Source organism: Vigna unguiculata, chromosome 7 (assembly GCF_004118075.2).
Source record: "Vigna unguiculata cultivar IT97K-499-35 chromosome 7, ASM411807v1, whole genome shotgun sequence".
In the NCBI taxonomy this organism is placed as follows: Eukaryota; Viridiplantae; Streptophyta; class Magnoliopsida; order Fabales; family Fabaceae; genus Vigna; species Vigna unguiculata.
This window is the reverse complement of record NC_040285.1, coordinates 17,724,690-17,868,868: the sequence shown is the minus strand read 5'-3', so window position 1 is coordinate 17,868,868 and position 144,179 is coordinate 17,724,690. Positions and strand designations below refer to the sequence as shown.

Below are 144,179 nucleotides of genomic sequence, written 5' to 3'. Positions count from 1 at the left end.
TTTGATGATTAAATTGGTATATTAGATGTGTTAGAAGTGTGAATTTAAGTATTGTTATTGAAATGTGTTATGTGTAGATTTAGTTAACATATGTTAAATTGTGAGTTTGATTTATTAAGTTCAGCAAGTGAGTATATTTGAGGGGTTGTTAAGCTATCATGTTGTCATTTTGATATGCGAAGTGAATAAAATAGCTCAAATAGTTCCCTTGGTTATCAGAGGTGTTTCTAAACTAATAGATTTTTTTTTAATATTTTTTAATCAACTTTGACATGATTACTTTTTAATGTTAATCATTGTTTTATTGATATCAACAAATATCTCTTCTTTTTACCGTAAACCATTTTTATTTTTCTGGTTAACATTATTTGATTTACTTATTTTTCTAGTGTAGGTTAGGATTATTTGTTAAAAAGATTTGTTAACTAATTTTTTGAAACTATTTTTCAATTAATATGAATAATATTTCTTGTTAACTAATATTTTTGAAACTATTTTTCAATTAATATGAATAATATTTTTCGATTGAAGTTTGTATAATTTTGACCGATATGTATAAGATTTTTTTTTTCAATTGATATCACTAGTATTATTTTATGGTAACTGAAAATTGTGTTCAAACAAAGAAATAATAATAAATTATAGTCTAATTAGGATGCAAAACATTTTAAAAAATAAATAATTTAAATAAAAAAATTATTCAATGTTTTTTAAGTTTTTGAAAATTATAAAAATTCTCAATTAAAAAAACGCAATGGTCGAAAGCTTTCTGTGAAGCGAGGTCGTCTTTAAAATGAGTTAACGAAGAGTATTACCACATTTATTCAATTTAGAGTATGATATTTAGACACTAAAATTAAAAGAAAAAAGTATATTTTAACTTACATTAAAAATAATCAATTTCAAATATATTTTTTTATAGAAGTGAACGTGTTTTAAGCATTGTTTAAAAATATAATTTGCTTAAAAACAATGTTTAAGAAATTGAAATGCTTTTTCGTTAAATATAATAGAGAAGTGTATTAAAAATAACAAAAAAAAACATATTTTTATAGCGTAAAGCCCACTTTTTATTCTGCCATTTTATTTTAAAGGTTGTCTCAAACTATTGAGCCTAAGGGCTTACCCAAAAGGGAAATCAGACCCTAAGTCTGCCCTAACACACTCTTCTCTTTTCATTCCAGAAAAGACAGTCGCTTTGCTCTTCCACTCCACACAATGTGCTCTACTAGGGTTTGTCCCTCCGTCCCGTTCAAGTCAGTTCAACTCAGTTTTTCCTACACGTAAGTCAGTACTCTAACCATGAACCCTTTTCTGAGTTATTTTCGTGGGTTGTGTTGGAGCCCGCTGTAGTAAACTCAATCACCTTCTGTGCTACTATCTACAGTCCTTAAATATGCTCTTGGAGCTGCTATGGTGGTGGGCTTAGTAGTTTGCTAGCTCATTCCAAGTAAGGGAAGCTAGAAACCTCTTTATTTGATGTGATTGTTGTTTGCTTTGCCTTGGTTTCATGATTTTTGAGCTTGTATGCTACTGTGGATGCATGGGATGGTTGATATTATTGTTTGAGTATGAAAATATAGCTGCTGCAGGATGAATAGTGGCGAGACCTGACGTTCTAGCCCAAGCGACCCAGTCTCGCTTAGGCAAGACTTGCGGAAACAGGTCCGAGCTCGTGCTCGAGCTCTCGCTCAGGCGGAGGGCTTTCGTTTGAGCGAGAAACCATCTCGCTCAAGCGAGAGAGGCTCGCCTAAGCGAGGACACGTGGGGGCTTGAGGCACATTGCTGCATGTGTAGCTCAGGCGAGGAACCTCGCTTTTGGGCGATGGGTGTTTTCGCCCAAGCGAGTAGCGACTCGCTTAAGCGAGAACTCACGAGTCTCGCAGGGTTCCCTGTTGACAGTCTCGCCTAGGCGAGAACCTATGGCTTAGGCGAGACTGGCATGGGACTTCACTATATAACTGTTCCTTCCATGTTTTTGGGCTGCAATTATATGTTTGGCTTGGTATGCTCTATCCTAAGTATGAACTGTATGGATATGCTTATGAGACTGGTTTGTATGTGCTAAAATGTTGAGTCGACATGAGTTTGGCATGAACTGAGTATGAGGTGGTTGGTAATTAAAGTGGCATGACATTGGCATGGGCGGAAATCCTATATTTGTGGTTTGGGAAGAATGAGTTGGCATGAATTTCACGTGTGATATGAATGAGGATTTGGTTACAGGGATTGGTATGAAATCATATGCATGATGAATATTCCTTTATTGTTTGATTATGGTTGGTCTGTGGTCAATGCGTAATTCCTTGGAATCTCTAGGTGAGATTTCAGGGTCGAACTTCAGTGGTCGGGATGTAATTCCATGACCCCTATTAGTGGATGTTCATGGTGGTGCCCCTTCTATATAATTGGGTAAAGATTCAAGGTAAGGTTGCATCCTGACACTCTAAGGAGTCTGTTAGTCTCACTTAGAGCGGACTGACTCATGTGGTGAGAGTAGCAGGAGGCCTGAAACTCATTAAGGGCTAACCTTGTGTGTGGGGGATTGGAAACATTGTAACACTTGTAACACTTAGCTCGGGGGTGAGCAGAGATATCCACCACAAGTGCAAGCATTCGCTGAATCCGACCTAATTATACATATCCGGATGAGTCGTCGAATCTTAGTGTATTGATTTGAAAGTCATAACATGTTTGGATGATGTGTGTATATTTGACCGTGAAAGTATACCTGATTGTATGATAAAATTTCTTTTGGCTCTAGCTTACCCTTCTGTTTGTTTGTTGTGCGTTTCATCTATGTGGTTCTCTCTTTTGCGATGATCATCAACTTGTTAATGTGAGCAGATACGAGGAACATCCGGGGTCAACAGGGAGGTGACGGTTCCACTGCTTAGCCTTTGGACTGGCTTCGGTTTTTGAACTCTTTATTTTAGGGCTATAGCCCATGTACTAGTTTATCTTTTAAATACCTATTGGCTTATTGAATATAGTACCTGGTTTGTTTCTGGCATCGTGGTGTGCCTTGGATAATTTTAAGGATTTATGTTTACACTCCAAGACTACGCTGCTATATTAGTTTAGTGTGACGCTTCCTTTAATTATGTTTATTAATTAAATGGGGTGTTACATATAGTGCTCACAGGCGGATCTTAGATGTGATATAGGGAAGCTATGGTTTCCCAATTTTTTTTATTTAATTTTTGTTATATATTTTAAAATTATTTTTATATATTGTTGTATTAATTTTTTATATTTTTTAAACTTTATGCATGATTTTTTCTTTTTTTCTTTTGTATGTACTTTTTTTATCCTTTTCTTTTTATTTTAATTTTCTCCTTCAATCTCTCTTTATGTTCAAAATAAAATTGAATTAAAATAAAATTATCAATCAATTTTTTTTTGAATAAATTTATTTTTATATCTACTAAATGTAATTTTTAACTCCAAGAATAAGAAATCAATTTGGCGAGATAACCGAAGATAGTTTAGGTTCCCAAAAAATTCCTTTTATATATACAAATAGAAATGTAACCATTTAGCAACACAGAGGGATTGGTTTTAAAATAATTATTTTAAATTCACATTAGATACTCACTAATCACAAGCTGTTTGATAATCATTTCTCAAAAAATAATAATAATAATTACTGCAGTTCTATCATTTTGTTTATAGCTGTATATCATTCTCATAAAGTTTCCCAAAAAAGTCTCTACCTACTTCCTCACAGAAAACAAAAACCCTCATAAATTCTTTTTTGGTTTAGGTGAGAAGGTTTAAACATTATAGAAGATAATATTTTAATCTTTAGAAAAGCTTAAAATGAATTAATATTTTACAATGTTAGGCAGAATATTCCGAAAAACTGAGAAGCGAAGCATGATTATGGTGACTAAGAGATCTTAACATTAATGTGTGAAAGATTGGGTATTAATTTAGGTATATTGTTTGCCGTATACGTTAGGGTTTGTATTATAGATGAGAAAATGAATTGTAATAGTAATTTTGAATTGTGGGAAAAGTGAGATTGGAAGCAAGAAGAAAGCATGCACGTGGTGTTGTTTCCATGGAAAAGGAAAGGAAAGTTGGACTTGAATTATGGGCTCCAGTCCAAATTATAATTATGGTACTGCGTTTGAGAGTTGGGTAATGATTATGGGCCTATAAGAAAAACTCATCAAAATTGGACTACTTGTTGTCTCCTTTAAAAACAAAAAGATGCTGCCGACATTGTAAACACAAACACAATCAAACCCTACCTAGCTCAAGGTAAAAATATGTTTGCTTTATATTTTTCTCTCACTGGACCAATATTTCTTCTTTTCAAGTAGACCATATATATTGAAATAACTTTGGATTTCATTTTTTCAGAAATATCATCACACTTCCATCCAAATTGGGGAAGGGTATAGGCTCAAATTTTAAATTTCCGTTCAGGGAGGAGAAGCCTATTTCAATCTAATTATAACTAATTAGATTCCAAAATTCTATAACTATCATTTGATTATTAAATTTTCATGTCAGAAAACTTTATTACGAAAACTACCGATCTTAAATTGATTAAGATAATATCGTTAAAGTGAATTATTCTATTTTAGTTATTATTTATTTTGAAATATAGAGTTTTGTCATATATATATATATATATATATATATATATATATATATATATATATATATATATATATATATATATATATATATATATATATATATATATTCTTAAAAATTTTCTTCAATTTTTATTTTAATCGATATGAAACTATTAGACATATGAGAACAAATCATCGAATCAAAGTCTAAGAAAAATAAGAATTTATCTTTGAAAATATTTTTTCATTCCTCCATTTAAGGACTAAAAAAATCAGGTCTCATCTTTGAAATACTTTTTTATTCTCTTGAAAAACAATGATTTGTCTTTAAAACTAGAATAATTACAATAAATAACACAATTATGATCAACATATTTCACTTTATTTAATAATAATAATAATAATAATAATAATAATAATAATAATAATAATAATAATAATAATAATAATAATAATAATAGGATGTAGTGTTAGAAGTAATACTATTCTAAATAAAGATGAAATGAATGAGGTGAATGAGACTTGCAAAATTTTCAAATAAGATTATATTAAACATCACAATGAACTTTGACATCTCAACTATGCTGACATTCTATAACCCATCAATCGCTTGTCATCACATGTAAAATAATACTAAATATGGGAGACCACATCAAACTTGTGATAAAAATTATCCTTCATGAAACAAACTATACTTGTTATGAAAAAAAAACTAAATACATGGAGGTAAAATATTAAACCAATTATATTGTTCTCTATGAATCAAAGTTAAATTAGCTAACTTATCAACACAATGGTTTCGTTAAAAAAATGAGATACTTTGAAACGCATATACTAACCAAAATGCAAGCACAAACGCCATCTACCTCTAAGACTCTAAGGAATCATTCATTGATAAAAAAATCATGACAAACTAAAGAAGAATCACTTTCCAACCAAAGCATTTGAAAGTCGTCTTTCTAAGCATGCTCCAAACGTAAATGGTCCCTATAAATAGAAGCTTGCACCCTTTAAAAAGCTAAAAACTATCCACATATTCATTTCAACTCCCTCTAAAAAAACTAGCACAACCTCTAGCTGCATCATCAGCATTCACCTTAACCTAATTAACAAATGGAACTTGCCATAACCATAAAGAAAACCCCACCTTACCCTCCCTAGTTTGAATATTGAAAATTTTTAGCACCAACAAAATTAGAGATAGTGTTACTCATGCTTCTTAGATTTATTCTTAGTCATACGCACTAACTTTTTAATTTGAAAAATAGCAAAAAGAAAATTAATTGGATCCTAAAATCTAAAACGATTTTTCATCCTCCAACTCATCCAAATTATCACAGTAATGACAACCATTTTAACCACTTTAAGTAAAAACCTACAAGGAGACTTCGTAAACTAAACAATTAAATCCAAAGAAGAAAACTACAAATCCTAAAAAACTTCCTTCAACCATTCCCATAATCGCATAGCAATAGAACAATGAAAGAAAAAACGAGAGAAAGATTCAACATTATTTTCACTCAGAGAACACATAGAGCATAAGACCACTCCTTTTTTTAATCTCAAAATCAATAGGTAAATGACCATACAATAGCTTTCAAAGAACCAAAGTTTTAGCAAGAGACACATCATCCAACCAAATTAAGTTCCTCAAATCCACATATTCCATACCAAAAGAGTAAAGATTTTTAGCAACTTTTTAATAAAGCACACCAGTATCGTCTAGAATCCTATTCGACACATCCTTATCCTCATTAACTATCAAAGAAGAAAGTCACATAAACTGGCAATAAGAGAAGGAAAGTTCTAGTGAATACATGTCCATACTGAACTAACAACAAAGTATAATCTTACTCTATCAAAATAAGGAATTCTGGCCAATTTAAATATGCAAATGTCAGAACACTAACGATCATTCCAAAGATTAAACAATCTCCCTTACCTAGTGTCCAAAAAGTAATTTCAAGAACAATATCACATGCATCTTTAATTCCATGCCAATTTGATGATGATTTAAAGAACATATATTTTTTATACTTAGATTTAAGAAATCAGATACGCATGAGTTCAGTCAAAGTGATATTACCTTAAGCAAACTCTCAAGCTAAATGTAGCATATATGCTTTATTCTCCAACTGAATATTAGTAACTTGCAAACCACCATTCACCTTAAAACCACACAATATAGCCAATTTAATAGTTAATAGTCCCCGTTTTTGTGTATTCCCAGTCCAAACAAAATTTTGAATCCATTGTTCCACCTCAAAAAGAAGCTTAATAGGCTATTTAGAAACTTGGAAGCTATAAGTGGACCCCAACAATTAACGGTACGCAATTCATTAATTCTCTAATTTGTGACTTGACATTAAGAGCTCTTGCTGACTTGATCGTTGGAGTCTTTTTCGCAGGTAAACCCAAAAATGGTCAATCTGCTCACACTACGAGAAGACACATTCAAACAGAAGAATAGAGAAGTATTCGTCCCAAGGAGTCAATGATTGGGTAAGATTTAATTTGTGCTCCCTGATATTTTGTTATTGTTTCCGCAGGAACATCCGCTCTAGAAAACAAATATATCATCAACATATAGGGTATGAAAGGAAATTATATCCCCCAAGGACCAACCATGGGAAAGATAAGCTTCTTAGAAATAAGCTCTGAAATGCCCTTACTCGAAACCTCCTCACTAAAATAAAAAAAGAAAAGGAGAGAAAGCACCCCATGTCTAACCCTTCTACCACAAATAAAGTAACTAACCAAATTACCAATAACCTGAATAGAAAGATTAGCATATTACAAGATATGAAGAATCCACATAAAAAAGTCTTAATGAAAATCAAAATAGTGCAACACTTGAATTAAGAAATACCAATTGATGGTATCAAAAGCCTTGGTTATATCAATCTTGATGACTACATTACTACCCTTGATCCTTCTAGAAAGAAGATTAATAGTTTTAAAATTAATACTAATACAATCTTTAACACTCATCGCTTTCATGAAACCATTTTTTATTAGGGAAAATAATCCTACTACCAATCATTGCAAGCCTATCAACTAATTTTTTTTTAATGATTTTGAAATGAAAATTAGCTATTGTTGTAATCACAATAAGGAGTTTTAGGGTGTGTTCACTTAAGTGGACGAGTTTTTCGGACAAGAGCTGTAAGACCCGTGAAAATTAATTAATTAAATAATTAATTAATTTATAAATGCGGGTGGTGGGGATTTTAATGTCATTAAATGTTAAATGGGGTGACGTGGATAAGTACTAGCTCAAGTGGTTGAGAGTATCTTGATTGTGTGAAAGGACTTGGGTTCAAGTCCTATGTATGCCATTTGTGTGTTATTTGATTTAATATTATTTTGATAATATTTTTGTGTGTGGTGAGTGATAGTATAATCATAGGATTATAATAATTATCACTAAAGATGAATTGGCATAATGGTTGTGCTATGGCATTGTGAGGGGATGGTCACAGGTTCAATCCTTGAATAGAAACCATTAAATAATTATTCTGTTAGAAGTGGGTTCAATTCTTGTAAGGTGAGATTTGCATCTCACTTATATACTATGAAATGACCTTATCTCTAGTCGATGTGGGAATTGGAAGAAGGCTTGAGGAATTTTAATCAAGAATTCCAGGTTAGGGGAGCTGAACTCGTAATTGTAGGTTTTTGAGAAAATTGCATGATTGTGCCTAGTTTTCGAGTGAATGGTGTGAATTGGTATGAGTTTTTGGCATGTCTGCTGGTGTTTGCGTGCGTGAACAAAGACGGGGCTCTATTATTTTCGCCTAAGCGAAAGTTGCAGAAACTCGTTAAAGTTTTTTTAATTTTCTCGCATTTTTGGGAAAATGGACCGATAATAAACGAGGTATTTATTATGTTTTGTTTAGTTTGATTTAATTTAAAGTAATATCCTACCGGGATGTTACAGGAGCTGGATATGTTTAGTGGATTTGAGAGTATATTGTGTTTTTTTTAAGGGATTTAGATGCGATAGTGAGTGAATTTGGAAGTAAAATTTGTGAAAGTTTGTGAGTGATTTGATTGATGTGATAGATTAAAAATATGTTTTAATAGATATAAAATTAAGATGAAAAAAATGCCCTTTATATAAAATTATATTCACAAAACTATATTCACAAAACTATTTTAACAGATTAAATAACTGCTAGACACACACAAGACTTCTATCCTAAGTTAGATTTAAACATTGGTTCCACATCATCAATCTTCAAACTTCATCAAATCTTCAACTTCATGACTCTTTTTGTCAATAATTGATATAGAACGAAAATCAGTTAGACATTTTGCCTTGTTTAGGAATAAGAGAAATAACATATATAAGGAATCCAACTTTGCCAAAATAATTGTTGGACAACTTTACAAACATCAACGCGAACATTAACCCAAAAAGAGTGATAAAAACATCCACCAAAGCCATCTGGACTAACAGCATTATCACCATTAAGAGAAAATATCGCATGCTTCACCTTATCAAGATTAGTGCATTTTATCAAAAAATTATATCCATCACTAGTCTCTAGAGAAGGAATATAAGAAGCAACAAAAGACTGCATAACAATAACAAAAACAACATGATTAGTTATAGCAACATATAAATTAGTATAAGAAGACAAAATGGAATCTTTAATCAATATTGGATCAAAAATAATTTGGTCATCATGACACAACTTAAAAGTATCCCCTACATTATGCCTCTTGCGAACCACAACATGAAAAAAATGTAGTATTCCTATCCCCATCTTTAAACCAATTCATCTTAGCCTTTTCCTTCCAATTAATAGCTTGATAATCCAGAGAAAATTTTAAAACATCTTTTATCATGACTTATGAAATAGCAAAGTGTCTAAGTTAGATGGAGAAACATTTGAAATCTATTGTTGAATATTAGAAAGGAGACCTTCATTATCCACCACCAGCTTATGTATGTTTCCAAAAACATTTGTATTGCACATCTTCAGAAATCGAAAAGAGGATTGCATGGAAACTCCAACCGAATGAGAAAGAAAATGGAGCAAGAGTTAATGACCAGTTTCAGGGTGAAACATTAACACGACAAGAAGACCATCTCTTAAGGCAAGGAAAATTACAAAAAACTCTATCAAGTCTTTTATCAATATGATGGACACCTCTCCAAAATTTTGATCAAGTGGAGTAGGATCCAGAAGATGAAGTTGCAACAAGCTTATTAGAATTAATCCAATCAGAAAATCAACACAAGAAATTGGACCAAGGACAATACCACCCTTGACATCCTCAACACAAAAAACAACATTAAAATCACTAAGGATATACTAAGAATCATGAAGATTAACAAGAATAAATCACAAAGAGCGACAAGTAGTGTAAGTAGTTGCATTATAAACACCAACATCTTGTAATTTAACATCATTACCAAAAAACAAAACAAATGAAATAAATTGACTAGTAATATCAATAATATAAAATGTGAAGTCACTTCTACCCAAGAACCACAATCTAACAACCGTGGTAGAAAAATCAAAGACAACCAACAACTTAAACTTCAAACCATAAAAAAAAAATAGCATGCTAAGAACTAAAAGAAGTCATTAGTTCAACTAAGAAAAGAAAATTGGTTTGGTGCTCAGTAATCAAATTCCATAACATACTAAATGTTTTATCATTAACCAACCCCCTTAAATTCCAAAAAAGGCCTTTAAATCACAAACATAATTATCAGACATCATAATTAAATCAATCTTTTAAGCACAAAAAATCAATTCAAAATTCAAAATTAAAGGTTAAATGAAAGCATAAATATGCACTCATCACCCATCCTCAAAGACTATCAGAATTAACCACCAAGGTAGAAGGTAAACACAACGCCACAAACCAGGTTTGAAAATGAGCAATAGGCGACACCATAATAGGCTGCATCATAATAGGTTGAACCATAACACGTTGTAGCGTAATACGCTTCTATCGCAACCGAACTCGCGACTGGATGACGAACCAAAAATAAAATTTGTAAAAACAGTTTGGAATCACCACCATATTTTATTTTGGAAAACTACAGAAAAACCAAAAAGATAAGATAAGGTTTGCAAAAAACCAAATTTTTGTCGGGAGTCGGTTACGCGTGGGGAAGGTATTAGCACCCCACAACGTCCGTCCTAAGACGATACCTTTAATTAAACATGCAAAAGGATGTGGTTTTCAAAATATTTAATTTTCCCCAAAAATAGTAATAAAAGAATGTACAAAAGAAACAAAAATATTTTTTTAGCTTTTTGGGCCCAACGAGGATTAATCCTCGGTCCTACATATCTCCATTCACAATGGAGAATCAAGGTTACGTAGTTCTTTATATTATTTTTGATATATTTTCTAGAAAATTAAATTTAAAAATTGGTGTCACGCGGCGCGAGCGGCCAGACAGACACTACAAGAAATGAAGAAAAATATTTGTTTATGATTAAAAAACATTTATTGAAAAATGAAAAAAAATAAATCAAAAGAATTATAAATTGACAATGACGTACCTTCAAAATTTTCGATATATGTTCTCTTCTATATCAATCTCACCCTCTCGTTTTCCCAACAAAAGTAAAAAGAAGGTGTGTTTATGTGTGTGGTAATGGAAGAGAAAGAGGAAGTGTAGCGAATATTTTCTTGCGATTTTCTACCTCCTTCAATATGTTTTCTTTTTTTTGAAAAAGAGATAAAAAAGGAGGTGTCTATGTGGGAGTGGTGATGGGAAAGAATTAGAGAAGTGTATAGAGAATATCTTTTTTTTTCGGTCATGACATAGTGTGTATTTATTCTCACACCTTACGATATCAATGCAATCTCAGCCTTAATTGTAATGAACAATATAAGGAAGAAATTGGTCATGATAGCAGCACATTATGGGGATCAAATCATAGCAAATCAGAGCACAAAATCAATCAAGATCAGTAATATTGATTCTAACCGTTAACAAATCAGAGCACAAAAATCAATCCCAATTAGTAATATTGATTCTAATTATATGAAGAGATATTGCTTTTAATTATTAGAATCATATCATTAATTTCTCTATCAAAACAAAGGTAAAAGATATGTTGAATTGTTGGGCTCATGAAGAAGAGTGTGATAACAAATTAGGCTCTTCCTTCTTTTTTCCTTTTTTTTTCTTTTTTTCATCTCTCTTTTTTTCTTATTTTTTCTAAAATTAAAGTTTGAAAATCTTTGAAGAAAATTTTGTTTCACATTTTTTTTTAATTTTCCATTAACTAAAAAACTTTTTTTTTAAATAAATTTATTCACTCAAACGAAATTGAGTGTTGACAGCTCCAATATAGACTATACCATAGTAAGCTCCACAACAGGTTGTACCATAGTAGCATGTTGCACCGCAGTAGCAGGCTGCACCATAATGGCAAGCTACACCACAATAATAGGTTGCTACATCTCATTAACAATTTGTTGAACCACAAACTGCACTATAGATTGTACTGCATGCTGCTTAGGTTGAACTACAAGTTGCACCATAGGCTTCACCATCACAAGAGTTGATTCTTGAGGGTCATTAGAATACCAACCACCTTAGGATGATAATGTTTATTGAGTTTTGCACAACCTATTCCCCCCTCCCCTTTCCCCACTAGAATTAATGTTTTCATCTTGTTATAATCTTCTACAGTCAAACAAGTCATGATCAATCATTTTACAATTAGAACAAAATAAAGGCACATTAGTAATGAAGGAAAATCTTAACCTTTCCATCAAAATTTGATTAGGTAGATCAAATAACAAATCAATATAAACTAAAACATGAGAAAAGAAACCACGAGACTTATCTAAAGATAAAGGTGTATCAATACCACGTGTTATGGAAAAAATTTTCTTTGGCTGCCAATACTCTATAGAAGGCCATGGATACATACCTGACATTGTATTTTCATAAATTTCATAGAAACACGAACAAAATCCTCTGTATATGCAAAAATACAAAAAAAAATACCAATTGATAAATTCAAGTTTCAAAAACACAAACCATTATACTATCGATTTTGTATTAATTTGAAGATTTTGTAAATAAATCTAAGTTTCGATAATTATATGGAAAATGAATGCAAGAGGATGATTACATGATAAAACATGATATTGATAGTTAAATTAAATTTTAGTAAAGGTAATGAAGGTAAAAAGAAGAAGAAAGTTTTGTTACGTGAATGTCAAGGACTATATGGATAGTTACAAAGATACATCAGATGCAAACTCTAGAGAAAGATAAGATTGTGCTAGGAGAATAGAGAGTGGTGGTATGGTTACCCTGAGTTGACACAATTAGTTGTTTAGAATTAATCAGAGGCGTTACACTTATTCTCAATTTTCTTCTTTAATATACTTTTGATCAAAGGGTTGTGTAGTGCATGTGATTGCATGAGTTAGTGACAACTATCCATATTGTGTAAGACTATTTTGACTTGGGAGGTATAATGGCAACATTAAGGGAATCCAAGAGTACTAAAATGTATGATTATGTCATGAGTATTAACTCAAAAGATAAGAATAATTAAAGTTTGATTATTATAAGTGTTAAAGTTTATTAAATAATTATGAGTTAAAAAAATTTATGATATTTGGATGTATTAAAAAAATTGTGGTAACTTAATTTATTTTGACTTGCTCACAAGGATTCATAAGTTTAGTGTAATATAAAATTATGAGAAGTTGTTTCGATCAATCATAAGTTTATTGTTCAGATAATTATGTTATAAATTTTAGATGCTGGTAAAGTTTTAGTGATAAGAAAAAGACTCATCTTTACTTTCTCTTTTTCGTAAAAGGAAAACAACAACAAAAAATATAACAATGATATTAATCTACTTTGATTAAGTGTGAATATAACTTTATTTAGAAATATATTATATGTCAAAAATCCAACTTCAACTAATTTTCAAACTCTGATAATTTAGCAGTTTTTTTTATTATAATCAAAGATTGACATATACTTTCTAACCAGTTCTAGTCTTTTACTTTTTAGTTTTGTTAGATATAAATTTGCTCTAATAAGGCTTAACTTATTTTGTTGTGTATGTTTATAAGTGCTATCTTTATTATATTGTAAATTTCTAAGCAAATTTCCCTAACATATACATTATCATTATAGCCACATAAATATAATATATATTATTTGGTCTCTTTTCCATATTTGTTCTCTCTTGAATTTGTGGTTGTGCTTCTATGAGTTTACCATCTTTTTTTATCATATTATCTTTATCTTTAACTACGTTTGCAAAAGTTTGATAGTCAAATATTTGTTTTTGCTCCTTCATAAGCATTTCTTCTATTCGATACTCTTCCATCTATTTTGTCCTTCTCTCTCACACCTAGGAATATTGGCAATACATCCGTCTATCTTGCACATGCATTCATTATCTCAAACAACCACAAAAAATCTCATCAACAAAACAATATATAGTAACATATAGTAAGATAAAAATCTCACCATTAATATTCAAAAGACCACCAAACCTCATTATATGGGAATATAACCAAAAACTTGGAACCCTCTCTAATGTTTAAAGAATTAAATTAGAGTGAGTATCCAAATTTTCCTTCTTATGTCCCTTCTTTTTCTCTGCCTCAACTTTAAAATTAAGCATGTAAAAAAATGACAAATCAGTGAACATTAATGTTTGTAAGCAAAGAGATACACATTCTTCAATAACATAGTATTAGAATATACATAATATAATGGGGGTACAAATGAAAATAATATAATAATATCAATTTCTTAAAAAACTTGTACTTCAAGCCTAGTTTAAAGAAATATGTAGAATAAAAGATATAGTATCCTTCATAGAGTGAATTATGATGTAAAAAATATGATTGTGAAGGTTGTTATACAATTCAAACATATGGAAGAAGGCTAAAATCAAAGTTCTACATAGTGTCATATATGCTATAACTTAACATGATTCAAAGTTTAATCTAGCTACATTTAAGAATTTCAAGAATACATATATGTTGGATACAATAATTTCCACCACACAACAAGCTCCCTACCACTACTAGATATATGATGTATAGTAACACTAAAAAAATATTACTAAATCACGAAAAATGTTACTAATAAAATTTAGTAATATTTTATTATATGTTGCGTATTTTCTATGTTACTATTAAGTGAACTTTTTTTAATAAAAGTGTAACATTTTAAAAATGTTATTGAAATTTTATAGTAACATTTTTTTAATAGAATAGTAACATTATAAAATTGCTACTAGAAACTTTTTTTAGCAACTTTTTCTTGATAAAAGGCTACATGTTAAAAACGTTACTAAAACTTTTAACAATATTTTTTTGACCTAGACAACATTATAAATATGTTATTAATGTAAAAATTTATAAAAAAAAATTCCAAGAGAACATTGTAGGTACCATTAACAATAAAATATCAAAGTAAGATCATAAACAATATCAATAGTTTGTTTTGAACACAACATGCACACTTATCATCCATAAAAAACCACAAGGAAGTTATGAATAATCTTGAACTAGTATTCCTTTGATCAACAATGACCTTTATTCGACAATGCTAACCAAATGCAGTTGCAATGTTGGGTTCACTATGTGAAAAATTGGGAGAATTGACAAAATCATCAACAGGAAACAGTTGGTATTTTACATCTCAAGAGAGAGGAAAGAAGAATGATCAAAATCAAAAAGACAATTTAAAGTTAGATAGGAAAAAAGAGAAGAGAGAAAAGCTTTTATTGAAAGAAAACAATGTGAAAATGTCCATCTATGTCATTTCGAGATAAACAAAAGTATTACCTCTGACGCCCACCATGTATGAACTAAGACTAACTCGTGCAAAGCAAGCTGATATTCCTCCTTTGCTTGCTTTATGTTGTTCCCAGATAGCCTATTCAAATTGTTTGCATGGCCTGCACCTACTTTACCAATTTAGTTTAACAGAGCTACTAAATATTTACCTTGCCTCTCTAGCATCTGGGCATCCAAAAGGCAATGTATCAATGGGCAAACAACATGCTTTTTTTGTCAGAGATCAAACTAGAAATGTATCATATCAGACATTAGCCTAAAAAGCCATTTTTAGTTGTAGTGTTTTTTTATGATAGAGTTAAAAATCTATACCATGGAAGTTTTCATTTCATAACTTATCCAAAACCATATCATAGAACACAATTAACAAATTAAAATCATTCCGAACAACTCTAAGAAAATAATGAAATAGAAGTAATACCTCCTTCATGTGAAAAATGCTAGCAACAAGTGTTGATGCATTTGTTTCGTTGAACACCTCAAAAAAGTGTGCAGGAGTGCCAACAACGCTATTTGCAATCACAGGAAAACTTACAACCTCTAATATCAACTTAATTAAATCTACGTCAAAACCTTTCCCTAGACCTGAAAACATTGCAGAAAATTATAATAAAAGTAACAATTTATTAAGTATACAATCAAATTACTGTAACGTCCAATTTAATTATTAAGCGAAATTAAAAGAAACGTCACACAAAATAGTAATGTAGAGTAGTCCTGGGGTCCTTAACACAACCCTTACAAACTGGGCACACCACGATGCCAACGAAAATCAGATAAAAGTCTAACAAAATGAGAGTAGAATAGTGAAGCACAGAGCAATACATGGGCCATAGCCCTAAAGAAAACCCATGAAGAAAATAAACATAAAGTCCAGCCCAGATGGCTAAGCAGCGGAATCGTCATTTCCTTGCTGACCGCGAGAACCTCGCCTATCTGCTCCCATCAATTAAATTGATGATCATCGCAAGAAAGAAGAGCCACATACAAGACAACCATACAACAAACCGGGTAAGCTAGAGCCAACAACATTTTCATCATACGGTCAAATATACTTTCACCATCCAATATCCATACAGCAACCAAGCATGTTATGACTTTTAAATCAATACACTACGACTCGACTCGACTCATCCGGATACGTATAAACTGGTCGGATTCAACGGATGCTCGCACTTGTGGTGGATACCTTTGCTCACCCCCGAGCTATGTGTTACAAGTGTTACAATGAATCAATTTCCCTCACCACAAGGTTAGCCCTTAATGAATTTCAGGCCTCCTGCTACTCTCACCACAGGAGTCAGTTCGCTCTAGATGAGACTAACTGACTCCTTAGAGTGTCAGGATGCAACCTTACCTTGAATCCTTACCTAGTTATACAGATGGGGCACCACCAGGGACACCCACTAACAGGGGCCATGGAATTACGTCCCGACCACTGAAGCGTGACCCTGAAAGTCTCACTTAGAGACTCCAAGGAATTACACACTAACACCGACCAAACATAATCACACAGCCAAATAACATTCATCATGCATGTATACGTTCGTCATCCCAACCTTTAAAACCAACGCCTTTCATGTTCCAGGCCCAACTCATTTCCACTCATCATAAACAATCCATGCATAAGGATTCCCAACTCATCTCGTTATCATGTCTCTTTAATACCAACCATATCATGCTCATTTCATTGCCAAGGATTTATTCAAGTTTGTCATTCATAAATTCATACACCTTCTCACACATTCATATTATACCCTACATGCCATTATACAATAATTCCATCAATTTCATACCAAACACAAAAGAGAAAAGGAGTAACCACTCAACCAGCGCATACCCTCGCCCAAACTCGCCGCTCAGGCCAAGGGGTCTCGCTCAGGTGAGAAGGACTCTCGCTCAGGCGAATTCCCCCTTCGCCTAGGCGAGAGTTCGATAACACAGACAGAAACAAATACTCCAGCTCGCTTAGGCGAGCTCACTTCGCTTGAGCAAGATAGACCCTCGCTCAAAATCAGATCCACCCGCCTGGGCGACAACTCGCGTAGAAGGTCTGGGCGAGCCTTCGTCAAACTCGCTTAGGCGAGCCCAACTCGCCTGGGCGAGATTAACAGTTCTCGCCCTGATTCGCCTGCAATAGATGTGTTTTTCTAAACCAACAAATCATACAAAGAACTCCACGCATCAAAATAGTGATTTATCCATACAAACAACATACAAACTCGAGAATAGTCCACAAACAATATAACTCGAAACCCTAACTTCCCGTATCTGGAAAAGGGCTAAGAGCGGGGTACGTCTCCAACAGCGGAACACGAAACTCCAAAGGCAGATTATTGAGCTGCGGGACAGATGCGAAAGAGTATACGTAAGCCTACGACGAACCCCTATTGGAAGTACAAACATAAAAGCGGAAGGAAAACAAGACCTGAGGTGTAGAGCACTTACATGAGACTAGGAAACGTAACTAAGCTCACTGGTTCAAGGTTAGGAGTAAACCCTAGCAGAGGAAAAACAGCAGCCGCTCTAAGGATTGTGAAAGTTCTGTGTTACCAAAATGAGCACAAGGTTAGGGTTGGTAGGTTAGGTCTGACCCTTCCTCTCTGGACCAGCCTTTAGGCCCGTAAGATTAGGACAACCCTTAAAATAAAAGGGACAGAATGAAACGGACCTCACAATTACACCCAAAGTTATCTACTTTTTCCAATAAAAAATCCTTTATTTGAGGAAAAGAATGGAAAGTACAAATAATAGGAGAATGAGAGACACAAAAATAAGAAAATTTAGACATAAAGAACAAGAAATAACTAATAAAAAAAACAAGACTCCTATCTCTTTCATAAAGAAAATAAGAAATAACAACTCACTCAAAACAGCATTAAGAATGAACAGAGGCCATAACTATACCAATAATTAATACCCATAACAAGTTTAGAGTTAAGCTAAAGGGCATTTATCTTACTTTTAGTCCCTCAAAATTTGGAAAATTGAACTGAGTCATGACAATCGTAAAAAATATTTTTACGAGACTATACAAACCAAAATAAAATCATTTTTATCCAACTTTATTGTCAATATATTGCAATATATAGAAATGTCATGACATACACAAATTACTTAGAATTTCAATGATTTTAATATATATTCCCATTACTTCCATTAAAGTTTAAGGTAAACAAAATTAATAGACACGACACAACATGGTCTCCCATATCCTCTTACTCCTTCTTCTGCCTCTTACAATTACCTTATTCATTGTTATTCTCCTAACCAAACAACCATTTCTTCACTTTGGACCCCTCTCTTATTACCTCTAAAATCACAAACATTCCCACATGGGTACATTTATATTCCAAGTCTTTCTTCCCGTAAGCTCTCACTCCACCACAATCCAACACTTTTAATTGTTTCTCACCCATAGGCTAAATTACTAGATTCAATATTATTTTTTCTTTCACTTGGAATTAGAAAGGATTATTACAAATATAATTAAAAATGTAGTATATCATCACATTCTCTCTTCCTTTTATGTTCTTAGAAATTACAAGAAAAATAGTTTAAATAATGCTTCTTAAAAAATAAAAAAATTTCAAATAGTTCAAATAATACTCCTTATTTACAAACTAAAACTGAGAGTCCTTACAAAACACAATTTCATTTTTTTTAGCAAAAGTCATCCAGACTTAACACGACTTCTAAATTTTAAAAATTTTCAAAATCAAAGTTATCTTTCTAGATGCACAACTTTTGTGCAAGCTGAAAATTCAATTTGAAATCATGTACCGGAAACATGACTTCTTTAATTATAGTCGTTCTTGATAAGAGGATTTACTTAGAACCGATAATACTTTTTAAATTTGTTCATTATGGTAAAATTGGTGTAAAATTACACCATTTTCGTAAAAGAACCCTAAAAGACCACAGGATCTCATAATAGAAACATAACTACAAATTAAAAAAACCCTCCAAGACAAAGATATATCATGAAAAAAGCTTCCAAGGCAAAGATATATCGTGATTACTTTAATGATCCACAAACTCTCGACCTAAAGTACTTCGAAGAATTAAATTAGAATGTGACAAACAAAAAAACACAAAGAAACATCAGATAGAATGTCAAGTCAAAGGCACGAAAAAAATATAATTTATCATGGCATGTATTGGTTTTGTCGCTTTTTCTTCACCACATATCATTCCATCAGAATTAGCTCTCAGTTAGCAATTCCAAGAGGTCACTCTTCTTCATTTTTGAGAACCCTTTCAGGCCTCGAGACTTTGCAAGCACCCTCAATTCAGACAACTTCAGTGCACTCAAATCTTCGTGTTGAACAGCTGGCTGCTCCTCCACACTCTCATCATTATTGGTTTGCTCAAAATCATCATCCTCTGACAATGCAGCTATCCCAATGTTTGGGAAGAAAAGCTCATCCTTTGAATCAATATCTAATTCAGAGTCAGGCTCTGGTTCGTCATCATGCTTCAAATCTATCTGATCACGATTGTTCTCTCCATCCTCACTACCTTCTGGCAAGACATTCATATCATCCTCATTGTTAGAGACGGGCTGGTATTTTACACGAGGAACGGGAGACCTTCTCTGGAAACTTGATCGAGGCCTAGCTACCGCGGAGACATGACCCTCTTGTGGTTCATCCTTTGGAGTGCTGTCTAAATCAGAAAATTTGGTGTTTCGTCCTCCGTCATATTGATTACTATCTTGCAACTGATCTGAACTAAGATCATTTCCTCTTCCCCCTCCGCTACTTCTCTTCACCTGCTCGACAGAGTGTTTCTTCAGCAATTTGAGCAGGGAATCTACAGTGCTGTTCTCTTTAGTCTGCACTCGAGAGGCTTCAACTTTCTTTTCTTCTTTGGATGCAGCCCTCTCACGCAGCCGAGCCTGGACCTTCCTGAATAGCTCAACAATCTCCTTCTCCCTAGGACCAGGGACTGAAGTGGACTGGAATTTTCCTGAGGTTGAAAGAGACATAGGTGGTCCATTTTTTAAAGAAAACATATCATCATCGAAGTTCTCAAAGCTATCTCTCCCATCATTGTTCCTGCTCCTGCCTCTGGAGTGCCCATGCTTGTTTTGCCTTGAGAAATCTGGGTTTCTCTTTGCTTCACATACAAAAGATGCTCCCCGAAAGCCACACTTTAGTCCTCTAACTTTGACATGGGAATGAATTATGTGATGACCTGGAGAAGAGTAAGAATATACAGCAGCAGATCGTCCAGAAACACCTGAACATGGGAGGCACTTTCCTTCTGCCATTCCACAACCTTCAATACCACCAAAATAATTTAGTTCCGTGGAGAAACACGTATACGAAACAGAAAAAGTTTTTGAAAAGGTGTTTAATGACACAAAACGGCATCTCCTGACAAGTAAACTCACGGGAATGCAACAGGTAGTCTCTACTTCTGAGTTTACTAAAGAATTAAAGATAGATGTCAAGACTAATCACCGGGATCCAACTCTAGAAACCATAATCTCTAAAAACAAACTAATCATGTTAAAATACAACCATTGTGACTTCACACTATTCCACAAGCAGCTTGCAGATCAGGCATGCGGAGCTACATTGGTTCGATCATCCTAGATTGTTGAGTTCCCCTCTAAGAGTCATCAACAATGTAAATCCTGCTCCCCATGGTCAAAAGACCACCATTTTAATAACTGAACTTTGATTATTTGTTTTCACTAAATGTATGCTAAAAACCACGGTAGAAAATGATTATAATATATCAACAATTGAAAAATGCATTGCATGAAAAAAATGACCATTCAGAAGCGCTAACAGAGCATAAACAAAGGGTATGTCTGAGTAAATAGCTTAATTCAGGATTTATTCAATAAGTTCTTATCACATGATAGCTTGTGTTATAAATTTGACTGAAATTAATAAAAATAAGCTAAAAAAGCTAACTTTGATAAACTATATCAAGAAGCTTATTAAAGCAAACTAAAAAGGCATGTCAGAGTAGTGTTACCAATGTAGTTTGATTTGGATTTTACTTAAAAATACATTTGAAACAGACATAAAAGCTATATACAGTTCATTTTAGTTTGGTTTTGAACATATAATAAAATCTGAAGCAAATTAAACCAATTTTTGTAGTTTGGATTGAATCAGGTTTTGTGGTTTTCAGTTCCTAGTTCTAAAATTTTCTTTTATTAAAGGTTGAAATCATTAAAACCTAACACTGCATACATAAAACTAATAAAAACATAACATTATCATCAATTAAACGTCAACTGCAACAGAACATAGTAGAGATAACCAAAGCATCCCTGTCCAAATAAACCTAACCAAAGCAAAGATTTACATTAAATCACAGAAAAGCATTACATTAGACCTGTCCAAATAATCCTAACCCTTAGTAAAATCATTTGCAAATAAACCTAATCAAAGCATCACAATAAACCACACTTCCAAATAACCATCCCAGTCCTACAGTACACTTCATACACCTACCATATTCCCCCAAATAGAAATGCAGATTTTGTAAAAATCAATGGAACTGGAAGTGATAGACATTTGCCACACAAACAATTATATCCTTCCCTCGGCTCCCTTGAAACCGCAACAAAGGGAAAACATAACAATTTATTTCATTACTTTACAGATTCATCAATTTCAAGATTTTCATCAGTTGCAAAGCTATGGTTTACTGTTACTAAACATTAAACATTAAAATTTAAAATGATAAAAGAAGTATTTTCATCCCTAAGAACAGCAACTAAACAATAAATCATTCAAATATCATAACCACAGACCTCTAAGGAAGTCATTGTGGTTGAACAGAAAACAAATAAAAAAAGGAACACAATTCAGCAAGAGAGGTTTAGGGAGGAAAGCACAAAAGCTACTCTTTGAAAAGTAATACATGAAGAGGAACAAAATGTTAGTACTTAGTACTGCAGAATTTGCTCATTTCTGATAATCATGTTTCTAGAATTACAGAAATAATTTTCCCTTCTTCTAGAGACGCTCTAAGTATAAAATTGTCAACTCAAAGCAAAATCTACTTATCACATCCAGACAATCAGGGTTTTGAGGCTAAATCAATTACACCTAACAATAGGAAAAAAATATAACACTTCCATAAAATCAAGTTTGATGGCAGTCAAAATCAATTTTCATGATTCCCACCACGAAACTAAACACACTCGGTGTAATAGCAGAGACAAAAAAATGAAGGATTATAGTCAAATCCATTGAAAGAAACATAACTAATTAAATAGAAATTGGCATAATTTTAACTAGGAGAGCTAAAGAAAGAAAAATGAACCAAACATAGGAAGAAAAAAAAAATCCCAGTAAAGTATGAAAGAACACAGTTCAAATAAGATGAACTTTTTGTGGAATGATTAATAATGAGAGGCTTCAAATCCTATTATGTTTCTGAAGAAAAAACTGCAATAAAATGAAAAGAAATAAAAATTTACCCTAGAAAAACCACTGTTTTAATGGCCGCTAGCGACTCCACTATTTGAATCCCATTGCAACTGAGGGCCACTCCGCTCCAATATTGTGCCTATTTAGTGTCATTTTGACTACTATGATTTTCATAAGTACAAATAAGCTGCTCCAGTCAATCCCCCCACCCAAAAAGAGTAAAGACAAACTATAAGTGGTTACAAAGAAAGAAAACCAATATTAGAGAAAAGAACACTTCCATTAATAATGGAAGTATACAAAAACCCAGTAACCAATAATTGACATTCCCATTACCAAGGGAAATCCTGGTGTAGATTTTCACTTGTAAATGTAACATTCCGTTCAACAAATAGATGGCGGGCAATAGAAGTCAGCTCCGATCAAAAACGCACAGAACATTATATCATCAACCCAAACTCCAAATACCAATTCCCAAAAGAATGAAGCCTCAAAGACACTTAATAGGCACGCAAGCATATAAGAAAAAAAAGTAAAAACACACACCATGGGGTTAAGAAACCATTAAAAAGGAACAGAAAAAGAAGACAACAGCTACGGGGAAAGAAGCTTTCTATCATAATTCATGAAGCTATGAATTTCACAGAAATGGGACAGGTAATTTACCCAACTAAACACAGTATTGAAAACCCCATTTTTCAATTCGTAATTTAAGCAAACGAATGGAACGGGGTTTTGAAGCTGAAGCACTTAAGCGTGGCTAAGGTTTCAGCATGTTTAGTTTTGTGTTCGGTAATAATGAAGAAAGAATCATAAAGTCTGAGAGAAGAAGAGGGAATTGGAGTGAGAGAGACACTAACCAAGGTTATTGGCGAGAAAGGGATGCAGCGTTTGCGACATTGTTTGAGGCCTAGTGCAGAGGAGATGAGAGGGAACTCTCACTCAATGCCGCTTTTCATGCGATTCGTAGGTTCTTTTGTTTGATAAGGGATGTTGTTGGAAATATGTAATATTTTAGAGGCAAAATTGTCATTGCATTTCCAACTAACAAAACTTGTGGGCTGGATCAACATCACTTTTATCACTGCTTTGATTTTCGCACTGTGCATTCTTATATCCTCACCTTCCCAACGGTAAATTATCAAAAGATTTAAACCTAAATACTTTATTATATTTTATCTTTGGTATAAGAATGTTATATTATTATCCAAAAAGATAGCATTTCATTAGTCTATATATAAGAACATTTGAGCAACATGGAGAATCCCTCAACGTATCCTTTCAATATCTACAATTATTCATCTCTTATTATTCACTTGGTAACATAAGTATCAAGAGTGTCATGCATAAATGAACCTTCCTTTATTGTGTTGGACATTCATCATTGTTGCTTATAGTTTAACTCATATTTCCAAGAGATTGAGGACTTCACCTCATTAATAGATTGGTCCAAACATTTTCACTTTCTAGTAAGAACAACTTACAAGGAAACAGATTTTCCATAAATTAATTTATAAAGGAGTTTCTTATATTAAATTCTTTGAAGCTTTTGTTAGAAAATGTAACATGTTATGACAACAAGGATTTTTACCTACTGGACTAGTTGTGAACATGTCCAATATTACAAAACTTATGACAGCTTCTTCCTACACCTTACCATTTTCTTCCTGCAACCTACCACTCAGAATTTATTTTTCCGGACATAAACAATTATGAACTTTTTTTCCGGAAGCCATCAAACCCTCCTTTCACGGAAAATATTTTCCAGAAGCATTCTGGTGGGATGGGAGTAAAAATTTGATGAGGTGCAAGAAATAATTGCCAACTTGAATTTGTGATTTTAATTACTCGACATAAATTTCTATTTTCTTTGTTAAGCTAAATGAAAACATTTATCACCTTATGGGTGATGAGAGTTCTGAGAAATATTCTTTCATATGTAAGTTTTTCCCTATAAGAATATTAATATTCTAAATATATGATTTCAAAACAATGTTCTTGAATACTGCTAATTTAAAAAGGAAAATGAACGTTAAAACTAACACCAATGATGTGTTTTACTAATAATACAACTCCTAAAAGTAAGAATTTTTTTTCTTCTTGGTAATGCAAAAATATAGTATTAGTATTATCTCTGATATTACAAATATAAATATATATATATATATATATATATATATATATATATATATATATAAGGTTACATATTAAAAATGTATTTTATAATCCTTAGTAAAATAAAAACTTACCAAGTTTTGGATGGAAAATGAATGTTTGTGAGTGCACCATAAACCATAAATTGGGCGCAAAAAGTGGAAAATAAAATAAAAGGAAATAATTTTGAGCGAGTTAGAACAAGAACATGCTTATGTGGGTGTGATACAGCCAATTTTAACTGAAAAGTTCTTTTTCAAAACGTGAGCCAAGTCACACTGGGACTTCACAATTCTACATAACTGCAGAAAATACCTGAAACCATCGTATTTCTAATTGTGCAGTCTTTTGTGGTCTTAAACAAATGGACCAAAATTTAGTCAATTTTAGAGCCAAACCAATGACTTATGAATAGTCCTTGCTTGAACTTAGCTTACAATCATGTTGTGTTGGGAAGAACGAACCAATCTCCTAAGATGCTGTGCAAAGGATAGCCATATAACATCACCATCCCATTGCAACAATTTAAAAATCATCTACTTTTTATTCTTCATCTGAGCTTCAAGGAAAATCCACAAGAAACTAGGCAACGCATAAAGTAAAGTAGTTAGTGCTTCCCGGGACAAAAAGTTCAGGCTTTGTGACTCTTTGCCATCTCATCAACATCTAGTTCCACTTCCAATACCGGTGTATCCTTTCGCATGCCAAAATAACTGGTACACCAGTAAAATATATCAATAATAATCAACTCAAAAAGGGCACCCCATTTTAGTGCATGATAATTAAGCTTCAGTACATCAGAGGGTCCCTAAATATTTTGGGAATTTCATTTAATTATCCCTAAAGTGTAAAAAAATAGTTAGGTCTTTGATCCTGTAAATTTTTTTGCATTGGAGGAGTCCATAGTTAATTTAAAATGGCTTGAAACTGCTAGAAAAATAACTTCGTGTCAGTTTTAATAACTCCACGAACTCAATTACAAAAATTATAAAAAAATCGAGGAGCCAACTGCAATTTTTTTAGTCTAAGGGCCTAATTAGAAAGCTCCAAAAAGATCAAGGACATAACAATTAATTAGCCTGAGAAATTAAGTTCACCTGTTTTGTACACGGCCATGGTCTACAGCGCTTCGCAGGCAATATATGACTCTGCCAACAATGTCTGTCATCTGAACTGGACCAAATGTTCGACTATCATTCGCTTCCTGCTGTTTGGATTAGGAGCATTAAAAAATCAATTATTCTAAGTGTTCTACAGCCAATTGAGGAGGGAAAATATGATTTTGCTTGTCTTCAGATTACTACCATAGGTTATTGTTCAGGAATAAGCAATTTTGGTATTACAAAAAAATGATAGAAGTCATGAATGGATTAAAACATAGATTGAACATTTCCACTTGATAAATCCAAGTCGCAAATGATCTCTTGGCTCTAGCCATATCATAAACTGAACTGCAAAAGTTACTTACTGAATTGCCATGGTAAGCTGTGGTCTATTTTCATTATGTTTAGAATAACTATATTATCTACTAACTCATCATAGAAAATTACTTTAATCAAACCAACGGTTGAAATAAATCTATTTATAATCTAGTTATTAGACTAATTTTACATGCAAATTTCCGAAAATTTAAATAACTACAAGCATGCTCCAATCTTGCTTTCTACTCTTATATATAACTCACTGCTTGACTAAATGATATTTTAATCCAAAACGTTTACCTTCGCTTTCAATTTTTCATTTTCAGCCACTACCCAGCATTGGTCCTTCTCAAGAGTAAAGGGTTCATCATTTTCATCAGTAGAAACCATTTCATAACCTTCAATTGCAGTTAATCTTCTGACTAGGTAGTTATCTGGCTTCTCAGGATCCTTCAAAACCACAACATCTCCTACAAAAACACGCCTGTAAAAGAACCAAGTCCATCACTAACAAATGATGCATATGAATCAAAAAGATCCAGATGAAAAGGTCCATCATCACTCAGGCTCCATCTTTTTCGGAACTCAAAAGAATAAGAACAAAAATGAGAAAAATCTAGTTTCAACATTATGCAAATTGCCAGTCACTAGGGTATCCTTTTGGTTTTCGGAAGGGGTCATCACAACCTGTCAAGAAGTATGCCATGAATTTAGGCTTTATTTAGGAAAATTTATATTTATCTTTTATTTTGTTTGTTTGGTTAGATTTGAGTCTGAATTTAATATTAGGAGATTATAACAAGAATAAAATCCCACCATTATAGGGATTTATTCTCTCTAGAATTATTTACTGTTTTATTTTTTAATTTCTGTTTTTATCTCAATACACATGCATAAATATAGGTCAGCTGACCTAATAATTTTGTGAGAAATAAAGAAATTATTTCCTTCTAAATTTCACAACCAAAAGAAGGGAGGCCAAGGGCAAGTACTCAGTAGTTGGACAGAATAGAGAGATTGGGCAACTGAATCATGAAAATATAGGAATAGTAAGATCTTTTCTGAGTAAGATGAACAAGCTTGTGGGTAAGTGGCTTTAATACATTAGGGTAAGATTCCATATTCTCTTGGCTTCAATGTTTCAAATGCAAATTTTTACCACTCCTGGATATGGATTTAGGAGCCACAAACCACATGACACCTCTACCTACATATTTTTCCACCTATTCCCCATGTCTTAGCAATAAAAAAATTTCCATAGCCGATGGAACCCTTATAACAGCAGCTGGACAAGGAGAGATCCAGATAAACTCATTCGTCACACTAAAAAATGTCTTTCATGTTCCTAAATTATCAACCAACCTGATTTCTATCCAAAAACTTACAAAGGATCTTTCCTATAATGTTATCTTTGACAGCAATATATGTGTTTTACAGGACAAGAACTTGGGGAGGACGATTGGATGAGCTAGAGAATGGAATGGCCTTTACTACATAGAATATATAAATTTGTCTACCAGAAGTCACTCTCTAGTTTCAGAATCTACCATGACTAGTAAAGAGAAAATTCATCTTCATCACTGTCGGATGGGGCATCCTTCATTTAAAGTTGTAAAAGTTGTTTTTCCTTCTTTATTTGAAAACATGATGCAGGGGGTTTGTGCTGTGAAGTATGAAAATTAGCCAAACATAGTCGTGTTTCTTTTCCTATTAATAATAAACTCAATGATCAACCTTTTTTCACTTGTTCATACTAATGTTTGGGGTCCTGCAAATATTTCTAGTATTTCCGGTGCTAAATGGTTTTTGATTTTTATCGATGATTGTACTAAGGTTACTTGGATCTTTCTATTAAAACAAAAATTTGAAGTTAGCTCCATATGCATAAATTTTGTCTCAATGATCAAAAATCAATTTGGTGTCACCATTAAAAAAATCACATCTGATAACGCTAAGGACTATTTTAACTTGACTCTAAACTCTTTTTGTCAAAAAGAAGGGATTATCCATAAGTCTTCTTCTGTTAGAACACCCCAAGAGAATGGGGCAGCTGAGAGGAAAAATGGACACCTTCTAAATCAAACTACAGCCCTTCTTTCTTAAAATCATGTCCCGAAAAAAAATTTTGGGGAAGCCATTCTCACATGCCACATATCTAATTAATCATTTAACCTTAATTTCTAAAATCACATAGTCCTATGCAGGTCCTTTCCTCATTCTATCATTACATGGAGTATTCTAACAAACTTCAACCCAGAATATTTGGGTGTGTGGCCTTTGTCCATGTGCACAGTAATGAAAGGCATAAATTTGATCCTAGAGCTGTTAAGTGTGTATTCTTAGGTCACTCAACCACACAAAAGGGATATAAATGTTACCACCCTCTATCTAGAAAATTATGTGTCTAGAGATGTTACTTTTAATGAACAGGAAAGCTATTTCAAGGAATTTCATCTTCATGGGGAGAATATAAGAAAGGGAGATGAACTTCTAATAGAAGATGAACTTCTAATATTGCCAAGAAAACCCAAAATTAATCCTATTACTGCTACTATACCAGCAATAAAGCTGGAAACAAAGGCAACACCTACTGAAACTCAACTTGAGAGCAGAACCCAACTTGAGATCAAACCCCAACCTGAGACCAACATTGATTCTGGTAGCAAAATTGGGAAAAATCTGGTGTATTCAAAGAAAAAAAATGAGGGCCATTCCAGCTTCTATTCATGTTCAAGAGTCCAATCCAATGCCACTACATGAGGTAACATCTCCTAACCTTGTAAATAAATTTAATAAATGTGATGATGGAATTTTAGAAATTTCATAGGTACAAGAAAATCTTAACCGACCCAATGATCTTAACCTACCCATTGCTTTGAGAAAGGATACCCGAACATGCACTAAAATCCTTAATTACCCTTTATCAAATTTTCTATCCGTTAAAATGTTCTCTACCACCCATAAAACTTTTCTTACAAATTTGAGCAGCATAACCACACCATCTTCTGTATCTGAAGCATTATCTGACAGGAAATGGAAACAAGCCATGGATGTAGAAATGGAGGCACTAAACAAAAATAAGACCTAGAAGCTTGCTATTTTACCTAGAAGAAAAAAGGCAGTACGGTGCAAATGGGTATTTACTATGAAGTATAGAGCAAATGAGACAGTCGAATGGTACACTGCAAGGTTGGTGACTAAAGGATTTACTCAAACTTATGGAGTTGAATACTTTGAGACTCTTGCCCCGGTTGCAAAAATGAATACAGTCAAAGTCATTATCATTAACAGCAAACAACGAGTGGGACCTTCACCAATTTGATGTGAAGAATGCATTCTTGCATGGAGATCTTGAAGAGGAAATTTACATGGAGTTACCTCTAGGATATGAGGAAATGGCTGCCTTAGGAACTGTGTCCAAACTGGAAAAAGCCTTATATGGATTAAAATAATCTCCCAAATCATGGTTTGGTAGATTCTCTAATGTGATGACGAGTTTGGATTATAAACAAAGTCAGGGAGACCATACTCATTTTTTCAAACATGCAGCTGTAAGGGAAGTAATGATTTTGCTGGTATATGTAGATGATATTAGCGTAATAGGGGATGACAAGAGAGAGCAGCAAAAGCTACAGAGGAGGATGTAGCTGTGGATAAAGGAATGTATTAGAGACTTGTGGACAGACTTGTCTACTTATCCCATATTGGGCCAGACATTTTTTTGCTGTCAGCCTAGTAAGTCAATTTATGCATCAACAAAAGGAAGCACATCTACAGGTTGTCTTCAATAATTTTTAGTACCTAAAAGGTACTCTGGGGAGAGGGATGTAGACAATACTCGGTCAATATACAGATGCAAACAATGCTCGGTCAATATACGGATGCAGACAATGCTCGGTCAATGGTGGACAGGAGATCAACCATCGAATACTGCACATTTCTTGGTAGAAATTTGGTGACTTGGAAAAGCAAGAAACATAATGTAGTGGCTAGATCAAGTGCTGAAGCAAAATTTATAGTCATGGCTCAAGAAATATGTGAACTTCTATGGCTAAAGATTATATTAGATGATTTGAAGATAATATGGGAAAACCCTATGAAGCTATATTGTGATAATAAATATGCCATTAGTATAGCTCATAATGCAATGTAACAGGATATAACTAAACACATTGAAGTGGATAGGCATTTCATCAAGGAGAAACTAAACGGTGGGTTGATTTGTACTCCTTTTGTGTCTACACAAAATCAACTTGCAGATATTCTTACTAAAGGTCTAAATAGTATCACATTTGCAGGAATTGTATCCAAGTTGGGAATGGAAAACATTTATTCACCAGCTTGAAAGGGAGTATCAAGAAGTATGCTCTGTGAATTTAGGCTTTATTTAGGGAAATTTATATTTATATTTCATTATGTTTGTTTGGTTAGCTTTGATTCTAAATTTAATATTAGGAGATTGTAACAAGAATAAAATCCCACAATTATAGGGATTTATTCTCTCTAGAATTGTTTATTGTTTTATTTTTTAATCTGTGGTTTTATCTTTGATCACATGTATAAATATAGGTTAGCTGACCTAATAATTATGTGTGAAATAAAGAAATTCTTCCCTTCTAAATTTGAGACAACCTAATAACAAAATCCAAAAAATATAAAAAATACACATAATCACTCCCAATTATATGCATGATGTTAGAATAAATAGTCTTAAATAGGCTTTATTGTATTGTGTGTTGGAAATAGTACCTAGGATCATGCTTTAGATCTAGTTCCAAAAACTATCTTTGAATTGCTCTATAACCTTTGATGCCAATTCCTTCGTTATAAAAGAGTGTAGTACAGAACGATTGATTGGTGAAGGACATGAATTTGGAGGACGTTACTATCTGGGTACTAGATTGTCTATGTCTTGTTTAGCTTCCCAATCTCCTAAGTTCTTGCATGATTGCTTAGGTCATCCAAGTTTATCAAAATGAAAAATGATGATTCTTGAACTTAGAGAAATTCAAATCTTAGAATGTAAGTCATGTCAATTAGGGAAACATGTTCGATCCTCTTTTCTGAAAAGAACTCAAACAACATGCAACTCTATCTTTTCTATAATTCATTTTGACATTTGGGGTCATAGTCGTGTCACATGCTTTGGGTTTTGTCATTGAAGAATATTCTCATTGTACTTGGGTCTACTTGATGAAAGATAGGTCTGAATTGCGGAATATTTTTGAGTCTTTCCTTAATGAAATCAAAAACCAATTTGACCAAGTAATCAAGATCTTAAGGAGTGATAATGCCAAAGAATATGTTTCTTCTGGTTTTTCTACTCTTTTAGTATTACATGATATTCTACATCAATCCACTTGTCTGCATGCACCCCAAACGGTATAGCAGAAAGGAAGAGCAGACACTTGGTGGAAACGGCTCGTACCTTGTTGATCGGTGCCAATCTTCTTGCTCATCATTTGGGTGGTGCCACTCTCACTAGTTGTTATCTTATTAATAGAATGACATCTTCTTTCAACAATAAAGTTCCATATTCCATTGTGTATCCAAATGAACCTCTTTTTGCTATTTCTCCTTGAGTATTTGGTTGTGTGTGTTCATAACATGTCTCCAGGTTTGACATAGACTATAAATCCAAAGTTATAAAATGGTATTAGAATTTTATCCTAAATCCACTATTGGACAACCTACTTTGCAATGATCCAATCCAAGCCCACGGCTTTGGGCATGCCGGGTGTGGGAAAGTCACCATTTAGTGTTATTTTGGTCTCTAAACCTTCCTACATACAATCTATTTAGCTTTGTAAAGTACATCCGAATTTTCGAGAGAATGGAATAATTGTGATTTTTATGCTAATAATTTACATACAACATTCAGACTTAATTTAAAATTCAGTACTTTCAAACTAAAATAATAGTCAGTGTTTAAGTTCAGATACCAAATTAGAACTAAGTGTTACATGTAGGCACAAACTTTAAACTTTAACAAAGACTTCAAATAGTAGGATTAAAGTGCCAATTTAATCACACTATCAAGAATCTGTTTTGAATTTTAATACTTTAAGTAAGTGTTGACAACTTGTACTTTCAAGAACCAAAGTGAATGTTTACCCTCTCATCTCTCTAAGTAGTAAATATGAATGCATTCCCTATAAGATAAGCACTATGCATGAATCAAACTATTCATGTACCCACCATGGTTATCAAACTCGTGAGTTAACTCGTTAACTCGGACAAGTTTACGTGCCTACTCATAGCTTCCGAGTCAACTCACACACAAACTCGTTTTTCATGTAGAATTGGACATAGAATCGGTGAACTCATTCGAACTCACGAGTTTGCAAGCGATTTGGCAAGTTTGTATGGAGGACATTTTTGAAGAACACTCACTTGATTAGGGCTCCAGTGTCACTCGTTCGAAGTTGCAATCTCTCGCACTACATCACCCTCTTGCACTTGTGTCACTATGCTCGCCATCATTTTCACTTGTTGTCGTCGCGCTTGCTCGTTGTCACTGTAGCAGCTTCTCACTGTCACACCCACTCGCCATTGTAGGGCTGCTAAGGGCAGGAGGAAGGTTTGGTTAAAGATGAAGTTTAGGGTTTCTTTGTTCTATTATGGGCTTTTGGGCCTAATTTAGCCACCTTTTGTTATGTATAAAATATAAAAGAGAATATATTATCTAATTAAAGTTATTATAAAAGAATAATAGTATTAAAAAAATATAAAAGATATTTAAAAATATAATAATCTAAAAATAATAATAATATTTCATTAAAAAACTTAAAAAGCTATTTATAAAATAATATAACAATAAAATATTATATTATTTATATATTTTTTTATTTTTTTATTTAAAGTAAATTGTTACGAGTTTAGGATTCAAGTCTATGATCCTTGTTTACCATACTCTCACGAGTTTACATAATTCTCGAATTTGACAACCTTGGTACCCAAAGACTTTAAACAACAATTCCCAATAAATAAAAATTGTTTCCAGAAGGTATGAATGGAAAATTTTCAGCAGATATTTCTCTCTTTATTATGATGACTGTTTGAGGCATTGTGTAGCATTAGGACCTTGATTCTTATGCCTCTCCCCACATGACTAGTAATTGCCTCTTACTCTCATGTTAATTACTGCAACATCCTACCTCATATCACCTTGGCTAGTGACACCAAAAAGGTTGTTAAAATTGTAGGAAGTACAAAACTTTATCTCGTATTCCTTTGGATTTTGTGTTATATTATCCATTTAATCTTATTCATATTGATTTATTTCTTAAGCAGTAAGGGCTCCTCCAATGCAGCCTCCTGTCAATAATATCAATCAGGTGCCTCTTCCCCAATATTATAGTGATCAGTAAGGCTATAAATGTTACTCTCTTGATACTAATTTTTCCACTGATGTCGTGCTCTTTTAAAGTTTCCCCTTTCTATTCCTCATCCTCCTCTGCAGGCCTTATAGGTTTATCATCATAGATCTCACACGACTGTTGATGACCCTCCAGAAGGCCCTACTGACTCCCCTCCTGCTGCAGTGGATAAATATCCTAGAGATACCCTCCCCATTGCCATCAGCGCTCATAATTCCCATTCAATTTATAACTATGTCAATTATCATTGTTTTCTACACCATATTGTGCTTCTGTATCCTCCTTGTAGGTTGTTTTTTTTCCTAACACAGTGATAGTCAGTTTTACACCTACGAAATGGTGGAAGAGATAATCGTACTGCATGCTAACGGTCCTCAAGCTAAAATCCTTTTACTTATCGATGGACTTACAATATGAAAGTTGGCCCTAGGTGGATCACCTTAAGACTCGTCTGGTTGCTATGGACACTCAAGCTTATGGTCAAAATATCATCCTAATACTTTTTTTCTAGCTACCAAGATATCATTTGTTCACCCATTATCTAACCCATGGCTGTTAAGCGTTCTTGGCCTTTGTTTTAGCTTGATAATAAAAATGCCTTCACAATGAGTTTCATGAGAAGATTTGTGGAGCAAACTCCAAGTTTTATTTCTCACAATGAGTCTCATCCAGTTTGTAAACTCAGTCACTCATTTCATAGCATAATGTAATCTTGTAATCGAAGAGTTTAGTACAATTTGAAGTGATTCTAATCGTTCAATCTTTTATATGTATAATTCTCTAAGAAAATGCAAATATTTTGGTTGTTAACGTTAATGACATTTCCATAACTTGGGATGCTCAGAACAGTGCCCATAAACTAATGCAACACTTATTTCATCACTTTCAAAACCAGAGATAAAGGCACAAAATGTTACGTATTGAAGTAGCTTGGTCTAACTCTAGTATTGTTTTGTTTCTCAAAAATGTATATGACAATGTAAAGGATAATTCTTGTGGAACTTTTCCTACTAGATAATAAACCAACAGAGACTATATTATGGACCCTACTATCAAACTTTGCCAAGTTAAGGGCGTGTTGTTGACTGATCCAAACAGGTATCTCTTAGAAAGTAGACTTTAAGCTTAATTGAACCTTACAAAATCAATTTATAAGTGAGGTTTGCACTCACTTATATATTATAACTTACTTCTGAAAAGAGAGAAATATATGTTGAAAAGTTTCCATTCATACCTTTTGGACAATATTTGTCAACACACACCCTCACACCAGGACTGTACATCTCAAGCGGGAGACTAGATATTTTTAGGTAGTTCAATAGCATCCGATTGCAAGTGGCACTATAGGTCCAACAAACATTGATAGGATAAGCTCTGATACCATCTTAGAAAATAGACATTAAGTCTATCTTAACCTCACAAAATTGGTTTATTAAGGTGAGGTTTGCGCTCACTTATATATTTATAATTTACTTATATCTCTAGCCGATGAGGGATCTTTAAGACACCCCTGCACACCATGGACATCAAGCATGAGAATAGAGGGGAGTACAAGAGTGGGTGTCATGATAGGTTAACAAACCTTGATGGGATAATCATTATAAGCCGTGATACTATCTTAGAAAATGAATTTTCAATTTAACTCAATCTCACAAAACAGACTAGTAAGGTGAGATTTTCACGCACTTATATGCTCTAATTTCATCATATCTCTAGTAGATACGAGATCTCCAACAATATCATAGACTAGTTAGTAATTGGTAAGTTAAGTTAACTTACCACCTTCCCTCAAGACATTTCTTTTGTTTGTTTCAAACTTTCATGATGAGTTAATTTCTGCCATCTCCTTGTGATAATGAATGGGATTCAGCCATTTTCATTTTGAGTTATGATAATGAGTCTCTTGGTCAAGGTTGACTGTATGAGACTATTGGTTGCTCACAATAACTCTCAACTTACAAACCAATTTTGTTTGGTTAATTAGACTCTAAGTCCAATTCTAAGAAATAACATTCTATTCCAATGCTTATGTTCATTATATTGAATTGAGTTTATTCGTAACTGCACCTAACCTAAATGCTTCAACTTGAGGGGGATGTTAATTTATATCAGTAGTTTGGGCCCATTAGCGCATTCTAAGTATGTAAGTATGTATGTACATTGTTGCAATACTAACCATTCAAAATAAATGAAAATTTCCTAATCATATCTATCTCTTTTTCTACTGTCATCCTATGTATTATACATGCCAAAAGTAAATGACATTTCGGCAAATGAAAATGATACAAGCCAAAAGCAACCCCTGGCTCATTTTCTTTTATATTATTAAAAGCTTCTTAAAAGCTCCAAAACACTCAACCCCTATATGTTTTTTTCCTTTCAACATTTAAATTTTATATATCTATGTCTATGCCATTCAGCTGTCCTGGATAGACCCAGCACCTAAATGGTGTCCATGCTATTTCATGTTGTCCAGATAACGGGTAAACTATAATTTCACAAGAAAAGGGTCTTTTAAGAGTTCAGTGTGACAAGTATATGACGGACCAGTTGTAGAAAAAGCGGGGGCCTATCTCAACTGACGTTGAAAAGAAAATAAGTGACTAAAATAACTTCTAAGCAAGGGTTGCACAGATATCCTAAAAGATGAGACCATATCACAAGTCTAAGAAAGGTAAAGCAAATAGAAGCCTTTTATGCAAAATATTTGTTATATATCTATCTCTAGAAGGCCCACATCAAACAACTAGCAATAACAGCCAATAGATTTCACAAAAGTATAGTGTGTATTATATTAGATGAATATGAAATTACGTTGGGTCTGCAGTTGGCAATTTCCGAACAAGAGTTACCGATTTTCCATCAATAGCAGGGACCATCTCCTCTCCTTTATTCCAGTGCAAGTACGTCATCCTTCCTTGAAAGAAGTTTTTCCAAATAATGTCCCTTGCCTCTTTGTCTGTAATGTTACCTGCTTTATAGTTCTGTACAAATTAAACATAGAATGGCAAAAAACATTTCAGAGGGGATTTATAAGTGCTAACAATGCAATAAAAATTAGAAGAAAAGAGAAAAGGTAAACCTTGCACTAGGACAATTGTAGAACTTAAACTCAAGAAAAAATATTCCTATAAATGTCATTGTTTAGTTGATAATTTTCATTGTGCTGAGAGTATGATATATTCACAATCGTTCAAAATGATACCTCATCTTTAATTAGCCCAAATATGCTTTTCAGTCTTCAAAGAATTATTTCCCAATTGTCCCCTCAGATAATCATTTTAATTTCAAATAGCATAGATTCAACAGATACATTGGAAATGGAGAAAAGATAGAACATGTGTACAAGACTATGAACAATTGTCATGTTGCAGTACAAGACAATGACTTCATACTCCTATTTTCTTCATATTAAACTTCCACGGCAAATGCAAGAGTGGTACAAGTTTCAACTAGAACAAGCCTAGCCCAATATCATTCCCAACCAAATATTGTTCCTAGTATTCTTTTAACAGATCCCAAGTAACCCATGACTATTCTATTTATTATTTTTTACAATAAATAACTAAAAGAAAGAGAATTCCCCAAATCAAAAGAACAGAAGGAAATTAAATAAATGCAGAGAAATGGATATGATGAAAAACCAAAAGAATATTCTTTTCAAGATAAAAGCATAATCTTGAAAATCACATGCAATCCAACTACTCTTATCTAATTCTCCCTTGAGTTTCATATAATAAGATAGAAATTGGCTTCCAAGCCACTAACACCTTTATTAACACTGCATAAGTTCACATCAGAGTGGAGAAGTCCTATTGTTTGAATGATAACCACTATACAACAAAAGGTAAAAAATAAAAAATAAAAGACAAGGCGTTTGAAAGGTTATGATATCCTCTTATCCGAGGCAGTTTAGACACAGTTAAACTTATTCACTTTGTTGTGATAAATAAAATGTAAACTTCTCAGCTTTGATATTTCAACTGCCATTCTATGACCATGACAGACAATAACACAAAATATGATTTACTTCAAACTACTCAGCTCCAGCTTTGAGGACAGGCAATTTTTTTCCGTTCGGTAACTTTTCACCCACATCTAATTAACCTGAAAGCTAGAGTGCCTGCCTACTAACGAATAATTCAAAAAAGGTCTCGTATTAAGTAAGAACTTTTAAGTGAACCAACAAAAAAGATCTCATTGCAAATAAACAACACGGGTATTATTAAACAATTACGAGAAGGGCATTGTGATAACCCAAATTACAAAACTTTCTCATCAGCATTGGCCAGTTGAAGACTTAAACAGCAAAGCAGACTTAAATGCACCAGCAAATAGTAACTCCCACTAACAATCACTGAAAGAAACATTCTTGAAATGTACTCATAAGTTCAAGATGAGGGATTTTATCATCATGCCTAAAGTCTACCCATATAAACTCGCATTCATTAACAAGAACCAGTTCTGAGATCACCCTAACACGGCCTACGTGTATGATCTGCAAGACAGGACCTAAATGAAAGCATAACAAATACACAGAACATCACAGAAAATAAAAGAGGGAAGAAGGACCTTCCAGCCGAGGGAGACGGAGTAATCGACTTTGTGGGCAATATAGCGAAACCATGTCGACAGCGAAACCATTGCAGGGTGCAGACGGAGTTCAATTGTGTCCAGAACCAGAACGCAGCACAGCAGAAGAGGCGCTACTTTCTCCTCCTCTTCTCCTCTAAACCCCAAAAAAACATTTCTCGCTATTTCTTAATATCAAGCATTTTGCATTTACTGAAACTTTTTTTTTTCAAAATAATAATAATAACTTAAAAAAAGTAAGAATAACACTAATATATTATTTAAAAATCACTTATATTTCTATATTTTATTTTAACTATTTATACTTAAAAAATAGTTTAATTATTTTATGAACAATATCTTTATATTTTAAACTTTATCTCACTGTATTATGGTAATTTAATAACTTCAAGATCGACATAATTTTATGCTTTTATTTAAGTTTAATATTGAAAGTTTGATGTGATTTTAGGAAAGAGGACAGTTTTATGATTTTCTATTTTCCATACTTGAGACACTAAAATGTATTTTTCTTCTTTTATTTCTTTTTTTATATGGTTCAGATTTAATTTTTTTATTTGCGTTTGACGATTGAAAATTATATCTTCAATACATTTTTATTATCAAATTAGTTGAATAATAAGTATTTCAAGTTTAAATTTAACCGATATACAAGGAGATTCTTTGTTTACACATTTTTCTTCCAAACATTTCAACCTGCAATTAAAATACGGGGCGGGTCGGGGCGGCCCACATTGCCACCCCTATAAAAAATACAGTAATTAATGAACGTAATTTATGTACCTTGTAAAATGTGTTATTTATACTATTGTTCATGAATTGGATGGGTCTAAGCCATATGGTCTAATTACTCACTAGTCTTGATTATCGTAATTAATTTTGGACCTCTTTGGCTTAATTTGTTGATTATTGTGACTAACAGTCTAGTTGGTCATAATTTCGTCTTGATCAACATGTACTCGCCTAGGAGCAGGTCCTGTATCATCACGGCCAAAGGGTACTGGACGTATACAATGTACACTAGCCCCCAGGCTTAACATGTTATATGTTAAAGACTCGTAGAAAGCTTCATGATGTTAGACACGGTTATCATCTTGCTTGTGGCAATGACGATTGACTTATTATTGTGTATATCACTTTTCAGCCCTGATCTCGTTTGTAAAGAAAATTTTTATTTCTTTGGCTATGTAATCCTATAGGTATAGTAGACCCTTAGACTCGAGAAGTGTAACGACCAAGAGGTTGTAATGATGAGGCATCATATGGGAAGGTGAAAGGTTGCCAGACTACACTAAAAAACAATAAGAGGCTCAAAAGGTGAATAGTCATGACCCTTGGCCTTTAAATTTGAGGAGACCTAAGGGTTAGGGGAAGGGGTTGGAAGATGAAAGGGCATGAGGTTTTACTATGAATACGGTGTTTACGAACTAACAAAAACATACAATAACATCCATACATTCAATTCCTTTAAGAAACAAAAAAATTGTAAACATGCAAAATAAATTATAAGTCATTACAAAATATAAGTCACGCCCAAAAGCACACATAAGTGTAAGACCCGAGAAAAATTAAATAGTTAATTAAATAATTATTTAATAAATGCGGGTAATTTGAGCCTTTAAGGCATTTAATGCGGAGTGCTATGATGTGGAAAAGTACTAGCTCAAGTGGTTAAGAGTACTTAATTGTGTGAGAGGACTTGGGTTCAAGTCTTATGACATATGCCAAATATGTATTATTTTAATCTATGCATTATTTTATTGATATAATTAAATGTGAGACGTGATAATGAAACCCTGAAATTATTGGAATTATCATAATTGTGAATTGGTTGAATTGGTTGTGCACTTGACTTGCTAATTGATGGAATGTAGGTTCAAATCTTGCTAAGAACCCAATTAAACTCTTTTTTTGGCCTAATTTTATTTTAGCATGGAATTTGAAGGGGGCAGGGTAAACCTAGTTGCCTTATGGGCTGCGAAAACACCAGGTTATTATCCATTGATTAGCCTTAATCTCCATTATAATTAAAAATTCGTTTTAATGAATTAAAGGGTAATTAAGAGAGAGTTAATATTGGGAGAGAAGGGAATTAGAGAAAGGAGGGCTGGAATTTTTGAGTGAGGGGTAAGCAAAACTTTTCCAGAGTAATTGTACTGTGTGGAGTAAGAATTGGAGTGAAAACCTTCGTTGGGTGGGAGCAAAGGCAAGGGAACTTTTGGGTTGAAGACACACACATACCCAAATTTGAATTGGAGTGAGGATTTCAGGTAAGGGGAGCTGCTTACTTTGATTTTTAACTGAATATGATGAATTGTGCCTTGTATGAATGAAATTGCTTTGCTTCCCTGGATTTCTGCCCAGAAACCGCCCGGCGGCAAGACCCGGGCCGCCAGGCGGCATAACAAACTTTGGCCTTTGTTCTTGATTTTTGCATGAACCGCCTGGCGACGATGAATATCTGCCAGGCGGTGCGACACTACGTTTTCTTGATTGTTCTTGATGTTGTTTGAGCGGAAATCCATGTGATTTCTGGAATTGATCTGTGTAAACCCTATTGGGTGCCTTGATACTATGAAACTAAGTATAAATTGTGGGCATGGCCAAATGTTGGAAAACACCCATGTATGATACCTATGATAGTATGGTGTGGTTGTAGCAAAGTTAATTCAAGATAGGGAGAATGATGATTCTAATACAAAGTTTCAGGTTTGGATAGTATAGCTTTGTTTGGGGGTGTATAATTGGGACATGAGATAGTGTGTCGTCGTGAGTTAAGGTATTAGCTATGAATTGTGTAATATGGATTGAAAGCTAAATGAGTAGAGGGTGTATTACTGTGGTAATGCGATCATGGTAGGGAATGTGCTATAAGGAACTGTACTGTGTGGTCTCATTTGGAGTTAGGTTGAGTCATGGTATAATGATGGAAGAAATTGGTAAATCCTAGGTCTTATTATGAGACTGGGAATGAGAATTATAGGTAATAGGATCACTTATGGGGTTACCTGGGAATCAAGAATGAGACTGGGATGATTGAGAGTGCTCTGCTACCTTGGAGGGGTTAAGAAAGTGAGAGATAATCTGATTGAGGTGCGAAAACAGCAACTGGTACATTGCTGATACAGCGCCTGGCGGCTGGAGCGTGTGCGCCAGGCGATAGGAGCTCTAGGGAGAGTTTTATAACGATGGGCGCCTGGCGGTAGGATTGGATTCGCCATGCGGTAGCGGAGAAGCATAACTACTTTTCGTGAACCTGGCTCCTGGCGACGTGGCTTGAATCGCCAGGCGGCCTGCATTGATTTTGCCTGGCGGCACTTGGGACTGTGCCAGGCGATAGTGCTGCAGATTACGACTTTGTGTGTGTTGCTTTTTAAGCGGTGATTCTATACTTAGATCAGGAGATGTTGTGCTATGAGCGGGTAGGTTCATGGATGGTGGTTAACATGTGATGATATGAGCGGGGAGGTTCATATCCAGTTTCTCTCGCGTGGGGATACAAGCGAGGTTGGTTCGTATCTTTCGTGCTCACGCTTGAGAGATGTTGCATGCGGGGAGGTACGTGGCTGGTGGATCACATGTGTTGGACTACGGGCGGGAAGGTTCGTAGAGTAGGACTACGAGCGGGGATGTTCGTAGAGCAGGACTATGAGTGAGGAGGTTCGTAGAAGTAGGACCACGAGCGGGCAGGTACGTGTGAGCATCATATTCTCGAGTCCAAGGCTAACCATTTGTGTGATTTGAAGGCTGAAAAGCCTTGGGGTTAAGGTCTTGACCAAGAACTAAATAGGTTAATTAATATGGGTGTCTTATTTATAATCTGTGATTATATATGTTACTTTTATTTTTATCAGCTCACCCTTTCTGTTTGTGTATGGCGATGATCGTATGATTTCATTTATGGTTTTTGGATTTTGGATATTGTAATGTTTTCTCCTACTACTGTTTATAAATTTTGGCGTGATGTTTAAACATTTTGAATTTTCCCTCGTTTTGCGAATGTTAATTATTACAACATTTTACATTCGTTTTCCTTTTATTTATTTTATAAGTAATATTCCCTAGGGATGTTACAATAAGTATTTCCAAACAATATTTAAAATATATTTGTTCCAAAATTACACCATTTTAGGAATCGAACACCTAACTACCAACCCATGATAAGGCTCTAACCAACTCTAATACACTTCACTTTTGTTTATGTCATTACGTATTAATTTAATTAATATTCCTCATGTCCAATTATCACCTTAGAAATATAATTATTTTTCTTGGGTCTTACATTCTCTCCAACCCGAAAATTTTTGTCCTTAAGAATTGTACTTAGCAGGAAACATATACGAATGTGACTTCATCATATTATCTTCTAGCTCCCGAGTTACTTCTTGCATCCATTTGTCCCAAAGCACCTTCATAGTACTGATCTTTTTTCCACGAAGCTTTTTGACTTGAATATTTATCACTCGTACTGGCCTAACATCTAAGGAAAAGTCTTTACTGATCTGAACCTCATCCTCCTCTAGCACATGTGTAGGATTAAGAACATACTTTCTTAGTTATGATACATGAAACACGTTATATAAGTTTGCCAATTACGGTGGTAACACAATCTCATACGCTAACGGACCAATTCCCTTGAGAATCTTATATGGCTCAATAAACTTTGATTTCAACTTCTTCGATATGATGGCCCTTCCAACCCTAGTTGTCGAAGTTAACCGAAGAAATACATGATCTCCCATCTCTAACTCATGCGACCTTTTTTTTCTTGTTAGCCAAAGACTTTTGTCTACTTTGAGTTGCTCGCATCCACTCTTGAATGACCTTAACTTTCTTCACAATCTATTGCAACAAATCAGGTTTTATAGTAACCACTTCTCCATCCTGATACCAACACAATGGTGTTCTAGAATGATGTGTAAGTATTTGTTTGATTTGTGTATTAATTAGTCACACATAAGTTGTAATAGAGATCCCCTTGTTTCCCTGATGATTTAACTCACATAGATTAAGATATCAAGTGGTGAGAAGTTGTAGGGGAGTTCTTGCACACCATGACATGTGTAGATCTGCAATTTGGATTGTAATGAAATTACCCTAATTTATTCTCTTAGATTCATTTGTAAACCTAAGTATTTTGTATTAGATCAAATGTTAATCTCTAGTAAGAGATATTTAATACAATGTTTTCAAAAGACGTTAATCGATATTCATGTGTGGTCTATTTGATTTTTGTATATGTTTTTTTTATTGAAATTGGATTATTTATAGACTTATAATACAATTATTTCTCCTACATACATTTCTATTTAATGTTAGAGATTTATTTTAAGTATTTACCTTTGTATATGTTGTCTATGTGGTGACATGCTATGACTATACTACGTACATGAGCATATGTATGTTTAGAGGCAAGAGTGACATCTAGAAGAGAATAAAGCAATTCACTTTATTTTGTAAATGTCTTTATGTATATATGTTTTGTATATGTTTAAGTTGTATTTTAAAAGTCATTATACATTGTACAATCCATGTATTTTGTTTTTAGTATAATGGATCTTTTTTGTGTGTTACACTTAGCATTTTAGGTCTAGTAGCTCCACAAACAGGATTATTTATCTTAGGTAAAGGATAAATGTCATTAATGCATGCTTTGTTAAGGTTGTTATAGTTCATGCACATTCACCATTTTTTATTTTATCTTTTGCGCTACCACCACATTAGTTAACCATGTGGTGTAGTACATTTCTTGTATGAAACCAACTTAGGGTAATTTTTTGACTTCTTACTCAACAATTATTCACCTTTCTTGTCATAGCCTTTAATTGTTTTGTGACACTATGTGGCATTTTGTGGTCAGGAATTTTGTGGGAGATAACTGTTGGATCAATTATCGACATATTCACAATTGTCAAAACAAAAAAGGTTTTTCTACGAAGACCATTTGTTATGGAGTTCATGCCAATGTTATTTAAGTTTCCCTCTGGTCGTGTATTTTAGCCTTTTAATTCCAACTAAAATGTGGTTGTATCTTCTTTTAGATCAATGAGTGTCACCATTCATACGAGGGTCTCGGTCAACCATAACATTCAATTTTTTTATCAACAAAGAATTATATATTTATATGTACATGAGATATTAGAGGTATCTCAACTCTTTTATAGAAAATATTGTTCACAACATAGATATAACAATAAATTCTACAAATAAAATCCCCTGTTTAACTTTCCATTCCAAAAGATTAGATACGATTCCAAAATTGTAATTTTTCATGAGGACATGAAAATGTTTAAGTTTAGAGTATTTTGATAATTGAAATTATCATGTTTTTATTTTATTTATTTTTATGTTTTATTGTTATTTTATTTTTGGATTTTATTCGATATTTGAGGTTTTATTTAATAAAAGGGGAAAATATAAATGTGTGGATTATATTTTGCAAATAAGTGAAAATATCATATATTTGGAAAGATTATCAACATAATAAGTGGAATATTAAATAGTCAAAGATTATCAACAACATCAGATATTCACAAAGTTGGTTATTCAAATTACAAGTTTTAATATTTGAAAAATATCTCAAAGATATTGAGTTTCAAAATATTAAAAGATATATATATATATATATATATATATATATATATATATATATATATCCAAGATATTCCAAGATATTAAAATATAAAGTACAAAATTGCAGGCCTAGTCCAATTTTAAAGGGACTTGACAAGGGTGAAAAACAACCCTTTTGGGAAATAAACACCCCTTTAGGGAAAAGCCCCTTTGCGGGAGAGGGGGAAAATGACACACTTAGAGAGAAAGAAATTTTATATCTCTACACTTGAAGGTAGAAGGGCATTGTGAAAGATGAAGGCATTCAATTTCAACATCAATCTCGTCTTCAATATGCCTAGGAGTAGTTATCCCCTCATTCACGAGGGTTGGGTGTAATATATTCTTAATTCTTTGTGAATTCCATTAATCATATAATTCTTTTTCATCACTATTATGTTTTATTCTTTCTTTAACTGCATGATAATTATTGATTATATATTTATGAGTTTCTAATCATTGGACACAATATTAAAACCTATACTAGAATAGACAACTAATAGATCGTTCATCTAGACATAAAGTACATCATTGGTCATTCATAACATCAGAATTTTGATCATTAACACGAACTCTTAATAAGGAAAGTTCTAAGGCATTAGTGTTCTTATTAAAGTTTAGACTTGCCACTAAGACATTAGGACTTGTTTCCTAAGGTGTGAATGCTAGAGTGGGGATTAGAAGAATATTGTTTGGTGTTCCTGCTTTGAATGAAATCGTGAAACCCTCTCGGTGAAACTTTTATCTCATATTTTTCTAAATCAAGCTATTTCTTTCCATTATATTTTATATTCTACTTTTATTTTTCCTTTAACCCACAAATGTTTTGTTATTCTCACCATTTATCAGTAGCTAACCAATTAATTTAGACCACATTAATCCTTGTGGGATATGATATCTAGACTTATCCATTACATTAGTTGTGTGCGATTTGGTACACTTGCTAATTTCGTAACAGATGACACTTTCTTTTACCCTAAATGACCCACACCACTACCATTCAAATACTCTTCCAAAATGTGTTTTGTTTTGTACTTAACTCCGAAAGGTAGAATTGAGATAAATGTTGTTGTGATTCATTGTGGATGACAATGGTCCGGCTTACCCAATTTCCACATAGGTTCCAAATGTTCCATGCTATTTTACATGTAAAAAAATAGGTGACTTACGTTTTCATCTACAAGACCACACATAACACATAGATTGTTATCTAGGCTTACCCCTCTCTTATTGATATTGTCCTTAATTGACATTTTATTAATTAGGACCTTTCACGCAAAGTGTTAAGTAGAAAAGAGAGCTTTGACTTCCCAAAATTTACTAAAAATCTCATATTGTTCTCCATGAATTATGTCTTGTAGGTTTTTGTAAGCTGACTTGACAATGTAATTGTAAGATTCAATATCTTTCCATTTCAAAGTGTCGTCCGACATCCCATTTAGTGTTTTGATGAAGGATTATCTTGTTCCTTTTTAACATTATTGAATATGGTGTGAGTTGTTTAAAAAAGCTAAGTGAAATCCCCACTGGACATTAAGATAGCAAGCTATCTAGATGTGAAGGTTCCTTTCACAAAGCTCAAGAGAAAAAGATGATGGATTGATTCAAAACAAAAAGGAAATGGAAAGCACATAAACCATAGAAAACCAAAAACAATTAAAGGAAGAAGAAAACATAAAATGGAGAGAAAAGGAATGGTAAAAATGTGAGAAGCACGCCACTACAAGGCTAGGCTAGGCTAGAAGCCATGGCAACCTTGAAGATGAGTGGATGTGTGCCACTACTTGCTATGCAAGATAAGGCTTAAAAGTATTCACCTCCTAGGGAGGAAACTCTCACAAATGGTTGAGACACAAGAGTGTTTTTACTTCAAAATGTTCAACCCTTTTACATGTCTAGGAGCACCCCTTATATAGAAGAGTTTAAGGGCCTCTAAGCAAATAAAAGACACCTAAGGATGTCTCTACAAAAACCTAACCCTAGCTTCTAGAAACTAGGTCAAATAAGGTTACAAAAATGAGAGACAAAAGAGCCAACTATGGTGTGTGCAAGGCTAATTTCGTTCTAGCACAAAAGGAGACAAAGAATGTGTCTCATATGTCTCCAAAAAGTGGCCAAAGTGTGCTAAAAACAAAGGAGACCAAAGGTACATAGGTACACTTGTTTTATGCCTTTTACTTTATGCTTTATGCCTTTGCTTTACTCTCTCATCCACATCATTTATGCTCCCCAATCACCATGCGCCACCTAGCATTGCTTTCTTACTCCTAATTAACCTACAAAGCAAATAAACATAGATTAGCATGTTGGCTTAAGTCAAGTCAACTATAGTCAACAAGTCAAACCTAGTCAAAGGTCAACAAGTCAACTAAAGTTGATTCAACTAAGTCAACTAAAGTTGATTCAACTAAGTCAACTTAGGGAATCGAAAATAACAAACACAAATGAAATGGATGAAGGATTAGTGAACTTCCTTTCTAAACATGCTTAGTCTTCTTAAGCATGTGCTTTCATCCTTGGTTGGGGTCAATCCTTCATCATGTTTACACACTTAATTTGTTCCACTAAGATATTTAGTTGAGGAACTTCCCATACACGCCACCATTTTCTCCATTTCAAATTCATTTCCCATTCATCGATGTCCTATGTTCCAAACTATTCAATTGTCCAAAGTTTATTAATAGAATTGAGATATAATCTTGGTAATGATTAACCAAACGAATGTTTAGTAATCCTTCTATCTTTCTAGAATTTAATTGTATTCCCTTTTCCTATCTTTTATTCTAAATTACTTTCAAACTAATTTTCCATTTCCCCACCAATAATTACCCTCTTAATATCTCGCCACCATAACAATGCATGGCTATTGTTACTCCTAAAGTTTATATGATTACAAGTTCCATATTTAGACTCCAAGACGTCTTTCAACAATCCTTCCTTTTCTTCTACTAATCTCTAGTACCATTTCCCTAATAAGGAAATGTTGAAAATGTTGAAATCTTTAATTCCTATAACTCCCTCCTATTTGGTTTGAAAATATTATCCCACTTTATCGACACTATCTTTCTACCTTCGGTGACCCACCCACAAAGGAACTCTCTCTGTATTTTCTTAATGACTCTTTCCACTTTTGTTGGCATCTTAAAAAATGACATGTAGAAAAGTGGTAATGCTATTATAACTTATTTTAGCTACCAAACCCTTCTTGCAAAGGAAAGGTTCATCCTTTTCCATTTTGCTAGTCTTTTCCTAATCTTGTCAACTACCATTTTCCACATGTCACACCTTAGAGGGTTGCCACCTATAACCATTCTTAAGTATGAAAAAGGAATACTTATAATATTACAATTCAATATTTTTATGTAACTTTGTACTGTGCCTACCTCCACAACTCTTATTTTGCTTTTAGAAAAATTCACCTTAAGTCCAAAAGTAAGCTCTAAACACCTTAAAAAAAGACAACATTAAGAGTACCAAAATATTCAACCATCTAAGAAAAAAAGACAACATTAAAAGTCCTAATCCTAATCCTAAAATACTTTTCTTTCACCACTTGCTTCGATTATATTATTTGAAGATGATACGCCACTCCCAACATATAGTGCCTACAATGATTAAAGAATGAGAATATAAGTTTATGAATTAGGTAACAATACAATAAATTCAAGTAATATTCTTTTCTACGTTATATATTATTAGCAGAGAGATGTACCAAACCAATAACCATTACAACAAGATGTTTCGAGACTTCTTCTCCAAAAGCAATAGAGACAAGCAACTTTGCATTTGATTCTTAACCGTTACAAGCTCACTTTCTATACAACCTAAGCCTGCAAAGAAACAAAATGTAAAATAAAGATTAAACATGAAAAAACCAAGTAAGTATTAAAATAAAGGTTGCATGAAGCAAGAAACCAAGATCAAAACATGTAAACCAAGAAACCAAGTTACATTTAATAATATATTAGATGATATTTTCTACGCGCACTTGACCATATGTCATGCAACATTAAATGTAGATCAAATAAACAAAGAAAGTTTATCCAACCTGTTAAGTTAGCTCGAAAGCTCATTTGTACAAGCTTGGAATTTTCCTAAGTCTAATTCATATATGCCAAAGTCAACTGCACGTTATACCGGTCATTATGTGCCAGAAGTTAAGGGCTAATATAGCATAAAACAACATAAAACAACGAAGTGAGACAAGTAGGCAACAACATAGTTTAATTTTACATCAATGGCTAGTCCTTTTCTGCAAGCATAGTTACCTGTGTAAGACCCGTGAAATTTAAATAATTAAATAAATAATTATTTAATAAATGTGGGTAGTGGGAGCCTTTAAGGCATTAATTATTGATTTATATGATGTGGAAATGTACTAGCTCAAGTGAATGAGAGTACTTTATTATGTGAGAGGACTTGAGTTCGAGTCCTATATATGTTAATTGTGTGTTATTTAATTTACTATTATTTTTAATAATATGCTTGATCATGTTGAGTGATAATATAATCATAGAATTATATTAAATATCATGAAACATGAATTGGCTTGATGGTTTAGCATTGACTTAGTATTGACATGGTTATGGGTTCAAGTCTTGGAGAACCCAAATTAAACTTTACTTTTGCCAAACTTAGTTTTGGCTTGAATGTGAAGAGTTGAAGGAAAACCTAGATGCATGGGCAGCAGCCAAGTTTGGCTGAAAAACGGACTATAAAGGAGCGTTAAAATATGATTGGTGTTGATTATTTTAAGTCTGATTGGCATGCTAAGTATGGTATGATTAGGTATGAATTATAAATTCCATTTTTTTAGTTTGTGGTTCTGAGAAATTTCTAGAATTAGTTTGATTGGTACTGAATTGTCGCGAGACGGTCTATTTCTTGCTAGACCATTTAGGGTTCCTGCAGAGGGACCATCTACCAAAAATAGTGTAAAAATAGTCTGTCTGACCAACGTTGACCGTCCTTGCCCAGAGTTGACTGGTTGACCAGTGTTGACTCGTTGATTGTCCAGTGAGAGACTGCTACGTGTCAGAGCAGTCTCTCCCTCATGCCAGAATTCTCTTTCCGAAATTAGGGTTTAGCTGTTGTGAAGGTTGCCGCAAGGGGTCGCAGGTTCCGATTGTGGCCACGGGTTCTCCGATGGAGGACACACGTTCGGTGTCGCGTTTTCGGCAGTTGCGGTGTGGACAACGCGAGGTATACACTGCCACGAAATTGGTGGAATTCTGGCAGCGTGGGTGCAGGCTTCACGCGAGAGTGTGGGGGTGCGTGTTGGTGCGGGATTGCTGGTAGTTCAGGTCCGTTCTGGCAGGTTGCGGGTGCGGAACTTGAAGCCATGCAAGTTCGAGAGACTCTGCAATGGCAGACACCGGCAGTGGGACGACGCGGAGGGGAGTTGAGACGCAGCAACGATAGTGGTGAAGCGATGGAAGGCGCGATGGTTTTGTGAATCATGAAGGTTGGTTCGCGCATCGTGAAGCCATGAAGGCGCGATAGAGGCACGTCGGAGCCCGAGGGAGGCGTGAAAGTTGCGGAAGAGGGTCGCCGCCGTCCCTGCGAGAGCTGTCGCGGTGTGGTGGGGGCTGCTGGACGCGCGGAGAAAACGACGAAGACGCAGACGTCGATTGCAGCAGCGGAGGGGCTACGGTTTCTGACGAAGGCGCGACGACGGTGGCTTTCCGGCATGGGCAGTGGTGGTCGGACATGGTCGTGGCGGCTGCGGAGTGTGACGGCTGCAGAGTGGGTTGGTGCGGAAGAGAGAGAAAGAGAGATTAGGGTTAGGGTTTGTGTTGGAAAGGAGATAATGACGTGGCAATCATTGATTGGTAATATGAGTTAGTAGAGGATTGATGATGTGGCAAACTGTCATTGGTTAATTTAGTAAGTGGAGGATTGCCACGTGGCGAAATCTAGTGGACTAGAGTTTAAGTGACATTAGGGGTGCATCTTAGTAAAAAGGAGGGGTGCAGAACAGAAATGAATTACTATTACAAAAGGGGTTGTAAACCTGAAAACAGGGGGTGCAACTAGCTCCAGAAATGTTTTATTTTAGAAATAGATATTCTAATTGGAAAAAGGGGTGTAAACATGAGAATTGGGGGTGCATTTAGTACCTGAACTATTTCTCTCCAAAATTCCTATTTTGGGACTTAATTTATGAATTAAAATATTCATTATTTACATCCTTGAGGACCTAAATTAAATTATAGTTACATTATTAAACTCAAGAATATCTAATAATAAATTTAGCATGCAACTAAATACGATTTTTAAGCGCAAAAATAATACTAAATTCCCAAAATTTAATTATTGAATGTGAGTCAAGGTTCGACTCATCATAACTTCCACGCGGTTTGGAAGCGGGCAGCGCCTGGCGATACGTGTCCCCCGCCAGGCGATTTTACTGCAGTAGTATTGGTGTGATTGTGTGATATATATAACTATGCAATATTTATATGTATGTGTAATATGTTAGCTCACCCTATCTGCTTGTGTTTAGCGATGATCGTGTACGTGGTACACGGGAGCAGATGTTATTGCAGATGGATCTAGTGAGGCCTAGAGACGGAGCGGGGCTAGTTTTGGGAGAAGATTTTATGAGAACTTTTATAAAGTTTTTTTTATGCTTTCAAATAAATTGTAATTATAAATATTCTGGACTTTTGGATAATTACAATCTTATTTATACTTATGAATTTTGGTTTATTAAGAAAGTAATAAGAGTTTATTTTAATATTCCCGCGTTTTGGGAATATCAGTTATAATAAATGAAGTTTTATTATTTACTTCTTTATTTTATTTTTTAAATTCATAATATCCGGTCGGGATGTTACAACTTGCACATTATCCATTGAATATTTTGAAGATGATGGCCCAAAGCAGCAATAATTTGTTCAGAAAATCTAATGGATTTTGAATCCTCTGTAATAAGCATTCTCAGGAGAGAGCCACTTATCACCGAAAGAAGACTTTTTTTTCGACTATGGTATAAAATCAGTATTAGAATAAAAGTTTATAAATGAGCTTGGGAAGCACCAGAAAAGTAGATTGAAAAAATCTCAACACAAGAAAACTTAAATAAAATGTGTCAACTTACTATCTGATCAATTATTAATTTTTCTATCATATGTAGAACAAGAGAATTGCCACCCATCTGTGTAATGTTTGACAAAAAATTGTTGTCATTGACTTTAAAGTTTGGCAAAGTGGCAAACTCATTTTCCTAAACTCTCCATCACGTTCACCTATCTATCTACTTTCCCTTCAATTTTCTTTCCTTTTTAAAGGATTTATCACACTTTCAGCACTTGCATTTCATCATTTCCTTCATCGTTCAAAGTCATAGATTCAATTTCGCCCACATCACACTCTTCATATTCAATTTCTTTACCTTTATTCATTACACCAACCAAAACCTCCAAAACACACAACACGCACAGAGCAAAGGGGCACCCATATAAAACATACAGCTTGAACCTTCACCATCCACACCCATCACAGAACCACACGAGAATCACAAAGACGTCATCATCTTCATCTTCAAACAAATATATAAGGATCATAAACAAATTCAATTTATCCAAAAACCCATTGACATCAAAACATAACACAACAAACAAATATCGCCTTTCCAAAAAAAAATATTGTCATTTCGCAAAATCAAAACATCTTTGTAACATCAATAAAGTCACTCATAACAATATATGACCAGAAAATAGCACAATTTCTGGAAAGGAAAGAAATCAATAATTCAATAGGGGGAGTTTCTCCATAAAGTCGTTAACTTTGACAATTCCCAAAAGAGACAAGGAAGGAAACATGATTTAATTGAACATAGGAAGAGAAGAACCTAGGAATTTTGTTGTGAGACAATTAGACTTGAAGGAATCAGAGAAAAAAAGGGACTTGACTTTAGCCGGAGAAGAGATATTGGGTGTCATCACATAAACCCAAGATGAGTTAAATTAGTACTGAGACACGGAGAGAGAGAGAGAGAGAGAGAGAGAGAGAGAAGGGACTTGACTTTAGTCGGAGAAGAGATATTGAGTGTCATCACATAAACCCAAGTTGAGTTAAATTAGTACTAAGACACACAGAGAGAGAGAGAGAGAGAGAGAGAAAATGAGGTACCTGAACATGAAGACAATAAGGGATGTTAGTGTTGTCACTAAAATTGAAGAAGAACCAAGAGGTGCCATGTTCGGGTTCAACGATGAATCGAACCCCAATGCCTAGAGGCAAACCCTCTTCGATTAACGTACATAGCGTCCCCACCTTAGCGACCTCCATTAGGGTTTTCGATACCTCCATTAGAAATGGTTCGTTTTGCTCTCACTCTTCACTTCCACTTGGGCCGTCAACGCTGTCGCCACCGAGCATTTTGCGCCTCCATTCTTCATTCTCAACCAAACAGAGCCACTTCTCTTGGTTGCGCTTGCGGGTGCAAGTTTCACACATGGATAAGCTGCATCGAATTGCCTCATTTGAATTTGAAGCAGCATTTCTTCAAATAGATCGTAGACACTCTCAGACCACATAGATGACAGTGGCGACATCATCACCGTCTGATTCCATGTTCCTTTCCTGTCGAATGCTTCCACACAGTCAAAAGATGCATTCGTGCATCACTACTTTTACCTTAAACCCTAAATTAAATCGAAACTAATTATGTTGAATTAATTTGGTTTGGAATATTTTCTACTTTTCCCTATCTCAAATCGAAAAGGGAACTAGTCATGCTTTTGCACTCTAAAAAAAATAGGGAGGGAAGAGATAGTCTTTTGAGTTTTTTGAATATCACTAGTGCAGGAAGAGCTTTTTTAAAGTTAAATTGTTAAATTACTTTTTTAATTAAATTAATTTAAAAAATGGCAGTTAAAATCGTCACATTTCATATATAAAATATGGCGGTTCAAATTGTCACATTTCATATATAAAATATGGCGGTTCAAAAAGTGACATTTAAAATCGTCATATTTTACAAGTAAAATGTGGCAGTTCAAAAACTATTATATTATTATGTAAAAAGTGACGGTTTCAAATAATCGCCATATTAAAACCGCCACAATTTACAGGATATTTTGTAGTGAAATATGATTTATTATCACAATGTTTTGTGTTTTCGCTTCACATATAAATAAAGTGTCATTCACATATTGGAACATATTAACTAACACCTACTTATCCCCTACTTTTACCCCTCCCAAGGGTTGTTTACCTCCCCCCAACCTAACCATTCCATCCAACCTTTGTCAACAATTAAAAACAAAAATAGAGCCAAATGATCTTCTTGTCCAAGGTCTTTTGAGGGGTTAAACTATTTTGTTGGACTACTATTAACAAGCATGAAGATTGTCGATGATTGTAGGCATTCCTTCCTCAATTAATCCATTTTTAACAAAAACCCATCCTTTCCATCATATATAATAAGTACTTCCATTTAATTGAATCATATATTTTCTCATAATCAACCTAAACTATAATACAACCTTTTTTCTTTCTTTTAAATTTCATCTATTGTTTCATTTGCTACCACCACACTATGTAACAACCTCTACCTTATAGAAAAGAAGACTGAGATAAATTTGCAAGCTTATGCAATACCCTTTAGATACTCAAGGATAATATTTTAGATATGATCTTATGGATGCAACCTACTAAGGATATAGGCCTCTACTCATCTAAAGATTAAAGGTTATTAGATTTTGGTACAAGAGTTAGGAATGATGAATCACATCTAGTTGGCCATATACCAGAAGAATAGAAATAATAAATTGCATTTTAAATGTCTCTTTTGATTATATCCCAAAATTTCTTGATGAAGTTAAAATTAAAACCATATGGGCCTAGACTCTTACTACTTTCACATTTCTACACAACCATCTTAGTCTCCTCCTCTGAAAACTCTTTTTATGAATCTTTGATTATCTTCTGAGATTTTACTGAACTCCACATGTCCTAGGATAATATTAAATTGTTATTTCTCCTTTAATTTATCCTTGCAATATGAATTTATCCTTTCTTTCACCAATCTTAGGTCCTCACACCATCCACCACATATTTTCATTCCATTGATATAGTTCTTTGTCTTTCTCCAATTGGTTGTCAAGTGAAAGAACCTTGTATTCATATCCCTTGAAGTCAACCACTTGACTCAATATTTTTGTTTCACCATAGATTCATGTTTAAGATTTATCTTCTTAAGCCTATCAAAAAGTTGGATTCTCTCTTTTATTTGTTCATACTTTATCCCTCATTCCTCATAAGGAATCTTAATTATGCTTATCTTTTCTATCAACCACTTATTTTCCTTATTTATGTCTCCAAAAATATCATTATCTCTTTAGATCATGTTGCAGTCTCTTTAGTTTTTCTTTTAACTAAACTAGACTTGTCACGTACACATTGTAGCTTACCCATTGTTTCTTAACAAACTCTTAAACCCATTGTGATTCTTCAACGCATCCAAAGTCTTAAATGGTATTGGCCCCCAGTCAATTTGGATAAATTTTATCATTAAAGCACAATGGTCTTATACCGTTTTATCCATAACATATTATTTACAATCGGGCCATGTTTGCTCCCATACCCTTGACACTAAACACCAGTTTAATATACTTTTAGCTAACCCATTGGTGTTGTACCAAGTATAATGCCTAATATCTTGGTGACATCTATAATTTCCATCCTATCAATGAAATCATTAAAGCCTTATATTTCCCTTATGCTATTACTTCCTTTGTTGTGAATCTATAACAATCATCCTCGTTTATGCATGGAGTTTGCATCTAATAAGTGTCTAGTATTAGTAAAATTGTATATCATCTAGACACTTATCTTGCATAATTTCAATGTAAAAGTCACTAAAACAACTCCTTTTACCTTTAATTACAGAAAGAGACGTATAGAAGTAGTAAAAAGTGGAATTTAATGTATTTGTATTTTTTTGCATGTAAAATTAAGAAAGTTGTGCCTACTGTGCTTGAGCGGTAGAAATGGGGTTGAGCACCACAAAGGCGGTTAAGGAAACTCTCATGAGGAGGAAAGATCTAGAATAGTCCAAGCCCAAAATGTGCAGCTTAAGCCCTAAGAAAGGCAGTTTGGAAATATCTAGAATAATACCTCTACAACTCAAGCACCAAAGCTAGAGCAGAAGTGACACATTATTTTTCTATAAAAACAACACATGTCTTTTTTATTTGTATGTTAGTTTTGGGGACTGATATAATAGTTTAGTTCTAGGTTCTTAATCACTTATTGTAATATCCTTATAAGAGAACCGTGGGAGGAAGGAAGCAACTCCTTGCGTTTATTGTAAACATCATTACGATCACTTGACTCTTCCTAGTTGGGATTAGATGTAACTTCCTTGGTTTGATATATATTATGTTCTTGTCTTACGTGTTGGTTATTTTATTTGCTTTCATTATTTTGATGACTTGATTGCTCATCATACTTCATCAACAATTACAATTATTAAGTAAATATAATTTTGATATAATTTCGTAGAATTAATTATTGTTATATATTATATTTTTTTTTAATTTTGGTTATATTTGTAATGTTATTGGTTTATAAGTTTATTAATTGCCGATAAATTTAAATTTAATGCTTTTAGGATTAAATGTTATATATATTGTCATTAAGTTTTTAATTGTTGATTAAAGCTAACATTATATAATTTAAATACTATGAGAAACATTATTTTTTGGGTACAATTAATATAATTAAATTGAAAATAAAATTTTTATGGGAATATGAAGAGATGGTGGCAAATGAGGAATTATTGTATGTCTTATCGAGATGTGTACATACTGATATTTTGAAGCATGTTGATATATATGGTTAGGACATTTGGATTTGGTGCAGACATTTCATTTAGTTTTCTTAAAGGAAAGTTGGATGATTGTGGCTATAGTTGTTCAGAAATGAAGAAGGAAAGTAGTCATCCTCACTAGAAGGGTTCGACCATCAAATGTCTACTTTGAAGCCTTTTAGCTGTACCAATTTCTACCAGAACTCCGTCATGGTCATGGAACCCTCAGAAGTTGGTTCGTTTGCATGTTTCATTTTCTTTAAGTTTTATGTGTTTCATGTATAGACCTACTTTCTGGACCAAAGTTTTAATTTTTCTGTGATCGTTTGCTTCAACCATCTCCTTTATTTTTTTTCAAAGTTTTTATTTTTATGGATCATTGTGGTTTTCTATATCACATGACTGTTTGGAGTTTGAAGAAGGTTTTTATGAACAATGAGGGAAATCATTACTCATGGGGACAAACTTTTTTAGTGATCCGAAAGGAAACGTGATCAACATAGAGTTTGAAGAAACTCGTCTTGCTCAGAGACAAATTTGTGCAGTTGAGCAAATAATGTGGTTTTATGATCTTAACGATGTTTATTACGTGTGTAGTCTTTATTGCGCAGATCAGTACTTTCGCATAAGGGTGTTCGATTTGTACTCGAATGAGGTTGAGTATCCTGGTAGAAGAAAGAATGCTCTTGCATGTAACTCTCTATCCTTAGTAAGGTTTTTCCAAACATTTAGGGTGCAGTTCATTCCAAGAACGATATGCAACTTTAGTCCATTTTTATTATAATTTGTAGTGTAGATGTATAGTTATTGTTGCTAATATTGGTTTTTTGTTGATTCTTGTGATAATTGTTGTTAACTTTGCCCGATCACTTCCAAATATTTTGTGAGCACAAAGTTTCTTTTAACGATCTGGTCAAATTATATGATCCTTTGTTACAAAAATTTGAAATATATGTGGACACAGATGAGGCTGGGAGGATGGTATTGTTTGGTTTTTGTCAGTATGTTTCATTCTATGGGTTCAATTGTCCTTGTTTTCTGCATTTAAATTATGTAGGAAACAATATCTTTCTTCACAGGATCTTCTCGACCCAAGGAATTGAAATAGATTATAAGAGAGATTTAGCCAATGCTTGCAACACCCAAGTTGAAGTTGGTTTTGGTCATTGTGAGAAAATATTAAGTACTTAGGATGTTCAATCATTTTCTTTGATATGGTTTATATTTATAGTTATTAGTTTATAATTTTCGTTTACATTTATGTTGTTTTAACACATTTTGTTTGAATGTAGTATTTGTATGCGAAGTTTGTAAAAGAATGCTTGGTAAAGGGGCAAAAAACCTATGTGTAACAAATAGGCAATCACAACACTGAAACTACAAAATTCGTTGGACAAGAAAAAGTGCATTTGAGTGTTATCTCACATGCGATTGGAAGAAATTCTGTAAGGAAAATGGGTTGACTGCTAGTGGTCGTATAAGATTTATGGTAGAGAATGACAAAAAGAACGTGATCCATATTTTGAAGATTTAGCATATGGAAGTTTTTGTTGATGTTTTGGTGTCTAAAACAAATGTATGAGACCTATGAACAATTTCTTTATCTTTTGTTTTCATGATTTGCACATGTCGAATATTTTGTATGTCAACATTAATGTATTTTGGTATGTTGGCATGTATCTTTATGAAGACCTGATTATTTAGTATTAAATGGAGCACATCTACTAATTATCTCTACTAATTGTCTCTCGTGATTGTTAAATTATTTTCTTTCAGTAGTTTATATTTTCATTAAGTAGATTATTTGAATTACCAAAAACTTTGAATAAATTAAAAATATATATTACCAAATTTATATTTTCATCAAGTAGATTATTTCAATAAGCAAAAACTTTGAATAAATTAAAATAATACATTACCAAATTTTGCATTATATCATACCTAGTGCAACTATAATTAAACATTAATAAACTTATTATTAATAGCATTTCATAAATAAAATTGGTAATTTATATAACTAGATTACGTAGTATAAGTATTACAGTTCGGAAATATTATTTACTAAAAAAAATTCAATTAATTTAATAATGTTAGTTATAAAAATGAACAATTCAATGTGTACGTTTAGATTCACTATAATATTATACTATTATAAAAACCATAATAAGTTCCAAATAATAATATTAATAATAATTATTATAAAAAACTCAATTCAATAAATAATTGGAAAGGTCGTAATTTTATGCAGTTAATATAGGTTTGGATAGTCGAAATTACGATATCTTCTTAATATATGAACATGGATCACCATTTCTAAAGCTTATAACATTAATAATGTCAAAGATGTGGGAGGTGCGCTACAGATTTATGGTGATTTTTTTAGTTAAATATTCAATATGAATTGGGCTAGTTATAGGTTTGGAAAGTCTTGTTTGACCTCACAACATTAATAACATGACAATTGTGGCAAGTTCACTACATAACTATGGTGGTGTGTTTAGTAAAAATATTTAGTATCAATTGAGCTAAATATAGGTTTAGAAAGTAATAATTTTGATAAGTAATTACTATATGAACCTACATCACGACTTATTTGACCTTATTATGGCAGGTGTACCAAACAATTAGGTATCAATAATAACTACTAACATCAGTTGGTTAAATCTCTGCATATTATTAAATGTTGTAATGTTGTTGGTGTATGGTAGTTTGAATTTTTAATGCATTATGGCAAATAAGGATTTCTTACAATAATGTAATGGTAAGTTCAAAACATGATAAAGCAACGCATATGATCACAACAGCAAACCATTTACTTGGATCTCCATCTTTTACTACAATGCATTCTTACAAAAACTTAATACATGACACCAAAACAGCATATGAATGCACAATAATTAAGCATTCATATTTTTGTAAGTAGTCTCTTATAGGTATTTTTCCCAAAATACAGGCATAGGTGTGTTAACATACATTGCACTTATACATTGTTAAAAACTTCTTTGAAAACTACATTTGTGGTAGTAGTCAAAGGATTGTCTTGGTTTCCAACATCTTTGATTCTTATTATAAACATACTTAGATACAAATTGTGGATATGCTAAATTCCTTGCATCAGAATATTTTTTTGTTGAACTTCATCCAGGTTGTAAACATTGACTCCTTAAGTGTTGGTTTTGCCATGATTTCATCAATATCATCATCATCATCCTTGAAGTACACTGACTGTTCACCAGGCATATGACAAAATAGTTGTTCAACAACTGGATTTCTTCTGTGAATAAGAAATGAAAATATTCTCCAACATCCTTCACATGGTGAAATATATCTACAATCAATATACTGTTTGATTTCATTTGTTGCAAGTTGAGGTAATTCGTTATCATTGGCATTGGAAATGATTGTTATGCATAGCGATCCCTTGCCATTCTAAAAGATTTGGCATTAACATTGTACTTATCGAGCATCTCAATTAGTGTTTTAACAATTTCAGCATCAATATCATTATGGTTCCTACATCGAGATTGAATTTCAAATCAAAACAATTGCCTCATCATATAATATAATTTGGTACTGTAATTGTAGTTTACCTCAAAGATTGAATTCTACTGTGTATCTCGTTATCAGTATCATATATGTATAGTTGAGCAAACTTTGACTGTTTTCCAATTGGTGGCAGAAGACTACCAATTCTATGACATGATTGACCTTGTACTCTTAAATTTGGTGGTCCACGTTCATTGTTATATTTGTTGTCAATTTTTGCTCCAGGAGATTGGAATGCAAACATCATGTTGTATGTTCTAATATGTTGTTGATAACTTCGACTTTGTTTACAATCAGATTGAAAAAAAAGTTGTTGAAGCTCATCAGTGGGTCTTTTAACATTGGCAATTGAACTTTGCCATTTCCACAATACAATTGAAAGTTGGGATTAATATTTCGATGAGATTTATCAATACGTTCTTGATACCACATATGACCTTTGCAATGCTGACAAATATAAATTAGATCCCCTATATCTTCATACAACTTGCAAATGAATACCTTATTTAGTTTAATTTGTCATAGATGATTGCAAAAAAATATTACAAAAATTGCTTTTAGAAGCCTTATCTTTCTTTGTGGTTGACGGTTTCATAGTTCATATGATACTCTTCATGACTGACTGCACAATAAGTTAATGAAATACAATTCTCCACATACTGAAATAATTATATTATTTCACAAATTATATCAATATTCATTTCCTCATTACAAAATAGTTTTACCTTGTATAGGGGAATTACATGAATTTGACTTATCTGTGTCTAACTCTAGTTCATCAATATCTTCCAACTGCACTGATTGAGTTGACATATTGGAATCATTGGTTGTTGTGACCATATTAACAGTGGCTTCAAACTTTCGAAGGAGATTTTGTTGCTTTCTTCTGCTTTCAGTAATATCTCTTTGCCCTTTCACGAATGTAGGTTGTGGACCTTTCATTGCTAATTCCTTACGAGACCTTTGTTCATTCTGAAAACAACTTGTTACAGTAGCTAATGGTGTACCAATTCTTCTTTTCTTTTCAGGTTGCTTCTCTTGTATGCATGTAGCATTCATCCTCTTCTGTTGGATTATTAGTTTCCTTTTTATTATTGCATTTGTACTGGACTTGCTATTTTGATTATCCATCCTAATAGATAAAATAGTACATAATAAAAAATTAGCACAGAACTATAACATTTGTAATAATTTGTAAACGTTATATAGAGGTATTGTAAGTATTAGAATGTTCAAAGAATTGTTGTATTATTATATTTCATGAATGTCATCTTTATTGACACAATATATTGAATTATAAATATTCATGTATTACTATAGTTGTAATCAACAACTATATTTTGGGGCGGTTATTCATTGTTAATATTCTGATTGTATCATTATTTTCTTGCAAAGTAATGAGAATTAATCATAAACATGTGTTATAAAATTTGTTGTAGATTTTAAAGTGCATTAATAATGATCTTTAATAAAGCAAATGTCTATTATAAGGCATAAATGATTCTTGCAGTAGTCATTATATATTTTTTTTCATCTAAAGTACTTTGAATAATTAATATGCAAAACAATAGTGTAAAGATGAGAAGTAATTGTAAAGAACTTAGAACTATTGTTTATTAAAAAAACCTTAATTTAATCATTGAATACTTGATATCAATTACTAAATATTAGTTCAAAACAAATAACACTAATTTCATAATTTAATAATATTATTACTTGTAAAAAGTTGGTTAAATTATTCGGATGGTACCCACTTTAGTAAATGTGTGTCAATCTGGTACCCGTTTTTAAAAAAAGTGTCAATTGCATCCCAACTTTTGAAAAAATGCTTCAATTAGGTCCCTTTCAGACGAGTTGACTAATGCTGTTAACGACTTGCCACGTGTCAATCTGTGGTTTTTCTTATTTCTTTTTAATTTTTTTAATTTTTTTAATTTTTTGAAAAAAAAATGTCACGTGTTAGGTCCTTGTGTGTAATATCCCGTCAGGATATTACGAATTTTAAATAAAAAATAAAGAAATATCACGTCAACCTCATTTATTAATGCATCATTTCCCAAAACGCGGGAAATTTAAAACTTTTATTACTTCCAATAATAATCCAAAATCCATAGTTTATAAAATTGGAAATAATATAAAAGCATCTCATAAGAGTTTACAAATTATTTCAAAACCATAAAATAATAAAACTCCCAAGCTATACCTGCTTCGTCGCTAAGCTTCACCAAAACCACCTGCAACAACATCATCTGCTCACGTGTATCGCGTACGCGATCATCGCCAATCACAAGCTGATATGGTACATTGTGTGTGACACGTGGCATTGTTAGTGCCACGTGGCATTGCAATGCCACGTGTTAGTTCCCATATATGTCTTTTTTTTTCAATTTAGTACCTACTTATGTATATCTGATTCAATTGTGTGCCAAATGTTTTAATAATTAAAATATTTTTGTAATCCATTTTTTATAAGATTAAAACTAATTAAGTATAAATATTTTTACAAAATTAAGTACTAATATTTATATTGTTTCTCTCAATTTTAGACCAAGTTTATTATTTGTATAAATGTTATACTAATATTTTTTATTAAAAACGACTTTTTAACATATTACTTTATTAATTAATTTTTTATTAAGTACTCATGTTTTGTTAATTATTTTTTTTTCAAAATAGAACAATATTGTCTCTTACTAATTTTATACCAATATTTCTATTTGTATGAATGTTATACTAACTTTTTATTTATTGAAATTAATAAAATGACTTTTAGCACTAAATTTTAATATAAATATCAAATACTTAATTTTTATAAAAAATTTATACTTAATTACTTTTAATTTTGTAAAAAATGGATTTTAATTATTACAAAAAAATAGGTCAAAATTGAATCAGATACACATAAGTAGGTACTAAATTGAAACAAAAAGACATATATAGGGACTAAATCGAAATCAACACAATGACATATGATAATGACACGTGACATTGCAATGCCACGTGTTACACACAGGGACCTGATACGTGGTATTTTTTTTTTCAAAAAATTTTAAAAAAAACCCACAGATTGACACGTTTGAAAGCGTTAGTCAACTCCGCTTGAAAGGAACCTAATTGAAGCACTTTTTCAAAAGGTGGGATGCAATTGACACTTTTTTAAAAGTGGGTACCAGATTGACACACCTATACCAAAGTAGGTACTATCCGAGTAATTAAACCTAAAAAATCCAAAGATCTAAATTATCATAATAACAATCACGTTATATTAACATTCTTCGAAATTGTCTTCTACAATTTTGCACACCCAAAATTATTAATGTTGTTTCAGAACATTCATAGTTATAATTTCTCAAAACAAGACCAAGAATGAAGTACCATAGAAGTCACAACATGGTTCACAGAGATAAAAAGGTTTTCACAAACATTTTAAGCTGAGCTAAAGGAATGTCCTCCAGAAGATCGAACTCCATGATACTTGATGGAATGTCTTGAACATCATCAGTGGTAGCACAAACATCCTTAGTAGGCGTCATACATAAAACTATATCAGGTTCATCATCAGCTGTGGAAGAAAGGCACATATGCAAGATCAACATCAATCATGTTAGAGATTCAAGGCATCAGTTATATTAGTATGCTAACTCAAGTAAAATTATACTTACGAATGAACTATCAATATCATCTGTTAAGTCACATGCAACATTACCAATACATTCAACAAGTTCCATTGCTTGGCCAATATATATAATTAATTTCAAACATTAATAATTTCAAACATTGTATAACATTCTATCTCACAACCAATATGGCCAAAATTTAAATACTTACTAAAGAAGTCCTAGTAGAAGTTGGTAAATCAGAGACACTACCACTCCTACATTTTCCAATAACCATTGCTTGCATAATTTATTTACTATTAAAATTAAAACACATAAACCATTACTGTTCCTATTAGTAAAGAAAAATAAATTGAAGTATACTCACTGAGGAGTTGTCAATATCAGGAACTATGTCAGATGGACCACTAACCATACATTCACCAACTTGGCTTGCCTACAAAGTGTTATGAACAAAATCAATTACTAATAAAACTATGATTCATATTTTAAGTTATGAATACAAAAAATTTCATTACTACCTCCTCTTGTGCAAGTAGAGCTTTAACGTGATCAATAATTTCCACGTTAGTAGAAACTCTCATAACTGAAGCATGTCGGTTCTTTCCTTGGAGCTTAACCTTAAAAGCCTAAGTACATCCTAAAATAACATTTAGATCCTCTGGAAAACACTTAGGATTGTCTTCACCCTCCTAATACAAAGCAAGTACAACGAAATAAAATATTACTAAGTTGTTTACAATAATGTTTTTCTCTAACATAAGTTAAGTTGTAATTGTTGACCATTTCTACCTTGATCATTTTCTTTCTCAAATCAGCAGCAAATACACCAATTAAATTCATGCAATCTTGATCCAAAAGCATGAAATTGGCCACATTTCCCCCATCAATAACTTAAATTTCGAGCTTGTATCTACAAAAGTCATTTAAATTAGAATTGACATTGGGACATAGGGTCAAACCTATAAATGTAACATTTACTATAAATGTAACATTTACTAATTTGATTCTTGGATAATCGTTAAAAGCATCACAACTAGGACACTTAAAAGAACTAACTTCATGAGTTCTTTTCGTACATACGTTACACACCAAATAATTTCATCCATCATTTCCTGTTAAATTTAAGTGTACGTGCAACGGTTACACAGGAAATCTCCTATATGAATGAAAGAAGTGTCAATAATACCATGAACAATTACAAATTTTACTTAAAACAAATTTACTAAGATGAGAACTACCTCTAATACAATGATAATCTCTGAAACACTTTTAACAACAATTTTATACATAAACATATCAACATGACTAAAAAAACAAACAAACTTCTTTTCAACAACAACATCTGTAAACGTGTTCTAAAAAGGTTCAACACAAAATAACTGAAAAAAAAACAAACTTCTTTTGAAGAACAATATCTATAAACATGTTTTGAAAAATACTATAACACGAGTAAAACATGTCAAACTAAAAAATAATGTATAAAAACAAAACCTTTCATGATCGACAACATACAAAAAGGTAAAAGGTTTAACATAATAATAACAACCTTTGGTGAAGAAGAAAAACCATGTATAAAGAAGAAAGATGCATGAAGAACAATAAATAGGAACTAAATATTTAACTTTCAATGAAAAATAACAAATAAGTATCAAGAACAACGATCAACGGAGAAGAAATTGGTAAGAAGTTACTCAAACGAACTTACGGAGAATAAGCATGAACGGAGAAGAAGGAGAAATGGAGAAGAAGGAGGAACGAAGAAGAAAAGGTTACCTGGAGAAGAAGGATTCAACTGACTTGCCTTGGAGAAGATGGATTTTCAAATCTGTCAGCAAATGTCTATCAAACCATTAAACACCCTTCGCTGCCAAAACACTATAACAACAAATTGATGAAAATACCATTTATTTAAGACACGTGTCAATGAAGTAGAATGTCTAGTTCAATAAAACATTGTCTTAGATATATAGTAGAAAACATCTGGTCTAGTGCTTATATCCAATCAAATTTCCTAATGCTTGGCATATACCAGACATGGATATGCGACTTTAGTTGGTTTAAATAGTATTGTTCTTAATGCAAGGGTTCCTCCACCTAGATAGGGACATGTTGCGTCTGACACCTTTAGGTTCTAATACTCAGACATGAGGTTAGAATTACAAGTAAACGTACTTCCAAGAACACTAAGATAAAGAACATAATTTATAGAGAATCAATGGCAGTGCAAATGAGTGAAAGAAGTTAAGTTCAATCCCAACCCCATAATCAACATCACTTATCTTTATTATTAATAAAACTTATATTTAAAACTATCAACCCTTTGTCAATATGTTATCACAAACTTGAATAGATTATAGATTACTATTTTATCAAACCAAATCCCTACGACCTTGTTGTGCTACAATTGACCTAGTGCACTTACTAGATAAATTTATAGACCCTCAACTGGGTCATAACAAGTTTTTGGCCTTGTTGCCCGAGGATTTGCGCTGATATAATTAGTAATTTGTAATTAGTTAGAGTTTGTTATATATATATATATAATATGTGCATATTGTGTAGTTCACTAACATTTCCTTTGTAAATTTGTAGATATCTTTTAAACATTGGGTTTGTATAGTTGTAAAGTTTCATTTTTGCACTCTTGCATAGTCTTAATTTTTATATTTTGTTTTTCCCTCAAATATATATTTTCATTTTCTTTTTCGCTCTCAAACAAGAGGCAAGTTCAAAAGATACATACTCTTATCTTGTTTAGATTGTTTGTGTAATTTTTGATCTTAATTTTTAGTGAAAATTGAGATTAATCTTTTTCGAAACTTTGAACAAATTTTATCTCCCATCTTTTGAAATGTGTGAATTAAGTTTTTTTAATAAAATTTTGTTAAGTTTCTTTGATGTTTCAGATATGTTTCTCATCTAATATTGAAGTAAAAATGTGTTAAAGTGTATAAACAATTCAAATGTTATCATGAAACACATTTAAAACGTCGAAGAAACTTAACAAAATTTAGTTAAAAGAACTAAATTTACATATTTTTAAAATTAGAAGACTAAATTGGACCAAATTTATAAAAATAAACTAATTTTAATTTTCACTCAAAGTTAACGATAAAAATATATTTAACCGTGTATTTTTATCTTTAAATGTCTTCAACACTATTTTACTTGTATACACATGTATTATGTGATTTTAATTTGATTAATTTAAAAAGATAATTTTTGAAAATAAGAATTAATATAAATATTTGATTAAATTTATCATAATGATTAATATTTTATTTAGAAATAACAATTAAAGATACAAATTAAGAGATTATTTTTGTTATACATTTATTATTATATCTATAATAATATATAAGAAGATACCATTTCATATTTTAATATTTTAGTTTTATTTTTAATTATTTTAAAAGTTAATTATTTTATAAATAATTTACTTTTACTTATTATTCAGAAAAAGACTTTTTTATCTTAAATTATTATTTTAAAAATATTTTTACATATATTTTTTTAATTTTATATTAATAATTATTTTAAAAATTAATTATATATTTATTATTGATTTTAACTTAAACTTTAAAAAATATAAATATTGTGTTCGCTAATACAGTATAATAGTAATATACGTATGAAAATATGTTTTCTAACGATGAAAAAAATTCTAAATGTTCATTGCTCATCAAACAGTATCTATCCCGCCATAAACAATCGTCATTTTTTTTGCTGATATTATAAACTTTGAATCTAAAGACAATGACGTCGCAATTGAAAGGCGAAGATCCCTTATTTCACTGATTTTACAATTGCTTCTCGCACTCCTGATTCTGCTACTACCGTATAACGTTCACTCTCGGTTAGGGTTTCTTCTCCCGCCAATTTTCCCATCCATTTCAATTCCCAAATCCTAACTAACCCTAGGGTTTACAGTTTCACAGTTTCACTCTGAACGCAACCATGCCGTCGCTCCTCTCTCCGGGGAGAATCCACTGTCTGGAGGTGGAGAATTTCAAGTCCTACAAGGGCTTCCAAATGATCGGCCCCTTCTACGACTTCACCGCCATCATCGGCCCCAACGGCGCCGGTAAGTCCAACCTCATGGACGCCATCAGCTTCGTCCTCGGCGTCCGCACCGGCCAGCTCCGCGGTGCGCAGCTCAAGGACCTCATCTATGCCTTCGACGACCGCGAGAAAGACCAGAAGGGTCGCCGAGCCTTCGTCCGCCTTGTCTACCACCTCGCCAACTCCACTGAGATTCGATTCACCCGCACCATCACTGGCGCCGGCTCCAGCGAGTACCGCATCGACGACACCCTCGTCAATTGGGACACCTACAACAACAGACTCAAGTCCCTCGGCATCCTCATCAAAGCTCGCAATTTCTTGGTCTTTCAGGTTCTGCTTCAATATTTGTCCTGCTTATGCCATTGGTTTTTATAGAAGAAACCTCTGGGTTAACTTCTCCTAGAAGTGAAGTTGCATATGAGTAAATATAACAAAGTATGGATAAGCAGTGGTTTAAAACCTTAAAACCCCCAAAAGCTAAGGTGCATATAGGATTTATTTTGACTAATTTTTTCATAAAAACTTGATACTTCTAAAAATGGAAAAAATAAGAAGAAAACATGGAATGAGTTTATCTGTAACTAAAATTATTCTGTGCACAAGTTAAACGTTTTCTTTTTGAAAGTTTATATTAGTGAACTTTTCCAATTTAACTAACTTTTAAATTATGGATAAACCCATTTCATTTTTTTTTTCTTATAAAAGCTGCCCCCAGCCCAGTAGGGATGTTCTATCGTATACTACCCAACCTGAAACATTGTTAGGGTTATATGGTTGAGCCCGTAGCCAATCTAATTAAGAACCGAAATAATTGGAGAAAGACTGGGTTAACCTGATTTGTGAACATAATATATGAATATTAATATTATGTATAATTAAATCGTAAAATTAAAGAAGCATATGCTTACATTTATATTTATATATTTTACAATATATTTCAAGATATAAAATACTAATATACTAATATAAATACAGTATCGTGTTTTACAAAATATTATCTAACAAGTGAAAGTATTGTATTACTAATGTATAATTTTTTAAAATATAATACTTTTACAGAAATATAGGACTTGGGACTAGGTTGGAGCGAGTCGAAGCACAACCAAAACCCGTCTCAAAGTTCCTTGTGTCTAATCTCATAACGGGAATCCATCCAAATTAACTTTGGGTTGTGATGGGTCAATGGACAGGGTCAGATCATAAACGCCCCTCGCTATTGGATCTAAAAGTGCAATAGTGGGATACCGGATCATGGGATAACAGATCATGGGATAACGAATTCTGAAATTTTCTAAATATAGTTAATGTTTATATTATGTATACTATATGCACATAATTTCTAAAAATAATTAAAAAAATACAAACAACTAATGGCATTTATAAATAGTCATAATAAGCAATTAAAAATAATTGGTATAGGTATCTTAAACAAAATATACTACTAAATATCAATAGAATTGAAATCTAAGTTACTTAGATAGGAATCATCAACTGTCATCTCTTTTAAGTCATAAGAATTGTTTTGTTTTTTGAAATTGAAATCCCAAATAGCCCCTTAAAAAATGCCCCAAAGGACTTTTACGAAACAACAAATAGTGTGAGTATCCTATTTGCAGCCGGCATTAGGTCACTACAGACAATACACTAAACTCTATGCTATGGTGGTCCTAGTAGTGGCAGTTCTGCTTCCGCATTATAGCAACGATGATTAACACTTTGTAGAGAAGTTCATCAAGTATGACTTAAATTTGTTACTTATCTCAATAGACAATGCTAAGTTTTGCAGGGTGATGTTGAGTCCATTGCGTCGAAGAATCCCAAAGAGCTCACTGCACTGGTGGAGCAGATATCTGGCTCTGACGAGTGCAAGAGGGACTATGAGCTGTTTGAAGAGGAAAAAGGCGCTGCTGAAGAAAAATCAGCACTTGTTTATCAAAAGAAGAAGACTGTTGTTATGGAAAGAAAGCAGAAGAAAGAACAGAAGGAAGAAGCAGAGAAGCATCTCCGCCTCCAACAAGAACTGGTAGTGGATCTGTTTCAATGTATGTGTGTTTGTGTGTGCGCTATGTATGTGTGTAGGTTGCCTGCGGCTCCAATATGACTGTTTTAGCTTGATGTAGTACAGTCTGTTTAGTTCATTTTAGGCCTTACTATTCTGTTTTATCATACCTTTTCTGCTGCATGACTGATTAAACCAAGGTAGGATGGTACTTCTAGTAACTATAACAAGTAAAAAGTAAGAATTTCACCCTCAGTTTTCCTATTACTGCCCTTATGTCAATGCTTCTATGATGTCACTGCCTTTCTGTGTTTTCCACCTTCGTTGCTCCATCTGATCTACCTGATGGAGATAGTTGATTGAAATTGGAACTTTCTCTTGAAGATCCAAAGGCTATTGTCAATAAATTGAAGGTGCCACTTTGAGTGGCCTCTATGCCCTTTTTCTGTTTCCTCGTCTTTGGATTTGCTTAAGCTAAAGTACGGGTATTCTTTCTAATTTCTTTGGTAATTAGCTTCCTGTAACTGAATTGGTGGAAAACTGTACCACTACAGTATCTTTAATCCAAGTGTTGCTAGATATTATTTACTTTCAACTGAAGAAAAAGTATGATGAAATTCCTGGATTTTGTGCATTTTTTCTCTTGATGTCGACCAGTCTTACTGTGGCAAGCAAAGTTTTCAAGTATTTGTTTTTTTTCTCATGCAGAAATCTATGAAGAGAGAGCATTTCTTGTGGCAGTTGTTTAATATACATAATGATTATGTTAAAACAATTAAGGATCTTGAAGATGAGGAGAGAAGTCGTGAAGGTGTTGTTAAAGAGCTGGAAAATTTTGAAAATGAAGCTAGTAAAAGAAAAAAGAGCAGGCCAAATATCTCAAAGAGATTACGCTGCGGGAAAAGAGAATTAATGAGAAAAACAGCAGACTCGATAAGAGTGTAAGTATGTTTCCTACATCTGGGGTGTGTGTACTATACTTTAAGGTTATTGTCATCATAATATTATCAATTCCAGCTATTGAAATTTTTACATTGGTTGATTCTATGCTTTACTCATTGAACTTTGTTGCTTGTGATCATATGTGTTCTGTAGAAAACTGGGTTGGATATTGCAATTTTAAGGTTTGGAATGTGGTTTTGTTAATCTGGGATTAGTGAGTGGTAAGGATGACAACTCCTGTAGACACAAAAAAGTGATAAAGAGCTAGGAGTACCTGAATCATCTAACTGTAATCCTATTGTTCGTATTTGTTATGCTCTTAATAGACTGAATTTTTTGGTATTATTTATCTATTTTTCTTCTCTCCTAGCAGCAGCCTGAGCTTCTGAAGTTAAAGGAGGAAATGACCCGTATTACTTCAAAAATTAAAAAAGGGAAGAAAGAACTTGATAAAAAAAAGGTTGAACGGACGAAGCATGATGCTGATATTGCATTACTACAGAATGGCATCCAGGATCTTACAGCTAAAATGGCAGACCTTCAGGAAAAGGGACGGGATGTTGATGATGAGCTTGATTTGCAAGGCAATGATTTGGATGAGTATTTTCGAATGTGAGTGTTTTTTTGTTGTAGCTGTTAGCCAATTTTCTCTCTCTCTCTCTCTCTCTCTATATATATATATATATATATATATAATATATATATATATATATAACTTTGGTTTTTTTTCTAACAAAATACTTGCACTGTAAACTTTAATGCTAATGAGTTTTGACATGCGCTTAAAATCATGTATGCCATATCCATTGTGTACTCATGTTATTTGATTATGCTGGTCAAGAGAGATAATCTGTGTGCTAGACTGTTAGGGATACAAGGTGAAGCTATTTTGTCAATTGTGTATGCTTTTTTCTTCTTTCTGTTGAAGGAAAGTACTTTATTTCATGCGGGTTGAAATTGTGAATCAGTTGGAACATATATTCATTGTGATTTGACTGATATCAACCAAATGTGTATGGTGTTACTTGCTTATGGTATTTTATCACCTCTCATTAGCAGCTTGGCCATGTCTTATCAATTAGAGCCTCCTGATAGCACATTCGTTCTCATGAGGAATTAAATCTATTTCATTGGACTGAATTTCATCAATTCTATCTTTTGGTAGCACATTTGTTGTCATGGAAAAAAACTTATAATATGTTAGACTTGAAAGGAATAATTTGAAAGAAAGAAGATTCTTATTTTTGTTAATTGATTTTAAACAGTACATCAACTTCTATATATAGAGAACTCAAACCCTAAAGTAATAGTTACAAGAGATCTCTAGAATCTTCTAACAACTTCTAGTAATATGTTTAATATCCTACCAACAACTTTTAATATTTCATTTAATATCCAACTAACAACAGCTTGTATTTAGCAACTATCATGCATATTAATTTTTCATTTTCTATTTTTTTTGTGTTCCTGTACCTGCAGTAAAGAGGAGGCTGGGATGAAAACTGCAAAGCTTAGAGAAGAAAAGGAGCTTCTAGATAGGAAACTAAATGCTGATACCGAAGCTCAAAAGAATTTGGAAGAAAATCTTCAACAGTTAAGAAACAGGGAGTCTGAACTGAACTCACAGGAAGAACAGATGCGAGCAAGGCTTGAAAAGATTCTTGATAATTCTGCAAAAAATAAAACTGGCCTTGAGAACTTGAAAAAGGAACTACGTGCGATGCAGGACAAACATCGTGATTCCAAGTACTTTTACTGAATGCTTCTTTTTGAAAACTGTAAAAGCTTCCTACTACATTTAAGCACATTACTGATGATATTTTTGAAATGGTGTTGCTTCTTTTGATCTGCAGGAAAAAATATGAAAATTTGAGGTTAAAAATCGGTGAAGTAGAAAATCAACTTCGTGAATTGAGGGCTGATAGATATGAAAGTGAGAGAGATGTTAGGTTGTCTCAGGCTGTTGAAACTCTGAAGCGCCTGTTTCAAGGAGTTCATGGTCGCATGACTGATCTTTGTAGGCCAACACAGAAGAAGTATAACCTTGCTGTTACTGTTGCAATGGGTAAATTTATGGATGCAGTTGTAGTTGACAAGGAGTCAACTGGGAAGGAATGCATCAAGGTCCTAATAAGTTTTCTAATATTCTGTTTGTACCATTGTACTTTTTGTTTTCAATTGCATGATTACTTAGTCTTTTTTTTGAACTCACAGACTCTATTTAATATTGATAGGTTTTTGATCTGAATACCCTTTTTTTCTCCAGTAGTGTTGATTACACTACAAACTTGAGCTCTGAAAAAAATAGAAAGATAAATTTGAATTTGTTATGTACTTCAAAATTTGCATAACAGTATATGTGCTACATAAACCTTGTTGACCGATGCTTGAGCATTAAACTTGTTAGGTACCTTGAAGCTGCTGGACCTTCATTTTTGTTGCCTTTTCATCCTTGATGACTTTAATAACTTTTTTGACTTGCTGCATCTGTACTGTCATCCTGGTGGATTTTTTTATGTTTGGCATGGTTCTTTGGTTGTGGCAACCAAATTGTCTAAAATTGGAAGAAAAATTGCTTCTTATTTCATAAAATTTTGCTATAATTGTTGTAAGCCATAAAATTCTGATGTTAAAATTCCAGTTTTGCCTCTTTGAACATTGAACTTCTATACTTGGTTCCGTTTACTTAGTTATATTTATTGGTATTGATTTCTTAACTTTTCAGTATTTAAAAGATCAGAGGCTTCCTCCCCAGACATTTATTCCTCTGGAATCAGTTCGGGTGAAGCCAATAATGGAAAGATTGCGCACATTAGGGGGTACAGCAAAACTGGTCTTTGATGTGATTCAATATCCTTTTTCTCTAGTGGCTACCGTGAAGAACTGGTTCTGTTTATGTTTTTCAAATTTGTAATTTGAATCTGTTCTAATGAAACTGAGCATTTCTTGAAATTTACCTTTGTTATATAGCCCGTCCTTTGCAACTTTATTGTTTTGACTAATTTGAAAAATTAGTAATTTGTGATGTTAGCCACGTTTCTTGAAAATTTCTGAATGGGAAGGCAAAGAAAGGTGATGAGTTGACGACTCATCAATCACATATCACCTTTTTATGCAGTCAAATATTTTGTCCAGCCATTTTATAATAAAATGCTTCCTGCTTTTAGGTCAACGGCATTGTATAATCCATGTAGTTGACCGTACCTAGTGGGAAAAGGTTGTTATGCTTCATGCTGCATTTGAATTGTACATTCAAAATCCTACTGGAATGTGTAATCTCCTTAGAAAACAAAATCATGCAAATGGCTGTTTCTGTTGATGGGGTAACCTTGGATGTCAGTGTGATGCATAGAGCTGCTACATCTTAACATCATCAAAGTTTGCCAGTCATTTGGTTTCTAGTTTCAAACTGTTTACATTGTCCTCACCCGTCTTGTTGTGTATTGCTCTAAGCTTTTGCTTCTGTTATCCTTTCTGTTTCCCTTAGCTCACTAAAATCAAATCCTGTCTCTAATTGGATATATAGTTTTTTTGTTTGATTTGCAAATTTTGTTCAGTTTCTTCTCATTAAAATACTATTCTATGAACTGTTGCTTTAGAGAATTCCTTTAAGGCCAGATGCCATTGTTGGATTATAAATAGGTCTATCATTCATGTTTTTCTCTTCACCTGCTCGTGAATACTCCATTATCAGGTGTTTTGTTCATACTTTTTTGTTGATCTAGTTAGTTATACCCATATAACAAGCTGAAAAGTGGTTTAAGTGTTTCAACTTAACTAGTGCAAGTTTGATCCCTCCTTGGAGAAGGCAATTCTCTTTGCTGTTGGGAACACTCTTGTTTGTGATGATCTTGAAGAGGCCAAAATTTTAAGCTGGAGTGGGGAGAGGTTTAAAGGTAAGAAGACCTTTTTTCTTTCTATCCTCTACTGGTTCTTTATGTTCTTACTGATACCGCTTTAAAACTTAAGTACATGGATGTTCTTGTTTGATCCCCATGCATTTTTTTTCCACTGGCTTTCGTTATATGTACTTTTTTGGCACAGTTTGTAACTTTTAGTTAAGTCCATGGTCTTTGTACTTTGTGTTTGTCTATTTTGTAATTTCGTTTCTTATCTAACAGACTTCTGGCTTTTTGAGAGTAATCCTTTTGTTTACATATAATGCATGTGATGTAATCCGGGTGCATTTAATACAACCATTGATTATCAGATTGGAAATTAGTGAACATTGTTCTATAATTTACTTAGTTGTAACTGTGGATGGAATTCTGCTCACAAAATCCGGCACAATGACTGGAGGCACTAGTGGTGGAATGGAAGCAAGGTCAAAACAGTGGGATGACAAGAAAATTGAAGGTTTTTATCATTTTTAAAATTTTCAAGTCAAAGCTTGTGCTCCTGCAGTAAACATGTTTTTTTTTTCAGGACTTAATAAAAAGAAAGAGCAGTATGAAGCAGAGTTGGAATCGCTAGGATCAATAAGGGATATGCACCTTAAAGAGTCTGAAGCATCTGGAAAAATTAGTGGACTTGAGAAAAAGATTCAATATGCCGAAATTGAGAAGGTACAATCAAACAAAAAAGCTGATAGTCTTTTGTTGTTGTGGTACAATCAAGCATGCAATTCTTATTTCATTTTACTTTTTGTGGTTTTATTTCTCTTTTTCTTAGTCCTAGAATGTTTGATGTGCTTGCTATATGTGTATTGACTCAGTTGAGAACACAATTTGTATGACACTTTGGATTTGTTTAGAAAAAACTTATATTTTGGCTTATCCACTAAATAACTGCTTATAAAGCATAGACTTGTTGCAATGAGTTTCCCAGGACAGCTTATGAAATGTATATATGCTGTTTCAAGCTCATTTTCATTAGCTATTGTTAGATGTAATGGACTTAGATCCATCTCTTTATATTTTCTTTTTTATAAATGCACAACCCTGTGTTTAATACACATTGGGGATTCAATCTATGCCTCTCTTTCTCTCTTTTATTTCAACATGGTATCAGAGCTAGGTTTAGTCCTTTCCTCCTTGCTGAACCCACCATTCACAGTGCTAATTCTTTTTTCAGCATTGTTATTAGATATTTTTTTTCTTGTGTTTATTTTTTTGCCACCATCATGCTACCACTACCCAATTTGGTTTCCTTGTTGTGAGGTCGTTGTCACTGTTGCTGTCACCATTGCTGCCGCTGTTGTCACCATTACTTCAGCTGCCGCTGCTGCTTGGACTAGCGACACCATTGTTTTGCTTGTCCCAGCCAAGCGGCCACTGTGCAGCAAAAATCACGGTGATCGAAGCAAAGATGCGCCTTTACCTGCCACTCCAAGCCAAAGTTTCTTTTCTTCTTCTAATCGCTACTTTGTTATAGCTAATGTCACTTTGTTGAGTCTTCCCATACTTAAGTCCAATCATTCTCCTATTGTGTCACCATCTGATCAAGTCACTATCCTAGTTGTTTGTGACCCTCCTATTGTGTCTAGTGTATTAACACCATTGGTTTGTTCGTCTCGGCCAGGCGGCCACTGTGCAGCAAAATTCGTGGTGATCGAAGCTCCGATGCGCCTTTACGTGCCACCCCAAGCCAATGTTGCTTTCCTTCTCATAACCTCTATTTCGTTATTGCTAATTTCACCTTCATTGAGTCTTCCCCGTACTTTAAGTCCAATCCTTCTCCTTTTGCGTCTCCATCTGATCAAGTCATTATCCCAGTTGTTTGTGACCCTCTTGCTGTGTCTAGTGTGTGTATAGATTCACACCTCCACCACCACTTTCAAGTGTATAGTCATCAACAAATTCTCCATTGTTCTCCGAATGATTCTCTTCTTTTGCTTGTTGATGCTGTTTTATATTTAAGGATTCACTAGTGACATGAAAACTGGCACCCAAATCACGTATCCAGGAAGACTTGCCTTTTTCTGAAGAGGAGGACTGCAAAACCATAGCACTAGGCTAAGAATCGGGAGTTGGCTGAGGATTTGGATTAAGTGTTGGAGGTCTTGTACGTGCCAGCAGAATACAGAATAGTCTGCTAAGTAGCAAGATCAATAAAGAACAAGGACTCAGGAGGATGGTAGGACTCATCAGATCTGAAGTGGCAAACATTAGCTATATCACCAAACTTAAGACAAATTTGGCATTGAAAGTTGGCAAACTTGCCACAACCTCGAGTTGGACCACTACCACTGTGACCAGAACCACGAGGATTGCCTTTATGTGCACTGCGAGCATAGGAACCATGGATAAAATTGAGAGAAGGTTTTACGAGGTTTTGATTTTCTTGTTCATATCGATGTAATCGTGTGGCATGACCATGCAAAAGAGCTTCAATCTCAGCAATGGAAGGACTTGCTTTCTATAATTGAAAAATATGAGCATAATAAGAGGGAAGACCTTCTAAAATGGCATCAACATGCTCATCATGGTGAACAAGAAAGCCAAAACTAGCAAGCTCATCAACGTAATTCTTGATTTTGCGTAGATACTCTTCCATAGTCAGAGATTCAATTTTAACAGCACGCATAATAGTTCTCAATTGACGTGCACAAGACTTTGTTTGAAGATTAAAATAGTCATGAATGCGGTCCCATACTTCATACAAGTGAGTGCATCCAAGAACATGAGATAGAACAAACTTAGAAAGTGTAGACTGAAGCCACACCAACAAAGTTTGATCTTGGACTTCCTAGGCTTCATATGCAGGATTAATAACGTCAATAGGATTCACCACAAATAGCTGAAGTTTATGTGACTTGATCACTGGTTCAACAAATTGCCTCTGGTGAAGATAGTTTGATTCATCTAACTTCTCGGTAACGGTTGTAGGAAAGGAGTTCGTAGCCATAGCATGCCACGAAAAAAGACGACATCACCAAAACGTCGTCATGAACAAGAGCAAACACAATCTCAAGCGAGAACGAGATCTAGATCACAAACGCGAATGGAGTGACGATCGGTGCGAACGAGAATGAGAAGAAAAATCTCTATCGTAGACGAGGACCAGTTGGAGAACACGAATCAAAGAAACAAAGAAACAAAGATCGCGAACCAGAACGAGAGTAGAAACGAGAAGTACCTACGAGCACAAACAGAATTATGGTCGTAATTGCAATGACAGGAGCGACGAACTGCAAAGAGAAGAAAGAAACGAGAGCCAGCAAAAATCAACCGCTCAAATGCACGAAGAAGACGATCGAAGAAGACCATCGGAGAAGATGATCAAAGAAGACGATTGAAGAGCAGCAGTATCAGAATCATCGAAAAAAAACACTCATGATACCATATTAGATAACAGAGAGAAACTGAACCGGAAGTATTTCGATATTATGAAAAAGTGTTTTAGCACTCTGTACAGAGAGGTATTTAGAAATACAGGAGAAAGATGATAGCTGTACTGAACACGTGTTTAGTGCTATGACAGTTGTACAAAATACGTGTTTAGTTCTAACTAATACAATTTCTATTACCATATACTGACACAAACAGTATGGGTAAGAACCTTTTTACATTGATGACATTTATTTTTTTTGTTTCATATGGAATATTTCAAGTAATTTTATTTTTATGCTTTTACCTTTGCCAGCGAAGCATTGAAGATAAACTTTCAAATCTGAGCCACGAAAAGAAGACAATCAAAGAAAGAATTGAATGTATCAGTCCAGAGCTGAAGAAGGTTGTATTCACATTTCTTGAATTTGTTTGTAGCAATATCCTTGTATATCTGACTGGTTACTAGGTGTTTATGCTATGCAGTTAAATGATGCTGTTAACAAGAACAATGCAGAAATACGCAAGCTTGAGAGGAGAATAAATGAAATTACTGATAGGATATACAGAGACTTCAGCAAGTCAGTTGGGGTAGCAAACATCCGTGAATATGAAGAAAACAGACTCAAGGCTGCTCAAAATATAGCGGAGGAGAGGCTGAACTTGAGTAGCCAACTTTCAAAATTAAAATATCAGTGTGTTCCTTTTCTTGTACTTAAATTACATCTCTCGCAGTCTGTTAACTTGATAATTTACATGCATGAATGCGGTTATGATCTTACATACAAGTAACATGTACGCAGATTGCGAAAAGTGTTTTAAATACCAACTAGTACAGTATACAACTACAATCAAAAGGAAAAAAAGATTGATGGAAATTAAAAAGAGGAAAGAGGAAAACTGGAACTTTTGATGTTCAACCAAGTCTAGGATGCCGAATTCTACTTTTTTTTCAGTACTAATTACTATATAACTGGGAGATAGAAACACGAGTAATAGAATTATGTATTGAAGATTAGGTCTGCATAATTGATATGATGCTTAAGTCTGTAGGTGGTCAGAAAATGTCTGTCTGGTACCTATTTCATTGTCTGGATCTATTTTACATAAGTAATTTTAGATTCATAGCTCTTGGCGTTTGATCCATTGCTCAAATCATGGATTCTGCAGTATAGAAGCCATGATTAAGTTCTTGCTGCATCTAAAATAGTAATTTAGCTAAAGTTTTTCTTTATGCGATATGAATTATGGTCATTGTAACATGTAGTGTTCCCAATTACTCAAAAGTTTCTTTTACTGCATCTACTTTTATGTTCAGAAGGTTTTCAATTACCTTAGAAAATTAATAAAGAGCAAAAATCAAAAAAGGATATTTGAAGCTTAACTTTCAGTTTTTTTTTTTTTTCCATCTAGCTAGGTGCTGTTAATTTGATCTATGCTTTCATTTGTTTGTATTTTTTAAAATTATTCTATAGGTTGGAGTATGAACAAAATCGGGACATGAGTTCGCGAATTCTAGAACTGGAAGCTTCTATAAGTGCTTTAGAGAAAGATTTAAAACGTGTACAGGACAGAGAGGCTGCAGCGAAGTTAGCAGCTGAGAAGTCTACTGAAGAGGTTAATCAGTTAAAGGAAGAAGTTAAAGGTATAGTTGATAACTGTGTTTGCTGTATCATATATTTGTGGCATACAGGGGGATGTTGTTAAAATGAAAGCTTGGTTATCTGGGTAGCCCTGAGCTATTTCTATCTCAAATTGATGGGAATACAGACCCACTATTACTTTATTTTATGTTTTCTTCTTTTGGGATCTTATTCTTCCTCTGTTCTCTTTCTACTCTCGAAGAGTGGAAATCCAAGTCAGAAGAATGTGAGAAGGAAATCCAAGAGTGGAAGAAGAAAGCTTCTGCAGCCACAACAAACATATCCAAACTTAATCGGCTGATACATTCTAAGGTTAGATGTACTATAATTCTTGTCTCTTGTGTAACTTGCATGCAAAGTGAAGATAGCCAACATCTTTAGTGTATTTACAGGAGGCACAGATCGATCAGTTGAATGTGCAAAAGCAGGAAATATTAGAAAAGTGTGAACTCGAACAGATTAACCTCCCTATCATACCAGATCCCATGGATACTGATAACTCAGTACCAGGTCCACATTTTGATTTTGATCAACTAAGTAGGTCACTGAAAGATAAGAGGCACTCAGACAGGGATAAAATTGAGGTGGACTTTAAGCAAAAAATTGATGCCTTGGTATCTGAGATTGAAAGAACAGCACCAAATTTGAAGGCATTGGACCAATATGAGGCTCTTTTGGAAAAGGAAAGAGCTGTAACTGAGGAGTTTGAAGCTGTCAGGAAAGAGGAGAGGGAAAAAACACAAAGATTTAATGAGGTTAAGCAGAGAAGGTACAAGTTATTTTAGTTCCATTTTTGTCATTACTTGTATTATAATATTAGTACGTAGGCAATGGTTTATAGTGTGCATGGTTCTGGTGGATGGACTAAAGGAGTCTTAAAATTACATCAGAAATGATGTCACGAAAATAATTAAATGACTAGTTGTTTGAAGAAGTTATTTTTAACAAGTGATATTATACTGATATAGTTAATTATTACTTGGTTGTACAACTTTATATAGCCACTTTTTGGTTGTACACAGTCTAGGGATTAAGAGTCTTGGGCTGTTCCTTGTTCTGTACTCTTCTCATCTTTTCACATCTATAAAATGACATCAGCTGAGGAATATACTCACTGATTTTACTCATCTTTAAATTCAAGTTGGAGTCAGAGTGGGTAAGGTCCCGCGTTGTCCTCTTTGTTATCAGTCCGTCTGCTACAACTTGCTGCTGGCTGTCACCTTTTTTCGCCACAGATGTTAGGGTTAAGTGCACCTTGAGGAGTGTAACCCACCCTAAGAAGTTGCATGACTGTAATCCCAGTCATGTATTCTCATGCTTTGTTCTTCAGCAACTTATCGTACATTGCCCTCCACCTGCCAAAATCTTGTTGGACCATCCACATTAGACTCGTCGGCAAGGTTATCAAACTTGGGAATTTATGTAAACTCATGGGAGTTTCGTAAATTTGACTCGCAAACTGTTAAGAGTTTAGTTCGTATGAGGTTGTCTTGAAAATAAAATCTTTGTATTTATGGCATTTCATTTGTCTTCTGATGAAGCTTAAGTGTGTATTTGATGCAGGTACCAATTGTTCATGGATGCTTTTAACCATATATCTGGCAATATAGATAAAATTTACAAACAACTTACAAAGAGCAATACACATCCACTGGGGGGAACAGCATATCTAAACTTGGAAAATGACGATGATCCATTTCTTCATGGCATTAAGTACACTGCTATGCCCCCAACGAAGCGTTTCCGTGATATGGAGCAACTATCTGGTGGGGAAAAGACAGTTGCAGCACTAGCATTGTTATTCTCCATCCACAGGTAGGAATTGTTTGTACAACTTGGATTAGAACAAGAATACTTGATTGATAACTACTATTTGAGTTTTAATAATAAAAATTCATCTAAGAAATACACTGACACATCAATAAAACTATTTCTTTGAGATCTGATGTTCATGTTCCATTGACATTGTTCCCTACTTTCTTGTTTCAGTTACAAGCCTTCACCATTTTTTATATTGGACGAAGTTGATGCTGCGTTGGACAACTTGAATGTTGCCAAGGTTGCTGGCTTTATTCGTTCAAAATCATGCGAAGGGGCAAGGACTAACCAGGATGCTGATGGTGGAAGTGGTTTTCAGAGTATTGTGATATCACTGAAAGACACTTTTTATGACAAAGCTGAAGCGCTAGTTGGTGTTTACAGAGATTCTGAAAGAGGGTAAATTTCTCGATATAAATATTGATTGATTTAAATATTGTCATTACGTTGATGGCGGTATGTAATGATTTTGCCATTTGCAGCTGTTCGAGAACCCTCACATTTGATCTGACCAAATACCGGGAGTCCTAATATTCTTCCATACCGGGGTATTTTTATTTGTTGTGTGAAGATGGACAAACTCATTTGTGTATCTGCTTTGGGTTCTTTTTTAAAATTATTGTAAATAGGATTTCATCACTTTCTATGTAGAATACAGTAGCTAGATGTCCTAACAATCCTTGAATTATTTTTTATTCATTAGGCTCTTTTTTGTAACTTGTCTTTAGCTTTCTTATGTATCATGTGTACAGTCCTCGTAAAACTCAAATGACCTTTAGAACTGAAGCATCATCATTAACAAAATGAAAGAAGAGGTCAAGTTTGAGAGGTAATTTTGCGAAGAAACAATTATTGAAAATTTGATTTATACTTTTGGAAGACCCTCTCTTTAAAAGAAAAGAAAACGATGTACTGAGTTTTTAGCCGCGTTGGAAATTTCGCTTTCGTCACTTCTTTAGATCTAGAGTACTATACTTTTAGAAATTTCTATTTTCCAATTTATATATTTCACTTTTTCAAGCATGATTGATTTGAAGACCCCGCACCACATTATTCTGATTAGTGTACATGTTATATATTATTCATATTTATTGCTTTAGCAAAAAGTAACCGATTCTTTATAAAAGAGCATTCTATAAATGAACTTTTAGTCTTGTTTTAAATATAATTTTAAATTTTTAATGTATTTAGAGCTAAGTAATTTAAGGTAGATTTCAAAGAGGACTTGACTAAACAATCTCTCTTTACACAAAATTTACCTGACGGCTAGATCATGAAATTCTGTTATTCATATAATATTTTTACAATTTTCATTCGAACAACTATAATTTTTTTTTCATAAAAATATTATACAAATACATTTTTTTTATATAAATTGAACAATAAGTGGTTAGTTTGTGATATGTTTTATTTTATCTAAAGAAAGTTTCACTTGACTCATAAAAAGCTAGCCCATGATTACACTAAGGATACCCAATATTTAAGGGGCCCATGATTACACTAGATTTCATATATTTTAACACTTGTTCGCATACCGTGAAGGTCTGAAAACATAGGAAAGTTAGACACTGGTGAGTGATGTGGCAAAGTTTGTCGCTGTTATTTTGAATTTGTTGATGGAGATTATAAGATTGTAAATACTAGAATAGAAATGGTTGTGATTACAAGGAAGTTGGTGTGGATTGATTCATGTTGCATGAAAAGAGCGTTGCATGCCAAATTGGTTTACATAACCCAAATTAAAACATCTTTGTTTGTGAAGTGATCTAAATTTGGTGGGTGAGGTAACTAACGGTTGAGAATGTTCAATTGAGAGCATGGATCCATCATCTCTCAACATTATTGAGTTGGCAGAAACAGCAGGGCTTCATGCATTTGCATGTATAATGTAAGGCCACCTTTCCTCTTGCCTCTCCACCCCCTCCCCTCCACCAAAGGTGCCAATCAAGGAGGAGGATCGGTACATGCCGGAGAAGAATATCAACGTTTTAGTCGCAGCCATGAACAGCATCGATGAATGTTGCAATGATGAAAATGGGAAAATCACTGTTGGGGTGCCCTTACTTTACCATTTCATGGAGAACAACAAGAACGAGTCATGTCTCAAGGAAGACCTCCAAGAATATCATGATTGCGAAGACGATGAGGATGACGATGACGATGATGATCTCGAAGGCTCAACTTATGGAGATGGGAACCAAAGCCCAGCTGAGCTTAAACTCAAGATAAAGAAATCGTTGCTTGAATTACGTTGCAAGGTTGAAAACGCGATTCTTGGGAACTTTTTGTTAGGGGAACCCAACAAGGACCTTGAACCAGAAGATGTAGCAGTGATGAGGGAACAGCTTAGAGAGATTTCTATCTGGGGTGTCCCTTTGTTGCCCAGCAAGGCTCATGAAGGCACCGATGTTGTTTTGAGGAAATTCTTGAAGGCCAAAGATTACAAGGTGAATGAGGCCTTTGACATGCTACAGAAGACCCTCATATGGCGACGTGAAAACAACATTGATGGGATCACCGACGAAGATTTAGGTCCTGAATCTGCAAATGCAGGATTTTTGTGCAGTAGGGATAGGGAGGGACGTCCTGTGTGTTACCAAGTTTGTGGGGTTTTCAAAGACAGACGCGTCTACAAGAAGACCTTTGGATCACACAACAGATGTGACAGGTATTTGAGGTGGAAAATTCAACTCATCGAAAAGGCCGTCAAGAAGCTAAACTTTAGAGACGGAGGGGTGGACTCCATAATTCAGGTTTTTGATTTGAAGAACACTCCCATGCAAGGAACCAAGGAACTCAACTCACTCAGCAAAAAAGCTCTCATTTTGTTTCAGAATTATTATCCTGAGATCATTCACAAACATGTAAGTCCATATATTATGCAGAAGAAGTGGAGTGATTTTTGTTTGGCTCATTTTATTTTTCATTTGATTTGCAGGTCATAATATATGCTCCATTTTGGTTCTACACGTCGCAAGTGCTATTCTCAAGATTCATAAACCAGAGAAATAAAAAGAAGTTCATCTTAGCTAGGCCACAGAAGGTCACGCAGACCCTTCACAAGTGAGTGTGCCTAACAATTTCTCTTAAAATCTTATTCAACCACATTTTTTTAACATACTGTTGTGAAGGTTCATAGCCCCAGAACATCTTCCATGTGAGTACGGTGGTCTCAGGAGGAACAACGATGAAGATTTCTCGCCTGCTGATAAGGCTACAGAGATCAAAATAAAAGGAAACACTGTTTCAAAAGTTGAATTTCCAGTGGCAGAGGTATGAAACTTTTGACACATTTGTTTGTTTGGATTTGAATGCACATGGACGTAAAAGTGTGATTAATAATGTGTGTGATTGACTGTGATTTTTAGCTTGGAGTGACAATAATGTGGGATGTAACTGTGGTGGGATGGGATGTGTGCTACAAGGAAGAGTTCATTCCAGATGATGAAGGGTCGTACACTGTGTTACTGCAAAACCAAAACGTAGAGGGTAGCAGCACTAGAAACTCCTTTTACATCAGTGAACCTGGGAAGATAGTGATAACAGTTGAAAACGGGACCTACAAGAAGAGAAAAATGTTCTATAGATCTAAAGCCAGAACCACAGTTCCCATGTTCATCTTGTTATAGCAGTAAATCGCCTCACTTGAAATGAAGACGTTGTACATTCACACTGTTGCCAACGTGATATTGCTCGCAGAATAGACCCTTTTACCCATTGCTACAGATTCAAAGCTTCTAGTTCATGGCTACTAGAATTTGATTCTTTACGCATCTACATCTTTCTATTAACACTTCCAACTCAAACCCATTATTTTTAATGGAATAGAAGTTTTTCCAGTTATAGATAGTTGCATTATTAAAGCAATTTTAATCCGGTAAATGAAAAAAAAAATGTTATATGAGCTAAATTAAGTAAATTTAGTAAAATAACACTGGTTTTATTTTTATTTTTAAATTATATTAATTATTTTTAAAATGAATTCAACCATAACCTCTATCAAGGTAAACTTATTTTAACTACGTTATAAGTAGAATGACTAAAAGTTGGTCCACTTTAATTTAGATCATTTTAGAACTATTCATACTACTAGTTGTCGATTTCAATCAAATTAAAAGACTAATTTGTCTATATATATATATATATATATATATATATATATATATATATATATATATATATATATATATATATTTACATTTACATTTATATGATTAGCTAATCCAAAATTTACATAATTTAAAATTGATGTATAAAGCATGAAATAGAATGAATGGTAAATTAAAAAGGATTTGTATTGTAATACGATAAAAGGATGAGAATAAAATAATTAAACACTACAATAAAATTTCTTATTAACAGTCCATTTTATTGATCAAAATTGTTAGTCACTATAGTGACCAATTTATATGTCAATTTATAAAACAAAAAGTTATTGGTTACTAAAGTAGTCAATATTATGAATAAAAAATTATAATTGGTCTCTAAATTAGGTTTTAAAATTTAGTTATCAAGGTTTTAGCTCCCAAAAGAAATTGGTCACTAAATATTAGTTACCAAAGTTTTTGCTACCAAAGGAATTAGTTTCTAAATCAGTCTCTAATTAATTAGTGAACAATTTAACAATCAATTATAAATTTTTATTCATAACGGTGACTATTTTTGTAAGCAATAATTTTTTATTTTATAAATTTTTATCTAAATTGGTCACTATAATAATTAACAATTTTTTGTCACTAAAATTAGTTGGTAATAAGAAATTTGTGGTGGTGAAAAAAAGTATATTGATTCACCACTTTATTTACAATTAAATTCTTCATTAGTTATCTCATGATTATCATTTACTCAATTTCTAAACAAAATCAAATTAATCAAACAAACATCAATCAATTACTTAAGTTTCTCACATGCCTCTACGTTACACTTGTCATTTGTTTTTTTCTACATCTTGAATTAAGTAAACAAAATATTGTTATAATTGAGCAAGTTAACAAGAACTTCAATTAAAGGACAAGATTAAATTGTCAACAAGAGTTCAAAAATAATCCCAAGATAAAAAATTATAGTTCAAGAAAAACAAACGATATAAGCACACCTTCTTATTGAAAATGAAGGAAAAACTTGAATTACACAGAACCTCATAAATTCACTATGAAATCACAAGGGAATCAATCCAAAAAGGTTTAATCTTTCATGTGGAAGACAAAAAGAAATATAAAAGGGAAAATAAAAAAAAAGCATAATTTGGAGTGTAGAGTGTGATATGTTGTTTAACGATGTGTCTTTGAATGGAAATGACCTCTCTTTATGTAGTCCTTTGAATATAATCTATGTGGCTCTAAATAATTAACATTTGATTCTACACAATTTGCATTATCAAACATATATTCATCTTTTTTTCATAAGACGTGTTATATGAAAATTTTGATATAATCTTCAAAATGTTCTTGCTTCTTTTATGCTCAAGGAAACAAATCAAACAATATTTGGAACTACGATTATAAACTATATATTGTTGTACAATTATAGATGTAATGTAACCTTACTTTTTCTTAGGGATGGCAAAACGGGGGCAAAACAGGTCAGTCCAACCCGTTTTGGCACGGGTCGCTCGTGGCCCCCAAAAATGGGCCAGGCCGAGCTGGCCTGCCCATGGCCCGCCAAAAATGGGTTGAGCTAGGCTGGCTCGCCATTAGCAAATGGGTTGGATATTGCAACCCGTCCCGCCTCAGGGCGGGCTGGTAGGCCGGTGAGCTAGCTTGCCACTTTTTTTTTAATTTTTTTAATTTTTTTAATTTTTTTTTAAATTTTTTTTATATATAAATTTATTATATAATATAAAAAATTATTATTTTTTAATTATTTTTAATTTTAAACATAAAAAAATAATAATAAAAGAAACTAGTTGGTGGGCTAGGGCAGGCTAGGCGGGCTGAGCTATAGCAGGTTGGCAGGTTGGAAACTTCAACCCGACCCGCCCTTTTCTTGGTAGGCTGGTGGGCCGGTCCGACAGACCTAACCCACTTTGACATCTCTACTTTTTCTTTAAGTGCATAAGACATATGTTAGAACGTTCATGGAACATGTATGTATTCAAACATATAAGTCAGTTATTATTAAAATTTAAAATATAGAAGATCCATAATACTATCTAGTAAAAATACTAGATTAGACTATTGGTGAAACTCGTCTAACGTTATCAAGACTTAAAAACTAATTTTCACTTTAGTTGAAACTAAGCTAACCTCATTGGACCAATTTCAATTAAAATAAAAGATTTAGTCTTGATTAGAATTAAGAAAGTTAAGATTAAATGTTTAAAAAATGAATAACATTTGATCATCATAAACTTGTCATCTAGTTAGACTTATATATGAGAATTCTAATAATAAAAATGAAACAAAAAGTTGATGATGTATATAATGACAAAAAGTTAGATGTATATAATGACAAAAATGAACTTAACCACGTTATGTTAAACAAATAAAAATTATTAAATAAGAAAAGAATTATTTGAAGAAAATTTTCTTATTAATATTTAACATATTTTTGTTCATTTTAAAATTAGTAATTTGTATTCTCATGGTTTACAATTTCGATATTTTATGCACTATAAGAAAATCCTCAATTGAAAACCAATTTTTGAAACCAAAAAAATAATTAGTTATTATAGTGACCAATTTAGATACCAATTTACAAAATTAAAATTTATTGGTTAATAAAATAATCACTATTATAAATAAAAAATTATAATTGGTCATTAATTAATTAAAGACCAATTTAGAAATTAAGTAATTTTAGTAGCCAAAACCTAGGTAGTTAATTTTTAGTTAGTAATTTTTTGGTAGTCAAAATCATGGTAACTAATTTTAAAAATCAATTTAATAACTAATTATAATATTTTATTTATAATAGTGATTATTTTAATAATCAATAATTTTTAATTTTGTTAATTAATATTTAAATTGATTATTATTTAGAAGTTTTTTTATAAGGGTCGCTGATCATTCTTAGTAACCACCTATAGAATTTTCATTATTTGATTGTCTTGAATAATAGGAGTATATTGATATAAAATAAGAGTTATTAAAGAAAAGTAAGAATAGCTAGACTTTTTTTTAATGAACATAGTTATATCAAGGATAAATATAGTTTAACTTATATTTTTTTGACTCACTTTTAACAACTCTCTCATTCACATTAGATTATTTATTTTGATTCTTTTAAGAGATGTGATGTGATGATCTAATGGTGATGGTGATTGAAGTGGTGAGTTAAAAGTGAGTAAAAAAAAGTGAGTTAAAGTATATTGTCCTTATATTAAATATTTTTGTTTTTATTTTTTTAAGGACAATAAGTTGATATAAAGTAAAAGTTATTAGAGAAAAATAAGAATGTCTAGATCTTTTACTTCATGAATATAGTTATGTTAAATATTAAAATGTGTTTTCTGCGACCACATACAAAAGATTAAAATAATTCAAGTGAGTAACAACTTACGTAAGACGAAAGTTGCAATAAATAATGCACAACCAGAAGGGTTTCCGACGAACCTCTGAACAACACAACCGCTTAACCATGGCACACAAGGAAGCCTTCCACGACGACGACTGCTTCGGAAACCACGAAGGACGAACCCAAAACTTCTTCTGTGAATCGCTTCCTGCGAACTGCTACCGTTTCGTGCAAACCGCTTCGCTTCACAAATTTGATTTTTGTCAAAATTTCTTTCAGTGGAAACCGCTACGCTACTGCTGGTGTTGTCTTCTTTTCACAGGCGCACGCGTCCCTTGATTCTGTACACTCCAACACTCGATCATAGTGTCACATCGGACACATTATAATAATTTAAAAATAAAAATAAAAAGCCACATCACAATGACACGTAGGCAAGTTAAAAAGAGGATAAAATTGATGGTTAAACTATCATTTTCTATATCATTAAGCCTTTTGTGTTCAATATTTATTACATGTGAAAAGTGATTGAAATAGAAACAACCATTTAAATTAATCATTGGTACACGTGTGTAATTTTATTTACTATTTTTTAACTTTTTAATAATTTATATTGAAATATTGGATTAGTGTTGAGACTGTTGTTGTGACGTTATTTTATTTATTTTTTTATAATTCTGTGTTTATAGAAAGTTATATAGACACAGCATCCTGTTCTACAATTATAAAAAAATTTGTAAGCAATAATAACCTATACGGGAACAACAATGTCTCAGCAGGAGCGGATAGACTTGAGAAGTGAAGACAAAGGAAGCATACAAATTCAATTTGATTCTGTGTGCCAAGCTGGAAGCTAGGTGAGCCCACAATCTTATGAGGTGTTACAAATTTGGAAGCCATAGCCATGCAAGGTGAAGAATGTCACCAACTCAGTAACTCACCTTCACTTACGTGTCTCTCTCTCACTCTCTTCTCTGCACTATAAATCACAACCCCTGTGTTCTACATTTCACCAACCCCTTCAACACTTCCTTTACTTCAACATGGCTAAGCCCTTCACGCTTTCTGTTCTTTGTCTTTGCGTGCTGCTCTCGGCGAGTGCATGCTTTGGTAGTAGCTCCAGCACCAACAGGTTCAACAGGTGCCAACTCAACAGCCTCAACGCGCTGAAACCCGACCACCGCGTTGAGACCGACGGTGGTTTGATCGAGACCTGGAGCTCTAAACACCCTGAGCTGCAATGTGCTGGCGTCACTGTTACCAGACGCATCTTGTACCGCAATGGCCTCCAGATGCCATCTTACTCACCTTATTCCCAGATGATCATCGCTATCCAAGGTAATTAATTCACATTCATCGCTTCTGATTGTTCTTATCTATGCTTATCTCATTGCACATTATAGCTAAAGTCGTTAACTTGTTTGTGTGGGGGTTACAGGAAAGGGAGCACTTGGGCTTGCATTATCGGGATGTGCTGAGACGTATGAGGAGCCGGCGAAGGAATCTAGTTCGAGTTCGCAGAAGCCATCGGACAGTCACCAGAAGATTCGTCAGTTCAGTCAAGGTCACGTACTCTTGATTCCCCGGGGTGTTCCTTACTGGATCTTCAACACTGGCGATGAAGCTCTTGCTACTGTCACTCTTCTTGACACCTCCAGTGAAGACAACCAGCTTGATCAAAGTCCCAGAGTATGTGATCTTTAACTTCATTTTTCTTTCTTTCATTCACAAATTGCATGAGTAAAATATGTTCCTGTATATATGTAGGAGTTTTACCTTGCCGGTAACCCGGATATAGAGCACCCAGAGGCAATGAAAGAACATCAGCAGCAGCAGATGGAGGAAGAAGGTGGCAACGTGCTCAATGGCTTCGGCAAACGCTTTTTAGCACGAGCCCTCAACATCGACGAAGACATAGCAAAGAAGCTTATCTCTCCAGACGATGAAATGAAGCAGATAGTGAAACTAGAGGAAGGCCTCAGCGTGATCAGCCCCAAGTGGCAAGGACAAGATGACGATGAAGATGAAGATGACGACGATGAAGATCAAGATGAAGATGAAGATGAGTCTCGCCCTTCACGGCGACCAAGCCATGGAAAGCGTGTACATAAAAAGGAGGAAAAAGAGGTTGAACCTTATCCTCACGGAAAACATGTCCACAAAGAGGAGGAAAAGGAGGTTGAACCTCTCCCTCCCCGGAGGCATGTACGCAAAGAAGAGGAAAAGGAAGTTGAACCACTCCCTCCACGACGATCAAGACATCACCAGCATCACCATGATGAGGACGAAGATGAAGAAGACAAGCCTCGCGCTCGCCGCACACGAGGACCAACCCCAAGCCCCAGAGGAGAAGGACACAGAGGCGTGGAAGAGGACGATGAATCAGATGAGTCAGTGCGACACAAGACCCGCCACGAGAAGAGTTGGAAAGAACACAGACCAGCAGAAGAAGATGTAGAAAGAGGAGAAGCACACGAAGAATGGGAGACAAGAGAGCGCCATGGATCAAATGGGCTTGAGGAAACAATCTGCTCCTCCAAGCTTCAACACAACATTGCTCGCCCTACAGGCGCTGACTTCTATAACCCTAAAGCCGGTCGCATCAAAAACCTCAACAGCCAAAGTTTCCCAGCTCTCAAAAAATTCGGACTTAGTGCCCAGTATGTTGTCCTCTACAAGGTACGTATATAACTGTTTGATTAAAACATATGAGTAATGTGTTGTTGGTTAGTAATGAAATTTCTCTCGTTACGCATTATATCGATGCAGAATGGAATCTACTCTCCGCATTGGAATATGGATGCAAACAGTGTGGTATACGTGATCCGAGGGCAAGGGCATGTTAGAGTGGTGAACAACGAAGGGATTGTGGTGTTCGACGATGAACTAAGGGCGGGACAGTTGCTTGTGGTGCCACAGAACTTTATGGTGGCGGAAGAAGCTGGAGATGAAGGATTTGAGTACGTTGTGTTCAAGACAAACGACAACGCCGTCACCAGCTACCTGAAGGAGACGTTCAGGGCATTCCCTGCTGAGCTTCTTTCCAATATTTACAAGCTAAAACAGAGTCAAGTCCATGACCTCAAGTTCAATGGAAACTGGGGTCCTTTGGTCAACCCTGATCCGTCTCAGGATCAATCATCTTGAGCAACAAGCATATGCATGATGGTATATGGCATCTATGGCCATTTTATGAAGTAATAATAAATTTTGCACGTCAAATTAGTAATAATAGTAATAAATAAATAAATAAAATAATGGCCTATGTACCATCCGAGCAAGGCTTTGTTAATATCTGAGTGGTTCTGTACACTGCTGAGACATTATGTATCTCTGAATCGTCTTTATTAATTTCAAGAGTTTTGTCTTTATTCTCTCGTGTTCTTTTTCTCTTTCTGGACAAGTTTCGATTGTGTTTATGTAGGAGTTTACAATCGCTAATTTAATACTCTAATCGAAAGAAATGGAGATATTTGTGTCTATGGAAAGGCTTGGGTTGAGTATAAATGGAATATAATTAAAACCTTTGCCAATGTTTTAAACATTCTGGTGTTTTATCATATATTTGAATAAAATTCATCTGCTAATTAAGGCAATAAGGCCAGCATAATTAACCAAATTATCTTTCAGTTTAATATAAACATATATAAATGTTTTAATTTTGAATGTTTTTTAATTTAATTTAGTAAATTCATGGAATGCGTGGAAGACCAACTAATTTACAACATAAGACGGTTTTTCCTTCTAATTTTCTTTTATTGTTATGGGTGGTTAAAAAAGAAAATTCATGATCATAACTTATAATAATTAAAGATTCAATTTTATTAATAAAATATATCGAGACTAACATTTATAAATAAGTAATAAATATCTATCGTTAAAATGTCTATTTATTTATTTTACCTATATAATTATTCATATTTAAAAATTAAGAAATTACAAAAAGTAATTAATACGATAAAGTCAACTCATTCAAAATAAAATCATGGAACAGATATTTAAGATAAAATCAATTTAATAAGAAAACAATTTAAAATATTAATAATTGTAAAAATTTAGTAATTCTATAATATCTCTAATTAAATGATACGTAATTAAAATTAAATCTATTATAAAATTTGATAAAAATACTTGGTAAGAGTTTGACAGCACAACCTTGTCACACCTTCCTGTGCCTTTGAAGCGTCTTCCTTCCCCAAATTGCGATCCATTCCTATGCATTTCTAATTCTCCCAATCCGCCAATATAACCAGTAATTTCCGAATCTCCCAAATCTCCAACGATTCCATATCCCTAATTTCGTTGTTGACTGTGATATCCCACCAAAGCATTGCTGTCAGTGTTTTCTTTTTGTCTCTTGAAATTAATGGGTTAAAGATGGGGTGATTTGGTGTTTCCCACATTTGGCTTTGACCTTATAGTTGGTGGTGCAGAAGCAGAGCAAACCTTAAAAAGATCCATTAGTGTTATCGTTCTAAGAATGAATTAGATACTTATCTGCTTATGGTTTAGTCTCATCCTAATAGACGCTTAGACTACTTGGAATTATTGTTTGTCGATGATCAATGGGATATGAATTGATTTTATTTAAACTACTCTTGAAATATTTTGGGTAATTTCTGGTATTAGGAGATTATAGTTGTTTTATTCAAACCGTTGTTATTTGTGTTATTTGAGTGTTAACAGAAAAATACTTCATCCTTTGTTCTTATATCGTTGATCCAGTTTCATATAGGAGTGGCAAAATGGGTCAGTCCGACCCGTTTTGCTCGTTGAAAACGGATCGGGATGAGCCAGCCCATTAGGAGAAAAAAGGCCAGCCCGTATACCTGTGATTTGAAAAAAAAAATGGCAATACATGTGATTCAAAATAGAACAGAAATGCATGCATTGAAGAGTAGTTTCACAAATAAAGCTCCTAACAAAGTAATCTGAACTAACTAATTTGACTGTCCAAGGAAATTACAAATTTGTCCTTAAAAGAAACAAAATAAAATCTAAAACAATGCTGAAATAGTGTTGCATGTATTATGTTCTGCTGCAACTCTTTTGGAACAATTGCAATCAACCTTCTCATTCAAAATTCACATTCCAGTAATCTGATTCCAACCCAACAAATCTGAACTTAATCCAACTTCTGTTAAAAAAAGGCAATTCAATAAGTGAGGATGCTTTACAATGAAAAGACAATTCAATAAATTAGAAACAAATACCAATTGTCATTCTGTATCACTTCCAGGATCATTAGAGGCAGCACTAGAACAAGTCTCCTCTATTTTTTCTATCTTTGTCATTGTCTTCATAATCTTTAAACAAAATAAAGTAAACAAAAAATTACGATATAAAAAATTGTGTATAAGAAATAAAAAGGACCTGAAGACATCTATAATAAACAATTTACCATCACAAAAACCATGCTTCCAACTGGAAGTACAAATAATTGCCTCCACACTTGTTGACAACAAACAATTTCTATACTTATTAAGAATCCTAGAACCAATGATAAATGCTGATTCAGATGCGACAGTAGTAATCAGGATGCTTAGCAAGTCCCTAGCCATCAAAGCAAGGTTTGGAAAACGTTCATTGTTACTCTTCCACCATTCAAGAACATCTATAGCTACTGAAAAATGAATATCCAATGTTGGCTCATCTAAATACGTATCAAGTTGATTCTTTCCTGTTTTAGCCACTAGTTGAAGTTTACGTTGTTGTAATTCCTAACACGATAAACAAAATAAAAGAATATTAATATGAACAATAATTATTATAAAATTAGAAGAAAGTAAATAACTTACATCAAATAGGTTTGGCTTCGTAGAAGATGAGAATAACGCATCACTCAGGGAACACTTTTGAGCATTTGAAGTTGAAGTCTTTGAAGAATATTGAGAGAATAAAATGCAATTTGTCCTTTATCTTCTCCACCTTTTGTTCCCAACAAAGAGGGTCAACCTTTTCAAAGCAGAAACCCAATGTAACTAATTTCATCCTTGGGTCTAAAATTGCCCCAAATGCAAGAACAATACTGTATTCATCCCAATATTTGTCAAATTTCACCATCATCTTTTCAGCCATATTTCTTATAACTTCGTCTCCATCTTGCACACTCTCCATTAAAAGGCATTGAATTTTCCAAACTTGAAAAAAATACAAGTTGGATGTAGGATAACTCGAGCTAGACATCAAATTTGTAATAGAAAACAGTGATCTTTTATGCTCTTTTCCATGCCTCCTCAGATGGATAATACTTGTAATTCTCATCAACTAAGCGTAAATTTTCAAAAACCCGTTGGGATTTAACATCACTTTGAAGCATAAAAAAGGTTGAGTTCCACCTTGTAGGAACATCTAGACACAATCCATTTGATGAATCAATGTTCCCTATTTGTTGAAGGCATTCTTTAAATTTAATCATTCTCGCTTCAGAACCTCTAACATACTTTATGCTCTGTCTCATTTGATCAAGAGCATCACCAAGTACCTTCAACCCTTCTTGTACAATCAAATTTAAAATATGAGCAGAACAACGCACATGAAAGAACTCTCCACTACAAACCAATGAATTATTTAAAACCAATTGATTTTTAAAATTTTTCACCAATACATCATTGCCAGAAGCGTTATCCAAGGTGATAGAAAATATTCGCTTTTCAATTTCCCAATTTCCCAATCATGCAAACATGCATTTATCTTCTTAGACAACTCAAATCCAGTGTGAGGTGGAGGGAAATGGAAAAAGTTAAGAGTTTTGGTCCTCAACTTCCAATTTGAATCAACATAATGTGCTGTTAAACTTATATAACCTTCAGTAGTGCAAGATGTCCATAGATCAGAGGTTAAACAAATCCTACTTGTAATGTTATGCAACTCACCCTTTAACTTGATCTTTTCTCTGTCAAATATTCTCAATATGTCCTTCTTAATAGTATTCCTAGAAACAAGAGTTGCTTCAGGATTCAAATAACTTATCCAAGTCCTAAGTTCAGGGTACTCAACAAATTTGAATGGTAAACCATGCCGAATAATTAAATTAACACACAATTCACGAGACACCATTTGGTCTATTTTTTTGGCTTTCAATTTTCCTTGCATGTCCACCATCATTTGACCCACATCATCAAATCTACATTTGGTACACTTTTCAATATGACGCTTTAAATGGGAAGTCCCATATCTTGCACCACCAATTATATATTTTTGGTTACACCCATTACACTTTGCCCTTTCTTTTCCATCCTCACAAACCCCAATCTTAGTAAAGAATTTCCAAACATCAGAGGATGATAACTTCTTCTTTTTCTTATTAGTTTCACCAGTTTTGTTATCCTCAGTCACACTATCGGTTACAGTATTTGGTTTTTCATGGACATCCCCATTAGGTTTGCTAACTGAATCATCCATTATTTTTATGAGGTTCCTATCACACAAAACCCAAACTGAAAAACTGAAGATGACATATACAATATAACACAACACAACACAACAATAGTAAGCATTACAATACGCACTGCCACAATCAAAAATTGTCCAAACCAAACTGATACAGTAATGCACTAAACAAATACCAATAGCAGAAATAAAGACCAATACGCAATGCCACCAACTCTCAATATTTTCCCATCTGAGCCTAAGCACGCAGGGCCGCCACCACCCAATTCCAAGGTACCAAACATATAACAATGGCAGAATTGAGGAATCGAAAAATATATAGCAGAAACAGAGACCAATCAGATTCAGCACAAACAATAATTCAATGTAATTGGCAGTAGAAAAAGAACACAACAATTAGGGCAGGAAGGGGAGTAGAAAATTCAAAATCACCATGGTGGTAGCAGAACCAAAAATTAGGGCACAAAGTGGAATCGAAAATTGAAAATCGGGAACGAACTTGCGTCGCCGTCAATCGTGATGATCGTTGCTCGCGTTGGTCGTTGTTCCACCGTCGGAGATTAGATGCGAAGTGGGAGAGATTGTTGTTCGCGTTGATCGTTGCTCGCGTCGGAGATTAGATGCGAAGTGGGTCACTGTATACCGTCGCCGTCTTCCTCCATGGCTCACGCCGTCGTCGTCGCCAGTCACCTGTGCGTAGTGGTCCAGTGGTGCGAGGTGGACCGGTGGTGCGTGCGTGGTGGTGTGCGTCTGGCTGAAGGAGAAAATGATTTGGGGCAAAAGAAAAGAAACTCTACGAAAGAAAAGAAAACTTTTATCTCAAGAGCCAACCTTTCATCACACACGGGTCAGCCTTTCATCACACACAAGCCAGCCTTTCATTAATTTTTTTTCATACACGCGTTACGGGCCAGCCTGCGGCTAGCCCGTCATGCAGCCTGACCTATTGACGGGCCAAATTGGCCAGGTTAGAACGGGCAACGAGTTGAAAATTCTGACCCAACCCGTTCCTTTAATAACGGGCTGATGGGCTGGCCCGTTGGGCTCAGCCCGTATTGCCACCCCTAGTTTCATATAGATGCTTGGGAAGTTAGCATTATTTGTTGATAAGCCAACTTTTAATGGTTGCTTCCTTTTTCCCAATTTTTGGTTTGTATGGTGGAAGCTGCAAAATGCTTCAAAACTGTCTTGGTGGTATCTTTACAGATTTCAACAAATCATAATGTCATATTAGAAGAATTTTGTTGTGGAATAGCTCACAAATTCACAATTCACAAAGAATAGTCTACCACACATATAACTTAAATAGAGCACAAACCAAGTGTTGGAAACAAAAGAAGAAGGTACACAAGAGAAAACAAGAAGAACAAGTACAAACAAGATTGATTTGGTTCAATCGAAGTGTCTATGGATTTTAATCCATGTCCATGGAAAAAAAAATACTATCATAAAGATTAAAACTTAAGAAGTTCCTCTCCATAATAAACTCTTGCACAAGACAAGAAAGATAACCTAATACAAAGGTTATGAGGTCCTATTTATAGTGCAATTTTGTTATAAATTGGCCAAACATGAGACACACCTACACTCTGATCTTAAGACACGTGAATAATTCTCTTAATACTGAACTGGTTAATCGCTAGACGATACCCAATAGGACGAAACACACAAATCATACATGCTTCAATAAACTATACAAGACTAGTCTTCTCATCTTCATGTAATATATGTCATGTCAGAACTAGAGAAGCAATAAGATTTCAAAGTTTATTCTTTATTGGATTTGCTTGAGTGGATTGTAGATTGCATTCTTAAGTGTACTAGATCTAGAGTTGCTCAAATGTGTACCTGTTTGAGGAACAAAACCAAAAGTGATGATTCAAACCTTTAGTAAAAATAGTATGATACACGATTTGCATTGCACGATACGATACAATTCACAACCCCACGATTTGAAAGACAATATCTCAAAGATGATCATCCTGCATCAAGTCAAGTTGTCCAACATCTCTAACACCTCTGAGTGATTCCATCTAATTGGGTATATATAAAGGTGGACTGACGCTCTCTTTTGCAGTCCTGTATTTGTTTTCTAAATGCTGCTCTAATTGCTTTACTATTGGTTCAACTTCATGCAACTTTCAAGTCAGTTTTATGTCTTTCCATACACCTTTATGCTAATGTCATTAACTTGACCATCTAAAGTGTGTACCTGCATTATGATGGTTTCTTTATTCTAGGTTCAACACCAACAACTTTGAGGTACTCATCCTTTGTTAACCTGATTCCTTATTCTTCTTATAAGAATCTTTGATTAGGATTGAGATGGTTATGATGGAATGGAATCCCTTTGTGCCTTCTTCTGCTACTGCCAATACTATTATGTTCCCTTTGTGATATGAATCGCATCATAACCCAAATGGAGAAGACTAATATACCAATTTGCTGCAGTTTCTTTTATTTAAATAAGGGTCCAATGCTTTGCAAAATTGACTGACCAAATTGTGTTTTGGCTTAACAAATTAATGGACTTTAGTTTTGCTTTATTTTCAAGTTGTAATAAAGGCCCATTTGACAACTGAAGAACCAGTCTTTGGAAGACCAAGAAGACCTTTGCTGAATGCTTGTGGGTAACTTTTGTTTGCCTTAATTTCAGTTACCATCAATATCTAATGGATCATTATTAGTTTGAGTGGATCATTAATAGCTTTAAGTGGACTGTAACTGTAATTTATATGTCTTTTGTAATTTTAGTGGTTAAAGCTTCTATATAAACTGAACCATTTTATCAATGAAAACAAGTTAAGTTTTGTTCAGAAATTCTATTTTCTATCTAATAGTGAGAATGATTCTCCTAGTTCTTGAGTGTTTCAAGAACCCTTGGCTGTATCAAAGGAGTTTTTCATTCTTTCTGTGTTGCCTCCTTTGGAAAGAGTGATTCTTTCCTTCTACTTTTAAATTCACCTCTTATTTCTTTTTTCTTCACCCAATTTTCAAAATGAATACCTAATTCTGCCAAAAAAAAATCTCATGGTCATAACTGGTTCTAACCCTAAAGATCCTAAGTCAACCCTTGTGCAATGAGATTCGCATCATTTGGTATTAAGAGCCTGACTCTAGGTTTGGAATAATAATGGAAGTTTACTATACAAGGTGTTTAATCAAAGGCTGTCCATATTTAGTTGCATACGATTATGGAAGCGACAACAATGTTGTGAGCCAAAGATTGGTGGAAAAACTCTAGTTACCGACAAACGTTCATCCAAATCAAGCATGAATCAAATTCGATACAGGGAAATGTGTGAAAGAAGTATTATGTGGTATCGCTCACATGGATTCTTGTCATCTTCTTTTGGGATGGTCATGATTTCGTTTTAAAACACTCAATCTTGATGAACGTTAGCTTGATTTGAGGCATGAGGGACATAAAATTAAGTTGAAGTTTATGACATCAAGACAGGTCAGTAAGGATCAACACCGACTGAAGGAGAAAATAGAAAATGAAAGAAAAAGCAATAGAGAGTGAAGAAAGAAGGGAAAATGAAGAAAAAGAAAAGGAAGTAGAGAAAAAAGGACAAAAAATTTATTTGTCAATGATTGTTCTTCTACAGTTTGTGATGTCATTTTACAGGAACAAAATGATAGGAATGTTAATGCAATACATCAACTTCCATGTTTGAAAATGAAGCTTGTTCATAGTTCTTTATTATGCATCTAGTTCGCTGATGAAAAACAAAGTCTTCAATCACAATGCATGGAGTTATTTGTTGTTACATATAAAGCTGGGGTAGTGTTGGCAAAAGAGGTGGTCCACGGATTGCAACCATTGGAAAGGAACAAATATGAATTTATTCAATTTATATTTCACCCTAGAGGAAGAGAATTAGTTTCAAGTTGTGGAAAAATAAAGTCCTTTACAAGGACATAATAAACTTATATTAAAGCTAGAAGAAAAATAAAGTCTTAAGATTCGAGACAAATCTTCTCGAAGAAGGAGGGTATGATATAAATCGCGTCATGACCCAAATGGAGAAAGATCAATATACTAATTTCTTGCAGTTTCTTTTATTTAAATAAGGGCCCAATGCTTTGCAAAATTTACTAACCAAATTGTGTCTTGGCTTAACAAATCAATGGGCTTCAGTTTTTCTTTATTTTCAAGTTGTAATAAAGACTCATTTGACAACAAAAGAACGAGCCTTTGGAAGACCAAGAGGACCTTTGCTGAATACTTGTGGGTGACTTTTGGTTGCCTTAATTTTAGTTACAATTAGTATTTAAGTAGTGGATCATTATTAACTTGAATGAATCATTAATAGCTTTAAGTGGGCTGTAATTGAAATTTATGTGTCTTTTGTAATTTCAGTGATTAAAACTTCTATATAAGCTGAACCATTTTATCAATGAAAACAAGTTGAGTTTTATTTAGAAAATATTAGAGTTTTATCTCTTCTATCTTAGTGAGAGTGATTCTCCTAAGTTCTTGAGTGATTCAAGAATCCCTGAGTTTTATCAAAGGTCTTTTATCCCTTTATGTGTTTAAACTCTAAGGCTTATCTTCCATTCTTGGAAGTGTGACGTCTATTAATTTCCGCTCCATCTTCTTATCTATTTCCATTTTCTCGTTTTAAATAATTTATCAGTTTTCTTGCTTATTAGCATTCCAATATAGATAGATCCATAAAACGATCTACCCTTCTGGATTCACATCACTTTGTGACGTGCATATTCCAGAACACTATTTGTTTGAGATACAAAAAAGTTAAAGAATGAATGGAACATAATAACACATGCAAATGGAACATAATAACACATGCAATTAAAAGGTGAAATAGTATTCGTATCCATTAAGATATAAAGTTTGCTAGAAATGAAAAGTTTAATAAACAAAGGTGTGCAAATGCATCATTTGTAACGAACCAATTATAGATACTACATAATAAAATCAAGCACACAGTTCACAATAGATACATAATTATATCATGTACAGTCCCCATATGAAAGATTTTCCAAAAGAGTATTTCAAAAGAAATTAAAGATAAAACTTACATAATATATATATATATATATATATATATTATTCTTTCACATTTTACACATTATACTCAAACATCACAATCTAAAGTGCATATCACAAACAAAGGCCTCATGGCTTACTTATACGCACTAAACATCTGACTTTACTTCCGTAAGAGAAGTGTATTAAGTAGAATTTGAGATCACGCACCTGCCATCACTTACCCCTACCTCTCAAGAGCTAGGCTATATCATTGTCAGGCCACATCGCTAACAAAGAGTATGACAGAGTAAATTCTATATTTGTGAGATTCAATCTCTTGTTGAATCCACGTATAAGAATATCTTTGACTCTTACAACTAAATATTTTTTCTACGTTAGTCTAATACTAGTAGAGTCACTAGCAGAGTCAATATAATCTCATTTGAACTTTATTGTTAATACACTTTGCACATCACCACACATTGTACTATTCCTACACTAGGAATCACTACATTCTCATTCCACATAATTCATACCCATACACATCATACAACATATAAATTAAACACACGATTTATACATTCATAAATAATATGATCGTTTCGACAATGAATATCTCAATTGGTGAGTATCAACTAAAGTGATACTCAACCCAACGACTACATTACTTGCCTAGCGAAAATATGCCATTGATGCTCTCTATTTTTACATAAAACTCCCTCACTCAGTGAAGTGCAGGCTCGCTCAGCTAGAGAATACTAGGACTAAATTCTTTAAAATTCGCCCGGTGAAAATCCTTTCAACCAGCGAATCAAGCACACACCTTGCTCTCAGGTTTTTGATATTTTAATTTTCGCTCAACCACTCTTATTCGCTCAACCGATGAAAATCCTTTCACCCAGCAAGTCAAGCACACACCTTGCTCTCGGGTTTTGATATTTTAATTTTCGCTGAACCACTCTTATTCACTTAGCAAACATACCTCTTGACACCGCTCTTAACAAGCTCGTCCAACGAGTGGTAGTTCGCCCAACAAGTGGTAGTTCGCCCAACGAGTAAAAATGTTAGAGCTCTCTAGAATCCTGATTATGCATTCTCGCTTAGTGAGCCACATGCTCACACAACGAGTCTGCACAATTTTGTAGAACCAGTTCTGATAGTTGTGCTCCTAACCAATCTATCTAGGCATTTCATTCATATTTTAGATGAAAACACACATTATAATAATCAATACCTCAAACAAATCTAGGAAGGTCATATAACCAATAAGAATCACCATCAATCCAAAAAGAGTTCTGAACACATACTAAACATCATTACATATTCAATCTTATAGAAACATCATTTTAAACCAGATTTGAACACAATATAGCATCATATTCCACTATCCCATAAATCTTGTTGGAAGTTCCATACCGACTAGAGATAAATCCAATTTAGAGTATATAAGTGGGTGCAAACCTCACCCTATAAGTCAGTTTTGTGGAGTTGAGTTAGGCTTAAAGTTCACTACTTAACATGGTATCAAAGTTATGGTTTAGTTCCTATGCTAGTGAAATTTTTGATGTTTGTTGGGTCTATTGCTCCACCTGCTATCAGACCATTATCGGACCACCCATTAATATCTAGTTCCTCGCTCGAGATGTATATAGCTCTATCTGATGGGGGTGTTGGAAGTCCCATATCGACTATAGATAAAATAAAGACAATTTAGAGTATATAAGTTGGAGCAAACCTTATTTTACAAGCCAATTTTATGTGGTTGAGTTAGGCTTAAATTCCACTTCTTAACAAATCTCAACACCTAGCAATAGTATTTAAATCTAAACTAGCTTCCCTTACTTGGTGTAAAAAACACCATAGAGCTTTAAACTCAGAGGATACTTTAACTACCTACACAAACATCAGATCAAAGAACAAAGCATATTGCCACGATCACAACTATGCAAATATTCACTTTGAGCAAATTTGAGGTGCATGCATGGTCCATATAGCCATTTGCACCTTAAAATGCTTCTAAAAGTAAAGAAAAAGTGAACTTTTTATGTTTTCAATTCTGATCAGACATATATGTAGGGTTCTCTAATGTGACACCATTGGTGGTTCTTGATTGTTGAACAAATGATTGGTTGAGTCAAAAACATAGAGAGAAGGTAGAGGAAATTTTAAAGGTAGTTTTAGAGAGATACAAAGTTTTTATACTATTATTATAATACTATTTATAGTTCAACCTTTTAATAATAAAATAATCGAGTATCATCTTTTAAAGCTATATCCACTACTTTTTATCCCCTTTTCTAGATCCTTAAATCATCATTGTAGCATTGTGCAACAAAGAGAGACATATAATATTTTGGTGGGATCGATCAAAATCTTATCCCTCTCTATTCCTGCTTACTCAACTCTTTGAGAAGGACCAGGAGATAATATGAGAAAGTCAAAAAGATTAAAAATAGACTCCAACTTAAAGAATTTCTTATCATTTAAGTAACAAAAATTGAAAATTTCAAGAACTAGTAGAATCCTGAATTGAACACTAGTTATTATTAAGAAGAAAGATGCAAAAGACAATATAAACCTTTTTTTGAAGATAAATGCCCTACCTTCACTCTTTCATATGAATTAACCTTTAGTCTTTCTCATGTCATCAAGTATACCATTTATACGTGTTTAGGGTTTTAGCTCTTGTGATCTACATTTGTATATTAAAAGGACAAGCTAAATTGGAGAAAGCCTTTGGAATTCTGTTGAAGAAATTGGTATCATTGTTGATGATTGAAGTTGATAAGCTACAGAGGCAGATAATCTCAATAGTTCTTTTTGTGCTTTCTAATTTCTATTTAAGGTTTGTGTTTTACGTTTCACACATTATTTGTTGAGTATAAATAACGTCCCATTTTGTGTTGTGTTTTCATGATTTAATATTTGGAAATTTACCCTTCAAGGAAAACTAAGAACACATTCAACTTTCAACATTGTAGGGGTAATTACTGAGCTGAGATAATGAGTTATCAACTTAGCATATAAACTAGGGGTGATCATGGATTGGATTTTTAATAATCCAATCCACATCCATTTTGGATCCAAATAATTGGATTAGATTTTTGATCCAAATCCATTTTTTCAGAAAAAGTAGATTAGATGTTTTTAAAATCCAGATCCAAATATTTGGATCAAGTTTAAAATTCAGATCCAAATATTTGGATCAAGTTCAAAATCCAAAATCCATTTTTCATAAAATAAATTTAAATTAAATTTTCTAAAACTTATGTCCATAGGGTCGACACCATAGAATTTGACAGATTTTTTGTCGGGGCCAACGAGGCCAAATTTCAGCATGGAATGGACTTGGCTGACTTTCGGTCAAGGCTGACTAAATTTTGGTCGAGCTCAACTTGGTCGAATTCTACCAAATTTTGGCTGGGTCGACTCGGCCGAATTTTGGCTAGGGTCGACTTGGCCAAATTCGAACGAATTTCGGTCGGGGACGACATGAACAAATTTTGGCCAAGGTCGACTCGACAAAATTTCAGTTGAGATCGACTTGACTGGATTCGACCGAATTTCGGCCAAGGCCGATTTTGCCTAATACGACCAAATTTTGGCCAGAGCAGACTTGGCCAAATATTGCCACATTTGGGCTAGGGCCTGATTAGTCAAATTTCGGTCAAGGTTGACTCCACTAAATTTGTCAACTGGAACCGACTCGACTGAATATGGCAAATTTTCGATCACGACCGACTTAGTTGAATACAGTCAAATTTCGTTTGGGACTTACTCGACCGAATACAGCTAAATTTGGGCTAGGACCGACTCGACCAAATTTTGGTCATGACCAACTCGACGGAATTCGACTAAATTTAGATAAGGACCGACTCGCCTGAATATGTCCAAATTTCTGTCGCGATCGACTCTGCTGAATACGACCAAATTCAGGCCAGGACTAACTTGGTTAAAATTTGGTCGAGGCTAACACAACCGAATTTTGACTGGAGCCGACTCGATTGAATTCGGCCGAATTTTGGTCATGGCCGACTCGGTTGAATACAACCAAATTTTGATCATGACCGACTCATTTGAATACCGTCAAATTTTATCCAAGGCTGTCTCAACCGAATACGACCAAATTTGGTCCAGGGCCGACTCGGCCAAATCTCAATTGGGGCCAACTCGATTGAATTCGATTGAATATTGACTGGAGTCAACTAGGCTGAATACAACCAAATTTTGGTGGCGATTGTCTCGGTCGAATACGGTCAAATTTTGTCTAGGTCGGCTCAGCCCAATGCAATCAAATTTGGGTCGGGGTGAACTCAACCAAATACTTCTAAATTTTGTCCAGGACCAGTTGGGCTAAATTTTGACCGGTACCAACTTGACTGAATTTGGCCGAATTCGGCCAAATTTCGTATAGGGTCATACTAACTCAATCAAATACGACTAAATTTGGGCTAGTTTGTCTCAAGCTTTAGCCTAACCTAACCAAAAATATAAATTGAAAATTTGGATTGGATATTTTGGATAATCCATTTTGAAAATTTAGATTTAGAGAATGGATATTCAATCCATAAAATATATAAAATGTAGATCATATTGATATCCAGATCTAATAAAATAGATTTTAAATGGATTAAATTTTAATAAATTAGATATTAAATGGATTGGATCAGAGAAAAAATGGATTGGATCATGAAAATTGAATTTTTTGTCCACCCTTGATATAAACCTCCACCACATCCCTAAGAACAAGCGTGGAGACCAGCATAACAAGGGAGTTTGGAATCTGGACACCGACAAATCTGTCATAGGTAATATGAAAGGGTAAGATGAACAAAAGTCATTAGAGAGAAATCTAAAACCACATTGTTAAATAAAATTAATCAGTTTAAGGAGTAAAGGAGTATAACTTATATGCATATGTAAGGTTAGGCTAAGGTCATAAAGTGGTTGGATGATGCCAACTAGAAGCGTAGAAATGCTAAGAGCTAGTGGTAGTAGAGGTAACCCTCAACTTTTCGGCATTAGGAACATTGGAAATATGGTGAGGCTAGCTGCTGTAAATTTAATTTACTAAATTGAAAAACAAGAGCACAACTGTGTAGGCAGCGATCAAAATTTGTTGCACATTAACAACTGTTAACTGAAGATCCCAAAATTCACTAAATATGTAACTAACACTTGGCTAATGAAGGATTAAGAGGAGATTAAATTTTTATCTGCAAGATAGCAGGACTCCATATGTGTAGATTTAGGATAATTATGTTGACAGATGTAGTCTATGACAATTGCAAACTGAAAAAGTTTCATTATGGTAGTTCTGTATGTCTCTTCATTACAATTGGGTTGTTAATGCCCCCTTTTTTATTATGCTGCTTTTGTATAAGGAGGACTATATTGTTGATGCTTGAATGCGAAACTATATTTTGAAGCATGTGGATTAACCCTTAGAGTAGAAGTTGTCAAATTCAATTTTTCTTTTTACAATTATATATATTACTGCACATAAATGACTAAATTTACTGCAAAGGACATTTAGTTGTCTTTCCATGCTTCTATCTTTGCATACTTTACTCTGATCGGAAAACTCGAGTCAACCACGTGAACTTCAATTATAAATTGTATCAAATGTAAAATATTGTTTAATAAACTTGGGCTAGTTTGGATTAACTTCTCCGTAGCTGAAATGCAAGCTAAAATCAACTTGTCACCTCAACTTTTGGACTAGTTAAGCGGGAAAACTTGTATAAATGTTAAATTGCATAGAGAAACTCAATTCATTTTACATTTTTACCATTTTATTTTCTTCAATAGTTTTGCATGACCATGTTTATCTGAACAACACTTTAATCAATGAAGTGACTAGAACTTTTAGCAAACTGACTAAGCAACTAATTGCCTTTTTCTTAGGCTTTTATCTCAACCATGATTCTCTCACTCTTTTCTTTTCTAATTAGATCAGGCTTCCTAACACAAGGAATCAAATAGAATATTTAGATTTCTAGTATATAATATGTATCATTGACTTGCTTTCTTGGATTGGGTTCTCTTGCTAGATCTGACCATAGTTGTTAAGGGAGACACATTTCAAGTTTCAAACAATTTAAATGTCTTCGATAACTTGCCAGTTCTCTTGGATGCTTTCTAGTTCTTCACCGGTATTGATAGCTAATGATAAAAGTACTAGTGTGTGACATGCTAATTTTTCTCAAATCCCTTCCCAGATCTCTTTGAAAAGCATTTGTTCTTCATTGAGGACCAATCCAAACAAATAGGTCCAAGTTGAAAACTTGCATTTGATTTCTTTGACGAAACAAGGGAAGCTTGGAGTAGAGAAGTGCATGAATTCATTGAGAGAATGGATAGAGAGGGTATTTCCATTAATCCCCAATCTTATGAATATCTCTTTAAAATGTTTGGAATGCTTAGAGCATTGTTTGATGGAAAATTATTTCATAATAGAATGCAAAGATTCTCCAACAACAATAGATTAATTGACAATTGCATCCTCCAAATACACTACAGATTTAAGTGAACCTTAGGCTACACAAACATATAGGAATGTCTGTTGCTTCCATCTGTCAAGATGACGTGTGCTCAACATTAATCTAGATCAAGATCTTGAGTTATGAGCTAAAGTTGCTTTCTTCAATAACTCCCTAATACGAGCATTGTCAATTCTGAAAAAAAATATTATCTATTCGTACAGTCGTGCATTTAGACAAATTCAAATAAAGATATACCGCTTAAAAAAACCATAGTTTCATCTAGTTACCTAGATGTTATGTAAAGAAGAAAATAGTATTTATTGATGTATTTAATGCATGATTAATAATCAAACTCATCATACCTAAGAATGATATTCGAAAGAGTTCAAGTTGATCAACAACTAAAAAAGGATTGTAACTCTTTCAAGTATATATAAAGTCATTTAAGAAGAAGAAGAAAGAAAGAGACCAAGTTGTATATTGCGAAAACACCGCTAAAATTTCTTTGTCATTATCCAAGAGTCGTTGTTTGACAAATAATACTTAGTTATTAGGTAGGAGTGACTATTATGCAAAGAATACACAACTAAGCCAGAAGTGACTTATTGAAAAAAAAATGCTTGATTCTATAAAAGTGATGTGTTAAAAGGATACTTAAACAATGTCAACCAGAAGCTATTGCAATCCAAAAAGAAATAAAATTCAAGGGTTAGTTTAGAGTGATTACAAGTTCAAATAGTATTCAAGGGATTAGCCAGTAATGGTTAGAGCTTAAACAATAATCAATGGGTTAGCCAAGAGTGACTACAAATCCAAAAAATACTCGATGGGTAAGCTAGGAATGACTATGAGCCGAAAAAGAGTGGGGGCTTCTTCCTGCACCTCCAATGCCTTCTTCAATACCCCCAAAGCTGAGCAAAAATGACAATTAAGTCCATACCTACCAAAGTAGCTAAGGACTTTAAAAAAAATATATTGAAGCATGCTTTTTAACGGATACCTACACCTCTAAAATTTCTCACATTTTCAACTCTGCTCCCCAACCTCGTTTGTACGAACATTGTTATTTTCTGATACATTTTTCTATTCATTAGCATTGTGGTCCCTGCACTGTGGTCTGTGAAAAACTCAATCGTGGTCCCCTTTCCCACTTACCAGTGTAGGACTCCTTTGTGTTGGTATCAAGATGGAGAGGCAGTGTTGGTTGGACCTGAGCTGTTGGAGCAGACTAATGAGAAAGTGAGAATGGTGAGAGATAGGATGCAAGCCTCTTCGAGTAGGCAGAAGGCCTATGCAGACCACAGGAGGAGACCCTTGGAATTCGCGGTTGGAGATCATGTATTCTTGAGGGTGACTCGGACCACTGGTGTGGGAAGGGCTTCTGCTCGAGAAAGCTTTCTCCTAAGTTCCTTGGCCCTTATCAGATCTCGAGGAGGATTGGGCCGGTGGCTAACGAGATTGCTTTGCCTCCTCAGTTGGCAAATCTCCATATCTGGTATTCCACGTGTCATAGTTGAGGAAATACGTGTTTGATCCGTCTCATGTGTTGGAAGCAGAGGATGTACAAATCAGGGAGGATCTTGCTGTGGAGGTACCACTAGTTTCTTTGGAGCATAGTCGAGTGGAGGAACGCCGAGGAAAAATAGTCAGCCTAGTCAAAGTCATTTGGGATCGGAGGACAGGTGACTCCACTTGGGAGTTGGAGGAGGATATGAGAAAGTCTCATCCACATCTGTTTACCTAGTAAGTTTTCATTTTCGAGGTCGAAAATTTTTGTTGTTGGGGAGAATGTAAGGCCCTTTTATTTCAGCCCCAATATTTAAGGGTTGCCCCAAAATCTAATGGGCCTAAGGGCTAGGCTATAGGGTGTCCAAGGCCCCTAAGGCAGCCAAACCCTTCTCACTTCTGTCATTCTTGCAAAAATAGTACACTCACACTCTTCTTTTCTCTCCTTAGAGCTCTGCTAGGGTTTAACCCTAATCTCGATCTAGTGAGCTCAGTCCCGTTTTCTTGCTTAGTGTAAGTATTCTATAGCTCATACCTCCCTTTTCCATTCGTATGTTCGTATTTCCAGTTAGGGTTTCGTAGTAAGCTTGTTTTAAAACTTGCTCCGCTATTCTTTTTCCAGCTCGTTAATATGTTCCTGGAGTTTTTGTGTTCCGTTGTTGGTGTCAAACTCTTCTGCTAGCTCTTTCCAGGTAAGGGAAGCTACGGTTCACATTTGAATGTGTTTCTGCTGTGTTTTTAGTTCTGTTTTGTGCTCTTGGGTGATTTTATGGCCTTTAAGTTTCTATAAATATATACTATGCCTTGCTCTGGTTGATTTTTATGCTGGCTTGCACGAACAGTGGCGGAGATGTGATAATCTTGCCCAAGCGAGTGGATCTCGCCTAAGCGAGAGTATTAGAAAACCCACCCAGGTGTTGCGCGAGCTGTCGATTAGGCGGCGAGCTCTTGTCTTGAGCGAGAGCCCATCTCGCTCAGACGAGGAGGTCTCGCCTAAGCGAGAGGACATGCAAGCCATTGTTCCCCTCTTCTCGAGCCCTCGCCTAGGAGAAAGGAGCTCGCTTGAGCGAGAGACCCTTTCGCCTGAGCGAGACCTTCTTGCCTAAGCAAGGAGCCGGGCGAGGGTGCATTCTTATTTTGTGGTTTCTCTATTCTTGGATGTTTGGCACATGATTGATTGGATTATTATGTTAGAAGCATGAGATGAATAAATATGCATGAGTGAAATGGCTTATGGGTTGTGAATGATAAGTTTAATATGATCTTGGCATGTGACTTGTATGGGATGGTTGGTTATCAAAGTGGCATGGTTTTGGCATGATAAATGATTCTATATTGATTGTTGGAAGCATGATGTTGGTTTGGTTAGGGCGTAATTCCAAATAGTTTCGTGGTGGTGCCTCATTGGTTAGGGCGTAATTCCATGAGCCTCTAGGTGAGACCTCATGGTGGTGCCTCAGTTGGTCAGGACGTAATTCCATGACCCCTATTAGTGGGAGTTCATGGTGGTGCCCCATCTATATAATTTAGTAAGGATTCAAAGTAAGGATTACATCCTGATACTCTAAAGAGTTAGTTAGTCTCACATAGAGCGTATTGACTCGAGTGGTGAGAGTATCAGGAGGCCTGAAAAACTTTAAGGGCTAACCTTGTGTGTGGGAGAAGGAAACACTATAACAATTAGCTCGGTAGAGCAGTAAAGACCACCACAAATGCAAGCATCTGCTGAATCCGACTAATTATATGTATCCGGATGAGTCGTGTCTCAGTCTTAGTGTATTTTGTACAAGTCATAACATGATTGGTTGACATATGCATCTTGAACTATGAAATTGTATGTTACTTGTATGATAAACAATTTTCTACTCTAGCTTACCCTTTTGTTTGTTGTATATTCTGTTTGTGTGGTTTTCTCTCTTTGTGATGATCATCAATTTATTGATGTGAGCAGATGGGAAGAATCCTCGTGGTCAACAGGGAGATGGTGATTCTGCTGCATAGCCTGTCTTCGCTGGATTCCGTTTAATTGGGCTTTCTCTTATGGCTACAACCCATGTATTGACTTTTCTTTTAATCTCAATTTGATCACTGTTGAACTTCGTACTCTGTCTTGTTTGACATCGTGGTATGCCTTGGATATTGTAAGGAGTAATATTTATACTCCAGGACCACCAATTGTAAGCGTGGGGGAACTGGGAAAGAAGAGAGGCAGGGAGAAATGTTGCGGATGTGAGGAGGCAGCGAGGTCAAAAATTGGGAGTGGAATTACACATTAAATAGAGTGAAAAATAGGAAAGAGAAATTTAATTATACTTTAACGTAATTAATAGAGGATAATTTGGTAATTTTGTATTTATTGGAATTATTGAAGAAGGCATGGGAGGGTGCAAGGAGAAGCCGCAAAAGAGTTAGTCATGAGTGATTATAAACCCAACTAATACTTGTTTGTACTAATGTTTGCTTAGTAAAACTATTTTTGATGAGAATTGGATGTATCATGCGTTGTTAGACAATATGACAATATCTTATATTTTTTTTTTCTTATTTCTTTGCATTACATGTATTATCTGCACTAATTTGGAGATGAGAGTTATTGTGAGAACGTTTTTAAAAAGCTCTAAACAGGTAAATTGGTTCAATTATAAGTTAATCCGGTTACAATCAATCAAATGTAATATAGGATACAAAGTAATTAAGTGATTGATTGTGATACAAATTGTTTGAATATTCATTATTAAACAATATTGACAACTTTTTAAAATAATTAAAATACAATTCAACACCCTTATTTACAATTAACTGTGTTTTCTCCCGTTTTTGCCGATCCTTAATAAAATTGATTGTTATAAATACTAAAATGAATCTATTGATTTAATACTCAATAACATCGTCAGATAAAGTAAGGACTGGACTAATAATCAAATTTTATTAATTAAGTACTTACATTCAATAAGACTTCAAAAATTTATAAGACAATTCAACCAAACGAAAAATATACATTAAATTCTTTTTACTCAATATTGATAAAATACATTCATATTACAACCTAAAGTAATAATATTTTAATTATATTTATATTATTTTTTAATTTAAAATTTTAATATATATTATTGTATTATTGAAAGAAGATTGTCAAATATATTTATTTTTAACAAGGGTGTCAAATTACTATTTCTCATTATGATTTTTCAAACTCTATTGATTTGAGATATTTTATTCAAATTTATTTTCAAACTTCTCAAATTTCTAAGTCCAAAAGTAGAAATGACAATGTGGACTGATCTGTCTGGTTTTGATTCGTTCTGCATTTGGCACGTACAAAACGGATTGAGATGGTCCGCTTTACATAAGAAATGTGGATAAATTTCTTTGGTCCGTCCATCATAATGTTTAGTCCACGGGCAACCGTGACCTGCATGAAAAAAATATTTATTTTGTATTTTATTCAACAAGTAAAATTTTAATAACCTTATTTTTATTTAATTAAATTAGTAAAAGTAAAAGAAAAATTATGTAAGTCTATTTATAAAAAAATAAATAATATTCAAATTTTATAATTCCTAATTTTTAAGTATAAGTAGGTTGAAAATAAAAATAACTTTGATATAAATTAAAACAAAAGAAGAAATTAGAACAATAAATATATTTTTGAATGGACTAGAGAAAAAAAAAATCTAATTAACAACTTACTTATAAAAGACTCAATGTATTGAGTCACCATATTTTAGAATATTAAGCCAATACGGATCGAAGACTCAATGTATTGTGTCACCATATTTTAGAATATTAAGCCAATACGGATGGGTCCATCGTTAGCCCATAGTTGACCTTGAGAGTTAAACAGAAAGAGTCTAAATGGACCAACGGGCTAAAATACCAAGTACACAAAAAATCAAGGCTAGCCGCACACTTTTTCTTATTTGGCCCAAACCACCATCCCTGTCCACAGGACCAGAAATTCATTGAAGTTCACATGCTCAAAAACTCATCCTCAAGTCCAAAAGTTCAAAAGGCAACAAAACATATACCTATTACTAATTAGCTAATAAACAAATTTGCGTCTAACTAACTATCATGTTCAGTTGAAATATCTCTAACATCATATTTAGCCAGCATCAGAAGTCTCGTAGTTCTTGTTCTCCCATGTACACATCGTACCAAAAGTTGACATTATCGTAAGCACTTGACGCATGCACCCCATTGGAAGTGAACAACGGAGAGAGTGAAGATTGGAAGTCCCGGTGAGCGGCGTTACCAGGTGAGAGAACTTGAGACCAGAAATCATCATCGAGCGATTCAGTCTTCACGGGCAAGCGATGTTGATGATCAATAGCAGTAGCGCAGTTGTGGTCTCTGCTGTCACTGGTGGTAGAAGTGGTGAGGGTTGACACGTCAGTGCTTGCACACTGTGGAGATGACAGTGCCTTTTTTTCCTCTGTCACGGGTTGTTGTTGTTCTTGTTTGGGAATTTGTGTGCTGACCAAGGACAGCTTTTGTTTCGTGTCTTTGTCTTGTTGGGACACCCTCTTCTTCAAGTGGGTGTTCCACACGTTCTTTATTTCGTTGTCTGTTCTACCTGGTAACTTTCCTGCTATGGCTGACCATCTGCACTTTACGTTTTCATATATCAATGTTCATTACTGCATCACAAACACTTTTTTTTTTTTTGCTCTCACACCTCTGTCACTTAATTTTATTTTTTACGGTTTCATCAGCATGCATACATCATGTTAATTTCGTGCAAGAGAACAACAAACAGAATAATTCAATAAAATTTAGATCTTTAAAATAATGTTTAAATCTTAAAAGATTAAATTGATTTCTGTTCTTCTTACTCGTGCAGTGCACAGTTTTTCGAGTCAGACCATCGTTCTTATCACCTCTAACCATGGTAAAATAAGATTACTTTAGTTCAGACAATTAAAATAAACTTTAAATCCAATAAACCCCAGTTTTGATATTTTAGGAATTTTTTTAATCTAAATGAAATCAATCAAATTGAAGTGAACAAAACTCAACCAACTCAACCTGTTTTCCATAAAAAAAAAATCACACCCATCTAAATTTTTATGGATGAGTCTTTAGAAAGAGAACACCCAAAAAATAAAAATAAAACTCGATATCAATTTCAATGAAATATTTCAGGTTTCAACCCAAAATCAGTAATAATATACTCTTTAAGATAAAAAAATAAAAGAAAAATAACCTGTTTCCCAGCTTTTCATGCAACTGGATTATCTTGTCTTCTTCTTCTCTTGTAAAATTGCCTCGTTTAATATCTGGCCTAAGATAATTTATCCACCTGAGTCTGCAACTCTTTCCACATCTCGAAAGCCCTATTGATTAAATTGAGGGATAAGAAAACAACGACAACAACATTAAACCAAACTGAGATTTGATTGAATAAGAAAGCAGTACCAGCTTGTCTGGGTAGAGCATGCCAATTTTTGTGACCATATGTGTTGATATGATTGATGAGAATGCGATCTTCCTCAGGACTCCAAAACCCTTTGTTCAATCCCAATCTCTCACAGCAAGGAATTCTTCCCATTTTTTCTGTCCCTGTTTCTCCACACACCAAATCAACAATCACTCTTCTCTCTTTCCTTTAAACTTCAACTCAGAATCAGCCAGCCAAAACAACAAAATTAAATTAACGTTGAATGTTGAGCCTAACCTCAGACACATGTTATATACTTCTGTACACTGCAATGCATTATTAATGTTTTTAATGTTATAAAACTATGGGTAATTAATAATTTCAATAAAAAATTATTAAAATTAAACACAAGTTGTATTGAACAGTCTGATGCTAATTTTTTTTAGGGAAAGAGGAATTTGCATTTATGGCAATAATAGCTTATTCACTGGCTGAATGATGCTTTTCCCTTCCAGAAGAATCACTCCCATCAAAAATTTATTTCCATAAAAGAGTTCACTCAATAATTTACATAAAAAAATTATTATTAAGAAACGGTAATTATTATAAGATTTATTGTCTGGACATATATAGCCGGATGATAAATAAATTTGTTATGTGGTTATTGTTTTCATTTTTTTTTAACTAAGAATCCTTATATTGATTGAATATGATTATAGGTATGAGAAATACTAAACTTTTTTAATTGAATACACAAATGAATATACACATCTCTCTCATTCTCGTTCTCATACCCGCCAACCATAGTACCCATCTCTATCATATCTTCATCTTCATTTAAATTATTACAATATTTATGATCTATTAAATAACCTTATAATATATATATATATATATATATATATATATATATATATATATATATATATATATATATATATATATATATATATATATATACACACACACACTAGACCGTAATATCCCGACCGGATATTACTAATTTAAATAAAATAAAGTAAAATAATATCAAATATGTCATTATTATTCAAAGTTCTTTCCCAAAACGCGGGAAAATTAAAACCTTACTAAAATGCATCAAAATTTAAAACCATAAAGTAAACTCCATGTTTACTTAGTTAAAAAATGATCAACTAAATGGTTACAAAATAGTCAAATGTAGTCTATAAAACTTCCCAAGCTAACCCCTCTCCGGCTTTAAGTGTCACCAGCTCCACCTGAAACAATGTCTGCTCCCGTATAACGAATTACACGATCATCGCCAAACACACACAGAAAGGGTGAGCTCATGTAACAATATAAACATATAATTTAATACATAGAATTTCACCCCCAAATTAATTTATTTCAACCAATGCTTAACCAAGAAACCTTATTGCCCTAAGGTTTCCAATCCACAATTTCATGACCATGGACCCAGGATATATATGCTTCCACGAACCTCCCCGCTCGTAGTCCAACTCTACGGACCTCCCCGCCCGTAGTCCAACACACGTGATCCAACAGTTACGAACCTCCCCGCTCGTAGCAGCCCTCAAGTGTGAGCACGGAACATACGAACCTCCCCGCTCGTATCCTCACACAAGAGCATCATAATAATAAAAACTCCTTTTTTAAAATGAAAAATCTTATAAATCGAAATGAAAACTAAATGAAATGAAAACTAAACGAAATGAAAACTAAACGAAATGAAAAATATTATAGAATTCTAAATGAAGCGAAATCTACTAAAGTTTTATAGTACAAAGAAGAATTAGATGAATTTTATCAATATCCGAATTTATTGTATATAAAAGAATACAAAAAAGTAGGTTAATTTCTTGATTTCTTCCGCAGAGATCGAACTCTCCCAATTTTTTATTTCTAAAAAAGATATTATCAATTATGTAAAAAACAAATAGAGAAAAGCCGGTTATCAGATTCGAACCGATGACCATCGCATTACAAATGCGATGCTCTAACCTCTGAGCTAAACCGGCTAATGTAAACGAGCTCGTAACTAATCCAACAAATTCATCTACAATGGACCCTTGCTCCTGCATTATTGCCTGACGCTGCCATAGCGGCGAAAACGGTTCCACAACACCGCTGCCAAAGCGCCCTATTTTTGGTTATTGCTTAGCACTCAACATGATCATGCATATTATTATTATTAAAAATTAATAATAAATAAAACAACACATAATTGACATACATAGGACTTGAACCCAAGTCTTCTCACACAATCAAAGTACTCTCAACCATTTGAGCTAATACTTTTCCACATCACATCAATCAATATTTAATGCCATAAAGGCTCCTATTGCCCGTATTTATTAATTAATTATTTATTTAGTTATTTAAATTTCTCGGGTCTTACACTAGACACTTTCTATTTTTTATTTCTTCTAATTGTTTGGCTTCTCCTAAAATTCATTCATATTTTTAATATATTTTTCCTCTTTATCACAACCTTTAAATGTAAGAAAATATCCAATTAATGACCAATTTTAGGGATATAAAATAATTGGTCACTATAGTAGCCAATTTATAAATTAAAAATGATTGGTAACTAAAACAATTTCTAAATTGGTAATTATAGTGAATTAATATCTAAATTGGTCACTAACATTAGAAATAAATTAGTCACTAAATTGGTCCCATTAGTAACCAATTTAGATACAAGCTTAAAGACCAATTTTTTTGTAGCTAAAACCTTGGTAACTAATCTTAGTGACAAATTAGAGACCAATTTATTATAGTGACCAATTCAGAAACTCTTCTAGTTACCAATAAGTTTTAGTTTATAAATTAGTATCTAAATTGATCACTATAGTGATTAATTAGTTTTTGTCATTAAAATTGATCATTAATTAAACATTTTCTTGGTCTATGTGTACAATTATGTTCAAAAGATTTATGCAAATTAAATATTTTTTATTTCTCACATTTGAATATTTTTACTCTTTTTTATATATTTCCTTTCTTCATTAGAATGTTTAACACTCTCAATTTAAGTGTTCAATAGCATGAACATTTTATTAATTATGTAACATAAAAAAATTATATTCTTTATTTTATTATTATTAATTTTTGATTCATTTGAAGATCTATTTTATTATCTCTCAATCGTTCGACTAAGTTTACATTTGAAAAGTTTTCTTAAATTTTGAACGTATTTTTCATCTTATCTTACCCTTAACTAGCTACTAGCTCTTAGCTCCTAGCTAGTACCTCCTACCTACTAGCTACTACCTCTAGCTACAAGCTACTAGTAACTAGCTACTAGCCACTAGCTATATATCTAGCTACTAGCTACTAGCCACTAGCTCTAGCTACTAGCTACAAGCTACTAGCAACAATCTACCAGCTATAACTACTAGCTACTAGCTCTAACTCTTAGGTATTAGATACTAGTTCTAATTACTAGCTACCAACTACTAGGTACTAACTACTAGCTACTAGCTTTTAGCTACTACCTACTAGCTATTGGCTATTGGCTACTAACTACTAGCTACTGGCTACTGGCTATTGACTGCTGGTTACTAGCTACTAGCTACTTGCTACTTACTACTGGCTCTAACTACTAGTTACTAGGTACTTGCTACTAATTACTAACTCTAGCTACCAGCTACTAGCTTTAGCTAATAGCTACTAGCTCGAGCTACTAACTACTAACTCGAGCTAGAAGCTATAGCTACTAGTTCTAGCTACTAGCTAGAAGTAACTCTATCTACTAGTTACTAGTTACTAGCTCTAACTACTAGATACGAACCCGAGCTACTAGCAACAATCTATCATCTATAACTACTAGCTACTAACTCTAACTCCTAGGTACTAGCTACTTGCTCTAGTTACTAGCTACTAGCTATTAGCTACTGGCTACTGGCTACTAGCTATTAGCTATTAGCTATTAGCTACTAGCTACTGGCTACTAGCTACTGGCTACTAGTTACTAGCTACTGGCAACTAGCTACTAGCTACAAGCTACTTGCTACTAACTACTAGCTACTAGCTACTGGCTACTGGCTACTAGCTATTGGCTACTTGCTACTTGCTACTAACTATTAACTCTAACTACTCGCTATTAGCTCTAGATACTAGCTCTAGCTGCTAGCTAATAACTACTAGCTCGAGCTAATAACTACTAGCTCGAGCTACTAACTACTAGCTCGAGCTAGAAGCTACAACTACTAGTTCTAGCTACTAGCAACTAGCTTTAGCTACTAACTACTAGCTAACAACAATTAGATACTAGCTACTAGCTAGAAGTAACTCTACCTACTAGCTACTAGTTACTAGCTCTAGCTATTAGATACTAACCTGAGCTACAAGCTCTAGCTACTAGATACTAGCTATAACCTAATAACTCTAACTGCTATCTCTAGATACTAGCTCTAGCAACTAGTGAGTAGCTACCAGCAAATAGCTACTAGTTACTAGCTCTAGCTACTAGTTACTAGCTCTAGCTACTAGGTACTTGTTACTAGTTACTAACTACTAGCTACTAGCTATTAGCTCTTGCTACTAACTACTAGCAACTAGTTACTAGCTACTAGCTTTTAACTACGAGCCACTAGATTCTCGCTACTAAGTTCTAGCTACTAGCTACTTGCTACTAGCTTCTAGCTACTTGCTACTAACTACTAGCTCTAGTTACTAGCTACTAATTACTAGTTACTAGCTACTAGCTACTAGCTACTAGCTACTTGCTACTTGCTACTAACTACTAGTTCTAGCTACTAGCTTCTAACTCTAGCTACTAGCTCGAGCTACAAACTATAACTACTAGTTCTAGCTAATAGCAAGTAGCTACTACCTTCTAGCTACTAGCAATTAGCTACTAACTACTAGCTACTAGCTACTAACTCGAACTATAAGCTTAGCTACTCGCTACTAGCTCTAGATACTAGCGAGTAGCTATTAGCAAATAGCTACTTACTCGATACTAGTTACTAGCCACTAGCTACTAGTTACTAGTTACTAACTACTAGCTAATAGCTCTTGTACTAGTTATTGGCTACTAGTTACTAGTTCCTAGCTCGAGCTACAAGCTATTAGCTCGCGTTAGAACTACTAGCTACTAACTTTAGGTACTAGCTACTAGCTCTAGCTACTGGCCATTAACAACTAGTATTAGCTACTAGCTACCAGCTACTAGCTATTAGTTACTAGCTACTAGGTACTTGCTCTAGTTACTACCTACTAGGCACTAGCTCTAGCTTCTAGCTATTAGCTACCAGCTACAAGCTACTAACACGAAGCTCTAGCTACTAGCTACTAATACAAGCTACTAGCTACAGGCTTTAGCTACTAAATACTAGCTACTAGCTACTACTTACTAACGACTAGTTATTAGCTCTAGCAACTAGTTATTAGCTCTAGCTACTAACTACTTGCTAGTAGCTCTAGTTATTAGCTAGTAGCTCTAGGTACTAGCTATTAGCTTTAGTTACTAACTATTACCTATACTTACTAGCTACTAGCTACTAAGCTAGTAGCTACTAACTTCTAACTGCTAGCTACTAGTTACTAGCTCTAGCTATTAGCTATTAGTCAATAGCTCTACCTACTAGCTACTAGTTACGAGCCACTAGCTCTTGCTACTAACAACTAGCAACTAGTTACTAACTATTAGCTACTAGCTTTTAACTACGAGCCACTAGATTCTAGCTACTAGGTTATAGCTACTAGCTACTAGTTACTAGCTTCTAACTACTTACTACTAACTACTAGCTCTAGTTACTAGCTACTAGCTACTAGATACAAGCTACTAGCTACTAGTTACTAGCTCTAATTATTAGCTACTAGTCACTAGCTCTACCTACTAGCTACTAGCTACGAGCCACTAGCAACTAGCTATCAGTTATAGTTACTAACTACTAGCTCTAGCTCCTAGGTATTAGCTATTAGCTCTAACTACTAGCTACCAACTATTAGGTACTAACTACTAGCTGCTAGCTACTAGTTACTAGCTATTAGCTCTATCGACTAGCTACTAGCTACTATCTCTTGCCGCTAGCTACTAGCTCTTACCACTAGCTACTAGCTACTAGTTACAACCTACTAGTTTGAGCTACTAGTTACTAGCTACTAACTCGAGCTACAAGCTACTAGTTACTAGCTCTAACTACTAGCTACTAGCTCTAGCATCTAGTTTTAACTACTAGCCACTAGTTTTAGCTACTAGCCACTAGCTATAACTACTAGCTATTAACTCGACCTACTAGCCACTAACTACTTGCTATTAACTACTATGTACTAGTTACTACTAGCTACTAGCTACCAACTACTAGCTATTAGTTATAGTTACTAACTACTAGCTCTAGCTCCTAAGTATTAGCTACAAGTTCTAACTACTAGCTACCAGCTATTAGTACTAACTACTAGCTACTAGCTACTAGTTACTAGCTATTAGCTCTAATGACTAGCTACTAGCTACTAACTACTAGCTACTATCTCTTGCCACTACCTGCTAGCTACTAGTTACAACCTACTAGTTTGAGCTACTCGTTACTAGCTACTAACTCGAGATACAAGCTACTAGTTACTAGCTCTAACTACTAGGTACCAGCTTTAGCCACTAGTTTTAGCTACTAGCCACTAGCTCTAGCTACTAGCTATTAACTCGACCTACTAGCCACTAACTACTTGCTATTAACTACTATGTACTAGTTACTGGCTACTAGCTACTAGCTACCAACTACTAGCTATCAGTTATAGTTACTAACTATTAGCTCTAGCTCCTAGGTATTAGCTACTAGCTCTAACTACTAGCTACCAGCTATTAGTACTAGCTACTAGCTACTAGTTACTAACTATTAGCTCTAACGATTAGCTACTAGCTACTAGCTCTTGCCACTAGCTGCTAGCTACTAGTTACAACCTACTAGTTTGAGCTACTAGTTACTAGCTACTAACTCGAGCTACAAGCTACTAGTTACTAACTCTAACTACTAGCTACCAGCTCTAGCCACTAATTTTAGTTACTAGCCACTAGCTCTAGCTACTAGCTATTAAATCTACCTACTAGCCACTAACTACTTGCTATTAACTACTATGTACTAGTTACTGGCTACTAGCTACTAGCTACCAACTACTAGCTACTAGCTACCAGCTCCCAACTACAAGTTATCAACTACTAGATACCAGCTCTAGCTATTAGCTACTTGCTCTAGCTCCTAGTTATTAGCTCTAGCTACTAGTTACTAGTTAGTAGCTACTAACTATTACCTCTAGCTACTACTATCAGCTACTAGTTACTAGCTCTAGCTACTTATTGTTAGCTCTAGGTACTAGCTACTAGTTACTAGTTACTACCTACTAGCTACTACCTCTAGCTAGTACTATCAGCTACTTGTTATTAGTTATTAGCTCTAGCTACTTACTACTTGTTGTTAGCTCTAGGTACTAGCTACTAGCTAGTAGTTACTAACTCTAGCTACTAGGTATTAGCCACTAGCTCTAGCTTCTAGCTACTAGCTACCAGTTAATAGCTATTAGCACGCAACTCCAACTACTAGCTACTAGCTTCTAGCTACAAACTACTAGCTCTAACTATTGGCTATTACCTACTCGCTACTAGCTATTAACTCTAGTTAATAGCTATTACTTCTAGCTACTAGCTACTAGCTCTTATTACTAGCAGCTACTAGCTACTAGTTACTAGCTACTAGTTTGAGTTACAAGCTACTAGCTACTAACTCTAGCTACTAGCTAGTAGCTCTACCTACTAGCGTTGGCTACTACCTACTAACTAGCTACAAGCTATTAGCTATTAGCTACTAGCTACTTACTACTAGCTTTTAGCTTCTAGCTACTAGCTACTAGCCACTAGCTCTAGCTACCAACTACTAGCTACTAGCTCTAGCTACCAGCTACTAGCTACTAGCTACCAGCTACCAACTACCAGCTACAAGTTAGCAACTATTAACTACCAGCTCTAGTTACTAGCTATTAGCTCTAGCTTTTAGCTACTAGCTCTAATTACTAGCTACTAGCTATTGGCTACTAGCTGCTATCTACTAACTACTAGTTAATATCTCTAGTGATGAATATCACCCTAAAGGGCTCCTCAGCTTGGGCCAATGACCTAGGCCATTTATTTTATTTATTTTTAATTAAATAAATTTTGTTCTAATTGGGCTTGTTTTTTAAAATGCAGCCCAATTTTCCAATGCATGTTCCATGTGTGGGCGTTCTATTGTTGTGGACGAAACTGCAATATCCTTTATGCACATCACTTTCACTCATGGAGGACTCCCTTTTCAATATTGGGCCTCCATTGACATCACGAAGCCAACATGATAACGTTGTCGTCAAGCGATCAAATTAATACTACTTATCTATAAAAATATCAAATGAAATATCTAAAGATATATTTTCCCAAATTATCTTTTATCATAAAGATAAAGAGAACTGCAAGGTCCAATTTTTTTGTTCCTCTCTTCTTGGTTTAGCCAAACTTTACTTTTTCAAGCTTTTCTTGTCATCTTCATGCAATACTTGGCTTGGATTTTTATGCTTTTGATAATTTCTTATTCTTGGATTTATCTTTAAGGTGTCATGAAGCTTTAATCAATTTATTTCCACACCTCCATGAGCTCAACTTAGCTGCAGTTGCACTAACACACCTCAAAATATCCAAAGAACATTTATGCAACTAAAAAGCTATTTTTAACACATTTTTGTATCTCATGCTCAATAAACCCAATTATAGGAAATCCCAATTAAATCAATCTTTAAGCACACAAATTCAATTAAATACCCAGAATTAAACATTAAATGAGGGCAAAAATACGCACTCATCATAACCACACACTTATCCTTTTGCACTCCTGGGCAAAATTGAGCAATTTCAAAACTTTATTCTGAGGTATTTTACTTCATATCAACACTAGATTAAAGGAATGAGCCTTACTTGAGACAAATCAATATTCTAGAAATTAAGTTACCATGCATAAACAAACGGAAAGATTCTATTTTTCACACATGAGTTAATCTTTTGAATTCAAAAGACAATCAATTATGAAAGAGAGCACTCAAGTTAAATATGTATTTTCTCACCAAAATTCGCTCAAGTGTTTTGGCTTGTGTTTTCATTCAAAATACTCATGCAAGTAAACACTCGTAATACTTAACAAGACTCTAATATTCATAAACTTTCAGAAAACATGCATTCAAACATCATGAGGACTTTTTTACAGGTTATAATGTGGCGAAGGAAAAGGTAAGAAAAATTTTAGGATATTTGGGTTTTTGAAATGGTAATGTAGGAAGAATAATGGAGCATAATTTCAGAAACAACTCTTTTTCGTTTATTGCTTGTTGCTCCCTCTCTTTTTTAGAAAGCAATTATTTTTTTCATTTCAACACTTTTTCATCAACAATTTTTCCTTTTGCCATTTTTATTAATTTGTGGGTGAGGTACTCAACCACACACTTTATTCCTCAACCAATCCTATCATAATCCACTAGCTCCTTTCTTTCTTCCTAAGATAAGGAAAAACATGGTATTTTTTTCTTTTTAAGGGTTTACAATGGGCTTAAAATAAGAAAAAGGAGGTTTAAAGCTCAAAGGGGCTACCAATGGATTAATATCAAGGTTGGCTTATTTGGCCAAGTAGCTAAAAATAAGAATTGCCTCAGTCATATCAAATCATGCATATTCACCTAAGTTGCAAAACAAAAGAATCAAGCCAAATATTTGAGTATAAACAAGCATGAGCAAGTCACTAAGGAAAAATAGGAATGGCACAAGGCATACCATCCCTTACATTAAGGTTCAAGACTCACAAGGTCAAAACTCTTTCACAAAAGATTTAATCAAGTAATTCTTAAATCAACTCAATTAGCAAATCATAGAAACAATCCACTCATATCAACATGACTTTTAGTTTTTCAGAATTATGATCATCCCAATTATTGAATCAAATCCTAAAAATCCAATGTCAATATGTTTTATTGAAAGCAGGGAAATGTTTTTGGTGGATTTCTTATGAGATATATTGTTTAAAAGTTTCACTTAGTAAAAAGTTAATACTTTCACAATTTTCTCAAAAAGAAATCACAATTTTGTTTTATGAAAACAAAAACAGAAATTGAAAAACAGAAAAAAAAGAAAAAAAATCCTACCTACAGTTTGTCTCCCCCTCACTTATTTCAAAAAAATTGTCCTTGATGGACTTATTTTGGGGAGGAAACGAAAAATTGTGACTTCTGGCTCAATCTGGCCATATGTCAAAATTAATTTTCTTTAATTTTATAAAGTACAAGTCATCTTGTACAATTTTATTAAAGAAAACAAAAACACATATTTTTGAAATTTTTTTAATATTTTTAAAATTAAAAATAGAAACAGAAAACAAACATGCATGCAAATTAATTTTTTTTATCAACAATGTTTTCAAAAGAATTTGAATCTAAGCATTTTACCTGTTGCAGCAACCTTTCTTCTTTCTCTACAGTCATGTCAACAAAGATAACCACTGAAAACATTTTTGCATCATTCACATCAACAAACTTGATGTGTGGAGTGTGTGGCTTCAACTCAACTTGAGCATCATCAGGTGCATTCAGATGGTTAACAAGATCATCAGTAATCCTTGTAATCTCATCTTGTGAGCAAAAATCTGCACTTGAAGTAGTTGACTTTGCTACTTTATCATTAACCAAGTTAGTTGCAATAGTAGATGCTTCAGCTACATCTTCGAATATCGTTGGCTCTTCAACTTCACTTCTATTATTCTCACAACTTTGCTCCTCAAAAAGATCATTTATACTCATATCATCATCAGTAGATAAAACTTTATATTCACATTGAGCATCATCAACATATCCATCAGTAGATATGTATGTGTGAGAATCTTCAATTTCTTCATCAGCAACATCTTTAGCAAAATTGATATGTCCATCAGTAGACATATTACTGTGAGCATCATTATATCTATCAGTAGATATATCAGTGTGATGTGATTCTGATGTTGGTTGATCTAACATTTGAATCGTGTTCTCATTCACATCAGTGCTCAATTGTTCCATCCTTTGATTCATGCTCCTTAACATTATCATTTCATCCCTTTGCTCAACTATCGTCTTCATAAGTTTTTCTAAGGTGGCCTCCATAGGTTTGTCTTTCATTAGTTGACTTAAATCTTCTGACATTTGTTCAGCTCAAATGGCCAACTTTAGAAGCATAACTTCTATTTCTTGACGAAATGCTCTAAATTCTGGGATTTCAGCAAATCTTGGATGGCATTGGAGGGTGCTATTAACCGTACAAAGTAATTCTACAGAGTTATTGTTACTTGCATCCTCCATCATGTCATACAATACTTTATCATTTCCATACCATTTTTGCTTAATATCTTTGCATCGTTGATCAACTCGCAACCTTTCATCTATGGTGTCTAATTTCTCTCTCAGTCCATCCATTAATAACACAACTTCCTTATAGGATGGTCCATTGATTGCTACAACTTGTTGTGATGTTGCATGTTGTTGTTGTTGAGAACCAAATGGAACATATGATGGCTGGGGTGGACACTCAGAATATGGTTGTTGCTCATGGTATGATAGTTGCTCATATTCCACAAAAGATGATCTAGGATATAGATCATTTAGTTGACGTATAGTTAACCTACTTAAATCAGGTGCAGAAGTAGGTGTAACAATTTGCTGCTGATAATTGTATGAATCATGTGGTTGCTCTGGATAGCAATTGTAATCCATTTGAAAACTATAATGTTGATTATTTTCGTATGAAAAATTATTTTGCATATTTGAAAGAGGTTTTCTGAAAAGAAATAAGTTGAAAGCTTGTTGAGTAGACTTCCAGGAAAGAGAGGTGCGTCTCAATGGACAACTTAAGTACCTTGTCTTTCCTTAGCCAAAGTGTTTCCCAACTAGTATCACAAATTTCCAACAAAATTCCTCAAACAAAAATTGTGCTAAAAAAAATAAAGTAACTAAAAAAATAACTAAAGAAAATAAAATAAATGTTAGAGAAAAAAAAATTGAGATAAAAAGAATATTAGTGATAAAAAAAATAAAATCAAAAGAATAAAAAAATAAAAAAATAAAAAAATAAGAACTAAAATGATAAAAATTCTAACCGTGTTCCCCGGCAACGGCGCCAAATTTGATAACATTGTCGTCAAGCGATCAAATTAATACTACTTATCTATAAGAACTTCAGTATTGTTAAGAAAGTAGCCAAAAAATTAGTATGGGTTAAGTTAACCCTAAGTCGTCTCCCAACGAACACGGAATTGATTTTTAACAAGTTAGTTCTTATAATATCTATACAAAAGAGTTAGTCAAATAAAATAATAAAAATATGAAAGATAAAGATAAAAAAATAAAATAAGATAGAAACAATAGTAAAGAAAAATAGGTTGATTCCACTGCTTTTTTAAAATAGGATTCATCATTGGTTTCCTAAAGATTATTGTTATTGATTTCTTGTTTAAGACTTCAAATTAATCAATGTAACTTCTCAATTAATTTGTTGGCGTCCTTACTTTCAACTAAAGTAACTTCTCAATCAAAAGCAAGAACTTTGTAGATTAATCTTAGTAAATTTAACCAAAGTAAATTCTCAATTAAATATTACTAATCCTAATCATGTTCATTCTTTTACCTCTTATATCTAGTAAAAAGCTAATTAACCAAAGTAATTTCTTGATTAATTCTAATCTAAGTTTTCACCTTTAATCAAAGTAACTTCTCAATTATTAGCAAAAACTCATGCAATCATATGAAAGTTTCTAAAATTAATCAAAGTAACTTCTCAATTAAAATTTAAAAGCCCTTGGACTCATACAATTGTAATGTTATGTAGATTTAACACTATGCTAACTTGCTACAATGTAAAAATCATTACTTTCACTAAATTAAGAACCAAAAGACATAGATGAAAATAAATCTCAACAAGAATCAAAAGAACAAACAAATTAATTGATCTAACCTCAGAATCCAATTACGAAATTACAATGGAATCAACCCAAGAAGTTCAGCACTCCATGAAATACAAAATAAAATAAAAATAGAGAAAAGAATAGAGAGAGAAAGGAAACGAAATTAGGCCCCCCTAAGGGTTCCTAAACTTCGAAGTCATGAGCTTGTACTTTCTGCTTCTCCCTTGGTGTCTTTATATAGGAATTGGACTGGGCTTTTCTATTGCTAAAATCTCTCAAATATCTTTTAAAATAAAGATAAAGATAAATATTTAAAAATATTTGGAGAGATATAGACTATTTGACAAATATAATTGGTTGATAATATCAATATCTAATATAATTAAATTAATTAATTAATTAAAGATATATGATAAATTATCACCAATTAGTATTTGTATTAGTTTTCCAAATCAACCCTTTGCAATCTCCTTAAATTATCTTCTAAATAATTCAATATCTTCAAGATATATTTGTTTGTTGTGGAACTAAAAAGATTCAAGAAGATATTGTCATATTTAAAAAGATTTGGTAGTTATTATCTTTTAATATTTTATGATATAATTAAATAAGATAATTATTTAAAAATATCAAATAAAATATCTAAAGATATATTTTCCCAAATTATCTTTTATCATAAAGATAAAGAGAACTGCAAGGTCCAATTTTTTTGTTCCTCTCTTCTTGGTTTAGCCAAACTTCTTCACTTTTTCAAGCTTTTCTTGTCGTCTTCATGCAATACTTGGCTTGGATTTTTGTGCTTTTGATAATTTCTTATTCTTGGATTTATCTTTAAGGTGTCATGAAGCTTTAATCAATTTATTTCCACACCTCCATGAGCTCAACTTAGCTGCAGCTACACTAACACACCTCAAAATATCCAAAGAACATTTATGCAACTAAAAAGCTATTTTTAACATGATTTTGTATCTCATGCTCAATAAACCCAATTATAGGAAATCCCAATTAAATCAATCTTTAAGCACACAAATTCAATTAAATACCCAGAATTAAACATTAAATGAGGGCAAAAATACGCACTCATCACAGCATCATGCATTCAATGATTTCGCTGCGTGTGTGGTGGATTTCCACCGAATAATTTGATGATTGGAAGGATTTCGCCGAAGATCCACAATTTCTCGTTCATCATGTGGTATTCAGAGCTCAGGTTGCGAGTTGGAGGTCTTCAAAGATAAGTGAAGAACTTATCTTTGTTTCTTCTTTCATATATGTTTGATTTCTGTCTTATACGAATTTGTTTGAATTCATCTTTGCTTTTCTTCGAGAATTTGTGTGCTGAAATTTTTGCTGAAATTGATTCCTTAAATTTGTTCCAATTTGCCCTGAATCAATACTGAATGAGCAAAAATTTCTAGATCTTCATTCTTCCACTCTAATGCATGTCAGTAGGTTTAATTTCAATTTTGTTTATCTAGCTTTCAGTTTTATAATCTCGTGTTTTGTCGTAGTTTTATGTAATTCGTTTTCTATGTTCATTGATTCCATAGAAGTGTGCCTAATTGGTGTGTTGTTAATCATTTGTACCTGTTTAGTCCTTGTTCTACGTCTAATGTGTAGTTTCTGTGTTTTGTGGAGTTCTTTAATTGCTATTAGATCAATAGCAATTTTTTGCAGTTCATAATTGCTACTGTTTCCTGTTTCAATTGTGCTGAGTTTTTGTTTCTCTGAGTTGTCATTGCTTGCTGATTTTGCAATCATTTTGTTGTTCAATTGCATTTGTGCTTCATTGTTTCATACATTCCTTTTATTGATTGAGGTGTATATGTCTGGCCCATGATGCTTGTCGACTGAACCAAATATGAATGATTCCATATCTGTAATACATCTGTCTTTGTTCAAATTGTTCTAGTGGAAATCAACTAGTTTAGTTGATGCCTAGGTTGATTCTGTTCTGGTGCAGCTCCTATCTGGCTGTATCATTTAAGTTGACTCAACTTGTTGTTGGAATTCAGTATTTGCAGTTTATATTTGTATGAATCACTGTTGAAATTGTTTTACACTTGTGCATAAGTGATTCCTGTTTGCTTAACCTAGTACCGTGCTTTTAATCCCAGTACTGCTTGTGTATTTATTATGCAAATAGTTTTTCATTACATTTTTGTGTTTAATCATGTGTATCTTTGCAATCTAATTAATAACTGCTATGACAAAATTCTTGAAACTGTTGGATTGAAATAAAGTGTTGGAGCATCAGTTATGTAGCAGTATTCGAAGAGTGTTTGAACTTCTTTCATTTTAGTTGACTCTAGATTTATGTTGATTGATTCAGTTGGTGATCATGACGTTGTTATACTATATGCGTCAATCTGAAAAAAAAATGCATTCTCTTGATTTAGTTCTGTTGTTTAGTTATGTTTAGAGTCAAGACTATTTCATTGTGTTCCACTATGTTGATTGCTTATATTTCACTATGGTATGATATTCTGATGCACAGTTTCAGGCCATGCATTGTAGTTTCTGTTTTGATTTATTCGTGTGAACAATTCTGCTTTGCATTTCAGTCCTTATTGTGATAGTTTCCTGAGTTGAAATTGAAATCCCTATTGTTTCTATTGGCAAACTGTTTGAGTGAAAGCTGATGCATGACTCTGCTATTTCTTTGTACTGATCGAACATTTCCTATCTTATCTCTGCTTCCAAATTATTTTTAAGTTGAATAAATTATTTCTACTCTGTCATATGCATTCGCTAGTTGAATTGGAATTGGAAAACTGAACTTGTTGTGACCTATGGCTTCAAAAGATAATAAGTCAAAAGCAATTTAAGAGTTAAAAAGAAAAGAAAGAAATCAGTGGAAAAAGAAAACCTGTTTAGGAAATCTGACACAAAAAGTTATGGAATGAGTTGAGTGTTTGTGTAAAAGTGGCCTAATGACATTACATATTTGTACTCTCCATTTCAACTATGTTTGCATATGTTATCATTCTTCATTCAACTTGTTTTGTGTCTTCTTGATTTTTAGTTTTGATTGATCTTATTCTAGACACATTCCTTAGGTTCTCTTTTGTGTGCCATCCTTTATTGCTTTGCCTTTTTCTTGCTTGTCCTTCTTGCTTATTCAATTAAGTTTGTCCATTTAATTCTATCACTTGATGTGTCCAATATTCATTTGAGCTTTTCTTGTTTTATGATTTTTGTACTCTCAAGTGGTAATCTGAGATCTTTCTGGTTTCAATTTACTTTGGACACTCACTGATTTGGCAGCCTTGTAGGTAATTACCTATCTTGAAGGTGCAACTATGGTGAGGAAAACAATTGAGTGGCTACCGAGAGGACTTTTGAGGAATGGGATTGCAATTGCAAGAAACACTAGAGGGAGAGATCTAAATATGGCTGGACAAAGAGAAGTACATTGATACAACAATGACAAACCCAGCCACGTTGCGTTTTCTTTTATTTATGTGTTGTTTTTGTTTGGATATCACGACATTTTGTTTGTAATCTTTTTTTGCTTTGGAATGGGAAAATGCATTAATGCAATTCCATTCCTTGGCTGTTTGTAATAGTTTTAATCGTGTAGTGTGAGGAGTAAGGGTTCCAAGTGCCACTTGATTCTTCACTTAGGAAAACTTTTCGTCTAGTTTATATTTTCCTATTTTTTTATGTTTTCCATGTTCAAGTTTTGTGCTTGTGATATGCATGTTGAATTTATGTTTTACATCTCTGTGTTATATAGGTGTAAAAATTTTCAACACTTAGATGACCTTTCTATGGTCATAGGTTTTTCACACACTTAAATTTTGTTTTGAAATTTTCATTAAGAAGTTTTTGTGAAAGTATACTATAGAATCTGGCTAGGAAATGCTTGGTTTCTAAGCTTGTCCAAGTGACTCACCACCCTTTCCTGGGATATCTATAGACAACTTTCACCTCTATTTCTTTTTATAAATTTCACCTCAAAATCTTTGTGAAAAATTGTTTTGATAAGTGTTTCAAAAGTGTTTTGCAAAATAAGTTATCATTCGTATAGTAGATTGAATTTAGGTAGTCATAGTGAGGATACAATGCAGCATACACATGAGAGTACATTTCCTTTCTTTGGAGACGACATTAGTGCATTATCATACATAGCTTGGGAGAGGGAAGTAGATGATTTGGTGCATTCATTACATCTTAAACATAGTAAATACTACATTCTTACTTTGTGCATTTCTAGTTTTGTAGGACATGCAAGAGAGTGGTGGGACTATAGGCAGTCTAGAGTGGAAAAGGTAGAAAATCTCCCATTCAAAGTTGGAGTGAGTTGAGAGCATGCATGAGAAGAACATTCATTCCCCCTTTCCTTTGACTTTGATCGTGAAAAAGAAAATTGAAATAGCAAGAAGGAAGGAGGAAAAACTCACAATACTCCTAAGAGAGATAAGGGAGTTGGAAGAAAAGGAAAGATTAAGAATTCAGAGAAGAGAGCAAAAAGAAATAGAGAAATTTGAGCAAGAATTGAGAGAAAAAGAGGAGTGAAAGATGGAGAGGTTGAAAGAAAAAGAGGAACAGTTGAGAAAAGAGAAGGAGGAAAAAGAGAGAAAAGAATGTGAAGAAAAAGATAGAATAAGACAAGAGGAAGAGTTAAAAAGAGAAGAGAAAGAGATCGAGAGAAAAGAAAGAACAAAAATAATGTTTAAGGAAGTAGAGATAAAGCATCCCACAACTCCTTGCATAGATTTCAAGGGAGTAATCCCATCTTTCAACTCTCCCTTATTTGTCATTAATGCTTTTGTCTTAGTTCTCCCTAAAACTTTTTTTCCACCTTCACCAATCATTTCATATTCCTCAATAGATTTGCAAAAATCAACCTTTGACTTAGAGTTACCTTTTAGGTCACAACTAAGTCAAAGGGAAAATTAATATTTTTGTGAAATGGGTCTCATTGAAAACATTTACAAACATAAAACCCATCTTAATGTGTCTTTAAAAAAAATATTCTATGCATGGTATCCAAAATTTTAATGAAATCTTGTTTAATGATGTCAACACCCAATTTCGTCCGGGTAAATAAATTTATTTTCAAAAAAAAATTAAAAAAATTAAAAAAATGTGAAACATTATTTTCTTCAAAGATTTTCAAACTTTAATTTTAGAAAAAAAGAAAAAAAAAAGAGAGATGAATAAAAAAGAAAAAAAAGGAATAAAGAGGGAAGAGCCCAATTTGTTATTAATTTTCATGAGCCCAATAACTCAAATATTTTCTACCTTTGTTCCTGATAGAAAAATTAATTATATAATAATAATTAGAAGTAATATCTCTTCAAACGGTAGAGTCAATATTATTAATTGAGATTAATTTTGTGCTCTGATTTGTTATTGATGATGATTGATTTTGTGCTCTGATTTGTTGCGATTTGATACTCATAATTTGCTACTATCATGACCAATTCCTTCCTTATATTGTTCGTTACAATTAAGGCCGATATTGCATTGCTATTGCAAGGTGTGAGTATAAATACGCACTCTGCCATGACAAAAAAAAAAGATTCTCTACATTTCTCTAATTCTTTCCTATCACCACTCCTACACACACCTTCTCTTTTATCTCTCTTTCAAAAAAAAAAATATTGAAGGAGGTAGAAAAAAAAAGAGAAAAAAACATTCTCTACACCCTCTCATTACCACCCACATAGACACCTCTCATCTTTATCTCTATTGAAAAAACAAACACAAAAATATTATAAAAGGAAGCAAAAAAAAAAAAAACAAGAAAAGGTGATGAGATATTGAAATTTTGTAAGGTACGTCACTCTCGATTCTCTCATCTTTTGATTTAGTTTTTTAATTTTAATTCTTTTTTTTAATCATAAAAAATATTTTTCCCCTTTCTTTATTGTCTGCCCGGCCGCTCGCGTCGCATGACATCCAATTTAGACTTTTGTTTTTTCTAAAAATATATACACATGATCTAAAAATAAAATATAACTTTCTTTGTTTATTCTTTTATATCTATTTGGTTGCTCACGTCGCAATGACATCCACAACTACTCTAAAATAACTTAAAAAAAATATTAAAAATTTATAAATGATTAAAAAAATAAAAATAAAAGATTAGAAAAAAAAAATTTATTTAAAGTGTCGGCCGCTCGCGTCGCATGACACCAATTTTAAAATAATACTAAAATTTAAATAAAAAGATTTTCAAAATTATAAAACAAATTAAATCATTTTCAAATAATTTTCCAAATAGATTTTTCAAAAAGAACTACGTAACCCTGATTCTCCATTATAAATGGAGATACATAGGAGCGAGGATTAATCCTTGTCGGGCCCAAAAAACCAAAAAATTATTTTTTTTCTTTTGTATATCCTTTTATAATTTTTTAGGAAAATTAAAATTTTGAAAACCACATCCTTTTGCATGTTTAATTAAAGGTACCGTCTTAGAACGGACGTTGTGGGGTGCTAATACCTTCCCCACGCGTAACCGACTCCTGGACCCAAACTCTAGTTTTTCGCAGACCTTGCTCTTTTTTATGGTTTTCCATAGTTTCCTATAATAACTATGGTGGCGACTCCAAATTCTGTTTTTTACAAATTTTTATTTCTGGTTCGTTGTCCCGTCGCGATTTCGGTTGCGACAAATGATTACTGCAGACATAATTCTGATCTTGGAGGAAACCTCTTGATCTGAGGACAAATCTTCTTCAAGTGGGAGGGGATGATGAATATCACCCTAAAGGGCTCCTCAACTTGGCCAATGACCTAGGTCCATTTCTTTTATTTATTTTAAATTAAATAAATGTTGTTCTAATTAGGCTTGTTTTATTAAATGCAACCCATTTTTCCAATGCATGTTCCACGTGTGGGCCTTTGATTGTTGCGGCCCAAACTGTTGTATCCTTTCTACACATCACTTTCACGCGTGGAGGACTCCCTTTTCAATATTAGGCATGCATTGACATCACGAGGCCGACATCTTGCATTCAAGTATTAGCTACTAGCTACTAGATACTAGATACTAGTTACTAGATACTAGATACTAGCTACTAGCTACTAGCTACTACCTACTAGCTACTATATACTAGTTACTAACTACTAGCTACTACATAGTAGTTACTAGTTACTAACTACTAGCTCTAGCTACTAGCTTCTAGCACTAGATATTAGCTACTAGCTACAAGCTATTAGCTACAAGCTACTAGCCTTAGCTACTGGCTACTAGGTACTAGCTAATAACTACTAGCTCTAGATACTAGCTACTACCTCTAGCTACTAGTTATTAGCCACTAGCTACTAGCCTCTAGCTTTAGCCACTTGTTACTAGCCACTAGCTACTTGTTACTAGCTTTTAGATACTAGTTACTACATCTAGCAACTAGCTACTTTCTCTAGCAACTAGCTACTAGGTACTAGCTCTAGCTACTAGCTATAAGCTCTACCTACTAGCTACTAGCTACTAGCTTTGGCTACTAGTTACTAGCTCCCAGCTACTAGCTACTAGCTTTAGCTTCTAGCTTTTAGCTTAACTACTAGTTACTAGGTACTAACTACTAGGTCTAGCTGCTAGCTTCTAGATCTAGCTACTACCTACTAGCTATTAGCTACTAGTTATTAGCTACTAGCTACTAGCTATTAGCTCCCAACTACTGGCTCTAACTTCTACTTAGTAGCTCTAGCTACTAGTTAGTAGTTATTAGCTACTAACATCTAGTTCTAGCTACTACTTACTAGTCACTAGCTACTAGATAAAAGCTCCTAGGTCCTAGCTCTAAGTAGTAGCTACTACCTCTAGAATCTAGCTCTAGCTACTAGTTACTAGTTACTAGCAACAAGCTACTAGCTTCTAGCTACTTTCTCTAGCAACTTGCTACTAGTTACTAGCTCTAACTACTCGCTACAAGTTCTACCTAGTAGCTTCTAGCTACTAGCTCTACCTTCTAGCTACTAGCTACTAGCTCTACCTACTAGCTACTAGCTTTACCTACTAACTCCCAACTACTAGCTACTAGCTCTAGCATCTAGCTAATACCTCTAGCTACCAGCTCCTAACTCCTAGCTACTAGTTCTAGATACCAACTACTAGATCTAGGTACTAGTTACTACCTACTAGTCATTAGTTACTAGCTCTAGCTACTAGCTACTAACGACTAGCTCTAGCTATTAGCTACTAGCTACCAGCTACTAGGTACTAGCACCCATCTCTAGCTACTAGCTCTAGCTCTAGATACTAGTAACTAGCTACTAGCAACTACCTACTACTCTAGCTACTCAGAATGAACCGCTAGCAACTAGCTGCTAGCTATAGCAACTAGCTTTAGGTACTAACTACTTTCTACCAACTCTAGCTACTAACAACTAGCTTTAGCTACACACTAAATACTAGGTCTAGCTACTAGGTCTAGCTACCAGCTACTAGCTACTAGCTTCTAGCTATTAGCTACTAGCTCTAGGTACTAGCTACTAGGTACTAGCTATTAACTACTAACTACTAGCTACAAGCTACTAACCACTAGCGACTAGCTACTAGGTACTAGTTACTAGTTTTAGCTACTTGCTACTAGGTACCAGCTAGTAGCTACTGGCACCCATCTCTAGCTACAAGCTATTACCTCCTAGCTACTCATTACTAGCTCTAACTACTAGCTATTATCTCTAACTACTATCTCTAGCTACTAGCTACAAACTTTATCTACTTGCCACTAGCTACTAGATACTAGCTACTACCTCTAGCTACTAGTAACTAGTCACTAGTTCTCGCTACAAGCTACTTTCTACCAGCTACTACCTACTAGCTACAAGCTACAAGTTTTCAGCTACTAGTAACCAGCTCTAGCTCCTAACTACTAGCTCTAGCTCCTAGCTACTAGATCTAGCTCCTAACTACTAGATACTAGCTACTAGCTACTAGCTACTGGCTACTTGCTACTGGCTATTAGCTATTGGCTACTAGCTACTAGCTAATAGATATTAGTTAATAGATACTAGCTAATAGCTACTAGCTACTAGCTCTAACTACTAGTTACTACCTACTAGCTTCTAGTTACTAGCTACAAGCTCCCACCTACTAGATCCCAGCTACCAACTCTAGCTACTAGCTACCAGCTTTATCTTCTAGCTATTAGATCGACTACTAGCTACTTACTACTAACTACTAACTACTATCTCAAGCTACTAGCTTCTAACTCTTGCTACTAGCTACAAGCTTCTAGCTACTAGCTATTAGCTACTAGCTCCTTGCTCTAGCTACTAGTTACTAGCTACTATCTAACTAAATTGAACAAAAATAACAAGAGACCAAATTAAATATAGAACATTGACTTTGACACATGGCACACTGATAGGTTGACATGTGGACATTTAAAAAAATAATTTAAAAAAACTAAAAAAAATTAATAAAAAATTAAAAAATTAAAAAAACCCACGAAGTGACAGGTGGCAGTCACTGTTCATGGTCGTTAATGATTTAAACAGTGTTAGCAAAAAAGGACCCAATTGAACAAAATTGACGACAATTGGGACCTATTTGAACACAAAACCAAAATTAAGACTTATTTGACAAAACTTGATGAAAATTTGGACCAAAAAGGTATTTTAACCTAACTTTTTTGTTCAGAAATTATTTCTTCAAATATTTTGCTAATTTAAATTTCTTTGAAATATATGTTTTTCTAAATATTTGTTTATCCAGTTTTTATATCTATTTATAGAAATATTTTCTTATATACCATTTTTTTAAGAAACTTATATCTATTTATATATATAGTTTTCCAAAATACTTATTTTTATTAATTTATATCTATTTCTAAACATTTTTTTTAAATATATCTATTTTTAAAAAATTAATTTTAATTGAAAAATGTGTTTAAAACATCAAATAAACTTAACAAAATTTGATTAAAATGTCTAAATTCACTATAAAAAAAAGTAATTTTTACCAGCCATTATTTTATGGCGATTAAATAAATTGTTAGAATTTTTTTTAATTTCTGTTAGTTTTATATACCCATCACAAATACTTTATATTATTTTATGTTATATAGTTTTAGGATATGAAAACGTCGAATGAGAAAAAATCGTGCTACAAAGCTATTCTCCAGGACATGGCAATTGGGATAAATGTTCTTGATTTAGGGTTCCATCTAATATGAACACAGATTGGTGTTTCAATGGCTTCACCAACATCGTTGCTTCAAGAGGCGAAGTATTGTCCGAAGAAACGTCTCTTCCTATGAATTCTTCCACCACTAATTTCGCTCATGCAACTCTTTCTATTGGTAAACTTACTCCACCTTTATGTTTTTATTTATCGAATGTTATTTCTGTTGAGTCAATTTGAGCAACGACTCACTCAAATTTTGGTGATTTTATTTGCTCGGTAAAGTTGAAAAACCCTAACTCAGATTCCCAAAGATTCCCTCTTTCTGACTCAGACAAATTGGGATGTATAACTGAAGAATTTGATGGAGAGGAACGAAAATTACAGTTCAGAAGAGGAATGCATGGAGAAATACAGGCATGGAAAGTACCATGCCGTTCGAATCGGCAATGCTTTCAACATGGCTGTTACGTCTTGTAGTCCAAGCTCGGTTAGGACGCTCTCATTTCAGTGCCTCCATTTTTCAATTTCGTTCCTTTGGTTTCCATCTTATAATTGCCCACATTATACTTTTTTTTTAATGTTTTTGGACTTCAATCACTCACTAGGTTGAATTGTTAGTTCCTCGTTTTTCGAAAACTCCAGTTGCTTCCTTGTTTCTTGTTATTGTTTTTGTGTTCCAGTTTCTTGTTTTAATAGATAATATATGTGGGAAATGACAAGAGATTTAATAGAACCTTGAATGTAAGGAGCGAGCTAAATGTAAATTATGTGACATTATTTGTTAGGAGTCCCACGTTGAGCGACTCTTATAGCAACAATAACTTTTTGCTAAACATTAAGCATTAAACTATAAATATTATACTATTTCTATCTGCAATTTATTGTCTTTGCTTTTGGTCTTTATTCTTGTCTTGATCTGTTCAAACTCTATTACTAACGTGTTTAGAAATGCAGGTTTGAAAAATGGTTCAAAAATATGTCTTACTTGGCACTTCAAGCCATAAGGGTAAGCTTTTCCATTAATCTTTTTGCTCTGTCCTTTTTCAGTTTATGACTAACATTGTTTGTCTTTTTTTTTTCTTTCTCTGATTCATAGCTTTTAAGAAACTATGTGGTATGTCTCCTTTGAATGATCATCATCCCATCCCATGTAGACATCTTTTAGTGTTGATATATTTATAATTAGTTGGTGAATAAAATTTATAAGAACTAGGTCAAATCATAGTCAGCTAAGAATAAGATATTGAATAGGAGGTTATATGATGAAGATATGTGCCTATATGACAACACTCCTGAAGCCAGGGATGCTGCATTGTCGCATTGGCAGCAATAGCTAAGGAAAAACGGGTTTCAACTACATTTTTGTGTGCTTTAAAATATGATTTTGTTGTTGAGGTTCAAAAAAATATTCCCTTCAACTTCTGTGAAAAATACCCGAGCAAGTGCATCTTCTACAGAGGTAGGTTTACTTTTCTTTTATTTAGTTTTTAGCTCAAGAAATCTGACTTCAGTTTCATTTCATTCATGTGGTGCTCCAAGATTTAGTTGGGTTATGTCTAGTTTGGAAGTTTTCCCTCCCCAGTTTCCTTTTCATGGACCAATCCATCTCCCTCCCTCAGGTTTGACAACCATTAGAAAAGTGTGATTCCAATTTTTACCTTAAATTGTCTTGTTACTAAATAAAGTTACTAATACATCAGAAAGTGTCGGTGATGGTTGTATGATGATTCTACAAGCAAGTGATCTACCGTATATCTCTATATCAAGATCTGCTTATATAGATGTCTAGAGATTATCAGAACTTAAGGTAAGTTGTCCTATGTCCCTTGTTTTCATTGTCTATGGTATAAATTCGTGATTTATGTAACCAATACGCTTTTTTCTAATAACACTTATTATTATTCTAATAAAACCTAGCATTTGGTAACATATTTTACATTGCTTTTGATCAAATTGGCGAATAAGTTTTGTTTCTTACTTAATTTGAGTTGGATGATCTATATATTATATGTTTAAATGCTAATTAATCTTGAAAACTAGTTTCTCTTATGACTGTAGAATAGTGTTCCCACGTGTGTTAGATTTTGTTGCTTTTAATTTTATTTACCTGCCAAGTTTCCTATTTATGAAAACAAGAAGGACATGACCAAGGGACTCAGTATGAAGCACAGTTTCTGAACCAATCTCATCTTCAAGATCAGTACTGCAAAAAAATATTTGAAGAAAGACTCATTAGCTTGTGTTTATAGATATGGGTAAATATTTAATTTTACAATGTATTCTAAAATGATATGCTTAACCTTTTTCATATATATATATATATATATATATATATATATATATATATATATATATATATATATATATATATATATATATATATAAGGATTCTTTTTATTCTAATGGTGTTGATTTGGACATTGCAATAAAAATATTGTAATATTGTATTTATATTGCTTGTTATGGATTATCTTGTCTCATTTCGTTGCAAATTAATGTATGTATGACCCTATGATGTTCAATGCTATTGATAATGAATTTTTATTTTCATCGAACTATAATGTAGTTTCTTAAACTATGAATTTTTATACATGTATATTCTAGCGGTTTTTAGTTACAGATGACGATGTATATTTTAGCGGTTTATACATGTATACTCTAGTGGTTTTTAATTGCAAATAACAATGTATATTCTAGCAATTTTATATATATAGCGACATTTAACTACATATAACGCTAGTTTCTTTTTTAGCAACATTACCAGTGTTACGATGAAAACCGCCAAAAGCAGAGCAGTTATTGACATCTGTACAGATGGAGATTAATTTAACCGCTGGAAAGTTTCTTTTAGACGGTTTATAATTGTCAGAAATAACAATTTTGACAGCCATAAAATTCATCTTTTTTCGTAGTGATTAATGATTAAAAAGACTAAATTTATGTAGTAGACTAAATTGGGCCAAAGTTTTAAAGATAGACTAATTCCAATTTGTAGTGAAAGTTAAGGGACCAAAAACATATGTAACCTTTTGAACTTCAATATACGTTGGATGGTAATAAAAAAAACATATGGCAATTACATTAAATTATTATATTATAGTAAATAAAATTTATTTATACAGTTATAGTGATAAAATTACACGTATGATAATCAGTTAGAAAATAAAAATAAGGTTAAAATACATTTTTGGTCCCAAGTTTTGTCAAGTTTTATCAAATAAGTCCTAATTTTGGTTTTATGTTCAAATAGGTCCCAATTTTCGTCAATTTTGTTCAATTGGGTCCTGTTTTTGCTAATACCGTTTAAATTATTAACGGCCATGAACAGTGACGACCACGTGTCACTTCGTGTTTTTTTTGAATTTTCTTTTTTAAAATTTTTAATTTTTTTTAATTTTTTTTAATTGTCCACATGTCAACCATAATCGTGCCACATGTTAAAGTCAATGTTCTATATCCAATTTGGTCCCTATATTTATTATTTTTGTTCAATTTAGTCCCAAATTTACCAATTTTTTTTATTATTTATTATTTTTGTTTAAAATTGACCAATTTTGTCCCTATTGAAGATGTGACCAAATTTAATTTTTATATCAAAGTTATAATGATGTGAATTTTAATATATTATATAAAAATATTTAATAAATAATGTGAATTTTAATATAAAAATTAAATTTGGTTTCAATTTAGAGAGGGACAAAATTGGTTCATCTTAACAAAAATTGAGACTAAATTGAACAAAAATAACAAATATAGGGATCAAATTGAATATAGGACATTAACTTTGACACGTGGCTCGCTGCTAGGTTGACACGTGGACATTTAAAAGAATTGAAAAAAAATAAAAAATTTAAAAAAATTCAAAAAAACCACAAAGTGACATGTGGCAGTCATTGTTCATGGCCGTTAATGATTTAAACGGTATTAGCAAAAAAGGACCCAATTGAATAAAATTGACGAAAATTGGGACATATTTGAACATAAAACCAAAATTAGGACTTATTTGACAAAATTTTTACGAAATTTGGGACCAAAAAGATATTTTAACCTAAAAATAGTCAACGGCGGATCTACGTTGTGACATAGGGGCCATGGTCGCCCCAAATTTTTTTATATTTATATTATTTATTATAATTTTAAACATATTTTTTAAAAATTTAATATTTTTAATATACCAATACATAAGAAAAAGTTTTTTTATTGTCAACATTTATTTTTCAATTTGACCTTCAGAATATTTTTTAAATAAAAATAATTGTTTTCTTAATATTATTTTTTAAGTGATCATATATTTAATTTAATAATCTTTTATTTAATGTTTTTAAAATTCCATCACTATAAATGAAAATTAATTATAATAAAATTATAAAAATTATTTATATTTAATTTTATAATTATAATTATAACAATAAAAATAATTATCATTTTATCATTTTTTATTATCATACAAAAATAAACACAATGTTTTTACTGGTTTATATAAAAATTTGGGATTTCTCTTTTGGTTTTTAATAAGTCTTAGGGAAAAGTAGGGAAAAGTCCATTTCCAAGAGGCGTTGTTGCGCAGGAAAGGTAAAGTGGTTGGTTATGAGAGAATGACATACAGTTGGATATTACTTAATGCTAATATGTTGTTGATTGCATGTTTTGGTTTTAGGAACAGGTTTCTGGTTGTTATCTTTGATGAGTTATGCATATGTTCGAATCAGGCAAGGTGAGTTTTATGTGTGGGTAATATAATGTTGCATGATATCACAATATGGTTGTTTTTCTATATGAGATTATTTGTGTTAAAGGTATGTAACAATTTCATGTTATTATATAATTATTTGGTGGTTGTTTTGTTTTGATAAATTTAAATAATAATATGGATTATATATATATATATATATATATATATATATATATATATATATATATATATATATATATTAGTTGATTTGCGGGTTATAATTTTGTTTAAAAATATTGTGAAAGTAGATAAGGTATAAAGCTATGTGTGAAAGAATTTAGAAAGAAAAGAAAAGTTGTATGTTAGATTATATATTTTTTATGAATATTTCACTTACGTTAATTCAAGGATGATTTTGTTTTCTCGGTATAAATATTTTTTTAGAAATATGATGTTTTTATTTTATATTTATAGTGAATGTTTTATGTGTGCAAATTTATTTGGTGTGAGACTCTTAGTTTATCATCTAGGTGTGTGCAAATTTTAGGTAATGCATAATATTTTACTTTTCTAAGTAGATAACTTTTTAGGACGAAAATTTTTTAAGTTGAGGAGAAAAAGACCTGGAAAAAAGATTAGAATAAAGAGAAAAATATGAAAAAATATGAATGGCGTGATTAAAGTTGTGAATTTTATTTAAAATTAATTATTTTATTTAATTATGAAATATGGAATAATTATTTGAAAGATTTAAGCTATTGTTTTATTTATTTTAATTATTAATATTATATTTAATATGGAAGACATGTGTTTATATATTTATGGTACATAAAACATAAAGAGAGATTAATTGGCTTGGTGGTTAAAGGACTTGTCTATTAGTCATGATTGTGTGGGTTTGACCCTAATTGGAAAGCAGAATATGTTTGCTTATATGATTTTCTTCTTTTCTTTTGTAATGGGGACAACGTAAATTCCATTAGTTTTTCTCTCTCCATTGGTCACGTGTAGCAGGACGTTTTTATTCTAAAACTAGTTTCATGGTGCTTGTTGTTATGCTAAAATCAAAAAAACAAAGAAATATAAACGACCAAATCTTAGGTTATTATTTTAAGTATATCAATATAAAAGATTAGGAATGAAAGGGAATGAAATTTATATAGGTTTAAAAAGGTTGGGGTTTTAGGGGAGGAGAAACAGCAAGAAGAGGGAATAGAGAAACCGTGATTGAGAGTTGTGGTAGCCAAACGTGATAGTTTTGAAATGGTGAGTTTATCCAAGAAGGGGAGGTTGAATTGACTTTATAAATTTTTTTTGAAAGCTTAAACTCTTTTTCAATTGAATCTAATGGACTGGAAAATTTGGATGTAAATGCAGCAGACCAATACACTTTCAGTCGATTAAAATATAAAACAACAGACTAAATTGTTCTTGATGCTATGAAACAGTCAATTAAAAATACAAATCAATCGGCTAAAATACTAGAGAATTATGCAGAATGCAGAATTCGTGAATTCAACTCAAACAGCAATCTTTTACATACAAGACATGTTCCAATCAGTATTTATAACAAGTATAAA

General features: G+C 33.5%; 7 protein-coding genes, 1 long non-coding RNA gene and 1 other non-coding gene across 11 annotated transcripts; 4 read left to right on the top strand and 5 right to left on the bottom strand.

The window, feature by feature from the left end:
* Positions 1 to 19,401: 19,401 nt before the first annotated feature.
* On the bottom strand, positions 19,402 to 23,803 carry LOC114192229 (rho-N domain-containing protein 1, chloroplastic). 2 transcript variants are annotated; one of them, XM_028081873.1, is made up of 2 exons: positions 23,686 to 23,803; positions 19,402 to 20,705 (listed from the first exon to the last, which is right to left on the bottom strand). In XM_028081873.1, the coding sequence occupies exons 1-2, from the start codon at positions 23,723 to 23,725 to the stop codon at positions 19,627 to 19,629; spliced, it is 1,119 nt and encodes a 372-aa protein (XP_027937674.1). In that variant the 5' UTR covers positions 23,726 to 23,803; the 3' UTR covers positions 19,402 to 19,626. The 2 variants fall into 2 exon arrangements, with proteins under 2 accessions (XP_027937674.1, XP_027937675.1); XM_028081874.1 differs by lacking the exon at positions 23,686 to 23,803 and adding an exon at positions 22,876 to 23,008.
* Positions 23,804 to 25,196: 1,393 nt separating this feature from the next.
* LOC114189839 lies at positions 25,197 to 38,547 on the bottom strand. 2 transcript variants are annotated; one of them, XM_028078549.1, is made up of 5 exons: positions 38,352 to 38,547; positions 36,594 to 36,763; positions 26,701 to 26,884; positions 26,077 to 26,186; positions 25,197 to 25,692 (listed from the first exon to the last, which is right to left on the bottom strand). In XM_028078549.1, exons 1-5 carry the CDS (start codon positions 38,421 to 38,423, stop codon positions 25,611 to 25,613), a joined length of 618 nt encoding a protein of 205 aa, XP_027934350.1. In that variant the 5' UTR covers positions 38,424 to 38,547; the 3' UTR covers positions 25,197 to 25,610. The 2 variants fall into 2 exon arrangements, with proteins under 2 accessions (XP_027934350.1, XP_027934351.1); XM_028078550.1 differs by having other exon boundaries at positions 26,077 to 26,183.
* A 29,145-nt stretch (positions 38,548 to 67,692) lies between these two features.
* LOC114190191 (structural maintenance of chromosomes protein 1) lies at positions 67,693 to 82,539 on the top strand. The gene is given in 19 exon segments (XM_028078989.1): positions 67,693 to 68,366; positions 69,823 to 70,059; positions 70,744 to 70,894; positions 70,897 to 70,976; positions 71,351 to 71,589; positions 72,457 to 72,723; positions 72,831 to 73,101; positions 73,703 to 73,827; positions 74,764 to 74,873; positions 75,226 to 75,333; positions 75,403 to 75,542; positions 78,562 to 78,651; positions 78,732 to 78,940; positions 79,721 to 79,890; positions 80,091 to 80,200; positions 80,281 to 80,657; positions 81,452 to 81,703; positions 81,878 to 82,105; positions 82,189 to 82,539. Coding segments are annotated over 19 exon segments (3,651 nt in total). The 5' UTR covers positions 67,693 to 67,928; the 3' UTR covers positions 82,238 to 82,539.
* A 551-nt stretch (positions 82,540 to 83,090) lies between these two features.
* On the top strand, positions 83,091 to 85,471 carry LOC114190943 (patellin-4-like). The gene is made up of 4 exons (XM_028080033.1): positions 83,091 to 84,570; positions 84,645 to 84,769; positions 84,838 to 84,979; positions 85,075 to 85,471. Exons 1-4 carry the CDS (start codon positions 83,671 to 83,673, stop codon positions 85,333 to 85,335), a joined length of 1,428 nt encoding a protein of 475 aa, XP_027935834.1. The 5' UTR covers positions 83,091 to 83,670; the 3' UTR covers positions 85,336 to 85,471.
* Positions 85,472 to 90,162: 4,691 nt separating this feature from the next.
* Positions 90,163 to 92,532, top strand: LOC114191854 (glycinin G4-like). Its single transcript, XM_028081287.1, has 4 exons — positions 90,163 to 90,499; positions 90,600 to 90,850; positions 90,929 to 91,840; positions 91,931 to 92,532. Exons 1-4 carry the CDS (start codon positions 90,205 to 90,207, stop codon positions 92,306 to 92,308), a joined length of 1,836 nt encoding a protein of 611 aa, XP_027937088.1. The 5' UTR covers positions 90,163 to 90,204; the 3' UTR covers positions 92,309 to 92,532.
* A 2,843-nt stretch (positions 92,533 to 95,375) lies between these two features.
* LOC114191242 (zinc finger BED domain-containing protein RICESLEEPER 2-like) lies at positions 95,376 to 96,565 on the bottom strand. Its single transcript, XM_028080414.1, has 2 exons — positions 95,769 to 96,565; positions 95,376 to 95,712 (listed from the first exon to the last, which is right to left on the bottom strand). Exons 1-2 carry the CDS (start codon positions 96,563 to 96,565, stop codon positions 95,376 to 95,378), a joined length of 1,134 nt encoding a protein of 377 aa, XP_027936215.1.
* Positions 96,566 to 113,339: 16,774 nt separating this feature from the next.
* On the bottom strand, positions 113,340 to 115,186 carry LOC114192402 (transcription factor MYB13-like). Its single transcript, XM_028082114.1, has 3 exons — positions 114,962 to 115,186; positions 114,750 to 114,879; positions 113,340 to 114,148 (listed from the first exon to the last, which is right to left on the bottom strand). Exons 1-3 carry the CDS (start codon positions 115,092 to 115,094, stop codon positions 113,659 to 113,661), a joined length of 753 nt encoding a protein of 250 aa, XP_027937915.1. The 5' UTR covers positions 115,095 to 115,186; the 3' UTR covers positions 113,340 to 113,658.
* A 1,664-nt stretch (positions 115,187 to 116,850) lies between these two features.
* TRNAT-UGU lies at positions 116,851 to 116,923 on the bottom strand. The gene has a single exon. It is a non-coding gene; the product is annotated as a tRNA-Thr (tRNA).
* Positions 116,924 to 137,917: 20,994 nt separating this feature from the next.
* Positions 137,918 to 140,212, top strand: LOC114192637. The gene is made up of 4 exons (XR_003606126.1): positions 137,918 to 138,102; positions 138,210 to 138,414; positions 138,882 to 139,546; positions 139,628 to 140,212. It is a non-coding gene; the product is annotated as an uncharacterized LOC114192637 (long non-coding RNA).
* Positions 140,213 to 144,179: the final 3,967 nt, after the last annotated feature.

What these genes read in the sequence shown, in the direction of transcription:
- LOC114192229 (XM_028081873.1), bottom strand. Translation starts at nt 23,725, where the DNA reads ATGTCGCAAACGCTGCATCCCTTTCTCGCCAATAACCTTG. An exon ending in CTTTCTCGCCAATAACCTTG is followed by an intron (nt 20,706 to 23,685) that starts GTTAGTGTCTCT and finishes GTGGTATTGAAG; the next exon opens with GTTGTGGAATGGCAGAAGGA.
- LOC114189839 (XM_028078549.1), bottom strand. Translation starts at nt 38,423, where the DNA reads ATGGTTTCGCTGTCGACATGGTTTCGCTATATTGCCCACAAAGTCGAT. An exon ending in CCGTCTCCCTCGGCTGGAAG is followed by an intron (nt 36,764 to 38,351) that starts GTCCTTCTTCCC and finishes TAATTTGTACAG; the next exon opens with AACTATAAAGCAGGTAACAT. An exon ending in CATGGCCGTGTACAAAACAG is followed by an intron (nt 25,693 to 26,076) that starts GTGAACTTAATT and finishes CTGGTGTACCAG; the next exon opens with TTATTTTGGCATGCGAAAGG.
- LOC114190943 (XM_028080033.1), top strand. Translation starts at nt 83,671, where the DNA reads ATGCCGGAGAAGAATATCAACGTTTTAGTCGCAGCCATGAACAGCATC. An exon ending in GTCACGCAGACCCTTCACAA is followed by an intron (nt 84,770 to 84,837) that starts GTGAGTGTGCCT and finishes ACTGTTGTGAAG; the next exon opens with GTTCATAGCCCCAGAACATC. An exon ending in TTGAATTTCCAGTGGCAGAG is followed by an intron (nt 84,980 to 85,074) that starts GTATGAAACTTT and finishes TGTGATTTTTAG; the next exon opens with CTTGGAGTGACAATAATGTG.
- LOC114191854 (XM_028081287.1), top strand. Translation starts at nt 90,205, where the DNA reads ATGGCTAAGCCCTTCACGCTTTCTGTTCTTTGTCTTTGCGTGCTGCTC. An exon ending in AGCTTGATCAAAGTCCCAGA is followed by an intron (nt 90,851 to 90,928) that starts GTATGTGATCTT and finishes GTATATATGTAG; the next exon opens with GAGTTTTACCTTGCCGGTAA. An exon ending in AGTATGTTGTCCTCTACAAG is followed by an intron (nt 91,841 to 91,930) that starts GTACGTATATAA and finishes ATATCGATGCAG; the next exon opens with AATGGAATCTACTCTCCGCA.
- LOC114191242 (XM_028080414.1), bottom strand. Translation starts at nt 96,565, where the DNA reads ATGGATGATTCAGTTAGCAAACCTAATGGGGATGTCCATGAAAAACCA. An exon ending in ATAACGCTTCTGGCAATGAT is followed by an intron (nt 95,713 to 95,768) that starts GTATTGGTGAAA and finishes ATTGGTTTGTAG; the next exon opens with TGGAGAGTTCTTTCATGTGC.
- LOC114192402 (XM_028082114.1), bottom strand. Translation starts at nt 115,094, where the DNA reads ATGGGAAGAATTCCTTGCTGTGAGAGATTGGGATTGAACAAAGGGTTT. An exon ending in TGCTCTACCCAGACAAGCTG is followed by an intron (nt 114,880 to 114,961) that starts GTACTGCTTTCT and finishes TTTAATCAATAG; the next exon opens with GGCTTTCGAGATGTGGAAAG. An exon ending in CATGAAAAGCTGGGAAACAG is followed by an intron (nt 114,149 to 114,749) that starts GTTATTTTTCTT and finishes CGTAAAGTGCAG; the next exon opens with ATGGTCAGCCATAGCAGGAA.